The sequence below is a fragment of the Perissodus microlepis genome, chromosome 7, assembly GCF_051167445.1.
Source record: "Perissodus microlepis isolate ML-2025 ecotype Zambia chromosome 7, ASM5116744v1, whole genome shotgun sequence".
Taxonomy (NCBI): Eukaryota; Metazoa; Chordata; class Actinopteri; order Cichliformes; family Cichlidae; genus Perissodus; species Perissodus microlepis.
Window position 1 is genome coordinate 2,288,630 of NC_140467.1, and position 144,179 is coordinate 2,432,808.

The 144,179-nt window shown below is 41.0% G+C and overlaps 5 protein-coding genes across 11 annotated transcripts in view; 3 read left to right on the top strand and 2 right to left on the bottom strand.

The window, feature by feature from the left end:
- Positions 1 to 4,277, bottom strand: part of mlycd (malonyl-CoA decarboxylase) — a 14,416-nt gene extending 10,139 nt beyond the window's left edge. Inside the window, exon 1 of the mRNA XM_084932750.1 lies at positions 3,672 to 4,277. Within this exon, the coding sequence (XP_084788876.1) occupies positions 3,672 to 4,217 (546 nt within the window). The 5' untranslated portion in view covers positions 4,218 to 4,277. The remainder of the gene's footprint in view (positions 1 to 3,671) is intronic.
- Positions 4,278 to 9,125: 4,848 nt separating this feature from the next.
- LOC146382261 (DNA topoisomerase I, mitochondrial) lies at positions 9,126 to 35,725 on the top strand. Of its 4 annotated transcripts, none has more exons than XM_084932752.1 (20): positions 9,126 to 9,202; positions 9,499 to 9,626; positions 10,758 to 10,812; positions 11,592 to 11,638; positions 15,172 to 15,291; positions 15,452 to 15,539; positions 15,636 to 15,763; positions 15,880 to 15,995; positions 17,763 to 17,884; positions 20,514 to 20,636; positions 20,773 to 20,960; positions 21,262 to 21,406; positions 23,698 to 23,841; positions 24,418 to 24,603; positions 29,000 to 29,068; positions 32,854 to 32,968; positions 33,638 to 33,765; positions 33,997 to 34,097; positions 34,688 to 34,837; positions 35,344 to 35,725. In XM_084932752.1, the coding sequence occupies exons 2-20, from the start codon at positions 9,511 to 9,513 to the stop codon at positions 35,444 to 35,446; spliced, it is 2,244 nt and encodes a 747-aa protein (XP_084788878.1). In that variant the 5' UTR covers positions 9,126 to 9,202; positions 9,499 to 9,510; the 3' UTR covers positions 35,447 to 35,725. The 4 variants fall into 4 exon arrangements, with proteins under 4 accessions (XP_084788878.1, XP_084788877.1, XP_084788879.1 ...); XM_084932751.1 differs by lacking the exon at positions 9,126 to 9,202 and adding an exon at positions 9,218 to 9,325; XM_084932753.1 differs by lacking the exon at positions 9,126 to 9,202 and having other exon boundaries at positions 9,513 to 9,626; positions 10,714 to 10,812.
- Positions 35,726 to 35,929: 204 nt separating this feature from the next.
- hsbp1b (heat shock factor binding protein 1b) lies at positions 35,930 to 39,536 on the bottom strand. Its single transcript, XM_084932758.1, has 4 exons — positions 39,362 to 39,536; positions 38,384 to 38,450; positions 38,127 to 38,253; positions 35,930 to 38,028 (listed from the first exon to the last, which is right to left on the bottom strand). The coding sequence occupies exons 1-3, from the start codon at positions 39,404 to 39,406 to the stop codon at positions 38,132 to 38,134; spliced, it is 234 nt and encodes a 77-aa protein (XP_084788884.1). The 5' UTR covers positions 39,407 to 39,536; the 3' UTR covers positions 35,930 to 38,028; positions 38,127 to 38,131.
- A 94-nt stretch (positions 39,537 to 39,630) lies between these two features.
- On the top strand, positions 39,631 to 103,374 carry LOC146382263 (solute carrier family 66 member 2). Of its 3 annotated transcripts, none has more exons than XM_084932755.1 (6): positions 39,631 to 39,932; positions 42,341 to 42,622; positions 42,825 to 42,958; positions 72,842 to 72,892; positions 73,924 to 74,140; positions 99,474 to 103,374. In XM_084932755.1, the coding sequence occupies exons 2-6, from the start codon at positions 42,414 to 42,416 to the stop codon at positions 99,646 to 99,648; spliced, it is 786 nt and encodes a 261-aa protein (XP_084788881.1). In that variant the 5' UTR covers positions 39,631 to 39,932; positions 42,341 to 42,413; the 3' UTR covers positions 99,649 to 103,374. The 3 variants fall into 3 exon arrangements, with proteins under 3 accessions (XP_084788881.1, XP_084788883.1, XP_084788882.1); XM_084932757.1 differs by lacking the exon at positions 99,474 to 103,374 and adding an exon at positions 82,786 to 88,910; XM_084932756.1 differs by lacking the exon at positions 72,842 to 72,892.
- Positions 103,375 to 140,835: 37,461 nt separating this feature from the next.
- The window catches only part of kcng4a (potassium voltage-gated channel, subfamily G, member 4a), a 24,652-nt gene continuing 21,308 nt past the window's right edge, over positions 140,836 to 144,179 (top strand). The window contains exons 1-3 of one of the 2 annotated variants that reach the window (XM_084932760.1): positions 140,836 to 141,416; positions 143,336 to 143,938; positions 144,043 to 144,179. The exon at positions 144,043 to 144,179 is cut by the window's right edge and continues 505 nt beyond it. In XM_084932760.1, coding sequence (XP_084788886.1) covers positions 143,831 to 143,938; positions 144,043 to 144,179 — 245 coding nt within the window. In that variant the 5' untranslated portion in view covers positions 140,836 to 141,416; positions 143,336 to 143,830. The remainder of the gene's footprint in view (positions 141,417 to 143,335; positions 143,939 to 144,042) is intronic. The other variant, XM_084932759.1, reaches the window with a different exon arrangement.

Consider the following 144,179-nt stretch of genomic DNA (forward strand, 5'->3'; position numbering starts at 1 on the left):
CTTCCTCAGTCAAACAGCAGCACTCGTGCGATTGTTTTGCCCCCTGAGCTCCAGGTGTTGTGCCAGAAAGTGATCGCCGCCCGCGGGAGCGCGCAGCTGCTTAAAGCTGTAGCGTCCAGATTACTTACAGCTACTTCTGTGCAACTGATATAAAGTGCGGTAAACTGAACACAGCTTCAACCATCTGTTTGTTGAAAAATAGTAACGTGACCGCATTTTCTTGTTAGTAACGGTAACGGCGTTGTAACGATAGGAATAGTAATTAGTTAGATTACTCGTTACTGCAAAAAGTAACGCCGTTACTTGTAACGCCGTTATTCCCATGACTGGTCCTAACATCTTCCAGTTGCAGTTTGGGTGAACACAAATGGGCCTGAAGCAAAAAGGTGAGAGGGAACATCAAAAGTCAATATGCAAATCCAACTAATCGAATAAAAGAGAACCACAGCGACTTGGTCTTGGGTACATTTAAAAAGTGAATGTACCCAAGACTTGTATGCTGTACTGTAGTTCTACAGTCATTACCATATTCTGATTGCAAGGTCTCCCTTGGTATGCACATACCTTCAACGCAGGTACTAAAAGCTTCACGTTGGCTGTGACCTTTTCTCATTTTTTAGCTCAATCAATGCAGGCGGTAACAACAAGCAAAGATTACGAGGCACCAACAAAACCAACGTTTACAGTGCTGAAAGGAAGTCGGTACTCTGTTGGCAACTTAGACCTTTTTAAGCTACACAGGCTCTCAGTGGTCCTGGGTTATTGAGATTAAGCACATCTGAACCACGTTAGAGCAGGAACGGTGCAATCGGGGTCTTTAAAAAACATATCAGCCAGTAGCACTTAACACGTGAAAACACATGATTGCAAGGTCAAAGGCATATGCACTTTCAATGCTTTCCAAAGCAAAACATAGAAGCTGAAGATGACTAAAGTAGGCTTTCATAAAATAGCTGCTTATGATACCAGAAAAAGACATTTTAGCTGAACTATAATAGCTTTTGATTGTGGTTTTCTAATTTTGATTCACATATTTCAGCACAAGAATTTTACAGATCAGCAGCTTCCTTTTTATGTAGTATGTTGGAGAATCGGGGGGGAAATCATTTTCATGAGCAACATAAAGAAAAATGTGGGTTTTTAACACAAAACTAAACAGAGATGTTAATGAGGTTTTATCAAATGTTGAGACTGAGAAAGATTTGCTCATTCTGAGCTTGATGCCCGCAAGCCAAACTTATAAAAGAAAAAGTTGGAACTTATATGAAGGCTGGAAAGACGTGCAATGCTTAATAAAAAAAAGAAAAAGCAGAAGAGAAAGAAAGTACCTCAGCGTGATGGCTTATTACTGAAAGGCATCCGTCTTTTAGCCCTTTAATAAATATAGTGAAGTACACTCACAAAGTGCCAGTACTTTCATTCCCATCTAGATTTCTTTAAAATAGCACCCTGTGCGCCTTCAAAGACTTGGAGTTGAGAGCACTGCTACGCTGTATCTTAAAGGAAGAAAAGCACCTGTTGGAACATGATTGGATTAAAGAGGAGTCCCGGAGAGACCGTCTTTCATAAGTGAAAATGTGGAGAGGTTTGCCACTTTGCGAATGACTGCACAGGCAAACAATTCAGCTATTTTAGAATAACCTTTCTCAACATAAAACTGCAAAGAATTTGTGGATTTCATCATGTTTGGTACAAAACCTGAATATAACAAATAAAAATAGGGTTAATTAATTATTAATTATGATGGCTGACTACAAAAACCAGTTCAAACTCAGGAAAGAAAAACGCTGTGCCCGAACTTGTATAACACAGACTAAAGTTAAATGCATGCCTGCGGTCTGAAATTTTAAAGTCGTGGATGTTGCATTCTCTTGGTGTCATAATTGACCTTTTTATCAGCATCTGATTGTATAGGCAGGCACTGGTCTACATGATATGGTCTACATCTATACCATTACTGCTGAATGATATATGCAGGTTTACTTTAAGACAATATCTTTCTTCATTGAAGACATATGCCTGACCCAACGTTTTGGAATCTGCTGCTGGCATCAAGTTTAAAATGAGCACAAACTTATGTGACATTCTGTCTTTGGAATCCTGTAAATGAAATCCATGGTTTAAGCAGTTTGAGCATGATAGCATGCTTACATAACACCAGTGGGTTATTTATAACTCCACTTTCACATCTAATCAGTCTGGGTCCAACATTGAGATCCAGCAGGCATAAAGGAACGCAAGTCAGAGGCTGACATGAAACCGACAGAAAAGTCATCCTGTAAACATACTGCAGTTGCAGGAACTGCCACATAAACAATGCATGTATGTAATTACCAGTACTTGTAACTAACAAAATCATTTTTTATGTTTCTGTTATGTTTAGTTCAGCAGGATGTGTAAGCTCTTTGATCAAGTTGATATTTTCTATGTTTAAATACGATTATTGTTGTAGTTTGAAATAAAAATGTCATCACAAATGTCAAACATTCTCTAGTTTCAGTTTCTTGGTAATCAGAATTTCCATCTTTACTTTTTCCACACCTGACCAGACAATAAGAAAAAGATAAAGCCGATGTTGTAACTGTGGAAAAATCATGAAGAATATGTTACTCTGACAATGTAAATACTCTAAAAAATGTAAGTTAAAAAAATCATAACTGCTTTATTTGTTTACATAGCACTAAGGTTCAGTTGATAGACTTTCTAGCACATTACACTGAATGACAGAACAGATATCAGAATCAAACCACTTATGGTAATTTTATTATTGCTATTAGTATCAAATATGGGGCTTTAGATGTGAATACCTCTACAGTGTTTATATCTGTACTCTCAAACTAAGTGCACGAACTACACGCTGACAAACCCACTTAAAAATATTCCACTGTTACCACTTACAGCGTGCATAAGCACTGTTACACCCTAGTGTGAACTGAGAGGTGTGATTATATTGACGCCTGAATGATGAGGCCTGTGAGACTGCCTTTACGGTTAAATGCGCTGCCAGAAATGTACCATTATAAGTGGGCAAAGAACATGGGATCGGTGTAATGGGATCTTTAAGGGTTTCTTTCCGCCGCCTTTTCTTTAAAGTCCGTTTTAACTGTCTTCAAAGGATGCATTCAAAATATTCATTACATGCCTGATTAATATTCAGTTCTTTCCCTTTGTAGCTACGGCAGAGAAGTTCTTATTCATCTATAGAATTAAACATTTTAAAGTCTTTTTTAAACACGAGAGATTTCCAGCAACAGTGGAAGACAGCTCTGATCAGCTGAGCTGTCCATCCAGAACACGCAGGAAGTCTGAAGAAAGCTCTGAAATTGAGCTTGACAGTGTTTTTTGTCCCAAACAAGCCCCCGTCTAATCAATATGTTAAACAATCATACACTAAGAATGAATAAAAAAGGACTCGTTAATTACATGGTTAGTAAGGGGGAGTTAACTGGGGCAAAGGTGCACTGAACCCGTGATGAAATATGAACCGGGGGGGGGGGGGGGGCAGCGCACAGGCTGCAGTGTGCAGGCGGCTATACTGTAGCTACCGTTGGATGCTGTCAGGTTATGTCTCATGCAGTGTCTCTACTTGGCAATGTCAAACACATAAACGCGAAAGGTATTTCTTGAGCTCGAGTCAAGCGAGCACCCGTAGAAATGTGAACGAATATTACCCTGATGTGTGGTCTGTCGCTAGCTTTGGACGAGATTATTTCGAGCACATCCGCTCGCAGATCCACAAGAAACTTCACTCCCCCCTCGACTCTGCTTATATGACTGAACAGCTGTTTATAACGGGGAGTCAAGGTGTACCGGAGTCTGTCTTCAGCTAGCAAAATGGTCGCCAAGTCCCGTAATTGAGTGTCCAGTAGCTTCAGTGCGAGCTCCGAAACACTTTTGTGGTCCACCCCGAAGTCTTGTGATAGCTTCGTTAGGAAACAAAGTTTATCTTCCTTATCGAGACTTTTGTAGAAGTACATGAACTCCAGGCTGTTAGTTTCGGGTGGAGGCGGGGATTTGTCCCTCGTTTCGTAGGAAGGTAAAGGTGCAACGACCCTCGATAGTATCTCCTCCATACCGGAGACACCGCCGCGAATATGTGTAGAGTACCGGCGCCTGCAGCGGACGTCCGAGGCCTCTAGAGCCACTCTGAGAAGAGCCCGGTGTCGCCAGCACCTTACACTGCTCCGGAAAGCCAAAATCACGGGATGGGATGTCATTACCGGGGGGAGGTTAAGCTGTCTGGAACCCACGACCAGTTACCACACACAGGAAATCATTTCCGGGTCTCTTAAAGAGACAGTACAACAAATAAAACGCACTAACCCGGTGTTGTGCCAAAAAGTGATCCTATGGACAGAAGTTCAGTTTCTGATGGCACAAAGTTCTGCCCATAGTGATCGCCTGCCAAAAACTGATGTCATATGTTTCCGTGTGTTTTTCATATGTGTAATATCTTTACTTATGTTGGTATTCGGTGGACTTCGGTAATCAGGGTTTACAAATGGGTTATATATAAAATATATAAATTACCTGTTTTTCAAGTATCTTTGTAACTCTGTGTTATTGTACTTAAATTTTAACCAATCCGGTCCTTTTTGTCCACTTTAAATATGTTTACAGAACTATTATTATATTTGTTGCAATGTCTGCTGTCCTCTTGCCCAGATTATTCTTTAAAAAGACATTTTTAATGTCAACGAGATTTTTTTTTAACTGCGTAAATAAAGGCTATATAAAAGTCACTACCAAAAACTGATTGCGGCTTGTACCTTCTTACAGGAATGTTGTTTGTGACTCAAGATGACTTGATATCATGAGGGATACATTTGACATATGTTTCACATATTTTAGAGCAGAGCTTCCCAAAGTGTGGGGCCCGCCCCCTGGGGGGGGGGGGGGGGGGGGGGGGCGCAGAGCCATTGCAGGGGGAAAATATGGTGAAGCAAATCTTCCCTTTGGTTTCACCTGCACAAGAGCCGAGGTAGGTCTCCCCTGCAGAATTAGTTTTCCCTTCATCGGGAGCAGCGCTGGGCTGTTCAAATCACGGACAAACAGTATCCCACATTCTTGATTTTTAGTTCACAAACACTTGTTGTAATGACTAACTACTCCTGACATTTTGGAGATGTTAGCTCTTTATACAGTAAAGTTACAGTGAGATACAAATAACATCAGGCTGATCCTGCCACGATTTGTTCCCCCTGTCTAAATCACGGACAAACAGGATCCCACAGCTGTTTATGTTTTTAAACCCATTTTGCACAGAGAGACATTTTTGAAAAATGTATTGATAGCAATGTTGAATATTATTACACAGGAAAAAACAACTACACGTAAAATAATCACACCGTGACGCCTCTGGCTTTGTAAATGGAGGAACAGTAACTTGCGTGTATGTAAGTGTGTAAAACCTGAAGATAGTCAGATTAACAGTAACAGTATTTTGTCTCTATTTGCAATTCATCTCATGTAAACAACGTGCGCACAGCGTGACGTGAAAAAAGGCACATACCTTTGACTTGCGTGATGAACTCTGTATTCCTCGTCCACACGGAAACTCAAAAAAGGAGTTTTAAAAGATCTCCATTTTCGGTGATTCTAAACGCCGTTTACGTGTAGCTGCGTTTTCAAAAACACCCGTGTAGGTGTGGACATAGCGTAAAAGAGTTAGTAGTTTACTTTCTTACTACCCGTAATTTATTGCAGATTACTTGTATTTGCTTAATTGTTTACTAAATGTTTGAGGTGTGAAATAAAGCGCAATGGAGCAAAAGATGGGTGTGTGTGGCTGGAGGATGTGCGTGTGCGTGTGCGCACTGGGGGGGCAATATTTTTCTTGTAAAACAAAGGGGGGCCCAGCAAAAGAAGTTTGGGAACCACTGTTTTAGAGCAACAAGTTATTTATAGCAGTTTAAATACGAGCAATCAGTTTTGGCAAATACCGGAAATCAGTTTTTGACAGGCGATCACTTTTTGGAACAACACCGGCCGTTTGTTACAGTTCGGAGATCACTTTAAAACCACGTAACAAATGATGTCACTGTTTGTATTTCGCTGTTTGTTAAGTTTAGTGTTATAGATAAACATGGCAATGTCTGCGTTCTACATCAATCAATCAATACAGTGAAATCTTTCTACATATGTGACCAAAGCTGAATTTTACAATAAGTATTACCACAATGAGAACTAGTAGCTTTGAGTCAGAGGCGGATCTACAAGGGGGCAAGGGTGGGCAGAGCCCTCTTTCCCAATTCTTTTATGTATAGGTTGGCCACAATGAGTGAAACTGGGGGACCCATGGCACACCCATGTTTCTGCCTGTAGTACTGACCCGTGTATGTGAAATATGTGGAGTTCTAAGAGCAAACAAACTTGGTCAGTGCTGAGTGGTCTTGTTGCTGAGTTGGGGTGATACTGTAATCTCTTACAAACTACAGTGACTGGAAAACACGTGAAGAGAGATGTAACATCATACAAGACCATTGTTTCATCTGCCTCCATAATGACATCTCTCACCTTATCAACAAATCCAAAGTGTTTTGGATGCAGTGTTTAGAGCTGCTAAGGGTTCATCTTTCACCATCTTACAATGCTTTGCCTGCAGCCATTCCCTAGCTCTCTGTGAATGGTGCTCATGGCCATTGATCAATAGTCATCGAACAGTGGTTGCTGATCAATAGTCATGACAATAATGATCAAGAAACTGACCTCACAGCCTGTTGTTGTCAGTGGTGCTGCTTTCAATCATTGTGCAAATGTACTGTTTATAAGGTTGGGAAACCTGCAGTCAGCTGAGCCTGAAGAAGTCACCTGGATGATGACGAAACGTTTCTCCCACTGAAAATGTCCAGATGAACAGAATCAGCTTTTTGGGATTTCCCTACCTGGATGACTGAGCTTGTAATGACATTTTTGTGTCAAAAAACTATCCTTGTTTTCTTAGAAGACATAATGATACCATAAAAAGTTTTACTGTGTTTTTGTGGGTATTTTGTCGACTCCATTTACATATAGGGAATTTTCACATATTTCACTGAAGAGGCATGTGCCACCCTGCCTAGACCTCTTGTACACACATTCCTAAGCAAGTTCAATCTACAAAAATTTATTTATTTGTATTTATTTATTTTACTAATTTTTAAACATTTAAAATAGAATTAACCAGTACTCTCAATATTTTGGTTAAATTAAATGAATAAAGAGAAGGTTCATATATGTTTGAGGGGTTTGCCACATATTAATGTATAATTTCACATGAACTGTGCTGTTTTGAGGTATTTGTGTTTGTGTGGCTAATGGTTCGCCCCCATCATGTAATATTTTTATTGACATTGTGTGTGTGTATGTGTCTAACATGTGACTATATGTGGCCCTGTCAAGAAAGTGCAGCGACAGCCTTCAGCTGTCTGCTTTCACCGACTTCTGTGGATACATACCATTATTGCTTTTTCCAACAGTACTTTAATGCAAATTCATGTCTTCCTGCAGTAATTGTATCCTTCATTCAAGCTGAAAACATGTTTTTAAAAAAAAAAAAAATTTTCAAATCATATCCACAAAGGTTCAGGACACAAATGATATACTCTAGCTATTTGCTTCTGGGTTTAACATAAAGTAATACATTCTTGTGTTAGTAAAGGATGGGCTAAGAAAATAAAGAAAATTGATTGGACTGAATAGAAAAATAGACTCACAGTTGAGATATAATGATGCTGCAACCATGTGACAAAACCAAGTGTCAAGATGTTAAAAGGCATCCAAACTGGAAGTTTTAAATGTGAAGAAGCTTGATCCTTACTTACTTAAACCTTAATTAGGTGCAGCCTAATTAAGGTTTAAGTAAGCTTAATCTTCAGTGAGTGTAACTTTTTTCTTGTAGTTTATTCTTGTAGTTTATTCAGATACAGTTCATAGTAATATATGGTAGGCTTAGTGCACCGTGGATGCTTTTATTTTCAATGCAAAGCACCAAGAATTTCATTATTAACATGCCACATGGCAAGTGTCACAAGGCTTTGCATAGCATTTTAAAATATTACATATTCATCTGTTACTCATCACTTTCTAATCATCTCGATCGTTGATGCTTCGTGCCATCCTTTCCAGTGTAGTCAGATCAAATAATGTCAAAGAACCCCAATGTTCTAACTCCAGGATGGGAACATTTTTCAAAAACACTTATCAAAGACTTTAAGTAACAAAAAAAAAAAAAAAGATACAAAGGTACCTTAATGCAAGAAAGGGCAGGGGGCAATACCAAGTTCAAAGTTTGTTCAAAGTTGCAAACACTTAAACTTGTGACTATTTTAGCTACAGGAAAAACCATAGTTACATGTTACCAGCAGGCAGAGGTGGGTAGTAACTAATTACCTTTCCTCAGTTACATTTACTTGAGTAACCTTTTGTAAAACAATTACTTTTAGGAGTAGTTTTACTTTTTACTTTTACTTGAGTAATATTATTATAAATCGCTACTCTTACTTGAGAAAAATTGCTGGCTACTCTAGTCAGTGTGAGTAACTTCACTGAATGAATGATAAACAAGTTTAAACCAAAAATGAATGAGACACAAACCTACAAACCTACAGTTTGTGTCAAAGTGACACTTGTTGTTTGTACATAAAGTTTGTTGATTTAATTCTATTCTATCTGCTGAGCCTGTTGTGCCATTTGGAGATCAAATCAATTAACACCATATATTGTCACTGGAAGTACTTTACCCAATTCTAATATATATATATATATGTGTGTGTGTGTGTGTTTTATATTGAACAAAAATTGATTTGGAAAAGTGTTTCTTCTGCTTAGATATATTATTTTGTAATCGTGTTATTTATATGTAGCAAAGTTGGGCTAAACTTTATATTTTTGTCTGTCTGATTATCTCATTTTTGCACATTAAATCAGATGTTATGATCAGTTACTCAGTACTCAAGTAGCCTTTTTTTACTAAATACTTCTTTACTCTTACTTGAGCCATTTTCTACTTTTACTTGAGCAAAACTATGTTGAGGTAGTGCTACTAATGAGTACAATTTTTGGCTCCTCTACCCACCTCTGCCAGCAGGTAAGGTAGGGTACCCTGTAAAGAGAGTTCACAGGTGTAGCGTCGCCAAACTTCGTCACCCAATCAGAAGTCAGCTGGGTGTGACGCGAAATAACCAGGCGAGATTCAGCGCTGTTCGTTAAGACCGAGTAAAATGTTTGTAGCCTACTGCACACGGAAAGCAACCCGTTATTTCCTAAAACTACAAGTGCTGAGGAAGTTTATTGATAGTACGAACTTCTACTGGCTTGTTATTAGTTTCTGAAGGGAAAATTCGCTGTAAGCTAATAAATGTATTCTTAAGTTCACCGGCGCTGTTGAAGTTTGCTAGCTAACTGATTAACTTCAAGGCCACGTTTTTACAGAACGACGAAATGTTGTAAAGCATGTTTTTTTCCTGGTCTATTTGTTGCAAGTATGTACTATTTAATGTTCTCTGTACTCTGCCAAAGAACATGTGAAAGATGGGGCGGGAGAAGGACGCTAAAGAAGACGAGAAGGCCAAGCACAAAGCGACGAAACTGAAAAGACTGAGTGACAGTGAACGCGCAGGAGCTGGGGGAGATAACATCAAGAAGAGGTGAGTGTTGCGTGTGTCTGCTGGAAAGCTATATATACACACACATGTGTATGACAGGCACAGTTTAGCGAACACTTTATCATTATTCCATCATGAGAGACTGAGGGGCCATTATCAAATCAGCTCCCCGAGCCACCGTGTCATGATTGCAGCTCCCAGATGATATATGCATGTGACCTGACTGAAGCACGTCCAGCATCTGTTCAGCGTCGACACAGGGACCAGATCAAAGCTGGTTTTCGCAGGGAGCTTTGCCTTTCATGTTGTAGAATGTGGAGACAAATTAATTTGGATTAAAAAATGTTAATGAATAAGTTGAGCCATATGGCACTATGGGTGCCGCTAAATGGGGGGAAACAGTGTTACTGGAAGACTGCTGTACTGGCTGAGCTGTCACGCAGGCTGATGCCATTGAGTGCATGCATTAATTTCACTGTGTACAGTGGGTACTCCATCTTCATATGAATAAATTAATTTACTTTGATATCTGATGCGTTTATTAGCATGCATATGTGAGCAGACAAATGAATGTGGAGTGATCTGTCATTGGCTTGTGTAATTGATGAGAGCAGAGAGATGAATAGACACCTGTAAGCGGCACTGGCAGCAGAGCAGACGGCTTTCTGTGACAGCTAGCCTCATGTTATTTCATGGCACACTGACTGAATTACTGATAAAGGATCAACTTATCCTTCTCAGGTACAAGACTCAGGGAACTAATTTTCCTGAGCAAGTGGCTCCTGCTTTAACTGGCGAACTGCCTCATTCAGATGCTGGGGATTTGTAATTTTAAAAAGAGAGGAGTAATTACAGCTCAGTTTCGTTTGGCATCCTGCTCTGAAGGTTGGAAAGGTCACAACTCAAAAAAAAGCAGGCTCAGGGCTGTGGGAGGCTCCTCTGGGACACTGCTTGTCTGATTGGTGGCATTTTGTAGTGTTGTCTGTCTAGAATAATCGTATCTCGGCGTGGACACGAGTCTAACATCATCCTAATATGCCCTCAAGCCTTCACTTGATAACAGCATAGCTCTAACTGTCTGTTAATGCAGTGCTTCTCTGATTAACACTTCTCTGATTATCATTAACAGCATTTTTCTTTTCCTTTCGTCTGTCATGGCATCCCGATGAACAGCCCAAATCCAACTAAAGCCACGGAGAACATGGATAAAAGAAAATCTCATAAAAAGGTAATTTTTAAAAAGTGGCCTATCAGCCACTGAAATGTGACCCAGTGGGGAGGGATCATTCGTGTCTGCCTATAACTCATGCATATTCCACATGAACATGAACAAATCCCACTCCATTGTCTAACTCAGTGGTTCCCAAACTTTTTTTGCTGAGCCCCCCTTTGTTTTACAAGAAAAATATTGAATCAAGAATGTGGGATCCTGTTTGTCCGTGATTTGAACAGCCCAGCGCTGCTCCCGATGAAGGGAAAACCAATCCTGCAGGGAGACCTACCTCAGCACTTGTGCAGGTGAAACCAAAGGGAAGATTTGCTTCACCATATTTTCTAGTCTTTGGCTTAGAATGAAGTTGGTTTGGAAACATATTCAGCGATGCTTCATCTCCTGCTTTGCGTTTGTGTGGGCGCCCCGTGCTAGCAGTGTCCAAGCATTTTGGTTTTTTCCCCTTTTTCATACCGCGCCCCCCCTGCAATGGCTCTGCGCCCCCCACACTTTGGGAAGCTCTGGTCTAACTGTTTGCATATTAATAATAGTACTTTGTATTACAGTGTGTAACATAACCCGATGCTATAGATTTAAGGACTGTAGATATTGTTTCACTGTAAGGAATCTTGATTATTCTGGGAAAAAGTTGCTATTTAAGAAAAGCCCAAGCTTGTAACCTTGAGGTGCAGCACTTTTACAGAGATGTGAAAGAAATGAGTCACACTTCTGGTGCTTTGCATAAGATCAAGGTCCAGCTGTCTGTCCTTGAGCTTTAATGTATGTTATTCCCTTAGGTCAAGACACCAAAGATGGAGAATGTTGAATCATCCAGCAGCATCAGGTAGGGTAAAAGTCCTGCTACCAGCACTGGGTTACTGTTGAAATGCTGAGATGATAATCTCACTAAGCTTTGGTGTAACTGTGCCAGAGTTTTCCTTTTTTCTTTTTTTCTTCTCCCTCCCGAGGTGATGAAAAAATAATTCTTGTGTTTTGATGTTCATGGTCGCTGGACAGAAGCATTCCCATTTTCTACAGTGTGTTATGTTGTCTTTCAGAAAATTAATTTTACTGTGCACTGAAGACAAATATCTTTGGCTTGTCTGCAGTGAAATAAATGAGTCTGCATATTTTGAGTAGTTGGATGCTCAGCGGGGTGTTGCCAGGATGGCAGGCTGTGGCCGAAGGCCCGCTGCGTCAAATCTGTTTCACAGCAGTGTTTCCATAGAGTTGTTAATGGATTATTTCCCAGATGTGGATTTAGCCCAACCCAATGTTCTGAGTGACATTTCAAAGGAGATGTCATATGGAAAAACGTTTTGTGAAATTCTGGCTTTTAATGTTTCCCTTTAGGGTTTGTTTTTTTTCTCCCCCCACAAAGGCTCAGGTGGTAACTGTGCTAGTTGAGTGGGTTTCGTGCAGAGAGCAAAGTTAAGGCCTTGCAGCAGAGTTAGTGAAGAAACATAAGGCTATTAGAACCACAGACCGTAAATGTCAGTGCACACAGTGACCCAACCTCCTTTTTATAGCTTTTTATGGATTTTGCTCAGTGGTGCAGTATACCACAAAAATATAACCGTTTCTACTAGCGCGATGTTTTTTTCCTTTCATTGAGCGGTTGAACTGAACATCTTGACCTCGGTACTCTTACGTTTGCAAAGTTTGACTGAAAAGAGAACAGAACGACAGATAAAGCGTTTTCCTTTCATCGTCTTTTTCTAAAGTGAGCATATTACACGTTACATTAAAAATCCCTCACTTTCTCCATAAAGCCTCACACAGAGTGAACCTTCACTAACTAATCTATTCAGCTGGGCTGCATTTGGCTCAAATCCTTCTCTTCATACTATGAAATAAACTGCTGACGTCTACTTCTGTCAGGATCATGACTTCATGTTAAGCAATGTTTCGGCTGTGAACAGTTGGGAAAAAATCTTTGGGAATGATGTTTTGTTTTTATTTTTGTGATTTTAATATTGTTAAAATGTAGGAAAAGCTCATACATCACCTCTGCTTCAATGCCTGGCTTCCTTCTGACTCATAATAGCCAATCATTAAATTCACTAATTTTTAGTGTAACAATGAAAATGACTGTAATGTCTGATTAAAGACGTGATGGACCATAAAGGTCAGTAATGACATATAAAGGTGTCTTATTGTCTACAGCGTGTACAACAACTGAAACGTTACTGTAGAAATTAGCTTTGCAAATATGCCTAAAGTGTTCCAGTGATGTAGCTTCTGATTTATGTCAAAGTAGCTACAATAACACAACTTATCATAGTAAGACTCACTAATACTAATGATGATAATTACTGGTTGTGTTCTGTTTCAGTGTTTCTGAAACTCACAACTAGGGATGGGTACCGGTATCCGGTGCCATGATGGCACCGGTTCTGTCATAAACGGTAGTAACCAGACCGAAAAGCAGCGCACATTTCGGTGCTTTTTTTTCCTGAGCTGTGATACACTTTAGATTCTAGCCAATCATTTTATGTTTCCGAGGATAGTAGGCGGGTCCAGGTACGTACGTTCTTTTAGAGCAGAGCTACAGATTAAAAACGCCCAAGGCGAAGCGGTCAAAAGTCTGGCTGTACTTCACAGCAAAAGATGCAAACTAAGCAGCAACAAGTGCTTTAAGCTGATACTGTGATACTGTCAAAAGACCTCAAATCCGATGAAACACCTGGCGACGCATAGCGTTTTTTTTTGTTTTTTTTCTTTTTTTTTTTTAAGAAATGCGCCGTATTTGATAGCTTGCTGCGAGACCTCACACCGTGCACATCTACTGCGGGTGGGTTGCCTGTTATCGGACCGGAGTTAGCAACATCCCCCAAAAACCCGAAGAGTAGAGTCCTGGCCCCTAGCCCTGCCAGTGTAGCAGAAATGATGAGGATGATGATGCAGCAGCAGCCGTTCTTCTCTGCGTGAGTAGCTTAATGTTGTTCGTGTGTAATTTACGTTGAGTAGGCTAACCACGTTATTACATTAATGCATGTAAGGTGAACTAGCAAACACCGTGGTAGTTACATGCGGCTGTCCTCTTGTTTGATGGCAGATGCTCCCTTCACCCTGGCCAAAAAGGCTAAAATGACCAAAGAAAAAGTGGAAAACAGTTAAACATGAGAGGTTTTTGGACAAAGTTTGTGTTTTTTCCATTGTTTAAGCACTGCTTCCAGCCAAGAGTGATACCATATATGCCCCATAGCTGCAGAAAAGGCTAACATTGTTATCTTTTTACAAAAAAAACAGCTGAACATGAGAGGTTTTTGGACAAGTTTGTGTTCTCCATTCTTTAAGCACCGGTTTGAGCACCGTTTAAGCACCGGCACCGTTTCAAAAGTACCGGTTTGGCACCGGTATCGGATAAAACCTAAACGATACCCATCCCTACTCACAACAGTGTGATAGGCTGTCAGGCACAGAGTCCACTTTTCTGTCACATGTTGAGAGCTGTGTGGATTCTCTCCAAGTACTCTGCATTCCCACAGTCCAGTGACCGGATGGAGTCATAGACCTGAGAACCCCAGGAAAGGCTCATTACCTTCAATCTGAAAGCATCAGGGTCCTGCTGTAGCAGAAAGAACATTATCCTGATAAATGCACAGTGAATAGTTGCTACTATAGTGCCTTGTAATTTGGATCAGTAAGCCAATTTGGCAATTATGTGCTACGCTGCTTTACATTTTCCACATTTTGTTCTTTTCCAGAATGTTGTGGGAGGCAAAGGAGAAAACTAATTTTTATTAGCAGCAGTGACTGTAATTTGTTGATTTCTTAATTTGGGCCATTTCTCTACCCATCAAATCTTCACTCTGCAGGGAAATCCAGGCTTGCACTTGTGTAATTACTCCTTTTTTTTCTCTCCTTTTTAAAATCTCTAAACGCTGTCATTATGTCATTATCATTACTGTCGATAATTTTACTCAATTACCACAATTATGCTTGATTTCTTATGGTCAGTGAGTCATCACGGTGTGCTTAAAGATTGTCTTTCTACGCCAAACTGGAGGGCAGCAGTGAAAAATAAGCCATCAAGCTTTTATTCTGCATGTTATTAACTTTATTAAGTTGATACAAAACCATCTACTCAAGTGAGATTAAAAATGAATAAAATATAGAACACTTGATAAGAATTCAGAAATGTGTTAGTCTAAGTCTTAAAAAACTAAAATAAGGTCCGACATGGGTCCAAAAAATTAAAATTAAAAATTGTGAATTAAATTTTGAAGGCTTGCTGTTAAGTTACACAAGACTAGAGCTGCACTTTGGAATGAGTATTTTAATAATTATGCTAATATGTCAGCAGAAATGTGTAACTCTGATGCTACAGAGTGGATACATTTGTAGCTAAAAACTGTTCATTTTGTCGTTCAGTGAATCTGTGAAACAGGAACCACAGGATGATGCTTTTACAGCAAAGAAGAAAGGAGTGAAAAGGAAAAGAATTAAAGATGACCCCAAAGAAGGCACCAGTGATTCTGCCAATTCACCTACGTAAGTCTGACCAGGTCGAGAAAAAATCCTTGTCATCGGCTTTTCTTCATGTAGGATCACTTTTACTGCAAACTGCTGCAGAAAAATGTACCTTTCATGAGTAATTCACTTAGTTTTGTATGTAAGCCATTAGTTTCTTTCATTCCCATGTTGCCTGCAGCCTAAAGAAGAAGAAGAAGCAACGTCATCTCGAAGAAGAAGGTGATGGAGTGGCTCAGACAAAGACATCAAAGAAGAGAACACAAAAGGTAAACTTCTGTCTCCATTGGGGTAATCTTGCACTTAGAACAAGTTCAGCACGAGAAACATGGTTCATGGTGAGTGTTTTTCTCTCTTCTGCACAGATGGTAAAGAAGGAGGAAGAAGAGCAGGCAGTGTCAAAAAAAAGTAAGAAGACAAAGGAGGAGATTGAAGAAGCAAGACAGCTGAAGATCAAAAAGAAGGAGGAGGAGGAGCAGAATCGCTGGAGATGGTTGGGGAGTGCTCTTTTCATCTGGACACTCTTCCCACCCACACATACAAACACAAAGTGCAATTTTAACTTTCACTGATGCATCTGTACTTTTTTATCATCTTGGTTTTTGTCAGGTGGGAGGAAGAGAAGTACGAAGATGGGGTGAAATGGAAGTTCTTGGAACACAAAGGACCCTACTTTCCCCCTGAGTACCAGCCTTTACCTGACAATGTTCACTTCTACTATAATGGTCAGTTGAGTGTGTGATTGAAACAAGGGTGACGGGGTACAGGAGCTCTACTTTTGTGTCTTACAGATACTGTTGAGACAGCGTTAAATGATTTTAGAAGTTAGATGCACTTCAGTGTAGGCTTCTCTGCTTCTATACAGCGCAGTCAGACATTACCGGCATCATTTACTGATACGTCTGCCTCACTTTAAAAGCCAGAATCAGCTCATGTACAAAAAGCATTGTGTAGGTCTCATTTATGGAGAGCGTTACAGTTGTCCTAGAAAAATTATGAATAAATAATTATACAAGAATTTCATTTTATGCCAGTAATTTACGTCATGATTGTATGTATTCCTAATCTAGGATTACCAGTTATGTATCAAATCAATAAAATGTAAGAGTGAGTTCAATTTTAGACAGAAAAAAGGTTCAGTGTCGATTCGAGAGGCTGTGATGGATAGTCTGTTAATGTTTCTTCAGAAGCTTTTAAAAAGGTTTGTTAAACTATCTTTTAGAAAGATTTTAGACTGATTATCAAACCTTTATGAGTGTCATCATCAGTTGCTATTGGAAAAAAATAATGAAATGTTACATTGCAGTTCTGAAAGGTATTCATGCAGTCCTGTGAAATTTTCTTTATGCAATACAGATATTTAAACCCCTCACATTCACACACCCAGACTTCAGACCTGCGTCAAGATCACGTGTAGAAATGAACACGGCTCTCACACTGATACAAAAAAGGAATCCCTCCCTGCTCATGAATAACCTCCACTCCCTGTGATATCCATGTGTGGCTTCCAGATATTCACAAAGTGCCGTTGTTTGCCCATGGCAATGTATGAATCTGTGATTTCCTTCTTCCAGAGTCCCATGGAGGCTGCATCCAGCATAGTGCAGTGGCTCCTCAGGCTTGAAGCAGTCCATAGTCCAGTGATTTAGTCTGCTTTATCGGTACACAGTTTAGCCTTTAAGGGGATTTTAACCTTAAACACTTCAGACAAACACTTGGTGACATCTTTCCAGAATTCCTGAATTTTAGGACATTCCCATAGACAATGGAGAAGAGTTCCTTTTTCTGCGAAGTATTTCGTACAAATGTCCAGAATGTCACTGGACATATGATGGAGCCTGACGGGTGTTATATAGGTTCTTATGAGCCATTTATATTGCAGAAGTTTAAAGTGTGTGTTTGTTTGTTCAGGTTACACTTTATAAAGTCGCTTCAGCTCATTGGGCATAAAGGTGCAGCCACACAGTTTCGCTCGGGATGAGGTCTGAGCTTGGACTGTAATTTTAAGACAATCTTGTGAACGCTAGCGTACACACATCCTGACTTTGTTTGCTCACACAGAAGACGTACCCGCACACTATTGGGCCTTTAGGATTCAAGACGTGTTTGAAGCTGGATACTGATTGATGGCTGTAATTGTTTTTGCTTTGTTTAGCAGTCCAGCTGCAAACGGGGTCCTACGGGGACTTGGTTTGATCTGTTAATTCCTGCACGTGCATGTTTTTAAAGGTTGGTCCTAGCAGTGGACTTGAATGTAGATCACTGTCCTTGCCTCTAATCCTGCCTCCCTGTATCCACGGGCTAGTCTGACAGCCTGAAGAAGCTAAGGTGGGGGTGGTACTGGGTGGTGGATCTTCAGAGGACCCCGAGCTCCCAAAGGCTTGTGTTCTTGACTAGTACGGCTCGATAAACGTATAGTTCTGACAATAAGGCTTGGTTGGTTTAATGCTGTTAAAAATGATCTCAGTGTAAATGATTCTGCTTGTGTGCAGGTAAAAAGGTAAAGCTGAGCCTGGCGGCAGAAGAGGTGGCGGTGTTCTTTGCCCAGATGCTGGACCATGAGTACACCACCAAGAAGGTGTTCCGCGAGAATTTCTTTAAAGATTGGAGAAAGGTAAAGCCAAATGCATCATGGAAGTTGGAGTAAGTTACCTTTAGGTGTGATTATGAGTTTAAAATGTGCTGCAGTAGACTGGTGGCTCCAAAGCCAGCCGGGGTTGGTGTCACCACATCTGCAAACTTTGTCTTCATTAACAAAAGGCTGGAACATACACAACTTTTGCCAAACTGTTACGAGTGTGAGTGCATCATAAATAGATTGTATGTGTGTAAATACAGGATGAGTGTGACTGGTACATGCTCGCTGGTGTCTGTCAGGGTGTCCTCTGCATGGAAAAAACACCGTGCCAAGCCCCTAGGCATATCATGCAGAATTAATTTTGCGCTGCTTAGTGCTCAATGCACTTGAAAATACGATTTATGTGAAGGCATTGATATGCTAATCCAGACAACTAGCTCTCCTGCATATGAACAAATCCAATTAAACTGTTTTATTATAGCCGGAAAAAACTCTCCTCGCTCCACTGCCCTCAGTGCCCGCCCACTGTCGGGTGTCATTCATGCTTAGACACGCAGACTGACTGCCTGTCCACGCTGTCAGTGTTCCTGGAGGTGTGTGTGTGGTTATGTGTAGGTCTCTATTTGCATCTCATCTTCTATGACGGTAGATAACAAAACTGGGCTGTATCAGTTTGATGGATGAGAGTCATTTCCTTTATTCCTAAAGTTTGTGCCCATGATGGATTGTGTGTGTGTGTGTGTGTGTGTGAGTGAAATATTTAACCATTTTGTGTGCATTTCAAATTACGGTCAGTATTTTTGTGTGATTATTACTGCACTGTTTATAAAAAGCACCTCTGTGGCAGTAAGTGACAACTTATTAATGCACTTGATCATTAATTATTATTAGCAACATTTCATGAAATACAGATTCTTTCCCTACAGCTAGACAGCACATTGAAAGCCACTGATGATATTTCAGCATCACAACAGCTTGGAGCTGCAGCTGAAACAGTTGCTCTGTCCTGTTAGTCACCTCTGATTTGACCTCTGGTGACCCCTTGTGAAACAACTTTTGGCAATTAAAGTTGAAACTCAGCTGCTCCGCCTGACGTGTCAGGATTCTTTATTTAGCCTGCTTAGCAGTGACCTTACAGTGTTCACACTCATAGCTACTGTAGTTCTGGGAGTGATGTGTTGTTAAGTGTTAAATACTGGAAAGCTGTAACATTTTCTTATGTTTCTGTGATGCAAAACTGCAGCTTTGACTGTCCCCACTTTTTAAATGGCTTGTTAGGAGAAAGTACTCTGGCCTTTTATGACAGCACCAGTTGTTTTTTTTCGACTCTGCTTCACCTCCGTAAAAATGAGTAATTAAAGGAAAGGTCGCTGATCTGTTTGAATCCTCCTCATCTAGTTTTTTTGTTTGTTTTTAATGATGCATTATTGCGTTAATTTGTTATATGAATAGACAAAGGTTATGCACCCTGTTTTCATAGCTGGTCAGTAAATATAACAAAGCAGTGCTCTGTACAGATAGTTTTTGGTTTCTTCCTTTTTTGAAGTCCCATCAACATCTGCTGGCTGTAACTTTACACTCTTAAGAGCTTCTTCTGCTTACTTTATCACAACACCGTCTTTGACCTCTTCCTGATTTCTTATTTGTTTGCATATTTGTCACACTGACATGTTTCTTTTTTATTAAAACTACATTCTAAATATAAAATTTAGCTTTTAAATGAGTTCATCTTTTCAGGTGATGAAAAAACTATCCTAACCTGCCTGGCCTGATGTGATTAAGTTACGGCCCCTTAAACCTAATAACACAGTTAGTGATGATTTCATTTATTAAAGGCAGAAAAGCCCAAACCTAATCTGAAACTGCTTGTGGCACCGTTGGCAGCGAGAACTGCAATCAAGGGTCTAACTGTCAGTCTTTACATCTTGGTGTGGAGGAATTTTGGCTCTTTTTTGCAGAATTGTTTTAATTCAGCCACAGTGGAAAGTGTTTGAGCACGAGTGCCAAGAGAATCCTAATCGGCCTAACGTCCGGACTTTGGCTAGGACACTTCAAAACATTCAGTATTTTATTTTTGAGCCGTTTTGCTGTTATGTTTCCAATCATCGTCCTGCTGACTGTGTCTTTGGTTTTGGGCATGATGTGTTGCTATATATTTTTAAACACGTCTGGCAGTAATCTGCACTGGGTGTGGTCAGTGAGACTGAACTCAGCTTTCCAAAATTGTGGTTAATCAGATTTAACAGGTGGGTGTTCGTCTTCACAAGAAACAGGTAGGTGTGGATAGTTTTTTCTTCTCCTTTCATCAGTTAAATAATATAAAAAGTGCAGTTTTTAATTGCTCAGATTATCTTTCTCTAATATTTGTTTGATCTGAAATGTGTGAGAAACATGATAAATGGAAGTTGTTTTAATTTTTACAGTAGTGTAATTGCTGTTTGCATCACTGGAGGCGAAGACACACGATCGGTTTCTGCAGTTATTCTATCATCACTTTAATTGGAACCATTTACATCATGTTATTTTTTTCTGTAAATATAAAAATAAAGCTCACTACAACTTCCAGATTGTTTTGGTTAATAGCTTGCGTGCTCTTTTTGTTGCTGCTGATATTCTCAGACTTGAAATGAGACTGTATGCCTCAACACACTTTGTGCTTGTGTAGGAAATGACCCATGAGGAGAGGTCACTGATTCAAGATCTTGATAAGTGTGACTTTGGAGAAATCCATGCCATGCATAAAGCCAAGACAGAGGCCAGGAAAAATATGTCCAAGGAGGAGAAACGGGTAAAGCTCGCGTTCCCTTCTTTGTATTTGTATGCTGCTGTCTTCATAATGTGTAGCGTAATAACTGGAGTTAGTCCAGAGGAGCGCCCTGTCCGTTTCTGAGGTAACGCGATCTGTATCTGAAATCTTTTTGTAGGCTTTGAAAGAGGCAAACCAGAAGATAGTGGATGAATACGGCTACTGCCTTCTGGACCACCACAAAGAACGCATTGGCAATTTTAAGATTGAGCCTCCGGGGTTATTCCGAGGTAGAGGCGAGCATCCCAAGCAAGGCATGCTGAAGAAGAGGATCCAACCAGAGGACGTCATCATCAATTGCAGCAAGTGAGAGTGTGATTGTGAAATCAGTGTATAGTTAAATACAGCTTTAGTTTCAGTCCTCTCCATGTGCCCTTGTGGCTCAATGCAGAGCAGTGACATTTTCACTCAAAGAAACAAGTTCTTGATACACAAACTGTTTAAATGTGTGGAATCACAGGCTTGTTTTGTTTTTTCTGACAGTGTTCAAATCAACATGACTAATATTATTTTTCTTGTTACTTTTTTTAGGCTTAAATCTGTATTTGAGCTATGCATCAGTGCTGGTCATTTACATACTGTATTGCACCTGTTCTTGCTCTGGCAGAGACTCTCGTATCCCCGCACCACCCGCTGGGCACCACTGGAAGGAAGTTCGACACGATAACACCGTGACATGGCTCGTCAGCTGGACTGAAAACATCCAGGGCTCAAATAAGTACATCATGCTTAATGCCAACTCAAAACTGAAGGTGAGCTATCTGTTGCATAATGGGGGGGATGCACATACAAGTGGGTACAAAGAAACATGCTGTCAGATGCTGCAGACTTTGGGTTCAACACCTAGTTCAGACTACTTTGGCAGCACAGTTCTCAAACTGCTTTTGGAAAAAACAAGTATCTCAGATTATTAGAATATTAACTAAGATCTATTCATACATTTAAAATACAGAAACATCCAACTTCTGAAGCATGTGTTCAGTCACTGGTTGATGATTCTTTACCATAAATGACTTCACTGTGTGCCGCATGGAGCCGATCGGCTTGCTGCTTCACTGTTATTGGCTGCTTTGATAACAGCCTTTAACTTGTCTGTTTCTCATTTTCTTTTCTGACTAAATGATAAATTCTCTATCGGCTTCAGGTCGTCTGAGTTATCTGGTCAATCAAGTACAGCAGTAACACCGTTGGTGTGTCACTGCATCAAACTAAACTGAGATAAGCAGGATCAACATAATATTTGATTTTAATTTTCTCAAACTTGAAATTAAATGTTAAATGATTTCAGGTACTGATTTCTGATGTTTTTCACAAGCTGTAAGTCAGATTAAAATGACAAAAGGCTTGAATCATTTCACTTTACATGTAATGGACATGATATAAATAATTTTTTGAGATGCATTAGTCAAAGTGCTTCAGTTCAGATATTTTCCTAGCTCGTATTATGCCATTTTAAATAGAAAAGAATAAATAAGTATAAAGATATTTTGCTGTGTGTTTCGCTCATCTTCTACTGTTGTTCAGGTGGTGGGCAAACACTTAGCCACTGTCCTTCAAAGATAACTTGATAAATGTTGGAATTCATCATTCAGAACATTCAAGCTTTGTTTGATCTGTCACCAAACATCTCTCTATTCATTCTGTGGACTCCTTCAACCAACATTGTGAATGCTTGAATTCCACATTAAAAATATGAAATGTAACAGAAGCGTCCCGTTTCCAAAGGATTTACTTTTTCTTTCCCTTTTGAACATAAAAAGCAAAACCAAACTGACTGGAAAAGCAAAAAAGCAGAACTTCAAAACACCATTTTCATCATCACCAAAAACTGCATGTGCACCAAACGTTTGATATAGAATATTTAAAGTGAAACTCCTAAGAACCTGTTTACAAGTCATGGGTAGAACTACATGTGAAATAAGTTGTGGCTTCAAAGTGAGTAGAACTGATAAGTGTCCTCATTTGAACTAGTTTGATTCTGCAGACTGCAAGTTTGGGGAAAAAATGAAAAAGAAGTTTGTGGAATTAGCTGCTCGTGCAGCATCCTCCTCCAGGCTAGAAGCTGGCTGTAAAATTAGCTAGAACGAACTGTTGTGCTGCAGAGTTGCGTAGAAGGTAAATCAAGAATCAAAACCTTACAGAAAGAGTGCAGGGAATGCAAATAACATTATAACCAAGTTATAATAAAATGAATAATTTGAATGGTTTGCATTTTGTCAGTTCAGCTCCAGATCTGCCAACTGACAAATGGTTGTTGTCCTGCCTCTGATATTATTCACAGAGCTGATTTAAATGAAACGTTAGCATAAACACAGCACAGATTTACAAAAAATCACCAACTTGAACACTTTTACACATTATGTTGAGCTATAATGCATAAAATGTATATTCTTAAACAAAATTGGTAATTACTTTTCCACAGCATGTCTTTATCCTGTCTTCCTTCTCTCGCCCCAACCGGTCGCAGCAGATGGCCCCGCCCCTCCCTGAGCCGGAGGTTTCTTCCTGTTAAAAGGGAGTTTTTCCTTCCCACTGTCGCCAAAGTGCTTGCTCATAGGGGGTCATATGATTGTTGGGTTTTCTCTGTATTATTGTAGGGTCTACTGTACAATATAAAGCACCTTGAGGCGACTGTTGTTGTGATTTGGCGCTGTGTAAATAACATTGAATTTGATAATCCAATATGAGTAAACCTTTGCAACATGTTGTTATTCTGTGCTCTGTTTGCTCACTCGTCTTCCTTTCCATCTTTCATGCATAAAGGTTAAGTTATTCCACAGTTCTCCATGACAGTATCGGCACGTTGACTGATGGAGGGTTTAATTGTATGTAGATGGCAATAAATAACCAGAAGCAAACAGCAGACACAGAGAATGTTGTCTTATAGTGGAAGATCCTGTGTTAGTGATTGTTTCAGGGCTTTTAAAGGAAAACCACTTTTTCATCATTTTATTTTATAATTGTCATCACCTGTCACTTTTGCTTCGTGTTTCATGTTTAGTCTTTTCCCTCTTCCTGCTCATCTTGCCTTTCTTTCTTGCAGGGAGAGAAGGATTGGGAGAAATATGAGGTTGCTCGGAAACTGAAATCACGCGTGGATGACATCCGTTACCAGTACCTCCAGGATCTAAAGTCCAAACAGATGGTTACACGTCAGAGAGCTGTGGCGCTGTATTTCATAGACAAGGTTTGGGTTGCACAACTGATATTACAAATTGTTACATGTTCACACAGCAGAACTAGAAAGAAACTTTCACACGTGAGCTTCTCTGATTTCTTTCCACACGGCCTCTGTCGTACGTTACACTGACGTTGTACCGGGGAGCTTTGCATGTGATGTTTGCATGAATGTCGAGAAAAACTGCAGTGGTCGTGTAAATAGGCTGGAGCAAAGTGAAGATATTGGAAATCAATTCAGTATGTCTTGATTGCCTTTTCTGTTTTCCAACATAGTTGGATGAAAATCTTTTGCAAAGTAAATGGATTATATGTAGCCATTTTCTTCCAGAGACTTCAAGCTAATTATCTCAGTCTGTATGAAGTGAAATGATGGATTGAGGATGTGATTGCTTTTGGCTCATGCCAGAAACTATTTCAGTTGCCATTTTTGTCTCATTTCGTTTGTCACGAAGGTCTTTTTATTAGTACGTGTATATATTTTAACGGTTGTCTGACTCACATGCGTTCTGTGTACCTTGTGATGGAAAAGCTCGGTGTGTACTTCTGCATCTGTGGTAATCTCTGTATCCTCTGACCCAAAAAGCTGGCCCTGAGAGCTGGCAATGAGAAAGAGGAGGGAGAGACGGCGGACACGGTGGGTTGCTGCTCACTTCGTGTTGAGCACATCACTCTGCATGAGCAGCTGGACGGCAACGAATGTGTGGTGGAATTTGACTTCCTGGGTAAAGACTGCATTCGTTACTACAACAAGGTTCCTGTCATCAAAAAGGTAAAGGAAGAAATGACATAAACACGTTGGCACTTAAACGGGTGGATGCTAAACAGTGTTCTCATGGGTGCACAGTGGTCAGCGTGATCGCTCTAAGATCACAAATGGAGGCAATTTTTAGCCTGGTTTCTCATAAAGATAATAATCATGTGAGCATCTTTGCATAAACCTGTACTTGTAACACACACACAACCACACAAGCTAATGTTGGCAGCTCTTTCCTCTTTAAAATCATGGATGTGTGTGGGGAGCAGCTACACTAATCTCATCATCAGAAGAAGGAGGAACAGGAGGGTATCTTTGTTGATTTGATTTTAAACTGGACTTAATGTATCTTAGTTTATAACTTGTGTGTAGGGAATTTTGAATGGAGGAGAGACGGATGAGCCGCTTTACACACAGCAAACAAACTGCCTGAATGACTTACTGGGCTACAGACCCGAGCTAAAACAGAGCCAGCCAGATGTTGTGACAGAATACTGTTTTAATACTTTATATGGTCACTAATTATGGTGCTTATGAGCAATATCGTTACCTTAACAAGTACATGCACTTGTTAAGTGCACCTGCAGTGATGATTATATTGATTACTGGCAATCAGAGGTGCAGTGCTGTTTGTTTCAGTAGCTAACACCCTGGAAACTCTGGGTTTTCTCCTCCAGAGAGAGTCAATTACTGGGGAAAGACTCAGGTTTTCTCCCCTCTGACCTCTGCTTCTCCTGCACCTGAACCAGCTGTTTTATTTCGTCATTCATAAAATTGCTATCAAACGGCACAGCAGAGCGAATTCATTTGTAGAAGGTTTAAAACCCCTGTTAGCTGTTAGTTCACTTTTTCCTTTTCTTTTTTGTGTGACTGCTTTTATAGTTTATCAGTATTCAATATAAGGACAGAGATCAGCTTAGAATAAACCTTGTACGTTTACAGTTGTGTGACTGTGATGCAGCTAACAGCTAATTTCCCTGCACTGGAATCACTGCCCGTAATAACGTTTCTCTGTAAAGTTGTAGGCAAATCATAAAATCAAACACTGACGTCACACAGATAGAAAAATGACTGTCACTATTGGGATCCTGGAGATGATGAATAGTATATAATATTTGAGAAAAGTTGAGGAGGAAATGACTTTAAAACTGAACCTAATACATTTTAAAATCACTTTTTAAATACATGATGCAGGAGGTCTGATTGTAATTTGATTACATTTCATGTTGAAATGTGTTCAGATTGAGATTTAGTCCTTAAATTACGTCAAACAACAAAATGCACAGTTTCTGAAAACTCAACATAGTTTCCACTGAAACTCCTCTAAATCAGAACTGGATCTGCTAACTGTCCAGTTTGGAGTCCACATGCATGATTGTTCCAAAATGGGTAAAGATTACAAACTGAGACTGGATCATACCTGGATCCAGTCTGGGGCTCCGGGCATTTCCAAGTTTTATCCCGTCAGGATCCATTCATAGTGGCTTATTTAAAACGGCTCAGCCTTCGTCCAAAACTGAGCTGAAATGTCTAAAATCTAGCCGATCAACGTGTCGATGGCTCTTTAAAAGCCCGGACACTTCTTATTATTTATTTGTTCATTCTGCCCCCCCCCTTTTTTTTTCTTTTCAGTTAAATGTGAAATAGTCATTTTGAACTCTCGCAGGCTCCCAGTGACAGAGTTCTGCTGTCTTACAGCCCTACCAATCATCTATCAATGAAGTTTGCTATTACATGGTTAAATATTATTAAATATTAAGTGGTTATACTGGAAAACATCCAACATTTCATCCAGTAATGACAAAGATAATGAAATCTTCTGTAAGAACTTGAGATTGTTAAAGATCGTCAGTACATTAAAGTTTACTAAATAATGTTTGAAACTAAATTTTAAATGAATACAATCCTCGGCGCTGAGACATGTTCATATATTTTGATCTGCTGGATTAAAACCGAGGCTCTGCTCTTTATTTACCCGTTGCCATGGTGATTCACCACTGCCTTCGTCCACTCGTGCACATGCTCAGTTCAATTAACTGTGTTTGTTCACTCTAACTCTGCTCAGCTGCTCAGGAACCGAAAACTATTACAGAGATTACAGATCTTAGTCACTCAGCTCGGTTTATTTTTAAACTCAGTTTGTTGAACATGTTTCCTGGAGCAGCGCCCTGAATCTGCAGTTTGTAAACAGTAAAGCTGTTTTGGTAAAGTCTTTACTAATGTAGTTCATGTGAGGCAAATCTGTCCATTCTCAGTAAGACAAGACATCAGCAAAAGCCACTAGTGTAGAGTACTGAGTCCAGTTTATATCATTATAATAATCAAGGTTTTGCCCTTTGGTTTTTGGCACAACTCACTGTGGAGAAGGTCACACATATCGATGTGTGCAGAGCCTCAAGCACAGAGGGAACTGAGATTTGTCCGAGGGATGCAGTTGTGGATTGGATCGCTGCGTTGGTTTAATTTGTCAGGCTGGTTGAGTAGTTCAGTCTGCAGCTCTCGGATCCAGAACCACAGCACGATGCTTACATAAAGTGCTGCTTCTGTCATCTGGACACTGCACTGATACGCATGTAGTTCTGGGAAATAGATGGTATTGCAAGTTAGGCTTGTGTTGCCATGTATTTACAGATAAAGGTGTATTCAAACTATTTATTATTGTGCACACATACAAATGCTTTCTTTTCAGGAGGGAAAATAGAAACTGAAGGCAGCAAATGCAGATAACCTGTACTTTTGCTCCTAGTTCAAAACACTTGGTATTACATTTGCTACAATGTAGCTTAATAGGATCTGTCAGCAGACCTCATTTCTAAATGTCACCTCACATGACTAAGTTCTTTTTTTTTTTTCCGAGCCTTCTTGATGATAAATCAAACAGCTTACTTTCAAAGTCACCAGAGAGCCGTTTTACAATGTAGCGACAAGAAACCTGCTCAGATTGTTTCCAGTTTTCCAGTTCGCTGTCCTGACACATAACAGGCAACTTTTGTGAGAGACCACTTTAGTAAAATAACTAAAACTCACTTCTGATTGATTACAGTTAAAATAAGGTTCATCATGTTTTGTCACAAATGATTGCAAAATTAGTCTCGATGTTTGTTTGCTGGACATTAGTGCAGAGAATTGAGGGGCTGCCTCGGACTTGCAGGACCTTGTCGTGTCTGTATCTGATGCACTAAATGATAATGCAGACTTAATGAGCAGGTTAGCAAATATCACAACAGAAGAACAAAATGTGACTGAAAACTTGACAAAAGAAAGAAGTCTAGAGTCTGTCAAACAGCTGTCTCGTGTGGATGTGTGTGTCTGTGTGCGGACACGTGCATACATGCATATGTAAATTTTTAACTCCTCCTCTGGTGTCAGCCAGTGCTATCATCTGTTGCAGAGATGGGAAAATAAATGTTAGCACCTGACAGCCAAAGTGTTTTGTTTCTTGGCAGAACGTATAATTATTCAAATGAGTGCATTCAAAAGCATCACATGAGCTAGAATTAATTAGTCCCTGCATATTTTAGCATCATCAATTCCATGGAAAATCAGTAAGATTGCTGCTAAATGTCACCAGGAATAAAATGGAACAAGAATGGAAGAGACGAATGTTTAGTTCTAATATCTGAAGATATCCCAACACATTGAATGCTATCCTATGTATTTCACTTATCCCGTGCATTTTGCATTGACAGTTTTTCTCAATTTTTTCGAGTCATAGAAAAAAGTACTGGAATAAATAACCAAATCATTTTAAAGGGAAGTCCTGTATGTTATTTGTTAGCATCAGACTGTCAGTGCGTGGCCACCGCTGTATCAACTTGGACGACGGCCTGACTTTTTCAAAGAACCCAGAGTGTGAGGACACATGTGGATGCATACATACAGACACATACTGATTTGCATCTCATGCCCAAAGCATCGGTGCTTTGCTTTTTATATTTGCAGCTTGTCTTTCAAAGGAAACAAAATTGACACACAAATCAGCCGGTGAATATGTCAGCGTGTTTTATGAGGCAACACATCTGTGGCTCGTAATTGGTGTCTTGCATATTTTAGTAGTTTATTTGGGGAAAGGATGCATCTGTGAAACCCACAGAGTCACTTGAAATGTCAGATGTAATTGTGCCAGTTTTAATCCTCTGGCTTTGAGATGGACAAATAAAGCGAGGCTCCAAACGTGCCCCACAATTGCACTCTGATGTGTATGTGTACCTGTAGTTTTGTGGTATTTTTAGACCTGTCAGAAAATATTTTCTGTTTGTGTTTTTTTTTTAATTTCATCAGTTTTTTCAGCCAGAATCCACCAATGAAACATAAACCCAAGAAAAATCTAGTGCAGCACCTGTGCAGATGTATTAAATGTTATTATTTCTCTCTATACATGTTGATGTACTTTACCTGCATCTTTTTTCAGGTGTTTAAGAGTCTTAAACTTTTTCTGGAGAATAAACAGCCCGGAGATGAACTCTTTGACCGCCTAAATGTGAGTCTGTCTCAGCATGCATCTCCTCTAACATGTTGCACCTTTTATATGATCATTGCTATTAATGTGTCACAACATGGGAGTTTTTGTTTTGTTTACATTTTCAGCTGCTGCACAAATGTTGGTGTCAAAAGCAAGCAGTAGGTTTGATTTGAGTGTGAGGTTGTTTAAAAAGGGTGAGGAAACCCCCCCCCCCCGAGTAATATTTTAAGAAAACAGAAAAAGATGGTGGAAGCAAAGTAGAATTACACTTTTTATATTTTCTAGGGACAGAAAGCTGCAGTGAGGGGAAAAGTAGGGACTAAATTGTGAGGTGTAAGAGATGAGATTGAATGAGGATGAGCTGTTGGTGTGGAGAGATGAAAGGGCTAAATTAAGGAAATGGGAGGTGCAGAGAAGGGCTCGAATATTGGAAGCAGGGGGGAGACTGAACGCAGAAAGGGAGTTTCAAAAGGGAGAGGGGATGGACCCTGGCAGATAAAAATGAAACTGTGCGCGTGAAAATTGAGAGTGAACATGTTGGGCGGATGAATTTCCACACATCAAAATGTGGCATCCTCTGAACCTTCTCCTCTAGCTTCAGGCAGACGGCAAAGCCTCACAGAGTGCTCTGCTCGTACACAGGGTGAGTTCAGCACGGCAGTATTGGGCTTTCTCGAAAACGACCTCACTCATCTGTTTGAGACAATAACCTATAATGTCCTGACTCTGTATCTGCAGCATCTACGACGACAGGACAGTGACCTTAGTTGGATTTCTGAAAAATAGCTGACTTTGCGATATGTTCAGAGTAACAGTGTTGTATAAAAACATACAGAAGAAAATGCAGATTAAGATTCATGTGCAAGATTAGAGAGCCAGTCACGTGTTTGGCATATTAAGACTGACAGGCAGGAGAAGGATGTTGCAACACAGGACAGGAATGTGAGGAAGAGATGAGAAAGATGGAGCAATTGAAGGAGGGAGTACAGTGCTTCTGCTCTCTGCCCTCCTGTGTGTGTCAGGAAATGTCAGTGTCTGTTGGAGGTGGAATGGTAATGGCTGCAGAGGGCAGGCCTGATTGACACCTGGAAAGGCCAGGACACCGAGAGAGCAGAGGCAGAAGAGGTGTGTAGTAGTAGATGAAGCAGTAGAAAAGTGCCAAATGGTCCAGTTGAGGGGTGGTTTAGTAGAGAGGGTGGATGATGGGGAAGGTGGTGGGAGGGCAATTTGGAGAGGTGACAGGCAGGCAGCTGAGCAGAAAGGGAGAGTGGGGATGGAAGATGGGTAGAAATGTAAGGAGGGGGGGAGATTCTGACATATACCCAAATCAGCTTGGCTCATAAGTTTGCTGTTCATTATTGCAACACTGATGATATTATACCAGCACGAGTTTTCTTCTTCTATAGAACACGCAGCCTAAACAAAAGGGTAGAATAAGAGCATTGAAGCTGCTGCCTTTGTCGATTAAATGATGTATTCTCAAACACAGACTCAGGAGTGCTGAGTTGTCAGCGTCCCCAAAACAAGCTAGTTAATGTTGTGTAGTTCAGCCGCATGGCGAGGTAAAAGTGTTTGTTTTGAATGCTGCGGCAGGCGGCTGGGTGAAAAGATTTCTATCGCAGAAATGGTGCAGATCGTGATAACAACAAGTACTTTTTTGTGCTTGGAAAGTGCCTTAGTTGAAGCCTGCTGGCACAATTTAAACTTGTTTTTATCTGCTTTTTTTTTTTTCAATTTTAGAAAAGCAGAAAGTTTATTTTTCTACATCTGCACTCAGCTACACAGACTGGAGGAAAGAAATCAGGAGACGAGGCTTATGAGTTAAACATCAGTGAAGAACGAAAACAAGCAATGAAATGAAAACATGATGAATTTCAAGGAGTGTGTGTGTGTGTGTGTGCGTGTGTGTGTGTGTGTGTGCGTGTGTGTGTGTTCCTCAAATCATGCTAATATCGCTGCCATATTTCCATTGTGTTTCTTTCTTTGTTCGATTGGTTCTCCGTGTTGCTCCCTCTTAGCTTAATGGCACCAGACCGTAGAAATTGCACCACCAGCTGTTTTTCTTGATGAACCTTTAAGGTTTGCACACTGGTCGTGGGTTACAAAGCACATTCATTATTTCATTATTTGGAGATTTTGTTTAAATTTGTTTAAAAGCTGCACATATTGATGGTGAAAGAAGAGCTAGAGTCTCAAATAGGACAAAACATCCTGGGCAGATGAATTTAAATACTTTATTTCAGTGTTTTAGTTAAATGTATTCACTTAAAGGAATCATTGTTAATTTTGTGGAGGGTGAAGCTGAAGGAGACCAGGATGAGTGTTTCGGGTTTTTTCATTGGCCTGCTCCCTCTTATGGTGCTGCTTTGTAGGCTGTGAGATTTCACATATCTCTAAGCATTCAGCGTCGTGTCTCAGTGAATAACATTTTAGAGAAAGACGAGGAGAGTTGATGCTCATCAATATGATTGCAGAATGCCTCGCTAAGGTGATTGTGGGTTTTATGAGCATGCACACAGATAAACACACATATAGACAGACATTATGTTAAGGTCTGGATGTCTGATCTGTTTTGAAATTGCAGGTATTTTCAGCTTCTCTGGAAGCCTCTTTACTGAACTCCACATCATTCAGGTTAGCTGTAAAAACTACATCTTACAAAGATGAATTAAATTACAACCAGCAGTGTGTTCTGGTCCTTACGAGCTCCTTTATTCGGTACATTTTCCCTCCACTCTTTTGTATCATTTACCCATCTATAGGAAGCGGTTTTGTTTTTTGGCCGAGGAACCGATGCACGCAAATTAGACCCAGTGAGAAATGAAAAGCACCTCATCATAGGCAGTGTAGAAAGGCAATAGTCAATATTTCCCTGGCATTAGTAGCCATCACAACAAATTGGATAGCAGTATGTTAATGAGAAAGTCCAGTATGTTGCATCCTGTATTATAGATAGGAAATTAGAACTGCGGTAATGACGCATTTTAATAACGCCTTAGGAGACGACATGGATGACACACACACACACACACACACACACAGCGCACCATGCCGAGGGAGTTGGGGGTGTGAGAGGTATCGTACTCGCCCCATAGACTTGCAAACTCCTTCATTAGCATCGTAGGGCCAGAGTTAGGTAGCTCGTTAGCAAGGCAGCCACAGCAGCAGATGCTTCTACCTGCGTGCTCGTGCTCCAGCACATGCACACACACGCACACATACACTATATGTATACATGGAAAAACACCCACTCAGCTTGCAGTGAGACACAGTGATACAGGCCTGTGGCCCCAGTAGGTCCTGATCCTGATGATTAAACCAGCATCATTATTGTAGACTTTATCAGAATTACTTCTGCTTCACATCTGAATGCTTTCATCCATATTCAAAATGCATGTGACGCCTTCTTCATCAAGTCTATATTTGCACCTGAAACTGCCGTGTGTGCCTGAGCATATGGTTTTTGCTTTAACACCAGTGAGTCCTCTCACACTGTTAACTCTGTTTCATCTGTTTTGTAAAGACTGCTGTCGTTTCTCAGGTGTTAATGGAAATGTAAACTAGCTATATACAACTTAAACTTGTTATAACACCTACAGAAATGTCAGTGAGACATAGAATTATGATCTGATCTAATGGATGATGATAATGAAGTCAGAGATTCTATTTTGATTTATTTGTAAGATGGAGATTCTTTGCCACCGCAGTGGCACATTACCACAGTGCCACCTAGTGGTAGATGGCATGTGTTGATTTAGTTGGACTAATGTGGTTTTCTTTCTTGTTCCTGTTTCTCGTTGCAGACCAGCGTTCTGAACAAACACCTGAGTTCTCTAATGCCCGGTCTGACTGCAAAAGTCTTCAGGACATACAACGCCTCCATCACTCTGCAGCAGCAACTTAAGGAGCTCACAAACAGTCAGTCACACCTGCTCGCTGCACTGTAACAGTCTGAATTGACTTTAAATGCTCTGCACCACACATGAGCATTTTAAAGCAGTGGCTCGTGTTCCTCAGGTGCTGGTTCAGGGGGGTTAATAATGTAACTTGCCATCAGTTCAGCTCATTGTGTCACAGGGTCCAGTGAAAACACTGCAATGACCCTCTTTTATATTTAGCCGGCTTAGTTCAAGGTATCCTGATGTCAGTCGGGTTTCTCAGTTATGACAGGAGTACATTATCACTAAACCCAGAGCCGTGCATCTCGGTCTCGCTCTTATCAGAGTCCCATTGGCTGCCTCGGCCATGATTTTTTCCTTTCAGCGATAGAAGTGTCATGCTCGTCTCATTTCTGGCTTGCCACTGAGAGCCAATATGCAGGCTGACATGTGGTTGCAGGCAGTGTTGTGTGAACCACAGGAGGAATAGATGAAGTTAATACACGTGTATAAATGAAATAGGAGAATGTAATTGTATGAATGTGACTTGAAGCTTGATGTTTTGTCGCTGTGTGAGGTAATGGCATTAGGCGTGTCAGCGTGAGTTTCTCTTTAATAGTTTCTGTGCATAATTCTGCTTTGATATCTGTTCTCACTTGGATTTTTTTCCTTGTTTAAATACAAATTACTTTTTTTTTTCATTCCTCAGAGTCTGACAATGTGGCAGAGAAACTGTTGTCCTACAATCGAGCTAACAGAGCAGTTGCTATTCTGTGTAACCACCAGCGGGCGCCGCCAAAGACCTTTGAGCAATCCATGGCTAACCTTCAGGCCAAGGTAAGGGCAGCTTGATTGAAAGTTACTTTACAGTTTATATTTTATTGGACACAGTAATTTAAATTAGATTAGAAAGGTCAGCATCATACTTTTTTGTATTCTTCTCATTGTTAATTGACTGAAGAACAGATGAGAATTCAGGTGACAGTGGATCCACAGCCTGTTCTGTCACATTTTGAATTTAAATGTGGTGCCTGTGTGAGAGCTTGTATCCATATGTTCTCCACCCAGATTGATGCCAGGAAGGAGCAGCTGGCCTTAGCCAAGACGGAGCTGAAACAGGCCAAGAAGGAGGCCAAGACGAAGGGGAATTCTGACCCGAAGTTGCAAGCGTGAGTGTCAGTAGTGGTGCGGCGGAGGACAAAAGAGAAGCTTTGGTAACATTTTGTCCTGTCCACGCGTTGGACTGAGGGCTACCACGAAGTAGCTTTAACCATTTTGGCAGATACCTGATATCTTTCTGTCCTGAACATTTTTTTCTTTAATACAACCAAAAACAACCAAGAGCATGAAACTTTACAGGTGTGTACCTGAGATCAAAATAAAGGTTTTAAAATGGTTGCGGTGCAATCCACGGTGCACTGCTGGAGTTATGTCATCGTTCTTTCCTTTTTCTTGTATGCCTCCTATTTTTAGAGTATAATTCATTCATTCATTCGAATGACCCTTAGGCAATGAATGGTTTCATGATATCTAATATTTTCATCACTGGGTAAATAGGAAAGCGCTGAACAGCTTTGAATGCGTTTGCAATGACAACATCAGATTTATTTTCCTCCCCCAGTAAAAATGTTTGTTTTCGGGTCTTTTCTACTATTTTCAAATATTTACACAAACTCCTCTTTAATTGTTACACTGTGAGAGAAAGTGATACAAAAAGGTTCTTCTGTATCTGTACCAGTGATGATTCCTTCTCTGTCAGGCTGGTGGAGCGGAAAAAGGCAGCAGTGAAGCGTTGTGAAGAGCAGCTGCTGAAGCTGGAGGTCCAGGCAACCGACAGGGAAGAGAACAAACAGATCGCTCTGGGTACCTCAAAGCTCAACTACTTAGACCCACGGATATCCGTGGCCTGGTGAGTGAACACTACCAGCTGTTAAATGGGCGATTGTGGCTCAAGAGTTGGGAGTTCGCCTTGTAATCGGAAGGTTGCCGGTTCGAGCCCCGGCTTGGACAGTCTCGGTCGTTGTGTCCTTGGGCAAGACACTTCACCCGTTGCCTACTGGTGGTGGTCAGAGGGCCCGGTGGCGCCAGTGTCCGGCAGCCTCGCCTCTGTCAGTGCGCCCCAGGGTGGCTGTGGCTACAATGTAGCTGCCATCACCAGTGTGTGAATGGGTGGATGACTGGATATGTAAAGCGCTTTGGGGTCCTTAGGGACTAGTAAAGCGCTATACAAATACAGGCCATTTACAGGCCATTTTAAATATATAACACAAGATGTATACTGATATTTTCCCCCATAGACTCAGAAGTGATAGCTGGTTTGTTTCAACTTTACCATCTGTGTACCTCTCTTTCTAGGTGAAAAGATCTAACTAAAGACGTTTAGGCTCATTTTTAATATTCCTCCCATCTATTCAGGTGTAAAAACATGGAGGTACCTATAGAGAAAATCTACAATAAAACCCAACGGGAGAAGTTTGCCTGGGCCATCGACATGACAGAGGCAGACTTTGAGTTCTAACCTAAAACTTGTTCAAGTCTCTCGTCTTAAAAGGTGACATAAGCTGCAATTCAGGAACCACTCCGTTAATTTTACATACAGTACTTTATTATTTATTGTATTTTCAAAGACTGCCCATGTTGTACTTTAACTGTGTGGTACGATCGAGCTGTGCTTAATGTGCTTTTGCTTAGTGGTGTTTGTTTTTGTTCGACACTTTCTATGGAAAAACTGCTGTTATTTGCTGTTTGTATGTTTTTGTTTGCATTAATCTGAATAAAGGTTCCCATTAGGCAGTAACGGGCCAAAGAAGCTGTCACGAGTTCTTAAAACACCACTTTTGGGGAAGTGTTGTTTCAAATGCATAATTCTGCTGGTGTCAGTTTGCATTAACAAAGACAGTTTGTATAAGACTGAGGGCCAGTTCATTCTAAACACAGTGCTTTAAAATTAACAATGGGAAACACTGATTAGAATGCAAATAAAAAGGCAGTAACTTTAAAATCCTTTAAACCCCATATTTAATTAAAATGGTACAAAGACAACAGATTTTGCTTTTTGGAAAAAATAAATGAAAATATATGCATGCGCTGATTTTTATTTAAGGGCAGAAATACATTTAAACAAACTTTTATGACCGGTGTTTTCCAGCGTGTTGCGTGACCTCTTCTTGAACTGATGAGACTAAATGTTGTAGTTTTTAAAGTAAAAGTTGCATTTTCCAGTTCATAGTACACTAAAGTTTACAGTAGATAATTTCATCTGTGGATGCGATGACAAAGTGATTAATGACAATAAGTGCTTCTGAGCCCAATGACTGAAGATTCTTATTTTTGTGCCGTGTCACTCCATACATCTGATATTATGCACTGTACATGATGGGCTCACATACTTATTTGCTGTGTCATTGTCCTTATTAATTCTAAAACCCTTGGTGTCCCTGTGGTGCTCATGAAGTTTCAACATGCAGAGTTTAAATGATTCCGGTTCGTTTTTATTATTTACATTTTACAAACTGTCCTAATCTAAGAGGTTGATTAGAATTTCATTACATTATAAACAATATAGATTTAAAAACCATGCAACACTGAGACGTTCCACAGAATTTGCATCTGAAAATACGATTCTGGTTTAAAAAAACAAAACTACAGAAAAATGCAGAGCACCTCGGAGTTGGATGTATTGTTAAAAATTCTGTCAGCACCAGAGGGGTATGCTACGAAGAACATTCAACACAGGCAGGCTGTCTTTGCCGTAACACTCCAGTAAGAGATTTCTGCTTTCAGCTCAGTGCGCGCTCGTGTAAAAAGGGGTTTCATGCATCGTGACTCTGTGTCCACACAAAATGATCCAAGTGCCATCTACTCCAATCTCAGACGTTATCAGATGGTGTAAAAACTGGATTTGGTGCATAAAGTGGTAAACATTAGAATTTATTATGTTATTGCCGAGTGTAATTTCAGTGCTGTCACCTTAGAAATAGTTCTGAGTCTTTTAGACTGGATACATTAAATGTGCCTGATGTAAAGGAAATGCACAAATCGCTTTCATTTGTCAGCAGATTGTGAAATGAATTTCACATTAGTACTCTTTGTGTGGGTTCTGTATGCTGGAGTTTGACACGGCTGTACTAAATAGTTGGGATAGGCTCCAGTTCACACACACATCTGAACTGGATAAGCAGGAAAGAGATGGAATAAAGTTTAACATTTATACATTTTTTTTTGCTTCACTAAAATAAACATGCACATACATAATGCAATCTCCTGACGATGATTTTAGTGGTTCCACTAAAGTGCAGCTTAACAACTTGTGACATATAAAACTTATTCCCCGAACATGTGTATAAATAACACTTTTTAAAAATGCTATGGATAAAAAAAAAAAAAAAACTCTGAAAATATGGATTTTTAAAACTGAAACTCTGAACATAACCTGCTGCCGAGCGGCTTATGTCTTCAGGTTAAGTAACCATAGTGACTTAGGTTAAAAGAGCCGCTTGTCTTAAAATCAGTTTTCATGCCAGAAAACTGATTTTAAGTTTGACCAACTCCAATAACTCACTGATCTCACTTCATAGTGCACCCCTCTTTCCAAATATTGACCATACATGACAAACAGCCGTGTATTAAATAGCTTTAATCGAAGACTATCAGGATTGGAATGCATCCTACACAATGGCTGTAACAGTGCTCACTGTGAAACACTGCTAGCTTTAGAGATTCGCTGCACCGTGTTGGTGCTTTTTACTAACCTGTTAGCCTGCAAGTTTTAGTCCTCATCAGAGGCTAGGGCAAAACCATCACTGTCTGCTTTCGTGTCAAGGAATTCAATTACTGATATACATGTATATGAAAATAACCTCCAGGTTAGTACGCTAAATCTGCAATCCTGCACATGAGCACTTGAGGTGCTGAAGGGCATGTCACACTACTCTAGCTTACAAGTAACGTTCAAATTTTCAAGTCATTACATAACCATTTCACAATATATAAAAAAGCATTTCACACAACGACACACCAAATCAATATTAGTCATTTTCAGAATGGAAAGTCTGCTGCTCCTGAATACAGGACCGACTTCACGCCTTGTGATTTAGGAACCTGTGGGACAGATTTAGAAAAACATTCACTATTAAAGCTTACATTCAACATATTTACAGGAAAACTGATAAAGCTACATGTGCCGACTACTTTATTACCTTCATTATGATCCTTGACCCTCTTTAGCTTTTTCTGGTGTTGCCTCGATCTCCTCAACACCAGCCTGGGTCATCAGGTCAGCAATGTTTTTTTCCAAGTCATCAATACGTGTGCTCATTTCATCAAGTGGAGAATTAGTTAAGGCAAGTAATTACAACTGGAAATCACAAAGTCAGCTAACACGGAACAAATGATCCAGCCTACAATTATTAACTTTGATGCATATAATCAATACAACAGATGATTATTAGGATATTCCTTCCAATGATCTGGTCTGACATGGTCTGGAACTTGTCCTGCATCTGTTGCAGCAGAGTCTGAACCTGTGGAGGGGAAAAGAGCAGAAATTATGAAACTGGAGCCACTTAGTAGTTAAAGTTTATGGAGATATAAAGTGAAGTCATAACACTGTCAGATACAAACACTTTTAAGCATATGGTCCGTGAATCAAAGCGTGAGCAATGGTGAATTTGTTTCTATGCCAACAACTTAAAAGCTTGACTATGGATCTATGATTTACTGTAACAAGTACACCTGCAGCGCACCCCCCCCCCAATGTCTTCATTCTGCATCTCCTTCACATAACAGTCAAGTTAATCCTCAGCTTCTTTAAATCTGTGTGAATACGACTGTAGGAAACTAGGTAATGCATAACAACAAATGACTCAAACTAGCGGAGGTGGTTTTTAAACGTTTGCGAGGTTTACTGAAGCTGAACGTCTCTCACTGACCCCGATCTCTATGGCAACACTCAAACACTGCCTACGCAGGCTTTGTCGTATAGGAAACACTAAAAGGATCGTTAACATATAATCTGTACATTTTAAGGTCTATGTGTGAAACTGCGCGATATTCAGTAGTCAGACACTGATAAGGGAAACCTACTATATATAAGTGCCAGGTGAATAAGAATAGAAAATGTACTGCAGGTAACTTTTACATAATTCTGTGCAGTTTACTCGTTGAAATTTGGTGATGCCATTTACATGACCGGTTGACCATTACATAACATTCTGGAGCTAAAGTCTGGGATTGTGGTTTGGATGCAACAAGCTCAACACACACAGCCTTTGAATCTAGAGTTTTACACACCAAACAAAATCCACGAAACACCGCATAAGTGCTAAAATTTGCTAGCTCAGATAGCTTGCTATCGTTAGCATTGTTATTGGCTTTGCTAGCTAAGGCTAAGCTACTGTAGCTAAAGCTAGCTTGCCTCGCGATCACGACTCACCACATTGGTAAGGTCCTGCACCGATTTGGGGTCCGTCTCAGCCATGTTGTGATGTAAATGATTATCAGCGCCTAAACAGCACAAAAATTCAAACCGCTATCTAGCGACTGTTTTGCTATCTACTCGAAGTAAGCAATCTCGCACAACACCCACAGCACAGTCAGCTGTTCCAAAGCACAGAGAATCTCGCGAGAGCTGCTCCAATGTACAGCGAGTTTTGAATGGACAGTACAGGGTTGTAGATTTTATTTACCCCACGTAGCTTCATAAAACTCCTGACATTCAGATATTTGTTCAGTGCAGTAGTCTGCGTCGTTTAGGCGTCCGGGTCATAGAAACATGCACACAAAAGCCTTTGTTAAATCTGTATTAACTAAAACAAAAGATAGAAGTCGATGTATCCGTGCGAGTGCGTGTGCGCCTGCCTGCGCGCGCACGTTTCTCCTCATCTGAACGAGTTGGGATTTGAAAGTTGGAGCTGTCGGGGAGCCCGGTGTGTTTTGACGCCGAAGAATTCGCGTGCGGGTTTTGTTTATGTTACAAACGGGCGGAAAGTGAATGAAGAGGCTTGGTAAGTAAAGCTTGAAGTTTTAAGTTAACTCTTAAATTAGGGAACTTACTAGGGTATAAAATCCTTATAAGGGGCGATACAGAATCAGCCCCATTGCGCACCGTGCGCGTTGTGAGCTCGCTCTACTATTATAGAAAACGGTAGACTTTCTCAAGTGATTTAAATTTTGCCCTTAAAAGTTCTTATTTGCACAGGCTTATACGAAACCTTCATCTGTTTATAACAATGTAACCACTCGCTGTGAATGCTGGGCCTCTGTGTCTTGTTACTCTGAGGCTGGCACAGTAGCCTAAAATTGATGTCTGGAAGTTCAGGCATGTTAGCCCAACCCAAAGAAGCTATGCTTTGCTTACGTAACAAAGCTCGTTGTGTTATCAGATGTAGTCCATCACATTTGGGCTGCTCTCATGTGATGGTTAACTTCTACAGCAGGCGGAGGGAAGTAGCTGGCGACGCCTTGGATTGTTAAATTTCCTGAATAATATTTAACTTTGGAAAACACGGAGAAACCTTTTTATGGAATGTGTTAAAGGTCTGCTGCAGGTTTTCATTCACTTTGCATTGTTAATCATCACACCTTTAAAATGCTTTCTGCAATGTTGGTGTTTTTACAGCCGTTATGTCCTTATTACAAATAAATGCCCTCTGATGTTAATCAGGCTGTACACAGGAGATTCCACTCAATGCATCTGCTGTTACGTTGAGGAGAAAAGGTTAACAGCAGCAGTCTTACAAGAAGAGAACCTGTTGGTGAGGGTTTTGTGTTATCACGACAAAAGTGTGTTGACCCAGTGCTGACTGGATTTCCAGGCTTGACTAATTTGTCAGCTGAGCCTTGTGACCAATCAAAAGAGCACATTCATTCTAGCTCGTTTCAAGGTTTGATAATGAAAATATTACACAGTGATTACTGAACAGGAACACAACAGTACCCACAAGCATGATGCCACTGCTCACTGTTGTTCAGCATGTGTAGGTCATGGTTTTGTGTACACAAAATACGTTTGTTTTTGTTTTGTTTCTACTGAAGAACAACAATAGGGAACTGGAGTTTTAGGGAACTGTATGAAATCAAATTTACTGAAATATATTGTAACACTGTTTGGAGGGAAAAGGGAACTACTGTGACCATTTGTAATAAAGTAAAATAAAATTCACTTCCTGCTGTGACAAAACAAATTTCCCACGTGTGGGACTAATAAAGGTTATCTGATCTTATCTTAAAGTATCATGCCAAGTAGCCACAGTAGTCACTTTGCATTGCTAATAATAATATTAATTTGAAGATTTAATTTAAGAAAACATTTTGAATTACAGGACCTTTGTTATGAAGACAGCCTGGTAATAGAATATGTTTAACTGAACATTTAAGCTAAGAAGAAAAAAAGAAAAGCTGGTGTATGCAGTTTGACAGAAGTCGGTGCAGATATGCATTTTGACTTGTTATTTAAACAGTGTGGTAGATGTTACTGACACATCCCATACTGGTCACCTTAGTAACGCCCCTAGCTTCACCAGCCGTTGACTGTTTAACCTCTCCTGGCAGTCCATGTCCTCTGTTGCTGTACATTCCCAGACCTTTGACTCCCACTTGCGATCCCTGTTCTGATGTGTGGCCACTATAAAAGACAAGAAGTTTAAATAATAGAAAAGTAGTTTGCTACTGGTCTGTCCTCTATATATTTATGTAATGAATTAAAGTACAGTATACTATTTTCAGACAGTCATGGGTCCATTTATTCTAACTGTTGGGAAACCTGAATAAAAATGAACATTTTCTTTGCTGCACCTCTGTTTGGAATCACTACTACGCCTGCCTGTAACAGCAGAGCTTGCCTAAGATGTGTTATTGAATGATTTTGATTGATGGAAATGGATGTAAAACGATTAGAAAAATAAGATAACTGCCAACATTTTGAAGTTGTATTTGGACAATAATGAGCCTTTTGTGCTTTAAAAAAAATATAAAAAGATAAACATTTAACAGCTGTTTTTGACTAATCAACCAGCAAATATGTGAAACTGTAACAGACTATGCAACAATAACATAGTTGTCTACTTCAACATTATGTTCTGCATAAAGAAGCTTAAAAGCAGTATGTATGCCTGCATTGAATGTGTGCATCGATAGGCCAGAATCAGCTGACTGAGATCATTTTGGCTCTAATATGAAGGTATATTGCTTCATGTTTTATGTAAGTTTGGTTGTTGTGGTCATCATGCACGGGCTACTTTCCTGTAACAGATTTTGTGCTGGAAATAAAAATGAAAATCGTGGTGTGAGATATAAGAATGAGGCATTTAATTGCACTTGGGCAATGTTAATCTCTGGTTAGTGACTCTGGGCGCCTCATAATGCCCATTAATGACAACGCTGCTGACCTCCCATTACTTTGACTCTCTGACAGTGGCCTGCTGTCTGTCAGATCTCCTACTGCTACTCATCCACCTCCTGAACACTCGTAATATTCCCTTGCTGTGATGGATGCCGAGGTGGTTCTCCAGGAGGAGGACATGGAGGGCTCGTGGACGCTGCTCTCCTGGCTGGCATCATTCGTAATGGTGTTTGGTGGAGCCCTGCCTTATGTGCCGCAATATCAGGAGATCCAGAAAAGCAGCAACACTGAGGGATTCTCCACCAGAGTCTGTCTGGTGCTGCTCATAGCTAACATCTTGCGTATATTTTTCTGGTAAGAAAGTATTTGTTCTTTACTCATAATTTTTATCCTTTTGCTTTCCTGTTTTATTCCTTTTAAAGGTGCTAACCTGTCATGTCGGCCTTGAGGCTCTGTATGTAAATACAGCTGATCCTACCGGACTATATGCTGATCTATAAGAGCTCTGTATCTAAAGTCCTGGTTGATTTTGGTTGCGTTGGTCTTGTTCTTGCAGGATAGGGAAGCAGTTTGAGCTGACCCTGCTGCTTCAGAGTGTGGTCATGATTCTCACCATGTTTGCCATGCTCCACCTTTGTTGCACTGTGCAAAACACCAACAGAGTAAGCACCAAGCAGCATCGCCTTTCAGGTAACCGCAGCTTTAGGTCATACAATCACTGTCATGAGCATTTACAGTTACAGCAAGTGACGCATCCAACATTCAGTGCTTCCCTGTGTCAGCAGTTTTAGGCGAGAACTCCTGCTTCTTTCCAAAAGAGGGAGCTAGTGGAAAAGCTAACATTGCAAGATTGCTGTTCTCAAAACACCTTACCTATGAGAGCTACTTTTTTTATATTCTGACTTGTCCTCTGTATATTGAATTCTTCTTTTCAGTTTCCAATGTGACGAATACGCAAACACACTGAACACAGTAAAGCTTGAAATATCATTAAAATATCACGTTAAAGAATGTGTAAGAAGTGCAAAGCAAGACAGAGACCATCCACTATAACTGCAAACCCTTCTTTAACCTTATGGCATAACTTGAAGTGCACTTCCCTCGAAATGTAACTCCATGTCATGTTCATGCAGCCTGCAACTAGTTTTTAATTTATCAATAATCGCTGTTTCAATGTAAAAAAATGGAAACTAATATAAAAGCAAAATTCTGGAGTGAGATCACTGAAATTGTCCAAATTGATGTGAAGGGATGAACAAGGCACTTTATTTGTTTCTATTTGCTGGCACTGCATGTAAAGCACCAGGACTCAACCATAAGGTGAATATGCACCAGTACAAGTATAAATGGCGGCAACAACGTCGACCACTAAACGTAGGTTACGTCGTAGACGCTACCGCAGACGTCTAAATCAGCCATTAGTCAGTTTGTGTGGAAATAAGCCTGCTTACATGGTGGCATTGTGGGAATCTGCCTGGCTTTTAGTGACAAATATGTCTTCATAACATGAATTATAGAGTACAGCGAGGTAAAGATTTGATTTAAGGTGCACAGGCAGCAGGTCTGCAGAATGTCGGCCCATCCCACCCTGTGAATTACAGGATATCTCTTCTTAGAGTGTGTGTGCACGAAGTATAAGAAATGTGGTGGAAACACAAGCATGTGAATGTGTTTCTTAGGAGGCTGTGAATGACGTATTGGAGTGAGAGCAGATGATGTGAGCTAAGATTAAGCGCACCAATATCAGTGTCTCCTCTGAATTGTGTGTGTGTGTGTGTGTGTGATGCCAAGACGGGGAACCCAACCAAGATTATTTACAGGGTCTATTTTTATAGGCTGCTGTCTTTTATAGGTAATTGTGTTTTTTACAGACGCTCGAGTCGATTGCCTTTGCAAATATTCTGACAGAAATTCAATCTTAGTGCAGTTTTTCTTTTTTTGTTTTATTAGACAACGAAGTAAAACTGAATAATGGAATCTTGTAATACTCTGATCATGCAGAGCACAATGTGTTATTAAAGACATAAATCACGATAACTGATTTTAGGTTGATGGATATGAAACAGGGAGAATATTTCTTTGTAAAGACGAGCAGAAAGCATGTCTGTTTGTTAGGCTGTCAGAGGCAAATCCCTCTAAATGAGTTTTGATTGAGGAACTGCAGACTGTGTGTGTGTGTGTGTTTAGACAGGAGAGTAATGATCATCTTTATGTTAGACTGTGCTTCTCTTGCCTTTACAAAGAACTGATCTATTACTCATCAGCAGCCCCCCTCCCCCCTCTGTTTATATTATTTCAGCCTACGCCAAACAGTTTTTGTGGTGAATAAAGTAGTTTATTGTAAGTGGAGGTGGATCGTCTGATTTCCATATAGGCTGTTTGTGAACGTGTAGCAGTGAACAACAATTCTGCCTGCAAGCCACTGAGGCGTAAACTGTTAATCAGAGAAAACAGAGCGATTGATTTAAAGTGATCTTCATTTTTTAATCACACTATCAGCTAAAACACATCATGAACACTCTTTCACATTAAGCCACTCGCTCTCTCTTAAGGGCAGCTCTGAGGTCCAGTTGCGATGGGGGATGGTGGGGTCGGGACAAGAATAGATCAGAACAGCTCTTCTCCCCAACTGCCTGCTCTTCCCTCCACGTTTCTTGTGCAAAGTCTTTCCAACAGATCAGGGTCATCTCTATGTAAAATAGTTACTTCTAACCATGATGCATGTTGGCGTGGTTTACAAATACGGAGCTATTTTTGTGGCTCCTTCATTTCCTATCATTTCTTAGCTCCTCGCCCAGAAGTCCTGACTGCTCTTTATTTTTCTCTTCTTCTTTTTTTTCACACCTTCCTCCACTGTTCTTCTACTCTCCCCTCTCCTCCTCCTGTCGATCCTTCTGTTGCAGTTTCAAGGGCTCCCACTTCTTTTCCTTAACTTCTACTTTTATGAACAGATATCTGAGACTGCCAGAGTCCATGCTGAGGTCATCTCTGATCCACTTGCTTTAATGCCAACTTCTGTCATCTGCCTACTAACCTCATTTCCACTGCCTCAAAGCACACTCGAGCAAAACATAACCTGACTGACTGAGGCCAAACAGAGGACTGCATGTCTCCTGTGAGTGTCATTCTCCCACAGTTAACAAAAGTGTTGAAATTTCAAGATTAAAATTTTGCAGCGCTGAAAGTTTTTTTTCTTTCTTTTCTGTTGGCTATACCAACACATTGTTGTAGCGTTCCTAAATATATTAAGTTATAGTGAAATGTTTCTTTTTTAACATTACTCTTATTAAAATATTACGTAGTCCATTATTACTTACCTTTTTACGCTTTATAGAAAGTAATTTATGAATTGCTCATTACATTATTTTTTGCATTACTCCTCAGCATCACATAGGAAGCACTGTCACTTAATTGCCTATATAATATGAAACTTTCCATCTACATATATATATGGATATCCTGACAGTGAAGACTTATCGATGATCTCCTTTCAGTATTTAGTTCTTATCACAAAGCTGAAAACAGCTGGTGAAAGAGCACTCGACAGCTGCTTCGTGTGTTAGCACGCTGCCATTGAAGCTGGATGGTGAGATTTGATATCGTGTCATAGCACAGGAGATGGGTTTGGTTTTTCTTCTGGATTTCACATCCTTGTGTCCAAAACATTAGCATAATGTGCATATCTCCACCCCTGAAGATCTGTAGACCACTGTGCCATTTAGGCTATGGTTCACTAATGATGTTTTACTCAGAGCTGACTCTGGTCTTCTCAGCATTCCTGTCCTTTTGGATCTGAGTTCAGCCTTCGACACGATCTCTCCTTCTAAACAGACTTTCCTCTCTTGGCGTCTCCGACACACCCCCAGCCTGGTTCCAATCATATCTCCTTGACCGCTTCCAGTTTTTTCAATTCAAATCATTCCGCTCTCGTCTATTCCCGGTCACTTCTGGTGTACCCCAAGGTTCAGTCTTAGGCCCTCTTCTCTTCATAACATACATCCTCCCTCTTGGTACCATTTTCCATAAATTTCATCTTTCCTTTCACTGTTTTGCTGATGACACCCAGTCAAATCTCTCCTGCTGGCCTGATTCCTCCCTCCCACCTTCTCTTATAGAATGTTTATCTGAATTAAAATCCTAATTTTCTTAAGCTCAATGAGGATAAAACTGAACTCCTTCTTATCGGCACTAAATCCAACCCACTGAAGGCAAATCATTTCACTCTCACTGTTGATAACTCCACAGTTTTCCCTTCTCCTCAGGTTAAGAGCCTTGGTGTCATCCTAGACAGTTCACTTTCCTATAAATCTCACATCAATGATCTCACCTGTTCTGCCTATTTCCATCTATGCAACATTAACCGATTACATCCTTCTCTTTCCACCCAGTCTGCGTCCATTCTTGTTTAATAGTCTCGTTACCTCCCGCGTTGACTATTGTAATTCTCTCTTACATGGTCTCCCCCAAAAATCCCTCCATAAGCTTCAACTGGTTCAAAACTCTGCTCCCAGCATTATTACCAGAACCCCCTCCTTTTTTTTTTTTCCCGCCTGTCCCGTTTGGTTCTTTTGCCATCAGAATTATTGTCTAAAGGCAAAGAAAGATGCCCAACGAACTTCCTCCTACAAGCGCATCACCTGTCATGTGATTACTGAATTAAGGAAAGTAGCACTGCTTATGAGAATCACAGTTAGGCGTCTCCAAATAGGTTTGAAACTGGTGGCTGGGAGTTCCTTTTTGTGTTTCTGTCACTAAGATGTGGTTAATAGTAAAAATTTGTAATTGTTTTCTCCTCAAAGGGTAGGTGTAAAGCCATTGTTGCCCGGTAACAGTGCCTCCTCCTTTTGTATTGTATACGTGAAAACAGGTAATTGTATAAAGTTGTTGCCAGAATGGCACGACAAAGACAAATGTCAGTCAGATGAGTAAGCTCGCTTCTTTCAAGGATGAGCTTGTTGTGCAAGTTTTATGCCCACACTTTTTTTTCACTCCGGCTTTCGTATAAACAACCAAAGAGTGCCAGTAACTACATCATGGCATGTGAAAAAGGAAGTGCTGTTTTTGGCTTTATGCACAAACTGTAGCACAGTCTGGAAGTTTCTTCAGACTATCTCACCAGGAGTGCTCAGACTTTAGAAGTGAAGCCAAGCTAAGAGATAACAAACACAACTACACAGCCTGGATTTTCTCGTCAGGTCACCTTCATTATTATTTATTATTTTTGTACTAGATGTGTAAGGTGTGTGTGTGTGTGTGTGTGTGTGTGTGTGTGTGTGTGTGTGTGTGTGTGTGTGTGTGTGTGTGTTTGCATCCTGTACAGTAGCTCTTTCTGTCTCCTTAATCCATTGATGATGCAGTGATATCTAGGGATGGGTATCGAAAACCGGTTCTTGTTGAGAACCGGTTCCCACTGTTTCGATTCCTTGGAATTGTTTGCCATTTTTGCAAACGATTCCCTTCTCGATTCCAGTCGCCCTGAATGACATCACCACGTTGCGGAGCGTCATTTACCTGGCAGGAAACATGGCGGCTCAAACGCTCAAAAGTTTGGTTATACTTTTCGAGAACGGATGACAACAGGGCAACTTGCAATACTTGCAAAGTAGATATTTCATTTAAGGGAGGAAACACTACGAATATGCAAAAGCATTTGCTCACAAAACACACGATGACCTTAAATGAATGTCGTAATTTTAATTCGCTCCGGACTCGTGAATCTCAACCCAGCAGCAGCGGTAACGTTTGCACGTCCTCTCCCGTTAATGCGGCAGGTAAATAATCAACTAACAGTGCATATTATGTTAGCGCAATCTGCCTTATTACAAACCTGCCATTACTGTGCATTTAGGTGACCATGATGAGAGAGGCAGAGTCTGGCTGGCGCTCGCTGGCAGTTCTCGCTGCAGTTTACCGGTAGCGTCTCCTTTCAGGCCGGGATAGACGAATGTCACCGAGCAGTGACTAAGTTTGTGGTCAAAGGCTTGCACCCATTTGCCACAGCAGATGATTTTCGGTAAGTGAATGTGTTTAATTGTAGGCAGGGACATTACTGGATATTCTTGTGTAATTGCTACAGAATAATTTATGTTATATTTTGTTATTGCTACAGAAGAATATTTATTTTATTATTTTACATTTACTATTTTTTTTTCCTGGGGACCCTGTGACACCCCATTGAAGAGCCGTAGGCTGGATCTCTTAAGATCTCACTGCTGGGTTTGTAAGGCCATGTTACTCCTAAATTTCTATCTTGTTCAAAGAGAAGATATAAAACAAAGTTCTAAGCTAATCGACCTTAGTGTTCTCCTTTTTTAAAAAGAATCGATAAGAGAATCGAATCGTTAAACAGAATCGAAAATGGAATCAGAATCGTGAAAATCTTATCAATACCCATCCCTAGTGATATCAGGATGAAAAGTCAGCAGAAAACAGAATCTGTTTTTTGTCTGCATCAGCATTGTTACTCTGCCCATTTTGATGCCCTCTGCATAATCGTTCATAGAGGTGAAACTTCATATATTTGTGGTCAAAATGTGTTCTTGAGTCTTTGTCATAGTCTCTGCCTGTGCTCACTCAGAGTTATGACTTTGCAAAGTCTTCAGTACCTGCCCCAGGGTGCCACATTAGCAGTCCTGGCCTTATAATGCAGGAGTTTGAAGCCAGATAGAGAAGTAAGGGGTCTGAATATATTCAAAGACACATGTGACCTCAGGCTAAGTGTCAGATTGGTGCAGACAGTAACTCTGAGTATGTGAAAGAAGAGAATTCTGGGGCTGGATAAAAAAAAAACTTGATTTAAAACAAGTCAAGAATATCTAATCAAGTGTAATTGCTGAGCTACTGTGAGGTCACTGAAAGTGGAACACCATAAAAGCTGAACAACATCCTCCTCTGTTGGCTGAAACGGGTAAAGCACACCTGCGTCATGTTAACACATTTAACGTTGTACTTACAGCTTACGTTTGTGTGAAGAAAGCGCGTTTGAATGTTAGCAACAGCTACTGTTTAACATTCTGTTTGTGGAGGCCAGTGAGACCTTACCTCACTGTAAACAGAAGAGGCGGGGCTCTTGATAACTAGTGTTGACCCTGTGGTCATCCCTAAAAGCATTATCACTCAAGACAGTGGAAGCATGATAGGAATTGTTGAAGTGTTCACGAATCACCGTCTATAATGTGATAAAATGAACTGCTACTCTGTCCTCTGTTGCCTCATAAATTCAAATCATAGCTGCCAGATGCAGCCACAGTATTAGTATGTAACAATTTCAACGAATTAATAGATAAAAATTGCACCCTGTGGGTTCAGCGCATCAAAATAAAAAGTGAAGGAAGCTGAATATTTGACTTATTTTTGAATTTCCACATCAAAGTTATGGTTGTGTTGTACTTGATGAAATTGCTCGTGTTAACATACTAATATTAATTCAAGTACAACTTTAACATATACTCATAGTTTCATACAGTTCAACAGCTCAGCTTTTGCTGACAAAGGTTTTAATGAAGTTATTGATGAAGGCCACAGTTAATGAGACTGATGCACTGTTATTTCTCTAATAAATGAAGTGTGTGTGTGTGTGTGTGTGTGTGTCTTTGTTGTTTTCTAGCATCTGTTCATCAGGTCTGCTGTAGAGCTGGGTGGGTGTATATTTCTGTTCCCTCGAGGAAGTGCACTGTTGAATTTAAATTATTTGGATGAGCGGTCCTTGTATTTTAGCCAAAAGCTGTTATCCTGTCAAAGCAGTTAGACACAGGTCAGACTTAGTGTACTAGTAAGTCTGTGTAGCGTCAGCTTGTTATACACTGTCTGTATCCAAAACTCTTCTAATCTCCGTCTTATGTCTCTGCTACATATCCAGCTCATACTGTGCAGCTCTTTCTGAACTATATGCAGATTTGTCACTTGATGTGAAGTCGCTGTGGATGCTATCTTTAGTTATTATCAGCTGTCCAACAACTGAATCACTGTGGTGGTTATCTCAAAGAAAGAGACTAATCAGGGCTGGGGTTCTGTTTAATATCAGGAGTAAGCTTGAATAGTTTTTTAAAGTGACATCAAACCTTTGATTTTATTTTATTTTTTTAACTAGCCACACATATAGTCAAGGTAAAGGTACCAATGTTTTATGTATCAGGACATAATGATGAATCATGTGGTCCTTAGTGTGTCTTAAAATAATTTCAATAAAAACCCAAATGAACAACATTTGAAAACTAAGGCTAAATACAGAAGCAGTATGGGAAAGTTGAGCTTATAGAACCACCTTAAGCAGCGATAAGTTGTTTTACAGTTTAGAGTAAAATTTCAATCATATATATTTAATCTCTGTAGTAATCTGGATATAGCTATTTCTTATATTTTGTAACTTTGTAAAATATTGTATTATTTACCCCAACCGGTCACAGCAGATGGCCCCGCCCCTCCCTGAGCCTGGTTCTGCTGGAGGTTTCTTCCTGTTAAAAGGGAGTTTTTCCTTCCCACTGTCGCCAAAGTGCTGCTCATAGGGGCTCATTTGATTGTTGGGTTTTCTCTGTATGTATTATTGTAGGATCTACCTTAAAGTGCCTTGAGGTGACTGTTGTTGTGATTTGGCGCTGTATAAATAAAATAAAATTGAAGTGAATCGAATTGAATTGAGTTCAGTCTGTTGGAGCAACTGTAACCACATAATTTCCTTAGAGATTAATAAAGTATTCTGTATGACTTCAACAGTCTCTCACATTGTTGTGGAGGCGTTTTGGGCCAATTTCCTTTACAAAGTTGCTTTAGTTTATTGAAGTTTGCAGGTATTCATTTATAAATCGCTAGTTTTAAGGTCTGGCACAGCATTTTAATGAGTTTGAAGTTTGGACTTTGACTAGGTCATTGCAGCTCCTTGATTATTTTCTCTTTCAGCCAATCTGTTGTAGATTTGATGCTGTGCTTGGTTTCACTGACCTGTCGCTTGACGGCTAAAGCTCGGCCCATTTTGGTGTGCAGAAGGGTTCAGCGTCAACTCTGCAAAGTGCCCAGGTCCTGTATGGCTGCCAAATCATCACCCTTCCACCACCGCTGTGTTTGACAGTTGGTGTGAGGTGTTTGTGCTAATATGCTGTGTTTAGTTTTCCTCCAACTTGGCTCCGTACATCATGGCCATATATCTTCACTTTTGTCTTGTGGTTTGTTTAGGTGGAATTTTACAAGCGTTCACCACGCTGCCTCGTTCTTTTTAGAACAAAAGGAGACTTCTCCTGACAACCCTTCCACACAAGCCATGCACATTTAGGCTTTTTCTAGTTGTACTGTCATGAACTTTTACTTTTTACATGCTAACTGAGACCTGTAGAGTCTCAGTCTGCAGCTCTTTTTCTTTTGCAGGTTCTCTGAGCGTTGCATGTTCTGTCTTAGGGGGGAAATTGTTATGATGTTCACTCCTGAGAAGACTGGGAACTGTTTTCCACCTGTGAATAATCTTTCTGACTGTAGAATGATGGACTGGAAATTGGTTGGAAATTGACTTGCAATCCTTCCCAGGCTGTTGGGCAGCAACAATTGCTCATGTGAGATCACTGCTGATGTCTTTCCTCCCTGGCATTGTGTTAACACACAGCCGGAACGCTCCGGACCACCAAACTGCCAAAACGTCTGGTTTAAAAAAAAGGTGCTCACACTTGCTCAGGATCAGATAATCATTAGCAAGCACGTTCTGTTAACAGCAGTTGGCTGCTACTTAACATCTTAATTGCTATAGAAACAGACACCGATTCTATATTTTGGCATAAACAATAATAATAATAAAAATGATAATAATAGCACAGTCTAGTATGTCTTATGTTGTTGCAGTGACCTAACTGTAAAACCTGCTACAGACCAATTTTCTGTTTGTTTTTCTAATGTACTGATATGTGAAATCCTGGATTTGAAAGAATGCATACTTTATTTATTCACCATGACTGTAGACACATGTATGGGTGGGCTCAATGTTAGCCTGTGCATGAGATTCATCTGGATGCCCGTTCAAGAGCAGTGCAGCTGAATTATTGCAGGTAAAAGTTGGCAGCCCTATTCCTCCTGCAGTAAATGACTTCTGTTCACTGTTCTCTGGTGTAAACCCTCAACTTGTTTTCATTATCATATTGAGAAAGTATCTTTTTTCAGATAAAAACTGTGTTGTCTCAAGACTAATTCTACTGTGTACTGTCTTTATTTTCCTATGTTCGTTTTTATTTATCTATAAGGGCACACAAGCTGAACGAACAGACACCGTCCAGCGATGGACTCTGTGTTTCGTTCAGTATTAAAGGTGCTTCACATGATGTGCTGAACAAATAACTTGCAGTTTCAGGCTCTGCCCAACATACCACAACAGTAACATGTAAATGAAAACCGCTGCTCACGCACATCTGCATCACTGCGGTGGCACAAATCAGGTGTAACAAACATTGACCGAGATTATGTGCAGCCTAAATTGAATTTACATATCCTGCAACAGGAAAAAAGTGTTTTGCTCACTTTCAAAGTGATGTATTTTAATTAAAGCCCCGATAACAGCTGAGTTTTATTAGCAAGTCAAATGAAGTCAGCTAGGTGAGAGGTGTTTTATTAGCAGCCAGGCATACTGGATTACTCCAACAGGATAGATAAAAATGCAAATAAAACGAGGGGGGGTATTTGCAGTGATAATTTTTGTTCCCGGAAGCTCAAAGGAAAGTAGCAATGAGAAAACATTTTTGAGACGAGAGATAAGTGTTATAATTAGTTTTGGATTTGATAAGGCTTTATTCATTTATTTTTATATATTGCATTTGCAATAGGAGCTGTAGGTTTTTGGTTGGTAATAAAACCAGAACATTGACGACTCTTCCATTGGTCTCATGGACCAGGCGACGGTTCATCCCTCAGGGGCGGTTTGTTCCCAATCATGCAGCTAGCAAGTTTATGGGCTTATTAGATTTGTACCATGTAACACATAAACCTAGCAGCAACAGTACTGGTGAAACAGGCTTTTTCATGGGTCACATGTGCACATTAGAAAGTCTTTGATAATGTGGCTCTTTCAGATCAGTGCTGTGATTTGGAGCATGGTGGCACTGTCAGGAATAATGGGTTAACACACCTGAATCAAATGATTAGTTCATTACCAGGCCTCTGGAGAACTTCAAGAAATGCTGAGGAGTCATTTAGCCATTTAAATCAGCTGTGATGGATCATGGACACATCTAAAACCTCCAGGACACCGGCACTCGAGGCCTGGAGTTGCCTACCCCTGTTCTAAACCAACATGTCTGCCCATAGCTGTGCCTCAGTGTAAAGTTTACAGCAGCTTGTCAGCTGGTTTGATTCTGCCCATGGAGCAGCTCCATCAGTCTTCTTTTAGAGACGTTTTCTCAAACTTGGATCGAGTTTAAATCAGAATGCACGTTTTAATTGAACTACCTGATGCCCTGCAGGGCTTTGCTAACAGAAGAGAAACCCCTCTGAGGGTCTGTCCTGATACCTTGTGGTTATTTATGGATGAGGGTTAGTAATTCACAGAGTTGTCTCTGACCCTGTTGACCTGGTTGTGTCAGTCAGGACAGGGTGTCGCTTCATTAGACCAACACTACGGAGAAGACCTGACAAACAGATAGCATCCATCACATCCGTCTCCACTACATAACCTGACAGGTGTGTGTGCCTAAAGAGAGGTTCGGACATCTACCCATCTGTTAGTGTGGTCTGCTACGTGTGTGTGTGTGTGTGTGTGTGTGAGAGAGAGAGAAGGACAATCTCAGGGGGTGTTGTACATCTGTGAGGGTGTGTGGGTACCAGATTGTGTGTCTGTGTGTGTGTTATGTCAGTGAAGACCTCCATCTATCAGTCCAGGTAGATGCTAACTGAAGATGAAGGTAATACCATGTAAGTTAGGTAAATGAGACGGTGCTCTATGAATTATAAAGAATGAAATATAAAATTACCACTCGTGTAAATGTTGTTTGATCTGATTTATACTTAGTACGTCTTTTTCTCAAGAAAGAACTGAAACCACTTTTCTTTATCATCTTTTTCCTTCTCAGTTTTCCGTCATGGTGCTAGCTCCTGATACGCTCTATGCTGTGTATCCTGATCAGCCAATAACTGATAATTAGCTGGCTTCCTTGTCGGTGTCCGCTCTCGTCTGTCTGTCTGAGATTTCTGGAAAGAAAGATTTGTTTTAGTGGCTCGTCTGAGTCAAACTGATTATACAGATATAAACACACCAGACTCACAAATACAGTTAGCTGGAAAATTATTTTTCTGTACTCGATTTCTTATTTTTTTTGCAAATTTGACTATGAAACAAAGATATCCCAAATAAAAAGTTTCAAAATTATGATTTATGTATTAATGAATGCATTTCTGAATGAATTAAGGGAAAAAGCAACCCGAGTCTACGTGGCTCTGTGTGAAAAAGTAATTTCCCCCTAAACCTGATAACTGGTTTTGCCACCCTTGGCAACAACAACAGCAGTGGTGTTTGTGATAACTGGCAGTGAGTCTTTTGCATCACTGTGGAAACATTTTGGCCCACTCTTCTTTGTAGACTTGTTTTAATTCAGCCACACTGGAGGTTTTTCAAGCATGAAAGTCTGACTCTGACTGGGCCATTCCAAAGTTTTCATTGGTTGTTATTTTTTCTTTTTTAGCCATTTAGAGGTGGATTTTCAGGTGTTTCCAAACATTGTCACGCTGCGGTACCTGAGTGCCTTTGAATCTTCAGGGTATGAACTGATCGCTGCTCATTCTCCTGGTATAAAATACATTCATGGTTTCATCAGTTACAGGAACTCATTCAGGTCCTGAAACAGAAAACTATCATCAGTGTCCACGCTACCATTCTGAGATCATGTGAACTGAAATGAGTGAAGTATCCTTTTCAGTCATCAGTGTGCTTTTTGCCTTGGAACTCTCCTGTGGATGCCATTTGGCTCATTTTTTCCCACCTTTCTTTAAGACTGATCTTAACCCTTTAAGACCTACCATAGAACCAAGTCCGCCAGAGCTTATATTATATTTTTACATGCTGTAGTGCCATTTTTGGGAGCATTTCAAGTTGATATACATCAATACAACCAATATAGCCCAAATTTTAATAATATGTCTGCATTAAGTCCATAGTAATTACATAAATTGCAAAAAAGTGCAATAAACTACAAAAAAAATTAAAATCGTTTTTGTTTTTTTAACATATATTTCTAGTTAGAGAAATTTAAGAGGCTTATCCCTCAAAACTGTAAATACAAAAAACAAAATAGTTTCCCACCACAGGAAATTTATTTTGAGTGTCTTCATAGTTTTATTTTTGAGATACACCAATTTTTATATACTGCAGGAAAAACAAAAATAAATATTATAATGCAAATTTGCAAAAAAAACAGCATGTGCATCAAAATAAACTATTTCCAGCAGTGCAATATGAGTCGTAAGCATCCCAGAAACGACACAGAAAGTCATAAAGTCAAACATAACTTTTAAAAACACCAGTATAGGCTCATAAGGCCCTGATGGTAAAAAAAACTACATTTCCGCAAAAATGACGTCACTTCCGGTTTCGGGCAGGACATGGCGGACATGCGATAGTTCGCGCTGATGGACGTAGGAAGTGTTAAGAACAGCTGATCGGATCGGCAAAGCGTGTTTCTGGAATATTAGGTTTTTGTTGCTGCAAGTGCTTTTTATGCAGTTTTTGCAAAGCTTTATGTGAAAGGAAACTGTGACTTAGGACAAGCTGATGGCACAAGATGTAAGTACAACTCCTCCGGTTTCATATGCAAAAAAAATGATTGCACTAGCTTACGTGGTTGCAGTGCTACCGGGATTTAAAAATAGTTGCGCAAAAGGAGCGTGCAGAACACCGGCTCCGACAGGCTTTAAAGGGTTAACTGAGGCAAGGTGATGCCTGCAGTTCTTTTGTTCTTGGCTCTATTTTGGCCTCCTGGATCTGTCATTGATGTGCTCTTGGAGTAATTTTCCCTTCCTGTGAAGGTTCACGCTCCAGAGGCTTTCTCTCCATTGTGGATAATGGCTCCCACTGTGGTTTGATGGAGTCCCAAAGCCTTAGATGTGGCTTTGTAACCCACTCCAGACTGATAGATGATGCTGATAGTTGTTTTTCATTTATTCTTGAGTTTCTTTAGTTAGTGGCATGATGTGTTGCTTTTTTGAGATCTTTCCTCCTTCACTTTGTCAGACACGTAATGTCTTGATTCATCATGTCTAACAGTAATCAGATCCAGCCAATTGGAACTCAGTTTTATAATAACAGTTAATTCATGATTTTAAAAGGGAGGAAATGACTTTTGCACACTGGTCAGGCAGCAGTGAAATCGTCATTTAAAAACTTCATTTTTTGTCTTTAGTTGAACGATATTTGTTTGATGGTCTGAAACGTGTAATCATGGCAAATACGCCCAAAAACTTATGACGGGGGAAAATGCGTCTTCATAGCGCTGTACATTAAAAATGCTGATCATGGACAGCTGGCACCTCTAAGAATTGACTAAAGAATTCCTTCTATGCTGCTGCTACAAACACCTCACAGTTCTTCGTGGGTCCGTATTAGTGTTTTAGTCATTTGCTTGCCAAAGACAATGATGCTGCGTAATAAACACTGATTGCTGTGAGGTTTAAGCTCATTATTTCCTCATCCAGTTGTGCTGAAATGCAGTTGGCCTCAGCCGTTCCTCCTTCACGCTCTCACCGCTCAGGTTTTGCCCTCTGATCAGGCGTGATCAGAGGGAATATGATAGAGTCAAATTTTAAAAGCCCTCAGGCTCTCTCATTAGAAAACTTTCTGCCTCTCACTAAGACCGAACCTGCTTTTACTGTAGCCCTGAACTTTTTTTGACATTCCACTGTGGATGTGAGGACGCAAATGTCTGACTGGACTGGAGTCGTTTTGACCAAAGTGTTCGGTGGTCTCCATGTGAGGAGGGTTTTGTCCTGAGAATATTCACTCTTCCTTATCAGTATCCACATTTTTGTGGATATTTGGCCAAATATGTCATTTCTAGCCTGTTTTTGAAGTTTGTGACACAATTTAACACGTAATCCGATTGTCCTCGTGTCAACCACACGAGTCACAACAGTTTGAGCTCCACCTCAAACTTGCCACAAAGTCAAATCTGCCAAAGTTTTCAGTGTTAACTCTACAATAATTTAGAGATAATAATTTCTGCACAGGAGCAGGAACTTCCAGTGGTGTGTGTAGTAGATGATGTAGCAGGGAGCTTTCCTGCTGTCCTAATTGGAGAGGTGATGCTGTGCCCTGGGCACTCTGCCATCTACGAGATGCTAGACTCGTCTCCAGCATGTCACACAGCGCTTCCTGAGAACATCAGTGCCTGGAGGACTGCCCTGAAACACACACACACACACACACACACACACACACACACACACACACACACACACACACACACACACACACACCCCACTAATATCATAAGACCATGATAGAAATGGCTAGACAAACTGCAATGCCACTGAGGAAACAGGATATCACAGAGACAAAAACAGACAACCAGGTGATGCGAGTGTCATTATTGTTTGTTTATGCTCGTTCTTGTTTGGATGAGTAATTTTTAATCTCTTGCTGCTTCCACAGTTTTCTGAAAGCAGGCACTCCACAAACAGCTCCGGTTTATCAGAACCGATGGAAGCACAGACAGTGTTAGTACACACTGATGCTTAATAAGGCAGTGATTGGCAATGTTTAATTATTATTTGAATGTCACACGAGTCATTTAACACATGGCACACAGTGCAGTGCGGCCATGATTTAAATCTTTTCGAGTTCGCGCTGTGAACTTTACGCCGTGCTGTTATTGAGTTTTCAGTTCCGCTTTTAGATGATTGATTTTCTTCTCTTAGATTTAGGAGAAAAAGAAGTTTTGAATCTGGAAACCAAAATGCTGTTTGAATGTTTGGATATGTAACTTGGCTCTGCAGTTAACGTCAGAGTCGCTCTGTCGTAAGCAGGCGACACATTCAATCATCAGCTGAGATTCCTCAGAAAAAGTAAAATATTCTCTCTACAGTAAGTCGTCTGTCTGTTTTCCCCGACATCCTTTTTTTATTTATTTTTACTTCCTGCTCATCTCTCCAACCCTATAAATCTTTCTTCATTCATCTACTCTGTTGAAACAAGTGGACACTGATGCAATCTCGCAGCAACTGCCCGGCTGCTGATGCTCAGGCTGCTGATGCTCAGGCTGCTGATGCTCAGGCTGCTGATGCTCAGGCTTCTGTCCGTACCGGTATGACAACGAGCACCGATGCACGTCGCCTGTTATTTAGATCAGTGTTTGACAGCGTGTTGAGTGGATGACTTTTGAGAAGATTTTTTTGCGGAAAGTTTCAATCTTTTCGCCGTCGGCTGAGGTCCTTTAGGGTTCGTATGAAGCGCTATGTTTGCACCTGAAGATAAGCCCAGATTCAGCTTATTAGCCTTTGGCAGTCAGTAGTCGCCCATGTTTTTCTCCGCTGTGTAGAAATGTTAAAAAAGCCAGCTGAAGCAGATAACCTCCCTCTGATTGACAACATCAGGGCTGAAAACACAAGAACATAACATAATTTCATGCTTATAAGTGTGTATTTGTTATGTACTTGGCATATCTGCTGTTGTTTGCTGCAGTAGCAGAACATCTGCTCTGTGGACACCTGGTATCAAGAGCTGCTGATAAACGCTCATTAAATTGCTGTGGGCGCTATCTTTGAACAATGTTTCTCAGCGAAATAATGACTTAATGCTGCTGCTGTGCTTGTAATTGTGCTCTCTGACTGAGTAATGTGATAATTATACCTGTGTGAGTGTGTGTGTGTAACGCTGTGGATACAGATGTCCTGTGTATCTCGCTAAAGTTGCCAACTCGTGTACCACTTCCAGTCGACGCACGTCGTTGTTATTGTTGTCTTTGTTGTCTTTGTTGTCTTTGTTGTCTTTGTTGTCTGGATCTACGGAAACATTTTTTTAAAATTTCTTTGCTTTTGAACATGAATGCACATCTGGCAGAAGATCACACTGTCAGGTACGGATTCTTCTTATTCCTTTACATCTTTGTACGAGCTGTGAGAGCATTTGGATTCATTTATAAAATGATAACATTTTTATTGCATTCTCCATCTGCACGCTTCAAGTACTTCTGACAAAAGTGCTGCTGTACAAATATAACGCTGCATTTGTCAGCCTACTGCAAAACATGCCTGATTATATTTTCATGCATCAGGCCTGTGTTCCTGCTGCAGGGGGGTTGCGGCGGTGACGTAGATGGAGCTCTCGCCGCTGTTGCTCATGTCATGTGATCCACGCAGTCACGGCGTGCACGACCTCACTCCTAGCTCTGTGACCGAGCGGGGAATGTGCAGGGCTGTTCAAACATCTACAGCGTTAACCACGCTGTATCAGCTTCCTGAGTTTGCAGGCATGTGAATCCCAACATGTTTACATGCGTCATTGGTACAGATTTGCATAGATCAGCTAAAAGTCGTCCTGCAGCCTTAATGCTTTTGCGTAGCTGTATGTCTGATATTTTCCAGTATTTCAAAGGAAAGTCCAGTTATTTAATGTGAACATATCAGAGTTTTTAGACATGTGGGAGGGTTTAACGTGGTTTATGAACGCTCCTAATTCGGTTGCTTAATATTACATGACATTACATAATGTTGTAATGTCAATACATTCTATTTTTGCAAGTGCTGTGAAGTCTTTGCCCTGTAATGCTGGTCTGTGTATATCATATGTTCACTTAAGGCTTTATTCCCCTCCAGGAATCTGCACATATTAATAAAGCACAGCATTAAAGCATTAAGAGGTCTTCTTTCAACATAACCCTTAGACTAATACACAGACACGGCCCACGTAGCACATCTCTGCCATGAAGGTCATGTTGTTTGGTCAAGAGAGCTTTTGTCACACCCAGTGGTCTGCAGCAAAGAACAGTACTGCTGCTTATCTTTGATTAACACCTGCTTATCTGAACAGAAAGAAAGCCTCCCATTGATAATGTATCTGCCCTGGTAAAGCTTTAATAAACAGTGTGTACCTTTTTCCTTATCTGGACCTCCTGATTCTTCCATCTGGTCAACAGCTGATTATTATCAGAGCAGATCACCTTCACACACACGCTTAGCTTCGACTGCATTAGAGCGTCTGTGTGTGGGTGAATCTGCATTAAGCGGAAAGTTGGGAGAGAAAAGGGGAAACGGGTTATGTTCTACATATGTGTGCACCGTGTATGTGCGTCCACATCATGTGTGTGTTTGTGTGTCTGCGAGAGACCGTCAAGACAGGACGAGAGAACAACAGAGCCAAAGTGTAGTTAATTTGATCTCATGCTTCTCTGTGTCTGTCATGCTCTCACAGTGTGGATTAGAGTGGGTAGAGTGCTCCACTGACACCACACCTCCTCACTTCTGTTCACTCCTTCATCCTCAGCACCAAGGTCACAGCATTTCAGTGCCGGTTATCATCCATCAGACACTCTTCATCCTGGAGAATTCAACTATTCAGTCTTTCACAGCCCTTTTGAATCTGCTGTATGGACACAGAATGGAGCTGCTTTAGAGCTGTGGAGCTAATGGAAGGAGCCTGAGTGATCCAGGACATTTGGATGTTGTTGTCTGCCTACATACACTTCAAAATGTCTAATAGCTTTGCCTTAATCTGAAGAGTTTTTGAGCAGAGATATTTGGTGTAACGTGTAATGACAGAAATGGGTAAAGAGGGCAGACGCTTACTAAATGCCACATAATTTGCTAAAATGCAGCTCCTGAATATTTTAACTGATAGATCAGCGGTCCCCCGCCCGTTTTGCTCCACGGACCGGTTTGACGCCAGGCAGTATTTTCACGGACCGGCCTTTAAGGTGTTGCGGATAAATACAACAAAATAAAATGATCCGACCGAGACAAACACGGTGGTATTTTGTAAATATAATAATAAACATGAATTCACTGCGTAGCTGTGTAACTTTATTAGCAGCGTCCTCCTGAAATGCGCCTACAACACTGAGAGTAACATCCTCCTCTCTGCCCCATAATGCTCTCTGGTCACTATGGTAACGCGTAAACATTTCTTTCAAAATGAGACACACGACTACAACACAGGAAAAGACCCTGAAAACCATAAATTTCACACCCGAGCCTCAAGTCTCGCGGCCCGGCGCCAAACGACTCACGGACCGGTACCGGGCCGTCGCCAGGGGGTTGGGGACCGCTGTGATAGAAGATATATTAATAGTAATAATTGTGTAGTACTGTTTGAGACAGGTATCATAACTCTAAAATCTTCACCATATAAGCCCATCGGCGTGTCTGGTCCAAATGAATTCCTGTCAAACATCAGCATCGGGAACTGTTTTTTATCGTAAGCTACAAAGCTGACATTACACGGCCGACTCTGTCCAGCACTGGGAGCAGGTGTACGTGAACATCACACAATCATAGACTCACAGATATGTTTTCGTTTCTCATGCAATGTGCTGAGTGCAGTGAGAGCAACAGAAACATTGTTATTATTCTTGTACTTATCCTGGTGCATGAAGGGACATTAGCACAGTCAACTTTGCTGGACTTTGCAGCTCAGTGTCAGCTCTGTGCTCTGACGTATCAAACAAGTACTCACAGCTCAGGCTCGTGGTACTCTGACAGCATGAGCTGCCAACACTGGCTGAAAGTGCTAGTCTGCAAAAAAATAGAAGCGAGGCCACGGATGTTTTGCTTCATCTGAATCACCTGAAGTTGCTCCTGCTAAAAACAGACTCCGATCCGTCTGTTATTATCTTTAAAGTTTCTGAGAAGAAAATAATGAATAAAAAATGACTACTTTGGAGAAACTGAGGACTTTTCGTCTTTTATGTCAGTGATGTTAGAAACGGGCCTAGGTGTTTGGGATTAGAGGGTGACGGCTTATCAACTGGCATCAGTAACAAAGCACAGCCGCTCACTCAGCCTGTATCTGAAAAACATGTGAAACACAAGAACAACAGCACTTAATTTGAACCAATGTCATGCTTTCATTTTGCTGCAGACAGCAAATTCTAAGCAAAAAAACAACTTAAAAAAAGAACTTACTGAAGTGTCTTGAGGCCAAACTACCTTCAGACTTACCCAAATTTGGGAATTTCAAAAAGGTTGAAGACATTTACGGGTTGAACGGGCATGCAAGGCAAGATAGAGGATTATGCAGCTGCTGTTGGGGCAAATGAAGGACAGTGGCAGCAAAAAAAGCTTTTAATCTTTGATTTTCTCTGCTTAATGGATTTTACAGTGTAAGAGAAATACAGAAGGACTGAGGGAGAATAAGAGTCATGGAAACATGTGCCAAGTGCTCCTTGTGACTTGAGGTTGGTTGCACAGTTTAGCTGTGTTGTACTGCTTCTATCGGATAAAGTGAGATATCAAGGATATCTCACTTTATCAGAGCCGACTGTATATAATTTTGTTTCATTTCATTTTAAATGTACTTACTCGTACTTATTGTTCTAAGGCTCGTTATGTTGAACTGAATACAATGAAGTAATCGCACAAACACAAAAATTGCACTCAGTCTTGCGAGAGCCTGACTGTGGTGGCCTGTGCAGATGGGGGTCATCGTTTTTGAGCACAGCATGCACGGCTGACTGACTCACTCTTGTTTATCTCAGAGCTGCAGGTGAAAGCCTGAAAGCCTCCCTGAAAGCCGTCCGCCGACTTTCAGGGAGGGAGACTGACAAAGGAACTAGTGTAAGAATGAAAAGTAAACTGGATTGTGGCGAGGATGTGAGAGTTTGAAAGTACGTTAAAACTGTGAGCGGCCCTGCAGCTCAAATAGAAGTTGCAGGTAGAAGCAACTCTTTGCATAAGTAGTGAAGCAGCACATGCTGTGATATGAAGCTCTTACAATTACTCTTCTATGTTGCTGTGAGTTATTAATGCTAATACAGCTCGTTAGTTAGTCCTCATCTCAGTCAAAGGTTAAAGAGAACACACACACACACACACACACACACACACACACACACACACGGGGTGTAAAAACAATCACTAGTGGAAAAATCAGTCATGGATCACAGGAAGGTCAAAGCCTCCCACCTTCAAAAAAGTGCTACTGCAGCAAAAATGCTGTTGACAAATGACTGTTTGCTAAAAACCACAAAGAAAAGACTTTTGGCTCCTTATTTTCTTAAGTATTTTTCAGAATGTGTCTTTCTCTTGTAGTAGCCAAAAGGACTGTAAAGCAGAATAACTCATTTAAATGGTAATAGTAACGTCGTGGTGTATTGCATTCACTGTTTATTCATTTTTAGGAAATCATTTTATTAAATGGCTTTAGTGAAAGCTACAAGTCTCCAGTTGTATCACATCATAATTTTCATGTAATACCTCCTGAGTGTGCTGTTAAGGTGACAGAATCAGCTCTTGCTGCATCCAGGATACCAAATATACCAGCTGTTTGCCCTTTGTTGCACTGGCTGCTAACATTAGCATTGCTAATCTCTGTTGTACAAAGAAAAAGTCTGACCTTTGCCCTTTGACCCTTCACCCCTGGAGTACAACTTGTTGTATTATCTTTTGCACACACAGGAACAGCTGTTTGGTGGTTGATTTGGAAACTGAAAAGTCCAACACATCCCATCAGACGTTAAGTGCTCTTTAACCTTCCAGGTCTAGTGATGCCTGATTTGAGAATGTACCACGTCACAGTGTGGGGTGTTCACTGATTGTTGGTGGGTATATTTTGTATCCTGCATGCTTAAGGCAGCACCCTCACCTGACACAGAGGTAGAGACGCGGACTCACATGTGGTAAGTCAGCTGTTGTCCTTATGTTGCTTTATTTCAGGAAGAATCGGCAGTTTGTTCCACTCGGTTTAGATTTTCCACTATGACCGATTTCCATGAGGGAAGAGATTCAGTTTTCTGAAACCAGTTGCTTAATGCCAGTGTTCACATTTTGACGACAGCTTGGGGGCATTGATATTCCAGCCCACAGATTTGATTGGCTATCATTAGCCATCTTATGGCTTTCCCTTGACGGATTGCTTTTCCAGCCAAGTAATCTCAGTTTCAAGTAAGAGTGCCAGATGACGCTCTAAACCCAGAGAATTGGAGAGATTCAAAAGTGTGAACCCAAGTGACTCTCTTACCTTGCAGCCTTTCAGCTTACGGCACCTTTTTAAAAACGTTTTCCTTCATAAAGCCTCTGTTAAAAGGCTCACAATGCCTTAGCCTTAGGCATTCAGGCAAGCCACTGAGAACTATCGACTGCTGAATGCATTACTTGGATGTTTTTGCATGAATGACTTTGATGATACACAGAACATTATGCAAATTTGTGTTCTTTCTGTGAGTAGATATTTATAAAAAGATGCACACAGGCTTTTTAGCTTTGCCAGATGTGGCCATGCGGGGATGAGAGACTTTACCGCTGTGCTCCGTGGGATTATAGAACAAGTTATTTTATTAATGTGCTGGACATAAAAGATTAAAATAGAAGACATACTTACAGTAAATTGGGCACTGAAGCAACAAATGGAAAACCGTATTAAAATGTAAATTGAAAAGATGCTGCAACAGAAAACAAATTGAAATTAAAACAAAACATTGTTAAGATATCGCACAAACAGACAGAAGCTAATGGAAAGTAAAAAGAATGCATTAATTGCAGTGGACATTGAGAATTCCCTCGGTGATGTACGATGATGAGATTTAACCTCTTTTCCTTTAAAGGACCAGCCTGAAGCAGTCTGTTAAGTAATCATGCTGAAAACGACCTTAATGGCATTTTCACAACTTACGCTGTTTCGTTGTTTATTATATTTTTTACGTGTCCCACATACTCGGAACAAAAACATGTTTACTTGGAGCTTTCCCGGCAACTGGAAACGTGAATTAAGGAGCCATCCTAAAGGGTCGAATGTTTTCTGTTTTGAACGACTGAGCACGGATGGTAACGTTCTTCAGAAAATCACCTCATATTTCACAGAAATAGCCCCTTTTATTACCACAGATAACTCTTGTAATGCATAGCTACTTCAGAGAGTCCATTCTCCAAACAGATGCCCTCTCTTCTGTACTGTTGCATCTCAGAATTGTTCTTCACTAAGAAGAGTTTCAAGTGTGTTAAAAAAGGACGGTGAAATGAAGCTGTTGATGTGGATGAGGGTCCATATGAAACATTACTGGTAATATCTAGAGTCATTTCAAATAATGGTGATCGCTGCTTCCTTTTTATATTCTGCTTTTTATTACTTTTTTTGACTGAATTGTTCTGTGCTCAAGTGAAAATGAATTTTAAATAGATTTTATAATCTGTGATCTTCATCTCAGTCAGCGTGACTCGACTCAAATATAGTAAAAGTTTGACCACAGGCTGTGTGTTCGTCCATCGCGAGCAAAATCTAAACTAGTTCAAGACAGTAATCTGCTGGGAAGGCAGTTTATTTATTTATTTATGTGTGTGTGTGTGTGTGTGTGTGTGTGTGTGTGTGTGTGTGTGTGTGTGTGTGTGTGTGTGTGTGTGTGTGTGTTTGTGTGTGTGTGTGTGTGTGTGTGTGTGTGTGTGAGAGAGAGAGAAAGGGAGAGGCCCAGTGTGTTTTACATTCTCACTATATCCTAATGAGTGGACATTTGCATTATTCAGAGAGCTGGCAGAGCAGTGGACCCTTTCCTGTCTGTCTTCTCTCAGTCCTGTTCAGTTAGTGAACCGAGCTGGGAAAACAAGACCCCCCCACCCCATCCCACCCCCTTTATGTGGTTTTTCATCTGTTGGAGAGAGAGAGCGTTCAACTGGTTCAGTGATTTTCTGCCCATCCAAACGATTGCAGAGCTCCTGCAGCGTCCCCATTAAAACCTGTGAAGGAGGCGTGTCTGTTCCTCGTGCTGTCGGTATTCTGTGGAGCTGTGTTGAGGAGGCAAAACCAAACTGCGGCTCAGTTCGCGGATTCTGACACGGCCGCCGACCACAGCTCCTGGATTGGATACGGTGAGGAAGTTAGTTGCTCGCATTGCCTGCGTTATCTAAACCGTCTTTACCCATTACAGCGATCTCAAAAGTCCACTCCATCCAACACGTCCCACAAGAAGTCCCATCCATCCGCAGATTAGGCCAGCGAGCCGAGCGGCGAACAAGACAGCCTACAAGAGATGTCAAACAGCAACTTTCACACATCTTAAAATACACAGAGCAGACTCCACAGAGCTACGTCGTTGTACACGCAGACTGACAGTGCTGAGTCGGCACATCTCAAAGCTCTCTAGCTGTCAGTGTCAATTCCCATCTCTGTCTCTGCTCTTGGTTCCACGCTGCTCTCTCTCTCTGCTAAGCCTGATGGGAAATTAGTTTAGTTTCTCTGCTGTATATCTCAGGACTACTCTTTGACTCAGGCACCTTCTCCAGTTATATATATGCTTCCATCTCTAATCATCTTTTCCAGCCTCTGTGCAGCCTGCATCAAACAGCCATTGAAATAATGTCTGGAGTTGTACGCTGTAGCTCCTCCTGCTCAGACACTTCCTCCCAGAATAACGTCACATGCAGGTATCGACATGTCTTTTACTCATTAAATTGTCTCATCTCCAATGACCTTTGTGTAAACAAAGACTCTGTGTCAAGGAAGAGTGCCTCCTCACCTCCTGGCACTTCGGAGTCTCTGGGGTCTTTGAAGTGCGCCTCTGGTCTTCAGGCACACCAGACAAGGAGGGAGCTCTTTGAGAAAGGCGGTCACTTGCCCTTCCCGACGAAAGGATTCCAATATTGTGAGGGAAAAGGTGAAGTGGTCAGAGAACAGTGCAGGAGGATAATAGAAGTGACTCCATAAAAGACGTCGTCTTCTCTCTTGGTTGTACTTTTTAAAGGCTTTACAAAAGAGAGAGGGGGGCGCAGGGATAAAGAAGGGGAAGTCGGCGTGTTGCTTAATGTATGAAAATAGATTGCAGCTCTCAGGAAGAGAACAAGAGAAGAACATTTTTTGGCATCTTGGCGTGTGTGCTGCAGATAAGCAGAAGAAAGGTTAAACTGAGCTCAAAAATTGAAAATGTAACATGTGAGAGGCTCAGAAAGGAGTGCTACACAGAGAGGTGACACTGATTTTCACTACTCTCATTGGTGCAGCGTCTCGATACCTCACCACCTTGGCCTCATTCTTAAGGAAATGAAGCAGCTTTTAATTTTGTGATAAAGGCCAACCTCTCCTGGCACTTCCCTCCCTCTGCCAAGCGCCGGTGGCTGCAGTAGCTCAAGTCAGGTCTGTTTATTCGTGCGGAGCATGAAACACAACAAATGCTGTCTGAGGGGCTGCACAAAATCAGACAGCAGTCCAAAGAAATTAAGCTATTAAGAAGTAATTAAAACAACAAATTAACCCAGTTAAAACAATTAAGACGCTATTTGCCAGTCGACAGGGGTCTTTAATATTGTAAACAAAAGATAGGCTTGAAGCTGGGACTAATCTGAAAGTAAAAGGAGGTTTTTCGGGTGAGGGGGAAGCTGGAGCGACTGAAGACTGTTCCAAGCTTCAGTCACTCCAGCTTTTTCTAGCCCATACCGGATTGCAGATAGTTCACTTTGGGAAATCTGAGTCACCTTATCAAGGTGATTAATGAAAGGAACAGTTTACGTTAACCTTAACCTGAAGTCTGTGACAGCAGATTTGACCTGCAGGTCTAATTTATGTCTTACATGTGGTTTTCAGCATGATGCCAAACTTTATCAAGTTGCACTTCCTGGTTTATTTTCAGGTTGACAGAGTTTTGTGAGAGCCAAGCACATTGAGGATATTCAGCCGGTTTAGAGAAGTCCTTCAGATGAAAATCGGACACAACAATAAGGTCCAAAACCAGCACATATGCTATTATTATATTGTTATATTAGATTAGTCTTCTTTAGGAGAGGACGGACTGTTTACTTCTTCACTCTCAACTTGATTTATTTATTTCACGGTCCAATTACGGAGGAAAGGGATATTTTAGTCTTACGTTGGGGGTTTCAGCTTAGTTAAAGCTAACACGGAAATGAGCCCGCTGGCGTTCTTAAAGATATTATTGACAGATTTAATGGTGTTAATTATAACGATCTGCTTTGTTAAAAGCTTTCTAATTTCTGTTCATCTCATAGTTTGTGATGAACGACACAAGTCTGTCCAGAGAGGCGATATTTGTCCTGTTGCATGTGTGTAAGAAAGCTGAGAACCCTGTGTGGGGGTGATGTGTCTGCTGCAGTATGTTCCAATAAAGCCATTAATCACATTTGCTGTTTGCTGCAAACATGCAGCACTTGTTGCAACACGTCTCATTCTGTGTGTCCCAAGACTATGGGCTCAAAATGTGGTCATAAATATTTTGTACTTGTAAAAAAGATTTGTATGTGTAAAAAAGATTTGTTTGTGCGTAAAAAAGATTTGTATGTGTAAAAAAGATTTGTGTGTGCGTAAAAAAGATTTGTATGTGTAAAAAAGATTTGTGTGTGCGTAAAAAAGATTTGTATGTGTAAAAAAGATTTGTGTGTGCGTAAAAAAGATTTGTATGTGTAAAAAAGATTTGTGTGTGCGTAAAAAAGATTTGTATGTGTAAAAAAGATTTGTGTGTGTGTAAAAAAGATTTGTATGTGTAAAAAAGATTTGTGTGTGCGTAAAAAAGATTTGTATGTGTAAAAAAGATTTGTGTGTGCGTAAAAAAGATTTGTATGTGTAAAAAAGATTTGTGTGTGCGTAAAAAAGATTTGTATGTGTAAAAAAGATTTGTGTGTGCGTAAAAAAGATTTGTGTGTGCGTAAAAAAGATTTGTGTGTGCGTAAAAAAGATTTGTGTGTGCATAAAAAAGATTTGTATGTGTAAAAAAGATTTGTGTGTGTGTAAAAAAGATTTGTATGTGTAAAAAAGATTTGTGTGTGCGTAAAAAAGATTTGTATGTGTAAAAAAGATTTGTGTGTGCGTAAAAAAGATTTGTGTGTGGACTTAGAAAAAAAACCCTGCAAGTTACAAGTACGAATTTTGACCCTATTTTTCTTCCTTTCATCTGATTGGTCAATGTCATGTCAATCACAAATGTAACAATCCAATCAGAGAACAGATGGGTTTGGCTGTCGGAGGGGCGCTTTTTTGAACTGCAGGTCCTTGAAGGGTGATACAGTTTGAAGCTGGAGGATCTCTATACAAATATCCGATAGCAGTTAGGTCCCCTAACTTTCAGCAGCTGTTGAAAGGATAAAGTTGTGCTATATCAGTGGTTAGAAACACCATTATTACTTTAGGATTAGTTTAACACAAAGTCAGGGCTGACCCGGGACCATTGCTGTGAGTCACAGTGCGCAGCATAAAAGTCCTTTCACATCGGACGCAGGATGTGATGCTAATGCTAACTGCTAACTAAAAGCAAAGGATCCAGAAGCTGGCTGCTCTGTGGGTTTTTGCAGCAGCTCTACCTGTACTAGATGCACCTGCTCCTTGTCTTTTCTATCTCTGACTTTATGTCCTCTACAAGAGTTTCTGTTTTTTTTGCTGGTTCTTCAAATGTTCAATAAAAACATGTATGCTAATTCATAACGAAGAAAGCTTTGTAATGAAGACTGTCATTTCCAAAACACTGCCCGCCCCCACCCCGCGGTCCGCAGCGCTGTTGAAAAGGCTGTGGAAGTCCCTATATTAAACACGTAGACCTGTGACACAAAAATCACCAAACTCGGACGACCACAGACTGTTTTCCTTCGTGGTGATGAAGGAAAACGCTGGGTTGGCATGTAAAAGGGCATTTATTCCCTTCAAAGACCTGCAGTTCAAAAAAAGCGCCCCTCCAACAGCCAAACCCATCTGTTCTCTGATTGGATTGTTACATTTGTGATTGACATGACATTGACCAATCAGATGAAAGGAAGAAAAATATGGTCAAAATTCGTACTTGTAACTTGCAGGGTTTTTTTTTCTAAGTCCACACACAAATCTTTTTTATGCACACACAAATCTTTTTTACGCACACACAAATCTTTTTTACACATACAAATCTTTTTTATGCACACACAAATCTTTTTTACGCACACACAAATTCTTTTTACACATACAAATCTTTTTTACGCACACACAAATCTTTTTTACACATACAAATCTTTTTTACAAGTACAAAATATTTATGACCACATTTTGAGCCCATACAAGACAGCGCAGCAGATGCAGCGTACAAGAGTGAAATCAAAAATGTCCCAGTCAGGTGCAAGGTTATTATCGTTAACGAAAACTAACGAAATAACGAAAACTAGAAGTGAAAAAACATTTTCGTTAACGGAAATAAAAATAAAAACAAAAAAGGAAAACTAACTAAAACTGTAATGAGTGTTCACAAAACTAACTAAAATTAACTGAATTTATAGCAAAAATGTGTTTAGTTTTCATTGATGTGTGCGTGTCCTACAATAGTCAAGGGTGAAAATGAAGTTTAGTTTCCAAATTTTTTCTTGCTGTGTCTCATTATGCCAGCAGGTGGCAGCATGTTAGTCGAGTCGTCTGTGTTGCTGCTCCGTCCACGCGCAGAATCATGTCAGGAAAAGTCAGGAGAAAGCGCCAGAGTCCAATTTGGGATTACTTTGAATATGACTGTGTTTTGGATAAAGCAAGTGTCTTGTAGTGGAAAGAGACAAATTATGAGGGACATTTCTAAAGGGAAAAAATCTCACAAACCTTAAAGTGCACTTGAAAAGCTCACACAAGAAGGCTAAGCTAGCTTACCTTGAGAAGGTAAGGGAGCACACTCAACCCTCATCCCCAGAAAACAGAAGCTAACCCCAGGCAAGGCAGCGTGATGCATCCCGAGACAATGGGACGGGGATATCTACACAACTGTGTGAGTCAGTTGCCTTCAAAGAGTTTATCAATTCACTTGAACCAAAATTACGAACACCCGGTGCTGCGAGAGTTAATAGTCTCATTGGGGCCAAGATATACATTTTATAGTTGCCTGGTATCAATGGTTGTTCATCTGCCTTTATTTATTTATGTATTTATTTATTTATGTAAAGAACCCATAGGTGGGAATGTGAGTTGTCTGTCTCTGCGTGTTAGCCCTGCGACAGACAGACGACCTGTCCAGGGTGCAGGGTATGGTAGCTGGAATAGTAACATACCCAAGGATGAGCAGAAGAGAATGACTGATATGATGAAACTGGGAATTTGTTACACTTAATTATTGCAAACAAAACTAAAACTATAACTGAAACTAATCAAAACTAAACTGAAACTAAAGATTTTCAAAAAAAATAAAAACTAAACTAAACTAGCAAACAATTGGTAAAAACTAATTAAAACTGATATAAAATTGAAAATCTGAAGTCAGAACTAAATAAAAATGAAAACTAATGAAAATTGCAAAACTATTAAAACCCTGGTCAGGTGTTTGATGCATGTGCTCGCTTATTCTGCGCAACCACACGTATGTATCGCGTGTACTGTTAGAAATGGAAAAGTCCCTGTTCAGACGGAGGAGCTGGAAACATTTCTCTCTGAGCGACACAGAAACATTGACTCCTGTATCTTTGTCACCACCGCCAAGAAAAGCAAGAGTCGTGCAAAACCGTCGTCAGGGTGCGATCAGAAAGTTCTGCGATTCCACACATAAAAATCCAACTTCCAGCATTTTGGTTCTCATTAGCTCAGTTCCTGGAAGTCCCATTCTGACCACTCATGCATCTGCAGTGTGCTCTGAATTTCATTTTGGGAACGAGGACATTCAGCAGATGTGGCATGTGTGAAACTTGGTGAGGAAGGTAGTGATGGTCCAGCCAAAAACCCCACAAAACACAAAACAGTTCAGCTTGTCTGAAATGAGCCACCGCAGTGTGAAGTGTTTCCACTGAATGTGAGATGGAAACACGTCAGGATGAGATTTTTAATAAACTATGAAGAAATAAAAGCCACTAATAGACTTGTGTTGTTTAATATTTCAGAAGAAAGTTATCATATAACTTTTCTACATGTATATACATTTGACTCCACTTGTACTGCCTGATTAAGGACACAGTAAGAGTACAAATATCAGCTTATCGTAGTAACAGAAACTTGCTGTGTTTGAATCGTAACAATAAGTTTGACTCTCAGCATGTCTGATCTATTCGTCTGACACAAGTAAAGAAAATGCAGTTTAATACCTTTAATAAGTTTCTAATGAATGTTGTGAGTCTGCGATCATTTCTTTTCTTATAGCGTTGCTGTCTCTAATTGTTATACTTCGATTATTTTAACTGGAATCAGGACTGATGTCTGTTGATCTTCCTCGGATTTCTTCCATCGTTTTCTCTTATTTGATTTGATAGTCTGGGGTCGGAGTGTGAATGCTGGGATGTTTGCTTATACAAATGAAACTGAATTGAAATGATTCATTTTTAGTTTAGCTGACAGCAAACTAAATGGTTAATTCCACCTTAAGTCTTAGTCTGGATTAATTCATTCTTAAAAGATGAATTGATTAATTTGGAATGAAATAGATTCTTCTTTTTCTTTTGTGTCATTTTGAATGCAGTATCTGTATTTTACCGTCTTGGTTGAACCAAAATGCAATTTGAAGACATCTGTGTGTCTGATGTCTTCTTAATGATTGTTTTCTGTTCATCGAGTAGATCACAGTAGACACCAGGATAGAGCACAGAAGCATCATTCAAACCATACAAGTAAAAAACATCAGCTGACACAGAAACTTCAATTTGTGAGCTTAAAATCACCTGCATCTACACACCTACACGCCCCTATTTTTGCTCATGAAAATGGAGCGAGTGTACTTGGACGTCTGAAAAGTATCTACCTCAGGTGGAGAGGTCAGGTGCTTCACAGCACACGGCGTGCTCCAGTCTCTACACTAACTAATGCGCTCTTATTTAGTCATCAATCCCCTCTAGCTGATGTCAGCCGGGTTTCCACGGTCATACATACACAATGAGAGATTGTCTATCATCTCATATAATGGTCCACTGATACAATACTGATGGTTGATGGGAATTCAGCTGTAGTGAGCCTAATGTTTCCGCTCATAAGATTTCCTTCTGAAGCACGTGGAGGAGGCGCTGTTACTGAAGATGGCAGGACAGAAACTGATAGACCACAGTGTGGCTGTTCTCGTGTTCAATTTTACTTCACAGTCACACTGACTCACTTTTTCTTTAATGTTTCTGCAAGCTAACAAAAGCTGTGGTCTTTTAATTTTCCCCTGAATTGTAACGGCACACGTGATAAATACGCTTGTGTCAATGAAAAGGTTTAAAGGTAATAAACTTAAATGTATAGCTCAGCCTTGCTAAAGGCCAATTTATTACAAAGTAATAGAAATGTTAAAGCTTTTGATAATCTCGCTTTTCTTTGTTCCATTCACGTATGCATGTGCTCAGTGTCGGTTTTAGTGCCGTCTTTGCAGAATTCTATGCATCCTGTAATGAAATGTCCTCATTTGCCCTTCTTTTTTGCGCCTGTCTCAATCACTCTTCTTTTCCCATCCTCACATAGCGTAAGCATGTCGTTACCCTTCAGCAGCCACACACGCGCTTACATTTATCTCTGTTTCATCATCTCTGCTTTCTGTTTCTGACTCTTTTTCAGAATCTTTCATTTTCTCTGTTCTGCTCTCGTCACCCGTTTCTTTCATTTTTGACTAGAGTCCAAAAACCATCGATTACCAGTAAATGTTTGTCTGCGTTTCTCCCGATTATAGACCTGAACTTGCATTACTTCTGGAAGTGGAGCGCCTTTGAGGACTACCTCCTCTTCTGCTTCGGCTTCACCGTCGTGTGTGCAGTCATCACTCTGCTGCTGCTGGACTCTGTGGTGTTTGTGGAGACTTTGGGTTCGCTGGCCGTGATGTTCGAGGCCATGCTGGGCGTCCCGCAGCTGCTGCAGAATTTCCATAATCGCTCCACAAAAGGCATGAGGTACAGTGTGCTCCAAGGTCAAACAGAGCTCTGCTCACTGCCCTCACACTGGCATACAGAGGCACAGTCTACTGACTTCACTCGTGTCAGGGAGTCTCAGCAGTGATTTATATTCTCATGAACACATTATGCTAATAAGGTCATTTATAGCTAATGAAGTCTCCGTGAAAAGAAAATGGAGAGTCACATGCATCTTAATTTCACTAATGAAATCATTTTTTAAAAGTTTGAATTCTTTTAAGACAATAATTATAACAAAATAGTTTTATTTTATTTTATTTAACAATTCAAAGCCAAACAGAAAAATTCAAAACCCACAAATGTAAAAATTAATATTTTTTTCCCCTACTAGTCTTAGGACTGTGAACTGCTTACTAACAGTATGTGTCAGCACAAAACTATCTCATGGCTTTAAAAGGTTAATGCCAGCATCATGTTTGTGATGTGTTGTTTGTAGTTGGACTTATCGTGTTTGCTTTTGTAAGAGTTTCAGATCAGATCATGCAAATGTGCTTTATTTTGGTTCGCAGCACACAAGTTTGTGAAAATTGTCCTGAATTTAGGGTAAAAAGAAGAAGCATGTGTTATTTTGTGTCCCACTTGGTTGTGATAGTTGCTGCTTAGGAGTGTAAATTTACTTGGAATGAGAGTCTTTTAAAAACAAGTGTGTAATCAGCGCTGGTGGATCGCTCAAAGGTGTGAGGATCGTGCCCAAGCTCTGGCTGTGCGTTGTAGCTCTTCACCCTGCATTTTTAGAGCCGTGCACGACATATTTCCAGTCTTCAAGAACACTAGTATTTGGATGAAAACAGAGCAGATCTTAACTAAACCGACTGTCTGAGCTGAGGCAGAAGGAGAGTCCTGACACGCGATGTATAGCAGAATGTGTCTGCTTGTACAGAGAACTGTTGCCACGATCTGGAAGATTATCAAAAACTTATTGTCATTCAGCTGCCTCTCATTGATCTGAGTTACCATGCTTTCCACAGTACCAGCACTTACACGGTATTATTTTGGTTAGTGGGCTACTTGCACCCTCTTCAACTTGCTGATTTGGGGATCTGCTAATTTGCGGTGCTCTCGGTAGAATGCTGGCATTATTTAAATGGACTGTCTGAGTCTTTGTAAATTAGTATATTGTTAGTAGATCATCTGCAAAACTTTTTACTCCCATCAGAGCATTTTTGTGATTGCAACCTCACTTAATTTGCTCCACTAATGAAATCTGGTCCTTAGTGTCCTACAACATCTGCAGAGCTGCACACTACAGCTTCTGATTAGTAAAAGTTTCAGTGAAAGATCAAAGATCTGTTTAACATATATACTCAGTTCCACTTGCACTTGTTGATTTCAGTTTGTGTGCCAGAGGCTGAAAATAGTGTCACAGTCTACAGCGTGGACCGGGACGTCACTTTGATTCTTATTGCACGAAAGGACGAGAGCACGAAGTCGCATCAAGGATAGAAACAACTGGGTTATGCTGCTAACACAACATGCTAATGCTAAGCTAGCCAAGACTGAGTGTCTGCTGATCCCAGCTCAGCAGCCAGACCCTGAACTTCAATATGAGCTCTCAGGCTCCAGGCTCTGCTTCTAGAATCACCGTGATGATCACATCAAACTCTCGCTGCGCTGGTTTTTATCTTTGCTTTCTGGTGTCAGCTTTGTCTTCATACCCCAATACTAAGAGAAAGATCATATGTGTGTCATTAGGGATTTGTGTTGTGTGCATCTGTAGCTTAAAGGTTTATATTGTTAAATGGTAATTTTGAGACAATGTGTTCAAGTCGTTTTATGGAGAAATGGGAAAGTAATGAAATGAGATTTGTGATGAATTACTTTCTGTATTTGATATGTTGCCTAGCGATGGTGGTGACTCTCAAAGTGGAGCCAGTGAGAACCAATCAGATTGATTGTCTGCTATCCTGTCTTCCTTCTCTCACCTCAACCGGTCATAGCAGATGGCCCCGCCCCTCCCTGAGCCTGGTTCTGTCGGAGGCTTCTTCCTGTTAAAAGGGAGTTTTTCCTTCCCACTGTTGCCAAAGTGCTTGATCATAGGGGGTCATATGATTGTTGGGTTCTTCTCTGTATGTATTAGGGTCTACCTTATAATATAAAGCGCCTTGAGGCGACTGTTGTTGTGATTTGGCGCTATATAAATAGTCCACAGATCCCTTAGAACAGTGGTTCCCAAACTTTTTTTGCTAAGCCCCCCTTTGTTTTACAAAAAAAATGTTCGCCCCCCCCGTGCACCCCATATTTTGCTCCATTGCGGTTTATTTCACACCTCAAACATTTAGTAAACAATTAAGCAAATACAAGTAAACTGCAATAAATTACAGGTAGTAATAAAATAATCTCCAAACTCTTTTACGCTGCGTCCACACCTACACGGGTATTTTTGAACACGCAGCTGTTTTGAACAGCCCAGCGCTGCTCCCGACGAAGGGAAAACCAATCCTGCAGGTGAAACCAAAGGGAAGATTTGCTTCACCATATTTTCTAGTCTTTGGCTTAGAATGAAGTTGGTTTGGAAACATATTCAGCGATGCTTCATCTACTGCTTTGCATTTGTGTGGGCGCCCCGTGCTAGCAGTGTCCAAGCATTGTTTTTTTTTTTTTTTTCTCCTTGGCATACCGCGTCCCCCCTGCAATGGCTCTGCGCCCCCCCTAGGGGGCGGGCCCCACACTTTGGGAAGGTCTGCCTTAGAAGATATAGTATAGAATTATTTTTAAAAGCGACATTTAAAAGGGATCCCTTAGGTTTGGGTCACCCCCACTTAAAATTCAAGGTTTCAAGGTCACCTTGAACGAGAAGAGAAAGCAGAAGGTGGAAACGGGAGGCAACAAAACCCTCAGCTTACATTATGAACGCTTTCCCAGTTAAGATTGTGTCAGAGTGAATTAAGGTCAGTGAGCATGCTTATTAGCCTCTCAGGTAAATGACTGTGAGATCAATTACACTCCTAATGGCACAGAACCTCATGCTAATTATGATCATTATTTCCTTATTATGTCTGTCGTCAGTATAAAATCTGTGTGTTTATTAATATGCATTAAAAAAAATACTTTTAATCTCTAGGAAACAACTGGCATCTTTTCATGAGGTTTTCAGGAAGTTACTGAAGTTGGTTAACATTCATACCAGGGGAGCGTGGTGAAGAAAGAAGAGCTAAAATTAGGAAATTACAGTGACGTCAGCTGGAAGTAGCAACTCTCCTCGGCGCAGGGTTTGTTTTCCTTTAGTCGAGATTCCTTTTTGTAAAAATGCACAATGGATACATAACGTGTGTGTGTGTGTGTGTGAGTGTGTGTGTGTGTGTGTGTGTGTGTGTGTGTGTGTGTATGTGTGGATATATATAACGTGTGTTCCTGTCTAGCTGTCTTTGTGAGGACCGAAATCTGCATTCTACTATCCTTGTGAGAACCAACAGTCACTTGTGAGGACACACAACCCGGTCCTCAGAAATCTGAAGGCATTTAAAGCCATTCTTGAGGCTCAAAATGTGGTTTTAGTGTCAGGGTTACAATTAGGTTAGGGTTAGGCATTCATTTTTAATGGTTAGGGCAGTGGTTCCCAAACTTTTTTTGCTAGGCCCCCCTTTGTTTTACAAGAAAAATGTGTTTGTGTGGGCGCCCCGTGCTAGCAGTGTCCAAGCATTGTTTTTTTTCCCCCCCTTTTCATACCGCGCCCCCCTGCAATGGCTCTGTGCCCCCTCCCTAGGAATGATTTCCTATTAGAGACGTTTGCTTTGTCTGCACTGAGCAGCAGAGTGACCGGTGTGTACTGTATATCTCCATATCTTCAGTATGTCCCCACTTCCACTTCAAATTGCCATCCATGCTTTCTGTAACTACCTGCACATACTGTGTTACACCACCTGCATCTCTGATTGCATTTTTATCTTCAAGTTGCTGTTTTATGATTTACTGTTCTCTCGCAGTTATTTACCATTTCACATGTCCTCAGGATCTAGGCTTGAACCTGAACATCACACAAAGATTGGCAACACAAAAGGTCTTTGAAGTTGGGAACATCAAATCCTTAAACTCAGATACGTGAAAGTCTCCAAAAATAAAAAAGTGTTTGTGTAGGAGATACGAGTTAATCATAGAGTAATACTGCACAGTATTGGATGACTCATTCCAGAAGATTATGCATTTTCAACAGGAATGTTTCATAATTTCAGTATAGATATTGGCTTTATGGCACAAATGTTGCTGACGGTTGGAAACGGCACAGATGATCCCTCGCGATGCATACGTGAGGATTTTCCAATTTCTAGATATTAAACACTGTTTTCCACACGACAGTGTGGCACACAATCAACACTTGCTCTAATGCTATCCCAGGTGTAACAGTAGCTTGTTTTTGTGCACTCACATTCCCCTGAGCCCTATTACAGAGGTGTGATGCTGAGTGTATGGATCTGGTTCATGAAGGACTACGCACCTTTTCCAGTTCACCCAAATAATGACTTTCCAGGAGATGCATGCAAAAGTCAAGTAAAGGATGTGAAAGAAGCATGGAGTATATTTGACAGTTTGTTTAATATGTTTCCAGGCAACATTTTTTCATTTGTGCATATGTGTGCACACTCATTCTACTACTACTAATACTAGGAAAATTAAAGAGGTGACAGTTCAGTGATGAAAAAATCCAACAAAAAAGCAAAAGACTGGATGAGCCTGACGTGATTGGCAAGGAAAATTAAGTGTAGGTTTGAAAAAGTATTAATCCAAAGGGTTAATGTCATTAGCAAAATCTAATTAGTGTCAGGTATCAAGAGACAAGGTGGAAGCTCCAAATCAATGAGGATGAACTGAAAGCACAGGTTAGAGACACTTATTAAAAAGAGGAGAAACGTGAGAGGAATTGATGATTAAAAAGAAATCCATGTTGTACTTCATGGCGTCCCCCAAGAGACCCTGGTCTGCACCTAGAATTTAATGTGTAAACTGTTGTTTGTCTCTGGGGTCCAAAAATCAGATGAAACCCGTTTTTTTGCTTTCGTCGTCTTCTCCTTTTCTTCCTCCTCCTCCTTTCGGCCGGTCCTTTTAAGGGTTGCCACATTGAATCATTTGCCTCCATCTCATCCTATCCTTAGTGACATCTACTGTCACACCAACCCTCTGCACATCCTCCTTCAATACATCCATGAGTCTTCTCTTCTTCTGCCTGGTAGCTCCATCTTCAGCATCCTTCGCCCATCATATACACCGTCCCTCCTCTGCACGTGTCCCAGCCATCTCATCTCACCTCTCTTTGTCTCCAAATTGCTCAACCTGAGCTGTCACTCTGATATAGTAATTATTAATCAGGCTGGTGACTGTTTGAGTATCAGAACTCTGTAACTGCTAGCTCCGTGCTCTGTCTTTTTGTCAGTTCCACCGTCTCCCAAACCATACCTCACAGCAGGTCTCACTAGCATCTTGTCATCCTCCCCTTTCACTCTTGCTGCTGTCCTTCTATCACAAATCACCTCTGACACCCACTCCACCCTACCTGCACCCGTGTCTTCACCTCTCTTGACTGCTGCCTATTGCTTTGTGGTAATGTCAAGTTGACCCTTAAGTGTTTAAACTCATCTACCTTCACCACCTCTACTCCTTGCACATCTATTCTGTCCTTTCATTCCTATTTTCTCCAGAGCATACCTCTACCTCTCCAGGCTCTCTTCCACCTGCTCCCTACTCTCAGTACAGATCACAGTGTCCTCTGCAAACATCATAATCCAGATGGCAGAGCTCATTTGTTTATAGGGCTGCCACGATTAGTCGACTAGTCACGATTACGTCGACTATCAAAATCGTCGACGACTGATTTAATAGTCGAAGCGTCGTTTGAAGCTTTGTAAGATCACAAAAGACGCAGGAATAAGTAGTAGGATTTAAGAGTGTAATAACGGACTGAAACAGAAGATGGCAGCACTGCATGTACAAGGATGCCAGCTGCCGTTAAACCCCGAAGAAGAAGAAGAAGCTCTGTCCCAGAATTCATAGTGCAGCCCTGCTCAGTTTCCAACAATGGCGGCAGCTAGTTAGTTTTAATGTTACTCTTATTATTCTTTCTGGGTCACAAAATAAACGTTTAAATGTTTTCAGGCGAGAATGTAGCTGTGTAAACCTCAAATATCTGCTCAGTTTATCAAGACACCACATATTTTCAAAAGCGCTCCGACGTTTTCGGAGACGTCTGTTACCCACTAGCTTGATAGCTAGCCGGGGGCAAGGCTCACTAGAGCCGTGAGAGCACCGGACTCCCGGCAAATCGTTTTCAAACCCACCGCCGTCTTTCCCTACTCAGGTTAAACACGATATATAAGTCACTTAGATAACTTAAAAATGTTATTGTTTGGCTTTTTTAGTATTTTATTTGTTCCTGAGTAAATCGGTTTGGCTGAGATTAAAGTTTTTACACAGCTGAATAAACTTCAAGCAGACAGCTGATTATCAGAAGTGTGAGATGCTCGAGAATTTACTCCGGTGTCCTGTTATATTTTAGATAGCAAGGAGTTTATTAAACTTCACCGAAACAATCTGCAAATTTCATTAAAATTCAATAAACTATCATCTTGTCTTTATTTTTAGTTAGCACATACCTTAAACACTTAAAGCTGTAAGCTAATGATAGTTATATAAGAGCAGATGCTGCTGGTGCAATAAGCTGTACGTTTTACGTCCAATGGATGATGATCTGATTAGTCGACTAATCGCAAAAATAATCGGTGACTAGTCGACTATCAAAATAATCGTTTGTGGCAGCCCTATATGTTTATGTGTCCATCAGCACTGCCAAACCTATGAGACCCATTTTTCATTCTTGGATCTATATAATGTCAGAGAGAGGGGACTCCTAATGTAGACAGGCATGTAGCTTTGGATGTGCTGACAGCCAAGCAGGTGATACTCTAGATGTCACTTGAATTATGGCCTCAGTGAGCATCTGTTCTCAGTAGCTCCAAGCTCCCTTCATGCAGTAAACGTAGTCATATTGTATTATTGTGTTATAACAAGCAACACAGACTGCAGTACTTACTGGTATCTAATGTTTCAGTGCTCGGCTACGTTTTGATCGACAAGTTGCTGCTGTATGTGTGTACATAGTGTGCAGATCCACTTTGTGTTTGTACAGTTTCAAAAAACCAAGACAGCAACAGACAAATGCCAAACCAACAGCTTCAAACTAATAAGTGGCTACGACTGTCGTTCCTACACAGGTATGAAAGCAGTCTTAAATATTTAATGAATTTACTATTTTGCATCTTTCAAATAAGTAGAAATTGCATAATCATCAGTTTTATGTGCTGTTGATGTCTAATGATAAACTGGTTTCTTGCTGTTTAGTAAACACTGACTATGTAATGTTCTCAGGTTTAGATCTGAAGGTGTTTGGTCGTTGAATGAAGCTGCCAACCGCTCGGCTTTTTAAAAGCCTTCATTACTCAGGTGGATGCTGCAACCGATGCTGGAGTTGCTATTTGTTTATGTAAAATACGTGGGTGTGTGTGTGTGTGTGTGTGTGTGTGTGATTGCTCAGCTGCCTGGGGAGTGTGTCTGTTTTTTTCTTTCGTCTCATTAAAGTTTATCGCTTTTTCTTCCTGTCCCATTCTCCTTTGCTAGCTCTGCACCAAAGCCTCCAACCTTCACAATGTCACTCTGTGACAGTAAAGGGAACGCTGACGCTGGCCGTGTGTCTCTCTCACTGACAGTATGCAGACAAATACAGTGCTGGGCTTTCCTCCACTCTTTTTCTCTCTTACTTAAATTTTCTTTATTGTCATGAATGTGAGAACAGAGCTACTTGAAAGACTAAGCTATTATATAACACATACATAACGATCCGTCCCTTATTCCCCATTTTTATCACACACTCTTACACATTCACTCTAACACCTTGTTTCTTGCTCTCAGCTCAGGTTAACACTCTTCAGGCGTTAATAACGCTCCTACTCAGGATGGTAATGGGACCGTGGCCATTACCTGTAGGTCATTTCAACCAGTACCTTTACCTTTACAGTCTGGCCCTCGGGGGCAGCGCTAAGACCTCTAAGCAATTTGTGACCTGTGTATTAGAGCTATATCCCAGAGGAACCAACGAGTGTAATGTTGTCACTCTGTGTCCTGCTTATATGCTGTTGCTACCTTGTGATGGAAGATTTAATAGAAGCAGAATGCTCATCTACCTCACAATCAATCTAAATTCACAGGTTATTGCCTCTAAAACAAATGACACCTTAACCCTGAGCTTGAGCACAGTTTGAAGACCCATTAGGTGATCGTGGTCTGTTATTTGAATAAATTCTTACCTGTGATCTAAGGGAAATAGCGATTATTGTGAATAAATGACCGATGTCTCTCCATGACATAAGATAATTGGTCCAACAGCCCGATGAGCGACGCTAATGATTCAAATTATAAGATGAGACGGTAATTCTAGCTTTTAATTATCTTTATTTTTACCTGGACACATTTTACTTTAATTATTTGTATTTGGAGAAGAGTGATTTAGGAGATTCAGCCTGCCCTTTGTTGTTATTGCTCTTTCTTTTGTACGCATCATTTCAATGTCCGAAAGCAACTGTGTTAAAACTGTCAGTGAAGGTTCTCAGTCATCCAGCTCATCATAGTCTAACCATGTGCAGTGCAGCGAGGAATGCCCAGACCTCTACATTGGAGAGACCAAACAGCCACTTCATGAACGTATGGCACAGCATAGAAGAGCCACCTCCACGGGACAAGACTCGACTGTCCATCTGCATCTAAAGGTCAAAGGTCATTCTTTGAGGATGCCAATGTTCACACAGACACACACCACAATTGAAATAAAAAGATGGGGACTCCTGTTATAGCAGCTTGGCTTGTTCTTAGGACATGTTTTGTCCTCTCACACAGATTTCCTTTAGCAACAGTTTAACTTAAACAGTGATGAATATGAGCCGTCGCGCCCTCACTATTCTCCTGTGGTGTATATTCATAGCCCCGAGTGCCAGCACACTACTGCAGATGGAAAGAAAGAAAAGATGGTACTCAACCAACGCACAACACCTGTGTCTGACTCTGAGCCTGTCAGCAGTTCCCTCTATCTGTTCCTCTTGCTGCTGGGCTCTAATCAGGCCCCCTACCACAAACAGTTTTCAGCTGTGCCAGCATAATTACGAGAATTATTCTTAATGATCAATTAGCCTCTTTACGTGATAAACCTGCACTGGGTAATGCAATTTACCATTGGAATGATTGCTGTGCTTCTGTACACCTACTCAGATATTCCATTTAAAAACATAAATGTTTTATGATAAATAAAGATTTTGTTATTAATTAATGATTATTTATAACATTTTTTATCAGTTAGATGCTAAATTAAAAATGTGCCTTAGAAAGGGAAATTTCTGTGAGAAACTCTTAAGCTGATTTGTAAACTTTCCGGTACTGTGAATAAAGTTTTAATTACTGTAATGACAATAAAAGTTTCTCATTTTTAATAAATAAAAGCATTTTTCTCACCGGGCTCCTCAGCCTTCACTTTCTCTGCTCTTCTATGCCGTCTATGCTGTTATCATAGTGACAGAGAAGAATTTATTATCAAGGTAAAAATAAAAAAACAATAAAATGGAGAAATTCTGGTGATCTAGAATCTAAATTGCAAGTTTTTTAGAGATACAGTGGTCCTTCGTTTATCGCAGGAGTTGCGTTCTAAAAATAACCCGCAATAGATAAAAGTAGCCAACTTTATGTTTTTTACAATTATTCTAGATGTTTTGAGGCTGTAAAACCCCTCACTACGCACTTTACACACTTTTCTCAGACAGGCAGGAACATTTTCACACTTTTCTCACTTGTTTAAACTCTCAAAGTTCAAACCTTTGTAGAAAAATACGTCCAGTATTATAGAAAGAAACCAAAGATCAACCCCTGTTTTCAGGTTTGATTTCAAGAAGAATGAGTTGAGTAAAATTTGACTCATCTAACTCTTTTGTTTCGCGTTATGTGCCTTAAAATCCGAAAAATACAGTAACTTCTACCTTCCTTTAGGATGTCCAGAAGTCCAACTTTTTGTGCGATGGTTAGCATCTTCCTCTGGCTTTTGGGTGCTAGCGCAGGAGCCTCTGACGGTGCAAAGCGTTTCGTCGACATTGTTGTGTTTGTTGGGGAGAAAACTTACAAACATACAGGTCAGCACTTCACAGTCACACTGCTAGAGATTGAAGATTTATGTAAATTTGACAAGCTGAACGCATCCTGTACTGTACAGGAGACACGGCGCGAGATTGATTGACAATGGTCTACAGCCAATCAGGACGCAGGAGACAATGCGCTGCAAAAAAAATAAAAAATCTGCAAAACGGCGAGGCTGCGAAAGGTGAACCGCGTTATAGCGAGAGATAAAGGGTTGAGGGTTGAACAAGGCTGTTCCAACATTTAGCAGCTACAGCTTCAAAGACACGGTCACCTCGAGACTGGATGAGCTTTGAGAGATTGTGAGATTCAAAGTTAAAAATAAACCCGCAGTTGGTAGCAGAGGATTTGATACAGGGCCTTTGAATTCCCCAGATCTCAAAGCTTGTGTGGACCATAACATTTAGTCTGAATTTCAGCCTCGCACTTTATAAAATTTAAAGTCTCTTCAGAGCAATCGAGGTCACATTGCCCAGCCTCGCCCCCCTTAGTTCCTCCTTACCACCTTCATGCTCTGTCTCCGCAGTCTGATGTGTGATGTGTGGAGGGTCCGGGCTGCGAGGATTATGGCAGTGGTGACTTTTCCCAGAAGAAGCTGGGACCCTGTTTACTAGAAGGTTTTAAAATCTCTGTACTTTCAGGTGACAGAAGGAGACATGTGGCCTGGTCAAAACACAGAGAGCTGCACTCTAAAAGATCTTTAAACATAGTAAACATACCTTGTGTGCCACAGACTGCTCCCAAACACGAGGGGACAAGTAATGCCTCTAAAACACTTAAGTTGGCTTTATTAAACGTTAGATCTTTAGCTGGGAAAACATTTTTAATTAATGATTTAATCACTGAGCACAGCCTTGATTTTATGTTTTTAACTGAAACTTGGTTGGACCAAATTAATAGTGGAGCTGTTCTCATCGAGACGACCCCCCCTAACTACAGTTTTATCAGTGAGGCCAGGGTGAGCAGGAGAGGAGGAGGGGTTGCTGTCTTATTTAATGAATCATTTCAATGTAAGCAGCTATCTCCTGGAAGTTTTCAGTCTTTTGAATATGTGGCTTTACAGCTGAAGGCCCCATCCAAAGTTGTGTTTCTTAGTGTTTACAGGCCTCCCAAATACTGCACAGACTTTTTTAATGACCTCAGTGAACTGCTGTCTGTGATCTGTGTTGATTTCGACTGTGTAATTATTGTTGGGGATTTTAACATCCATGTGGACAACCCTCAGGACAAAGGGACTAAAGACCTGAGTAACACTCTGGGCAACTTTGGGCTGACTCAGCATGTAACAGAGGCCACACATAATAGAGGACACACTCTTGACCTACTGATCTCCAAGGGCCTGAGCATTTCAAACATTACTGTGTCTGATGTGGGCCTGTCTGATCATTACTGTGTTTTCTTTGAAAGTAAAATCTCAGCCCACACAAATATATCAACAGCAGTGATCACAAAACGGTGTATAACTGAATACAGTAGTGAGATCTTTAACCAGGTCTTCCCATTAACACCTGACCTGTCCAGAGGTTCAGTCAATGAGCTTGTCAATAGCTTCAATGCAAAAATGTTAAATGTAATGGATACAATTGCTCCCATTAAGGTGAAGGTTATCTCTGGAAGGAAGAAGTCTCCATGGAGAAACTCCACACTAGTGAAAAATGAAAAAAGAGAGTGTAGGAAAGCTGAGCGCAGATGGAGAAAAACAAACCTCCAGGTTCATTATGACATCTATAAAGAGAAACTTCACAATTATAATTTACAACTGAGGAGTGCAAGAAGGTCCTACTTCTCTGACATCATCACTAAAAACAGTCATAATGCTCGGGTCTTATTTTCTACAGCTGACAGGCTAACAAACCCTCCTGTGCCAGTGGCAGCTGAACTTCATTCGACCATGGCCTGCAATGACTTCGCCAAATTCTTCACAGAAAAAATCCAAAAGATTAGACAAGCAATTGGTACATCAACAGCAGATCCAGACTATGTACTGTGTCCACCGAAAAACTGTTTAAACACCATAAAACAGTTTCACCCTATCAACAGCAAAGACCTGGAGGACATCTTAGGTCAACTGAACTCCTCCTCTTGCTGTTTAGATGTCCTGCCAACAAGTTTCTTCAAAAAGGTCTCAAAGACTTTAGAGTCAGACCTGTTACAGATCGTCAACTTTTCTTTAATGTCAGGTGTGTTTCTGGAACCACTAAAAACTGCTGTAATAAAACCTATACTGAAAAAGGACAATCTTGACAAGACACAAATGAACAACTACAGGCCGATCTCAAATCTCCCATTTTTAAGTAAGATCATTGAAAAAGCAGTTTCTCAACAGCTCAATTACTTTTTAAAACAGAATAACTGCTATGATGCCTTCCAGTCAGGTTTTAGACAGAACCACAGCACTGAAACTGCTCTGACCAAAGTGTTCAATGACATATGTCTGAACACAGACAGTGGAAAAATGTCAGTCTTAGTTTTGCTGGATCTCAGTGCAGCATTTGATACAGTTGACCACAACATATTACTCAAACGACTGGAGAACTGGGCAGGTCTTTCAGGAACTGTACTAAACTGGTTCAAAACATACTTAGAAAACAGGAAATACTTTGTATCAATAGGTAACTTCACATCTGAGCAGACAAGTATCACATGTGGAGTTCCCCAAGGTTCCATCTTGGGACCCCTTCTGTTTAACATTTACATGCTCCCACTGGCACAGATTATAAAGAACAACAAAATGAACTATCATAGCTATGCAGATGACACACAAATATATATCACAATGTCACCAGGCGACCGAGGCCTGTACAGGCTCTTGGTAAATGCATTGAGGAAATTAATGATTGGTTGTGCCACAATTTTCTCCAGCTAAACAAAAACAAAACTGAAGTAATAGTCTTTGGAGCCAAAGAAAAACGATTACAGGTCACCAGAGAACTTCAATCTATACACCTAAAAACCACAAACCAGGAGAGAAATTTGGGTGTAGTGATGGATGCAGACCTAAACTTAGAAAAACACATTAAGACAATAACAAAATCAGCTTATTATCACCTCAAGAATATATCAAGGATAAAAGATCTGATGTCTCAACAGGACCTGGAAAAACTAGTCCATGCATTCATCTTTAGCAGGCTTGATTACTGTAACAGCATCTTTACAGGTCTACCTAAAAAATCAGTCAGACAACTACAGCTCATTCAGAACTCTGCTGCTCGAGTCCTCACTAAGACCAAAAAAGTGGACCACATCAGTCCAGTTCTGAGGTCTTTACACTGGCTGCCTGTCCGTCAGAGGATAGACTTTAAAGTCCTGATGCTGGTCTATAAAGCTCTGAATGGTTTAGGACCAAAATACATCAGTGACCTCCTGACCCAGTATGAACCTTCCAGGTCCCTCAGGTCATCTGGATCCGGTCTTTTATCAGTTCCCAGAGTCAGAACCAGACACGGAGAAGCTGCATTCAGCTTTTATGCTCCTTATATCTGGAACAAACTCCCAGAAAGCCTCAGGTCAGCTGAAACACTCAGTTTATTTAAATCCAGGTTGAAGACTCACCTGTTCTCAGCTGCATTTGAATAAAGCACCAAATCCACACTTTTAAGCTTAAATTTCAAAACGTACATTTTAACTACTGATTTTATCTATTGTTCTGATTTTATCTGTTTTGATTTTATATACTGTTTTGTTTGTTTGTTTGTTAATTAGTTAGTTTGTTTGTCTGCTTGTTTTAATCAATTTTAAATCATGCTTTTTATTTGTTTTTGTTTCTAATGTCTCTGCAAAGCACTTTGAATCACCTTGTTGTTGAATTGTGCTATACAAATAAACTTGCCTTGCCTTGCCTTGCCTTCTGTGTGTGTCTGAAACCGCTCTATGACATCTACAAGTCAAAGCTGTTTTAGCTGCATGACGTGGTTTAATATTCTGGCACATCTTGTTTTTTCAAATATTATTTAATTATTTTCAAACCGTGTTGACCGATTTTGAAAAACATACTTGCATTTATAATTATTAATGAATGAGATGTTTCTCATTCATTAATAATGTGTGTGTGCCACACCAAGGTTTAGTCACTGTATTTAATCTGAATGAATACATTAGAGGCCGCCCGTACTTTAACTTAACACCTTCATAAGTGAGTGCAGTGTCTTGACAGCCTTGCATGAAATACGTTTGTTTAGCTTTGAATACAGGTGGTATTTGAAAAGCAATGCTAGAGCATCCTTTCAGATTACACAAGATTACACATGTAATAAATATATTTAAATAGCCAGCACCAAAAAGCCGCCCCATCTATTCTTTCCTGTTGACATACAATGAGGGATATAAAATATCCGTAGGCAAACTCTGTGTAACACCCCTTCTTCTCCTTTCCTCCCTTCTGCTTCATTTTGTTTAGCAGAATCCATCTTTTTCTGGCAGGTTGGGAACTTTTCGGTGTTTGCCTGTGTGCGATCGATCAACATGCATAATTCATAGTTAGTGCGTTAAGAGCAGCTAGGCTCCTCTCTCACTGGGCCCTTTGATTTTCGTCTCTATCTGCCCCCCTCGGGGAGAGCTGCAGCCCCGCTGCTAAATCACCTCACTAGTACCCGCATGTGTGGACACACATTTTAACCCAATGCACACATGCATGTTTGCTTTAAAAAATAAAGATGGAAAAGGGGATCTGAAGCTCTTCAAAGCTTTTAAGCATCAGCCCCTGTTTCTCCAGTGGGCCTTTTTCCACAGAGCTTTGTACTGGATCAGCAGTTTCTGGGACCTTCTGAACCCCCCTCCCATTGAGACTTTTTTTTAGGTCTCAGATGCAAAGTGTGATTCCCAGCTTAAAGCTGTTGTGGGTTGGATCAGCTGCTTATTTATCTCAGTGGCAGCAGCAGTGGAAATGTGCTGTTTTTCTACTGAGATACCGAGGGCAAGATTTTGGCTCTTCGTTGTGGAAAAATCTACAGACAAATCTGTCTAAATCAAGGACAGTTAGCGGAGAAACAACTGTGAAGGCAACTATTAAGTGTAACTCAGTTTCTATTACAAGTCACGTGGCACTTTTCCAATGACTCTACTATTATCTTCACTGTTATACATCAGCTTTACCAGCATTTAGAAGAAGGGCAGGAGGTATACATATAAATATATATATTCCCCCCTCGCCCCTGTGGGCAGTCTATCCTTCAAGCTCGGGTCCTCTACCAGAGGCCTGGGAGCTTGAGGGTCCTGCGCAGTATCTTAGCTGTTCCCAGGACTGCGCTCTTCTGGACAGAGATCTCCGATGTTGTTCCTGGATCTGCTGGAGCCACTCGCCTAGCTTGGGAGTCACCGCACCGAGTACTCCGATTACCACTGGGACCACAGTTACCTTCACCCTCCACATCTTCTCGAGCTCTTCTCTGAGCCCTTGGTATTTCTCGAGCTTCTCGTGTTCCTTCTTCCTGATGTTGCTGTCATTCGGAACCGCTACATCTATAACTACGGCCGTCTTCTTCTACCATCACTATGTCCGGTTATTTAGCCACCACCGTTTTGTCCGTCTATATCTGGAAGTCCCACAGGATCTTAGCTCGGTCATTCTCCACCACCCTTGGGGGCGTCTCCCATTTTGACCGGGACTTCCAGGCCGTATTCAGCACAGATGTTCCTGTACACTATGCCAGCCATTTGGTTATGGCGTTCCATGTATGCCCTGCTTGCTAGCATCTTGCACCCTGCTGTAATATGCTGTATTGTCTCAGGGGCATCTTTACACATCCTGCACCTGGGGTGTGCCTGGTGTGATAGACCCCAGCCTCTATGGATCTTGTGTAGGGATGGGTATCGTTTAGGTTTTATCCGATACCGGTACCAAACCAGTACTTTTGAAACGGTGCCGGTGCTTAAACGGTGCTCGAACCGGTGCTTAACAAATGGAGAACACAAAATTGGTCCAAAAACCTCTCATGTTCAGCTGTTTTTTTTGTAAAAAGATAACAATGTTAGCCTTTTCTGCAGCTATGGGGCATATATGGTATCACTCTTGGCTGGAAGCAGTGCTTAATCAATGGAAAAAACACAAACTTTGTCCAAAAACCTCTCATGTTTAGCTGTTTCCCACTTTTTCTTTGGTCATTTTTGGCCAGGGTGAAGGGAGCATCTGCCATCAAACAAGAAGACAGCCGCATGTAGCTATGATGATGTTTGCTAGTTCACCTTACATGCGTTAATGTAATAACGTGGTTAGCCTACTCAACGTAAACTACACACGAACAACATTAAGCTACTCACGCAGAGAAGAACGGCTGCTGCTGCATCATCATCCGTCATCATTTCTGCTACACTGGCAGGGCTAGGGGCCAGGACTCTCCTCTTCGGGTTTTTGGGGGATGTTGCTAACTCCGGGACTGTTAACAGGCAACCCACCCGCAGTAGATGTGCACGGTGTGAGGTCTCGCAGCAAGCCATCAAATACGGCGCATTTCTCGGCTTTTAACAAAATGCTATACGTCGCCAGGTGTTTCATCAGATTCGAGGTGTTACCTCCTTTGCACAGTATCACCTTAAAGCACTTGTTGCAGGCTGCTGAGTTTGCATCTTTTGCTGTGAAGTACAGCCAGACTTTTGACCGCTTCGCTTTGGGCATTTTTAATCTGTAGCTCTGCTCTAAAAGAACGTACGTACCTGGACCCGCCTACTATCCTCGGAAACGTAAAACGATTGGAAAAAAAAGCACCGAAATAAATGTGCGCTGCTTTTCAGTCTGGTTACTACCGTTTATGTCAGAACCATAATGGCACCGGATACCAGTACCCATCCCTAATCTTGTGCTCAGAGCTTGTTCCTGTGCTACCATGATTAGTGCCTCTGTGCTGTCTTTCAGTCCGGCTTTGTCCAGCCACTGGTAGGATTTCTGGATATCAGCCACCTCCGCTATCTGCCGGTGGTACATACCGTGCAGGGGCCTATTTTACCAAAGAGTAAAACAGTGAAATGTGGATTATTAATTATCAGGTCTCTCTCCTCCAAGTCTCTGTTGGTACATGACTTAATAATTGATCAACAAATCGATTTACTCTGCCTTACAGAAACCTGGTTGCAGCCGGATTTTTTTTCTGCTCTTGACGAAGGCGGTCGCACTTTTCTCCTCTCGTCCTCCTCCTCTCCCTTAGCTTCCCCTTTGGTTTGGCTAAAACCTAAAAGTAGTCAGGTTCTATTGGCTCCATATACATTCTGATGTCATTCTTATTATCTTTAAAACATCCATCAGACTCAGAAGATGGGATGTTTTCATTGCATGTAATTAAAAAAATGCCATTGTTGCAGGGCACAACTGCCTGTCCCAATACAGAATGTTTTGTAGAAGTGGAGTCTGTTGGTTTTTGGCTTCTACACTGAAGCTGGTTTAGACTGAAGTTTTATGACACAGTATTTCCTTCAAATAGTCCTTATTTAGATGTTAATGGCTGCCCATGTATAGGTAGTAACTCATTTAATCATGGTTATTTTCTTCATTCCTCCACTACCATCAGCTGCTGCAAATACAATATTAAACACTATTTTAGGCACGTTCCATAACACGCACATTACTTTCCTCTGTAACAGTGACATTAGTAATGGGTGTACTCACTTGCAGTTTGATGAACAAATTGTTTGCGGTTTTGCATGTTTGGAGTCTTCAACTAAATGAGTTGAAATAACTTGATTGACACTGTTTTTGTGGTCGTTGCAAGTGTTGTCCAATGTCCTCACCTTAAAATTCACCTTGCCACATATTTGCTTTGGGCATTTAACACCTGCATGAATTGAAACCCAGACCGGTGGGAATGTTTTGGTTAACACAGGGCCTGGAGTCAGCTTCAGTTTTCACTGTAAGGTTTATTTCTCTGTCTTAAACATCGTCATTGAGTTGTCACAGATAAAACTGTCTGCCGCCAGCTTTGAGGCGACGTTACAGTTTGTAATTGATTTTAGCAGTTGCAAAGGAATTGCTGAGACTCTGTTTCACAGAGTGACATTTAAAGATGCACCAGGCGTCTTTGTAAATATTTGGGACATGAAAATAGAAAATAGCACAAACTGACTCGTTGTCCTTTTCATTCTCTCTCCTTTCATCCTTCTCTCTTTGTCTCTCTTTCTAAATGTCACTCAGCCCTGCTTCCTGTAGTAGCGTTCCACTTGTCCACTCTGGGCGCTTAGAGGAGTTAATAGGTGGCCTGACAGCGCTCGTTCAATACACAGTACCATTACTGCGAGGCTCACATACCGCACAGCCACAGCAAAGTGCAATCAGACCCCCTCTCTGTTTCTCCATCTCTCTCCCTCTCCTGTCACTTCCATCACCATCAGGGTGGCTTCGTTTCTCACACCTCTTCAGATTTATCATTCCTCTGCCTGGTTACGTCGTCATCCATCTCTGGGAATTTTCTTCATTTTATCTCCCGTATCCTCCCGTGTCCACGTCCACACCTGAAACACACAGTTCAAGATTTCACCCTTTCCTCTCCCGTTTCTACCCTCTTAGCTCAGATGAAGGTGTTTGGTCGTTGAATGAAGCTGCCAACCGCTCGGCTTTTTAAAAGCCTTCATTACTCAGGTGGATGCTGCAACCGATGCTGGAGTTGCTATTTGTTTATGTAAACAACGTGTGTGTGTGTGTTTTGGTGAGAATGTGAGAGAAAATGTGCATTTTAGCACACCCTGTTTCTTTTTCCCTTTTAGTACAATTTAACACAAAGTGGTGATGTTGAGTTGTGTGCGTGTGTGTGTGTAACAAAGCTACTCACTCACTTAGTATTCTCAATCAATAGCGTAATCACGCCTTTTCCCTGCGGGCACTCAAAGCCTTAATCAGGACCAAGTTCAATTGTTTGTTCCGTATGTCTTTCAACAACTGTCGAGTGAGCCACAAACGGCGTCTCTGCCAGATGGACCAACATGAGAGTAGCATGACAAACAGTAACATGTGGGAAGCATGTTGGTGAGTTTGTGTGCGCGTGCCTGCGAGACACAAACGACCTCAAACTGGTGTTTTGTCTTCATTTTCCCTCTCTGTTGTGCAGACTTCTTCTGTACAGATGACCCACTCTGCTTAATTACATTGTTAATGACTCTTCCTCATTAATGATGTTTGCTGTCTCCTGAGCAAAGAAATGAGTCAAAGCGGGGCTCGGAGTATTCGGCAGGGTGAGGTTTAGGCTCCGGCAGAGAGGCTTGCCGGAAAAACCGAAGCTGTGATTAGGCAGAAGAATAAACAAGGACAGAAATAGACATTCAGTGAAATAAACCAAGAATAGTTTGGCGTCAGAGATGCAGCAGGTGACGTTTTTATGTAAAATTATTTTGACCTCTAAGAGCTCTCGTGGGTGTAGTTTTCAACCTTTTTACTCTTCTTTTTTCCTCTTCTTCACCATGAGCTGCTCACTTGTCTTGACCTATACCCAAATTTGGGTGCAGAGTCCCATTGAGCATATCTATATATATATCTATAATCGCCTGAGCCAAGGTGCCAGTTTCACACCTTGGCTCAGGCGATTAGAGGATCATCAGGGGGTCCTTTTGTCCCTCTGTGGGGGGATACTCCCACTAGGTTTATATCTGGGACTCTCCACCATTTGACCTTAGAACTGAAGAAGCTTCTCGGATGAGAGGTGAAACGTCTTCAAGCAACTTAAAGAAGTCCAGACGCTTTTCTTTGCAAGCTCCTTTGACTCTTTGTAGCATTAATTCATCAAGGTGCTGGAATCATTTCTCAGAGATTTTGGTTCACACTGACATGATCGCCTCACACACTTGCTGCAGATTTTTCAGTTGCAACTCCATCATGTAAGTCTTCCATTCCACCACATCCCAAAGGTGCTCTATTGGATTGAGATCTGTGAAAGTCATTTGAGTGAAGTGAACTCATTTTCTTCTTCAGAAAACCAGTTTGAGATGATTTGAGCTGTGTGACACGGCATATTATACTTCTGAAGATGGCTACACATTCCCAGATAGCAAAATTGGTATGGCCTAGATCTGGCCCACACAATGTGCTTACACATGGCCCACATACCGCAAAGAATGACGGCCCTTTGGTGGCCCAGATCTGGTTTAACAGAGGTGGCCTACACATGGGCCAGCACAAGGCCAGTTGCAGACACACTGCTGGCCCTGTGCTGGCCCAGAACAGTTTCAGTTCTGGCCCCAGATGTCAGCCTAATGTGTACCTTAATCAAGCCATGTAATAGCAACATGTGCCAGAACATAATAGTACATAATAAAGTGTACACTCACAAACCTGCAAACCTGCATTTGAAACGTTGGCTACCATAGCAGTATAGTATTGCAACATGGCATTTGGGTCTTCTAACAAAAATAGGAAAATAGGAACATAAACAGTGCCATCATCGACATACATGACACCAGTCAGTCAGAAGTACCAGCTTGATGCCAGATCTGGGCCAGACCCGTTTCCTATGAGCCTGGCCACATAAACCAAACCACAATCGAGCCAGATGTGGCATGCCATCACATAGACAGTGCCATCTATGCCAGGCCTGGCCATATCTGGATGACATACCACTCACCATGCCAGAAGTCAGGTAGCAGTGCTGGCTAAATACCAGCTCGGGGCCAGACCTGCTTGCTATGTGGGTTAGTCTGTAGGGTGGACATGGTCAGTAAAAATTCTCAGGTAGGCTGCGGCCAACGTAGACGTTGCTCTGTATCTGCTAAAGGGACCAAAATGTGCCGTAAAAAGCTCCCCTTACACCATCAGACCATCACCAACAGCCTGAAGTGTTCCTGCAAGGCGAGATGGATCCATATTTTTGTACCATCTATGCCAAATTCTGACCCTAACATCTAAATGTCACAGCACAAATGGAAACTCATCAGACCAAACTACATTTTACCAGTTTTGGCGAGCCAGCGGTGTAGCCTTGTTTCCCTGTTCTTAGCGGCTGTGAGTAGCACCATTGTAGCCCATCTCCTTCAAGGTTTGATGTGTTCTTATCGGCCTGGTTATTCTCCTCTGAGCTTTGACATCAAAAAGACATGCTAGCCCAGAGACCTGCTGTGCATTGGATGTTTTTTTATCTTGTTTGGACAATGTTCTGTAAACTCTGAAGGTGATTGTGCAGGAAAATCCCAGCAAATCAGCAATTTCTGAAATACTTAGACCGACCTTTCTAGCACCAACAACCGTGCAACGTTCAAAGTCCTTCAGGTAATTGCCTTTCTTTCCCAGTTTCAACATTTCATGAGCTTCAAATATTGTGAATTTCTGTTGCAGTTATTATAACATATTTAATGGCATCACTATATATAGTGCATATTGATACGAGAGAGGAATTGTACTTTTTTCCACAAGACTTTGTATACAGTCAGAATGGACAAACCTGTACCAGAACTGCTTTTCTTTCCAAGCTCCTTAGACTAGAGAACCTTCACAGACATATGTACCAGAACTATTATTTTAGCGGTAACAGGACTTCGATTCCATAAGTAGAAGTTGATACAGATGATTACTGTCAGTGCATATTGCTGGCATTTAGTTCAAAGTGTGTGCATACTTCTATTTAAGCTCATGTATGTAACAAGTTGACGTGACATTAACAAGCGTTTGTTTGCTACCTGTAACGACTGCAGTGCAAATGGTTCAGAGTAGCAGCTGATAAGTCTTTTTAAATACTAATAATGAGATAACACTTTGTTCCTTTTTATGCTATGGAGAGGAGCAGAGTAAAGGGAATGACAGAGTCAGTAAAAACAAAGATGGCAGTTGTGCAGGACAGTGGAGAAAAGGGAAAAAGTGGCTCAGTGAAAGGAAAAAAACAGCAGAGATAAAACAGCAAAAGAAATCTCAACTTCACTTAAGAGCCTTCTTTGAAGAAAAAGAACTTCAGCTGAACAAAAACCAAGTATTTTCCCTGAGGAATACTGGCGTCTCTGAGAGAGAGAGAGTGAAGTAAAAGCACAATGATTTAAATTTCCTTAGCTTGCTTATTTTTGGAGCAGTTCAATCAAACCGTTGAATGTTTACCCCGAAAGTTTAAATTGTTAGGGAGCGTAACACACCGCTGACACTCCCTGATCAGCCTGTGGGAGCAGTGGGAATAGCCTGGTTCTTATGAGCCTGAGCTGGTTAAACTGGACGAAGCCAAGTCAGCTGGACACTGGAATTTTTTTAAAGCTTTCAGAGTGAAGTTGGTAATAAAAGACATTTCGTCACTTTGAAACTTTGCTGAGAAAAAAAACTCAATAGAAATGTGAAGAATCCTTCAGATCCAGTCGTGTGTAGGTTGTTGCACTGATGCATGGCTGGCAGACTTCTCGTTACTGACTGAATGCTGGATTGTGCCATAGATTTTGCGTAACTTTACATATGCATAGTAAAAGTGTAACCTTCTAAAATGTATTTTAGACAAAAAATTCCCAAACTTTTAAAGCATTTTTTTTAATCGGTACCTATATGTGCAATTTTTATGTCCTGCTGATGATTTAAATGACAGCTATTACTCCCTCCATTCAGATAAGTTAGGGGTTTCAAAAAAGCTGCCTATAGAGTAATGAAGTTGGAAACAGTTTCCAGAGGGACTCGGGCTATATCAGAGCATAAAAAGAGTCGTATATTTCTCCAGACATAAAAGTGTCCAAAGGAATCGAGTCGCAGTTGGATTATCACCGCTCTAATATGAGTGAGTCATCTGAGTTCATTGTAACAATAGACCTTTGGTAGTGTCCTTTGTGATCTTACGAGCATGCATAGGAGCGAGACTGTCATCTGCAGCTGATCTGTGACGAATTAAAAATGAGAAAGTTTAACCATGTGTGTCTCATTGGTAGCGTAGTGAACTGATGCTGTCCTCTGTGTACAGTGGACTCCTGCATTCTTCCGGTTCTTATATTACAAATGGCTGAGATCATTTTCACTTCCTCTGGCCTGTTTGTCAAAATAAGAACACTTGGTTTAAAGGAAGTCACCTTTAAATGAAGCTATTATTTAAAAGGTGTTCAAATTGAATCATTAAAATGCGTCACTGTGCAGAAGAGTCACAAAGACATATAACCTGAACCATCTACATTTGGTACAGTTACACATATCTTGAATAATTTCTATGGCAGGGCGAGCTTGTTTGTGTTCCTCATCAGCCTGAAGGGAGCCCAGGGGAGAGTTTGATGCCACTCTGCAAGGGTAGCTGAAGGATAGTGCAGGACTGCCGTCCCCACGGTCATTAGGCTGCCTGTGCTCGACACACACTCATCACCCATAGCGATCTCGCAGAGGTCTCCGTCCCGCTCGCAGAGGTCCCTCGCTTTCTCTCTGGTGGTTTGGCTCGTCTTAGCCCCGTCTCTTTCTTGCTGCATGCTGGATGAATTCTGTTTTCCGCAGCCTCTCTGTCTCTGTCTCTCTGCACTCCCTCACCCCCTCCCGTGTGACCCTTTTACTGTATGTCTCACTGATGACTGATTGTCCTGGCCAGGCCCAGCCAGCTCTAATAAAAAGAATAAACTCGTATTACATTCATACCTATGGGTCTTTGCTGTTCACAAAGAAAGAATAAAAAATAGAGGAGAGAGCAGAGAGTAGGTGGAGTGAGGTGCTGTAAGAGCATAGAGCATGAAGGGTAAGAGTTGAAGGAGCTTGACAGTAAATGAGTCAAGACTGCAACAAAAAGGAGAAAAGGGTGGGAAGGAGGCAAAAGCTTGAGAAGGCAGTGTGAATAAATGATGGAAGAGTGCAATAAGCAGTGATGAGACGATGATTTCTATACTGTGCTTTTCGCAAATTTTCAGATGACTTCTTCAAGGTCCCGTGTTAGGAGCAGGCTGCCAGCTTGGCTGATGACTCGAGTCTTTCTTTTCAGCCCCGTGTCTCCGACAGTCTTTCCTTTGCTTTCTCTAACTTGCTGTGATCAATCAGAAGCTTAGACTAAACTTCACTCTGACTAATGATTTTTCACTGCCTCTCCTGCTGCTTCTTAGACAGCAGGAACTTAATCAAGAAAATAAAAAAATCAGTTTAAACTTTTCAAATGAAAACGAAAAGCTACTTTTGGCTGATAGTGCTGTTATTTTGGATTCTTTGGGGAGGCCTAATCAACAGGAGGATTGTTTGTGTGCTGTATAAAAGAAAGCATTTTAAGGTAATAATTTAACATTTTGGGAAATAAAAACTTGTTTGCTTGAAAAATCATTCCCTCCTTTTATGCCTGTGCGATAAATATTCACCTGAAGTCAGCAAATTGTCTGGAAATGACTAGCTCGGATCAGATAGTGATAATAAGCAACTCCAAGCCCAACTGACAGAATAATCATCTGCTGCATCTGTACAGCTGAACTGTGAAACTGACATGCATGATTTTAGGTTAGAGCAGGGGTGGGCAATCTCAGTCCACGAGGGCCGGTGTCCCTGCAGGATTTAGATGTGTCCTTGAACCAACACAGCTGATTTAAATGGCTAAATTAGCTCCTCAACATGTCCTGAAGTTCTCCAGAGGCCTGGTAACGAACTAATCATGTGATTCAGGAGTGTTGACCCAAGGTGAGATCTAAAACCTGCAGGGACACCGGCCCTCGTGGACTGAGTTAAGAGGCTGTGTAGCAGCTAGATGCTACTAATCAAATGCACTGGATGAATTAATCATGAGCTAATGTGACCACCTCTATAAAGCAGAGGGTTGGGCAGTTTGCTGGTCTGGAATATTAAGCTGTGTGTTAATAATACAATGCCACAATCTTCCCTGGAGTGGATGTCCCAGCAAATTCACCCCAACGTCAGACTGCACAATACTCATTGCAGCAGTTTCCTGCACCTTAACAGCGGGCATAAATAGACTGCGTGCTGGAGGGTATACTGGTGCTTCCTGGAGTCTTCATTGATTGCCAGTCAATACATTTCTCACTCATAACCCTTCCTAACGTGGAGTTGTCATTTTTACACTTGTTGTTTTCAGTGCAAATTAAACAAATGATTTATATCATGTTTATGAGTGATGAGTTAATAAGCGGGTAGGTACAATCCAGCAGAACCAGACTAACTGTTCTCGGTTTGACGTTTAGCTTTATGCTAAGTTATGCTAACTGGCTCCAGTTATGCTAGCATACTAGCATCTATCTTCTGTCTAATGCTGAGCAAGAAAGCCAGTTTGCAAAATGTCAGTGCTTTGAGGAAAGCTCACACAGTCTCTTTGTGTTTCCATTGCTCTAGTGTGAAAATGGTGCTGCTGTGGACAGCTGGTGACGTCTTCAAGACCACCTATTTTGTGATGAATGAAAGCCCGGCGCAGTTCTGGGTGTGCGGTTCAGTCCAGATCCTGATTGATGTCGCCATCCTCCTCCAGGTCCTGTTTTACAGCCAAGACACAAGAGCCAAGCTGGGCTGAGCATGGCTGTTACAGTGACTAACACAAAAGCCCGAGTGTTTGAGTAAGTTTCGAGGACTCTGATGACTTCACGCCCTTTACAACATGCTGCAGTGTTGATAACGCTTAATGTTTAGTGCCAGAGTAAGGACAAATCAAAGTCAAATAGTGTGTTTGTTTTGTTTTTCTTTGGTGTGTTTGTTCACTTCTTTTACTGTTCATACTATCCTAGTGTCAAAGAGACCCAACCGAGTGACCTGTAAACGCCATAAAGCCAAAATTCATGCATTAGCACCTAAATGCATTTTCCTGTACATTTGTCCTTATTTTGCTACGTGTCTCCTGAAGTGTAGTGGGCATGGAAATTGTAAGGAGGATGCATTACTCATATTGGCAGCTCACTAACGACAAATATGTGCTTCTGTAATGGCAACCGTAACAACCAGTCCTGCACTGGTAGGCCTCCACTGGACCCTGCTGCCTGACTGATGGCTCTCCCACTTCACACTCCTCACTTCACTGGACTGTTTCTCATGATACATAATATGTGAGCTTGTCTGTGCCTTTGCATGTGTGCGAGGTTGTCGTTCTCTCTGGTGTGTTAGTACAGCTAAAATTGATTTTCGCCGTTGGCATCAAGAGCCAAGCCAAAGCTTCAGAATGTACATCGAGTAATCTACACAGGCCATCAATCTGTGTGTGTATGGTGGTTTGATTGACGTGCAGTACATGTCTCCACACAGTATACATAGAAATATGAAAAATGTGGGCAGTGATGGTTTGCACTTTTCCTCAGCTGCAAAATGTGTTACGGGCATCGGAAACACAGCAGACTTCAGGGCAAGTAAACTTCTCGAGGGGACAGTGTTACTGAATCTTTGTGGTATTGCAATTTCTGCCAGTGTATTTAGGTTAAGCTGTTTTTTGCTCATCTTTTCCTCATTCAAAAGGAGGAAAGGTTATACATATATATATATTTATTTACCTTGGTTATTGACTAGATGGTGTCCACACCCAGTAAATAATACGTGTGCTGCTAACAGATATTTAAAAAAGGTCAATTGTTCGTGTTCAGTTTTCTTAAACTTCATCATTAAGTCAAATCCCTTCATTATCAAGCCCATCGTTAAAATCAAAGGTGATTTTATTTTCAGCAACAGGAAATAACTTTTCTTTTAACAATCATTTCCTTTTCTGATTGGCTCATTAATACGCTCGCTGTGATTTTAATAGGTCACTCAGTCTAACTGGTGCAGGTGGCTGATTCTTCGCTTTAGTCCAAGAGGTGAAGTGGTGCAAAAATGATTTTATTTTCTTCCAGTCTCGTTGTTCCAGACCAATTATGTGTCTTTCAAATTTTGTTTCCTCATTTTAAAACATAATCAGGCTTATATGCACTGATTTACCTGTAAAACACAAAATAGCTCATTAAAATCGTGTCTAAGATACTAACTGAGGGTCTAAAACTGAAGTTAGCCGATGCATTGAAAACAGGCGGATGCTGTGAAAAGAACCGAAAATGCTTCCAGCTCATCATTTCCACAGTCTGAATGACATTTAAGCGAAACCATAGAAATCAAAATCAAGGACTCCTTTCAGACAGAGCTTAATATTTCATTTTCATTTTATTTAGGGTCAGTTTTTAAAATATTAGAAAAGCAAATTCTAGCAATATTTAACCTCCTAAGACCTGAACTCTTCCACAGCAGCATTTTTAATTTCTCTTTGCTATTTGGGCTGATTGGGACCTGATGAATGTAAAAAAGAATTACCAGATTTTTTTTATTATTTTTTTTTTTAAACCTGATTTTTGGTTTTGAATAAAATGAGATCCACATATGAGGACGTTCGTTTCAAATTTCGATAGAACAGTGGCAGTATAATGTCCTCGTAAGTGGATTTCAGGCCCTTGTAGAGCAAAATCTAGTATTTTGGTCTAGACAACCCAACATATGATGTCCACATGTGTGGACACCAGGTCCTAGGAGGTTAATGAATGATTTGCTTCTTAGTAAAGCTTAATTTAAGACTGGTTTGCCCTTATTTAAGTGGATTCGGGCCAGTGATTCAGAAATCCAAAGTTAACAATGGATTCTGCCAAAAATCAGCAGATTCTGAATGCAGACGTCTTGCAGTGAAGTTCGACTCACAGGAGGAACATCAGCTGAAACCTCTGGAACAGCCCTGCAGTCTCTCAACCTGAACAACATGCTGTGTGAGCCCTGTCTCACAAAATGATCTGCAAGAAGACGGGCTGACAATTCATGTGTGAAGGATGACTTGTAGCTGACGACATCTCTCAGGGTTCCCCGACTTTTATATAAAACTGTACATCAACTAATGGCTACAAAGAAGTCAATAAAAGAGAACGACTCCCTATTGTCTCTCAGAAAGTCAGACCCACTTTAGTGTCTCCACTCACATAGAAATGTGCTGCTGGATGGGGCAAAGTTTATGTAATGCACGGAAAACGTGCTAACCTTTGGTTTAGTTCCTTCATGGTTCCGTGTAAAAGCTCCGATGAGCTCGGCTTTAGAGGCAGCAGCGGCTGGAGTGTTTTCCACGAGGTTCACGTTTTCACATCTTCAGTTTGAATGCGCTCTCTGCTTAATAGGTTTTGGGGAAACCTTGCAGCCATAACAGAAGCAGTTAAACTCTGCATTCTCTGCAGCTTATAATATGCAAAACAGTTCACATGTACTTTATTCAGAGGCTCTGTCTATAATTGAAACAGCAATTTAAAAATATAGCCTTAAGGTTAGTTGTGGTTCTGTTACCTACTGCTTGATAGTTTCCTCCTACAAAAACACTGCAGGGTCAAATACATCAGTCCCAGCAGCTGATCAGTACTCGGAACAGGTTTCTTTTTAGTTTTCCACTTGCATGATTTAATTAAGTAATGAAGTTTCAAGCTGATTAAATCTTCCACACTTTTACCTCACCAGTTTCCATTAGTTGATCTACACCTGTTTATCTCAGTGAACATCATATTTAAATTACCCGCTTTTGCTGTTGTGGTTTTTATAATGAAGGCAGCAGCAGCAGCCTGCAGCAGCCAGCATGTCGGTACCATTAGCTCAATAATAAAAAATTATTGTTTGGTCTGCTTTAGAAACAGACCAAGTTTGCATGCATTCTTTAAATCCACATATCTCAGATCTGTTTGCCATATTGTAAGCTGCATGTGGCTTATCGCCTCTATCCTGCACACCACAGTTGTATTTTGTTCCAGTTCTGTGTCATGTATGCTCTTATCATCAGATGTGTATCTTTATATTGTTTTTCCTCTGCAGAGGCTCAGAATAGCACCTGCACCGACTTCAGTTTAACATTTGCCTGCTCTGTAGCCTTTTCCTCTCAAGGACAGCAGGACAAATGAACACACACACACACACACACACACACACATGCGCCTCAGGTGTGATAATCAGTGAAGTTCACATGATGGTAAATCTACTTGTTGCCTTTCTGCATGCAGAGGGAGGATATGCTGTGTAACAATAATAAGCCAAAAGATCCTTTCTGTTGAACCAAAAGTACAAACAAAGTAACTTTTCACTGGAATATAATGAATATAATGTAACTCTGATGTAAAATGTAAGAGTTTGTGACATTATACAGAAGTGGCATCAGGTATGTAAAAATACTGCAAAAATGTTAATGTCTGAACGTTTTACTGTCTTATGGCAGCTCTATGTATGTATGGGAAATATTTATCATCATCAAATATAAACTATTTTGAGTCCATGGTGTAGTGCTGTGTGCTTTCTGGCTCTGTGAACTCTGTGAATGTGAAGCATGTGAAGAAGAAAGAGTTTGACAGAGAGAATAGAAGCCTGATAGTCTGAGTGATTAGCTTTAACATGGCTAAGATCTAACATATAACATTTCCAACAGCTTAGCTAGAAACACCAGACGTGAACCACATATATGATCTCTACATTCCTGTACAGTAGATATATCTTTTCTACAGAACAGGTCCCAGTTGAGCTGTCTTGCAGTGAGATAAAGTGCAGAGGGAAAACCTTGAATTCTTTTATTTAAAAGGATTGAGCACCAAATAAATAATGAAACAGACTGAGGTAGAGTTCAGACTTTTCTGTTGCTGAACGCACGGAATTGAAGATCTGGGGGTTAATTAAGACTCGTGTCCCTCCAAGGCTTTAATCCCCTCTACCTAATTCAACATCACACACGCAGATGGTTACGACATCGCTTGGTTCAAGATAACTCACAGCAATAAAGAGGAGCGCTGCAGCGTGGATAGTAAAATATTAAGGAAGCTGGCTATAGTTTGAGTGTTGGACAAGGACAGAATGTGTGCTGCACCTGTCGGTCTCTAGCATATCGAGACTATCTCTCCACACGTTACATATTCCATATGCACGGGGTACGACCCCCCTTGGTCGTGGCGTGTGGATATTTCTTTAAGACACTCCGGCACACCCGGCTACGCCCCACAGCTCACGTATAAAACTGCTGTGCTTTCAGTGGATTCATGTTTTGGCCTGGCTTGTACATCCATTAATAATAGATAAACTGGAATGCAGGCTTGAACTTGAACGCTGTATCTGATCCTTATACCTGTAACGTGTGTCTCATTGGTATCACATAGCATGATGGCAGTCATGACTTTGTCTATGGGTTTTAAAATGTTTAATCATAAATCTCATAATGGATCTATCTGACCACCTGCCATCATCTACGTCTTTCCATCCACCCATCCATCAGCTGATAATTCCAACATGTCTTTACAGTGGCTTGTTTTAATGATGGATGAGGTGGGCTGAAATAGTTCACCTGAACCCCATGTCCATGAGGTCTGCTCTGCTCCGGTCTGCTCCATTTATTAATGATGGTGTGTCGTCATGCAGTAAAAGGAAGTGCACTTTTCATCCCCATCAAGTGTTCCAGATTGGCAGCATAGGTGACGAATATTGAATAATAATGTATACACCATGTTTCTTAAAACACTGATTCTTGTTTATATGTTACAGGATAACTGTCCTTATTGTTTCTACCCTCATGTCGTTCATCCTCTAGTTCTTTACATATGCTTCTCCTGGCTGTTACACAGAGTTCCTGTTTTATTTTGGTAATTATTTTCTTTGCTTTTCTTCTATTGTTTTACTTCCTGTCTTTGTCCTAGTTCTCTGCTGAGGTTAGTTTCATGTGTCTTGTGCTAGTCATTCAGTTTCTATTTAAACACATCAGCCGCTTAATTAGCCATACACCTGGTTAATTGCTTGTTAAATATCTAATTAGCCAATTACATGGCTGTGACTTTAAACGTGGCATGGTTTTTGGTGCCAGACGGATTGGTCTGAGTATTTCAGAAACTGCTGATCTGCAGGAATTTTCCCATGCAACCATCTCTATGGTTTACAGAGAACGATCTGAAAAAGGAAAACTATCCAGTGAGCGGCAGGGCTCTGTTAAAAACCTTCAAGGAGATGGTCTACACCAGCAGACCACAATTGGTGCTTCAACGTGAAGGCAGGAGGAAGGCAACAGTAACAGTAACCATTCAAGCCAGAACGGGAAACTGAGACTGTAACTTGCACAGGCTCACCAAAGTTGGACAATAGAAGAGCAGAAAAAATCTGCCTGGTCTGATCAGTCGCAATTTCTGTTGCAACATTCACATGTTAGAGTCAGAATCTGATGTAAACAACTCTGCCTTGTAGCAATAGTTTTTGGCGTAAGTGTGTTGGGGATATTTTCTCGCCACACCTCGGACTCTTTAGTACAAACTGATCATTTTCTAAACACCACAGCCTGCTGAGTATTACTGCTGAACATGTCCATCCTTTCATGACCACAGTGTACCCATCCTCTGATGGCTGCTTCCAGCAGAATAACACGAAGCTCAAATCATCTCAAACTGGTTTCTTGAATATGACAATGGCCTCCATAGATCTCAAATGGACTCCATAATCACCAGGTCTCAATATTTCTTCATATTTCTGACATCTTTCCTTCCACTTATCCAGTTTAGGGTTGCAGCAGGGCTGGAGCCACATGCATGTCTTTGGACTGTAGTAGCACGCACACGCAGGAAAGCACAAACTCCACAGCGTTTTCAGCCAATCAGTGGATTTGACCTTCTTGCTGTGCTATCAACCCTTGTGTAGCTGTGTTTTACTGTATGTCTATATTGGTTGAGCAGCATAAAGATGCAGTTGTACAGTTCTCTCCCATAGTTCTCATTCTGAAATTAAAGTTTGATAGATCCTAAATCTTTATTTCTTGTCACATTTTGATGTATAATGTAGCCTAATGATTTGGCTTAAAATAACCTACAGGTTCGACCGTTCATCATAACACTTAAATGCTTCCTCGACCGTAGCCAACAGTTTGATGTAATGCACGATCCAAACTACCATCAGCAGCTGCAGTGAGCGTCTCCTTTCCAAAGTTATCCCTTATTTGGATAGCGGTGTGCACTTTAATCAACAGCAGCCAGATGTGTTTGTTTTGAAAAGCCTGTCTTACATCAGCTCAGCATAATCCCTAAAAGGACATGTTGGAAAATGGACAACATCCATGTGAAGGTTCCCCACTGATTACTACAGAGGATTCATAGGACATTTTCTTCATCTTTTACCTTTTCTTACAACATAAATTAGGCCAAAAAAAAAAAGAAAATCACTGATGAAAGATTCAAGCAGAGCAGGAGAGAGAAAGGGATACAACTCGCTTCTGAAAATTCAAGCTCAAAGCAGGCTGATGGGCTCATAATAATAAGCCCAGGTATGTGACACAGGAGTTTTGAGAGCTCTTCCATTTGAGAATGACAAAAAAATTCAGCTTCTTATCCTGTTATCAAGACTAATAAAAGCATTTTACTGCTCGTTTCCTGTACAAACAATTTCTCACAATGACCCTTGGCACTTCTTTGGTCAAAGAGTGGAGGATAATGCACCAAGACAAGAGTCTTCAATGGCAGATGGACAGACAGAAAAAATCTTTCTGTATTTTGTAGAATTTAATAAGCAGATGGTCGTCCAGTCTGGGATGCTCTATAGCCTGGAGATTGAGCAATAAATTGGAGGAAAAAATCAGAGTAAAATGGAATAGAGGAAGAGAACGATTCTCTGCTGGCTGCCCTGTCATCACTCACAGAGCTGATGACATTGAAAACACAAGAGTAAAGTGCATGATGTATGAGGCACCTGAGGAAAAGACAAAGCACGAGTCAAACTGTATACTTTTGGGAAATGCAGCATATCCAGATGGCTTGGGTTTAGGGCCGCCTCATGTTCCTGCAGTACGGGACAGTCAACCCCCCAGGTATGTAATGACAGGCCGGGACAGGATCAAACCCTCAAGATGGAGGAGGTTGTTCCAAGGTCACAGACTGTGGAGAACAGAGGAGGTGTGGGGGGGGGGAGAGAAGGACAAAGTGTAAAAAACACTCAGGAATCTTTAAAAATTCAGGTGTTGGAGAATTTAATGAAATCAAAAGCTGACCTTCTTCCACCCTTCGTTTAAAAAGATTAAAAAAATCATCTGAAACGTCCACGTGAGGTTTAAACTTGTACTCCGTGACAGATTGGAAGTATCGACCTTATGTTTATGTTTGGCGGTGGAGGCATCTCGTGGATCATCATGATCGAGTGAATCGTGTCTCCTGATATGGCAGAACAACATCGCTGAAAAAGAAGTAGGAGATCCTCAAAATGATGATTATACTGAACACTGTATCCCAACTTCTGTGCAGATTAGATATGGAGACAGTGTCAGTGCATCAGTTTGGTAAGACTCTACCATGTAATCCAGATTGTGGTTACTCTTTGGGTGGCTGATCGAAATAAAAAAAGCAGGAAATGGTTTAGTACACTTAAATTCTATGTGATAACTCTGGGAATTTTTAATATTAACACATTCTTTAAACAGTTTGCAGTGCAAACAATCTATTAATCAACAAAATCATCACATCAGATTTTCAGTGCAAAACTAGTTGCTGCTGCTTATTTTGACTGTTTTGAACATTGCTGCTCAAAAGTCTTGAACCACTGCTTTTTCATATTTTCCAAGGAGCCAGACTATGGATTAGTTTGTTAAAGTGGTCTTGAGCAAAGGTTTGCTAGGTTTTCTGCAGTTTTTCTTTGGACACTGGCTGGTTTTCGACTCATTTTCAGTTCAGCTCTTTTGTGTTCCTTCCTTTGTTAATATCACTGATCTGTGAATCTTTTAAGCATAAAGAGGTGTCAAACTTATAGGATGAAACGGTGTCTGTAGCACCTTAGCAAATAAACTATTTTAAATTGCATGCTTAGGCACTTTGTCACAAAATCATAGGGTTTGTTTCCATTTCTTTAGTAAAATTTATGAAAAATACCAACGATCAAAGAGTTTGACGGGCATAAAATTATATTTTTGCACCAACGAGGCGATCTCCCCCTGCAGCTAAGACCTGACACGACCTGAGAGTTGCATCTGAACTCAAAGTTGACTCAGCCACTGTTCAGTGAAACTGGGGAAATGTATAAACGGCTACTTTATGGAGTCACTCTATTATTCACATATATTTCCGTATTCACCTGTAACCTCAACAGTGCTTAGTTAGTAAAGAATAGGCCTAAAGTGGACAGATGGTGTAGAGGCCAAGTGCCACTCAGCTCAGCACGAGCAGGAAGAAATGACCCGAAAGACTGAAGCTCAAAGTCCTGATCTCATGGACTCATCTGGAGTATAGACTATGTGCACGTTAGCATATGCTACTTCCGGTGCGGAAACTCCTGTGGGGAGCTTTGTTTCCGGTGTCCTATTCGCGCCCTGTTTACGGTCCAAAACAAGTTAAGCAAATGAATGAATCAAGCGGCGATTTACATTTCTATAGACGCAGGACACAATGTGACGTAAAAAGAAATAAGCATGCAAACTTGCACTAAAAAATCTGCGAAACAGCGAGGTGAAAGGTGAACCGCATTATAGTGAGGGACCACTGTAATTTTGAAGGTAAGTCACAACATGCCCTTCGTAAATACTAATGTATAGAAACCGTTACCAGCAATCATTCATTTTTTGTGTGGCTTTTTTCACGGTTTGTTAACATGCTGTGTAGGTGTGTACTTGACTAGCTGATATCGACATAACGGGGAAACATCTGGTTTGACTATTCTTCACCTGTAGTTTGAATGCTGAACATTTGCCTGTTTAAATCATAAGACCAGTCACTATACAGAGATGTGCTCCTGAATGTGGACGATGTGTCTTCTGCTGCAGTGATGCAGTTCTGCTTGTGTTGAGTGATGTAAACAACTGATCGATCTAAACTCTTTAAACGTCAAAATTGATCATTAGATTTTTTATGACACAACAGTGGTGAGTGTTCCCACCTTCTGCTCTTTGTAACTTAACGCGATCTTTCCTTTTTTTGAGTTTTGGACATGATTTTGGAGGATATCTTCGCAGTAGCGATTGACCGCAAAGTAAAGCTACCGGAAATGTACAACCCTACATCCGGTCTCAAACCAGGAAGTTAGCATTTTCTCGTGCACAGGGTCAATTACAGCAGCCTGGAGGTCAGAACCAAACAGAGTGCAGGTCACTCAGTAAATCTTGAAAACACTCTGATGGATGCTTTATGCACTGATCTCTATATGAGACGGGATGCTGCAGTCTGTTTCGTAATAGAAAGGCTTATTTTTATCAGTCTCCTTCGGGATAAACATTGCCCTGGCTTCACCAACTGTTCCCCTGTGGAGTTCATGTTTTTCTTTGCTCTCACTGACATTTCTCCATCTGAAGATCGAGTCCACAGATGGCCAAATAGCTCTTTTTTGCATCATGTCCTTCTCACTCAGATTTATTTTGGAATCATGAGCCCAGCGAAGGAGGCAGGTTCTTTTTGTTGGTGACGCTCTAGCCAGTTTTTTTTTCCTTCATATGGTGTTTTGAGCGTGCATGCCTGCAAGCTACACATCGCGCGAGTGTGCACTCATGTGGGTGTGTGCTGTCTATCATGATGGAGAATGCAGTATAGCAAGTGTCATGTTAGTAGAACGAGGACATTAGTTACAGTGGAGCCAGACGATAAACAGATACTTCATGAAAGGGACGATAACAGAAGAAAGTGAAGTATTCAGCAAACACACAATTTCGATGCACAAGAGCTGGAGAATGTCAAGCGGAAAGTTGTTTTCCACAGACAAAACTTTTTGACATTGGCTTTAAAATGTGTGACTCAGATTGTTCAGATTTTTTTTCCACACATCCCAAAAGACATGAATTAAGGCAGCAGCAGCAGCTTTCAACAGAATAAAAGGCAAACGTAGAACTCACAGTCAAAAGAAAAGAACTAAATGCTCAGCTTAAAGCAATGAATAATCAGTAACAATGAGTTTTAAGGAAGATGGCACATCATATCAGTGCTAAGAAGAAGTCAGTTGTTCGTTATTGAAAACTCGCTGACTTACTGGTTGTTTCATATCTAGATAATTGGCTCTATTCTCACGGTTCTGGGTCATTTTGACCCAGCATTTTGAGTTCCTATGTTTTGGATTGTATTCTGATTCTTGTGCTTTGTTGATTATTATTATAATTCTATGTTTCTGTTTCTTCTTGTTAAGGGATTAGTTCTTAGGTTTGGTGTCTCATGTTTAGTGTAGGTTTAGTTCTGTGTCTACTCTGCGTCTTTGTGTAGTTGTTTCTTGTTTCCTGTTTTCTGTTTTATTGTGAAGGTCCGTGTCTTATGTGAGTGTATTCAGTTTTGCTTCCCTTGTCTCGTCTCATCAATTACTTCCAGCTGTGTTCCCCACCTGTGTGTAATCTCCCTCTGTCATCCTGTGTTTCCCCCTGCATCTGTCTACGTCTACCTGCATCTCCGTTTGTGTCTCTAGGTTTCAGGTGTGTTTTATTCTTAGTTTTCCCAGTTAGGTTTTTTCAGTTCTGTTCTCGCCATCCCTTGCCTTTTGTTGTACGTCATCCTCCTCAATAAAAGTCCACTCACATCACTAGTGCCTGCGTCTTGGGTCCTTTAATAAATTACACACGGCTCGCCCCGCTGGCCGTGACATCTATTTTTTAAGTCAGTACTATAAGAGATTTCTTACTGGCTTTTACTGACTGTCTAAATCAATACAGTTATAGTTATGGTACAGATTTTTGACGCCTGTCAAAGTGGAAAATTGCAGGTCACCAAAAGATATACAGATTCTTGTGTGATATGAAGAAAATTATCCCCACAAAGAGGAAACAATACAGTAAATAATGGGATCAAAATTGGTGAAATTGATGGAAAGTGATTGTCAGAGACCTTTGTTCATGTTTCCAGTATTTCCTGTCATGTTGATGGATGCACTTCACTGAAACCCAAATGACTACTAAACAAAACGGCAACTAAATAACAGCTTATACAAGGACAGGACAATACATGAGAATAAAAAGACTTTTACATAAACGTCAACTTCCTTTTACTCACATACAGTAGGCAGAGCGTTGAGAAGGTCACACCGCAGTAAAATATAAATCTAACGACACCGCTTTTGACAAGCCATGCCACTTTTTTCCTTCATTACTTTTCAGGACTATTAAAAACACATTTCTGAAGAAGAAAATGTGATTTAAGCTCTGCAGTAGTTCTGCTCTACTGGTATATTGTAAAATAATTGAGTTTTTTAGTAAAAGTCTCTCTCTGACTTTGTAATGGGCATGCACAGATATGACAGAAAGCAAAACATCACTGACTCTGCAACTTTACCATTGCATAAAATCCCCCATTGTCATTAAATTGTTGGGTTATGCTAAATCATCCGTGATCAGAACTGAGACTAGGACAAACAGTCCGTCCATCCATCCATCCATCCGTCCAGTTGTCCATCCATCCATCCATTCATTCATCCATCCATCCAACCTTCCATCCATTTGTCCATCCATCCGTCTATCCATCCATCCATCCAATCTCCATCCGTCCATCCATCCATCCATTCGTCCATCTATCCATCCATTTGTCCATCCATCCATCTATTCGTCCATCCATCAATCCATCCATCTGTCCATCCATACATTATACATCCATCCATTTGTCCATTCATCTGTCTATCCATCCGTCCATCTGGTCCTCCATCCATGCATCCATCCATCCATTATTCGTCTCTCCATCTTTCCATCCATCCATCTATACATCCATCCATTCGTCCATCCGTACATCCATCCATCCATCCATCCGTTCGTCTATCCATCCATCCATCCATCCATCCATCCATCCAGTCATCCGTACATCCATCCGTCCATCCATCCATTCGTCCATCCATCCATTCATCCATCCATCCATTCGTCCATTCGTCCATCCATCCATCTATTCGTCCATCCATCCATCCATCCATCCATCCATTCATCCGTCCATCCATCCATCCATCCATCCATCCATTCGTCCATCCATCCATCCATTCATCCATCCGTCCATCCATCCATTCATCCGTACATCCATCCGTCCATCCATCCATTCGTCCATCCATCCATTCGTCCATTCGTCCATCCATCCATCCATTCATCCATCCGTCCATCCATCCATTCGTCCATCCATCCATTCGCCGTTGAGATGGTGGTGGGTCTGGAGCCTATCCCAACTACCATAGGGCAATAAGCGGGATGCACCCTGGACAGGTGGCCAGTCTGTTGCATATTGAATTGGATGGTTATTAGTAATTAAAAATAAGTGATTAGAAAACATAACTGACTTCAAGCGGTATTTAAATTATCAAGCAAAAACACCCAACATTTGTTGTAACGGTGTTTGTGTAAACTCTCTAAAATGCATTTCTTGTGTTGAGGATAAGCTGGGCTTATAGAAATAATTCAATAAAAAATGAACAAGTAATAATAATAATAATAATAACAAAATACTTTTAGTTCACTGCAATCAGGAATGCATGTTATGCTATGCTTTCAGAAAGCCATTGTGGCTGCTTCCCCCTCTTCCACCAGCACCAGCACCCCGAGCCACTTCTGAGCCACATTAAATGACTCCATAAGTTAGTTTAATAGAGAGGAGTGCAGGCCCACAGTGAAATATCCACCTTGTCAGTGTGCCACAGCTGGCCCTCAATTTAGGACTGAATAGCTAGCATTTCATGTTGTTTGCCCATATGTTCTCTGGCTCAGAGGAGTGTGTGTGCGTGCTTGTGATTGTACGGGTGTGTTTGCAGTTCCACAGGCTCTTTTGCCTCATGATTGCTTCGGCAGCACTCTACTGCTTTCTCTCCTCTATTTGCAATTGGCATGGAAGGTCACGCATGCAGCACACTCATACAAACACACACACACACAGATACATTCACGCCAGCTGTTTTCTCCTCTCTAAGACAAACTGCGAGAGAAAAAGCAGCAGACGGGGGGAGATTTCCTCAAACTTTCAAATGTGTTTTTAACCCAAAGACCTCTCAGACTTGCTCAGTGTTTTAGGGTCAGATGAAGACAGCAGGGCTTTGTGCATTCACACTCAGTTCCTCCATTCCCTGAGCAATTAGCTCAGGATTAGATTGAGGTCAATACCTTCACCTTCGTTGCAGTCCCTCTTTGTGGAACATTTTAATCAATCCAGCCCCTCTACACACAAATCAACTTTCTTTTTCACCTCCCTCCCTCGGTTTTTATGCCTCAATTGAGATTCAAATTAAACTTCATCTAATCTGGCAGTTAAGCAGAACATTATTTTCTGCTCTCAGGTGAGGTCGTTACATTGTCTTTTTATGCTGAAAGACATGAAACAAAGGGGCCGCGTGTACTGTACCACTGAACATCATTATTAGCCCCCAAACTCTCTTTTGAATAGGTGATTTAAGCCAGAATAGAAAGGAGGGTGATGATGATGAGGAGGAGGACAGTGCTAGATGTGACAGTGCTGAAGGTGGTGATGATGATGAGGATGATATGGGTCAAAACCATCATGGCCATCAGCAACAAACTGATTTCCTCCCACCATTACTTTTGAAGGAGGCAGAGTGGCTGTCTGCAATACTTTACAGTCCATAGGTTTTACACACCATTACTGACTCTCACTGGTGGGTATTGAACTCATTTGCATGTTATGATACTGCATTAGCGTGATGACCTCAGGCTTTATAGCACATCGCAGAGCATGTGGCTGATGGGGATTTATCCAGAGGTCATCTGTGTGATGTGCACGCCAAGATAACATCAACTTGTGCAGAGCTTCCTGACATTAAGTCACCGATAATCATTAGTTGCGTGCTGGAAGTCAGAGCAGATACACAAGTTCATTAAACTACTCTTGTTTTTAATTTCATAAATTAAAAGGTTCTCCCTGGATAATGAGGAGAGATGTTCAATGTCACTCAAAGTGTTCAACAAAAAACATAAAATTTACAGAATATTAATTAATTGAGACAACTGAGTATGTGATATTAATCTGCTTTGTTTAAAATACATTAGTTCCAGAAACAATTGACTTTGTTATAAACCCATCAATAATGAAATAACTGAAATAATCACATAAGGCATGACTCTTTACTTTGGCCTAGCCTAGCATCACCTAAATGCTAAAAAAAAATCTAAACTAACAAGAAATACTAACAGAAATCATTGAGATTCTTATCCCAGTGTCTTTGTTTTCAGTATCTCTGCTTTTACAAAACAATATGGTTGCTACACACTTACCTCAATAAATGTCAAGGACCCTGTGGTTCAGTTATAGCACAGTATGGCACTGCGAGGTAGCTGCTTCCTGTTATGATATGATGGTATTAGAGAATCTCCAGACTGCTTTCCTTTAGTAACAGGTTGAAGTAGGTTATGATAACTGTGTCCTGCTGCTCTCTGCTGCCTGTAATGCTGTGGCTTTGTTTTGACATTGTAAAGTGAAGTAAAATAAAGCAGCAGTGTAGGCATTCCTATAAAGTTGTCCTCTGTTCTCGAAGCCAGCTAACTGTGTGCTGCCAGTACCTTTCCATCTTTATCCTATCATACAGCTTTATTGCAACAGAATTTTTTCCAGTAGTGGTTTAGCATGTTTTTGGCAGCAGTGATCAGAATATTGTAAGGTCTGAGAGTGGCCTCCTCTATGCTCTGTACTCAAGCCTTGGAAAATCTGGCATGTGATGGGAGACTTTGTCCAATTGCCAGATGAGGTGATTGTTGTAAAGAGTGAAAAAGTCCATGTGAGAAAGAAACATGCATGAGGTTTGAATACCACGTTTTTACATGCATTCAAAATGCGCTCATGTTCAAACCTCTTCTAGATTTCTGCCTACTGAGACTTTCAATTCTAAAATCTATTTGAAATATTTGAAAATACAAATACAGTGAATAAATGTCAAAAAAAAAAAAAAAAAAAAAATTTGAATCAGCTGTAAATTTTTGTTACCAGTGTGGGGAATGAAGCTGTATCTACAGCTTTGTTGTTATGTTGGCAGGAAAACATACCAAACAAAATACAAATAAACAGATACAAGTTGCCTTTGTGTCATCAAGATGATGCTTTTTGAATGCAAACTTTTATACATGTCGTATAAAGACATTTTCATGATTAATGGGACTAACAATGGTAGCATTGCTGCTTCAGCAGGGTCATCGTGAAAGCCAAGCCACTGTCACTGGATACTTGGATGGTTAAATGAACAAAGCCGTTGTAAAAAGACAGAAATCCACCTGTGCTGCTGTGACAGTGTTTGCACTTGATTTCTAATCACACTTATGAAAGTATTAAACATGAGATTATTAGAAATTTTTCAATGGCTTAAATTCTATTTATTATCTTTCTGGCTGTGTAAAATTACTGTACTCACTAATGATACATTGGCATTCATAAACACATTATTTTGGCTTCGATGTATTCTAATGTAGCCATACAATGAATAAGGCTGAAAAACCGCCGCCTGGCATCAAACCACCAGAGAGGCAATAAGGTAAGTATCACTGCCAAGAAAGCCGGTGAGTCTATTAAAGGGAGACAAACTACAAGCGTAGTACTAGCGGTCAGATTTGCTAAATGTAATGTTCAAACCAACAGAGAACAGAGATGTGTAGTTTATCTTTCCTTACCAAACTATTCAACTCTGGAGCCATTAAAGCATTTTAGGATAGGATATGTTTCTGAAGGTGGTTGGCGTGCATATGTGATGTTTCACAGTGTAGTGAGTTTACAGTATGTGGCAAGGGGTGAGTGACATTTTTACACAAATTTTGTCAGTCCTTCAGAAATCCAAAGGTGTGCTCCCCTGCTTCACCCCGAGAGAGAAACCTGATGGTTGGAGGATGAGAAAACAGAGTAGGAGATGTGAAGGAGGGGGAGGGAGGGGGAGGGAGAGTCGAGGGGATCAAGGAGCAGTAAGGGTGAATGTGCAGAAAGTGGCTCGGAAGAAAAGCAACAACAAGACAAAGACGGAGGAAAATAACATAAAGATGAAATAAAGCGTTAAAAGGCTGTGAGGATATTTAGCGTGCACGGCTCAGGTGATGAAAATCTTTTGGCCTCTCCATCACAGTAAATGTTTATTCTGACACAATAAAATAACAATTACCTCTTTCACACCTTTCTTTCAAACACTGTCCTCCACAGAAGTATGCACGGCTGTCATGTTTGATGCTGTCGGGAAACTGATTTTACAGCAACATGTGCCACAGTCTGTAAGCATTTCCTGTAATGTAAATCTAATGCACGTGTGTGCAAAACTATTTCTGTGTATACTCTGTATAACGCCTGTAGAGCTTTCTAAAAGGCCAGATGTTAACTGATGTCTCTTGGATTAGATACATCAGATAACATCAGATTAGAAATGTAAAGAAATCAGAGAAGTCGACTCTAATTATTATTTTTACATTTCTAGTGGGTCAAATAAAAATGTGAAATGTAGAGGAAACCAAAAATACATCAATAAGAGAGGGAAGATTAGACTTAATGCATCAGGAGACAAGAGTATCTGAACCCTCTGCCTGAATATTAAAATAGAAAGAAACGCTCAAAAACATCTTACTTTACTGTTATTTGAGACGGACTGAATCAAATACATTATTACACAAAACCCATATTTATTTTTCCCGTTACATTGCTTGTTATCCCTGAAATGTGGCAAAGAATGACAAGGTAAGGTTACAATGTTTCTTTTTGTGTCATCAATACGAGAGCTGGAAGAGAGGCAACCAATCTGAAGGTGAAACCTGGGAAAAGAGGAATGAAGGCAAATAGGAACGGGAAAAAGGAAAAGCAAAAGAAAAGATGTGGAAAAAACACAAACACCCAGAGAAATGGCTCCACGGACAAAATATACGTTTAAATGACCATGTGGTAATATACACGGTAAAATGAAGTAGGATGGAATAGGATAATTACTGAAAAAACAAAACAAGACAAAAAACAGTCAATTTCATAATTTCACAACATTTTAAGTGGAGATATCGTCTGAATTACAGGAGCGGGACCACTCCACCTTCACGCCCCTTCCAACCTCAGACTATGTATGCCTCCTTCTCCAATACCTGCTGTTCTCATTTTCATGCCCCCCCCCTTTTTCCCCTCTCTTCTCTCCTCCTACCTTCGTACATGGGGTTCTGCCCGGCCCGGGAGCCGTCGCCAGTCCCCTTCGAGGCCTTCCCCAAACCGCAGCACCAGTTCATACTCCCTCTACCTCCGCTCATCGTTCAGAGGATGTGGTCCCAGCTAGTGAAAGTGAATTTTAAATGTAAGATGTCATCATGAAACTTTCCCAGTTAACTCCTCACACTAAGACAGTTATTTTCTGTGTATTAGGAGGTTATCATTAATATCCAAGAACATAATAATAATTCCAGGTTTTAAATCCTTGTTTGGTTTTGGTGACATTGTGATTTCACAGAGGAACCTCTTTTTTTACACTCAATACTGTGAACAGGCACAAAGAGTCCATCCATATAATGCTCTATGAATCAGGTGTTGACAGAAGTCCCACTATAATAACATTCATAAACTTTTGTTTCGTAAAACTGAAAATTTTCCTGCATGTAAGTGTTGAGAAAACGGGCCTTAGAGACATTCAGTTGTGGTTGTTTCATGGGCTCATGGTCATTTTGGACTCTTAACGCTTCTTTTATAGAAAAAAAGAACCTGCCCACATGGAGGAACAAAATGTTTTATGGTCACACAAGAGAAAGATTGAGATATTTGGTCACAATGACAACCTGTAGGTTTGGAGGAGTGAAGGTGAGACTTTAAACCTGAGAACACTGTCGAGCATGGTGGTGGTAGCATCACACTCTGGGGTTGTTTTGCTGCCAGCTGGAATAGTGATGATGGAGGACTCTACCTCCCAGTTCTTGAACTTCACATGAAATCAAAAGCTCGATGGTTAAAACAACACACAGGACAATAATCCCAAACACATGTAAAAGCTGATTTTGGCTAACGTTAAGTTTCTTGGACAGCCTTCCCAAAGCACCGATCGCAAACCACTCAACATTTCTAACTATGCTTAAAAGCCAGTTCTGCCAAGAAGAGTGGTCAAATATCCAACCAGAAGTATTCCACAAGCTTGTTGGTGTTACCAGCATCATCTATTCAAAGTACAGTTTGCTTGTGCACATTTAACCAAACATAGTGGGAGGATGTGTCTGTTAAATTCAGTGTTTGAAAACACAAAAATGCAAAAAAAGCTGCTTTACAGATCACATACTGTACACATACATGTGCTTGTACAATATTATTTATACACGGACACACAAAAGCACACTTAGTCCCCACACACACTCCTATCTGCTGCTGTAAACAACTCCTCAACCTTTTTCCAGTCTCAAATCCTCTGTGTGATTTACCTGCCCACATGGACGGCTTGCATGGAAGCATCATGAGGTCAGACACGCACAATTGCACACTTACTGTCTTTCTTTTCTCTCGCTCTCCACTGATCTCAGCGACGTGCAACAGAGAAAGAACGAGCGGCTGAGTGAAACGGACAGAGTGGACTTCTCCCTCCCACACACCTAGCTTTCTATAACAGTCTCCTCTGCTGTATCACTGCAAGCCTTTGTGGACCTCTTGTTCCCAGTGTGAATCATTAACTGGCTCTACAAGCCCAGACAGGCGAGTGAGAGGAGAAGAGAGCATTTCTCAAACACTCGGCTTAAAAGCAGAGAACTTCTCTTTTGTTTTTTTGCTGCACTTTTCGCTCTCACTTTCCAACAAGTCATGCAAACACAATGAAATGCGCAGGGTGTTTCGGTGAAGTGGGGTAGTCATCGTGCTCGATCATGAGACACATTTACATTTACGTGGCCTTTTGTCGTGCTGCTTCCTTTGCTTTGTCTCTTATGAACGTTGAGCCAAAAGAGAAATCTAATGCTGGGCAATTGAGAAGATGGAAATCAATAAGAGATACCACAGGTGAGTGTGTGTTCTCATGTATATTTGTGTGTGTGTGTGTGGAGCATTGGAGCATTAGGGATTATCCTTTTACTGCTACTCTGCTTTAAAGCATCAGGCTCTGATTTCATTAAGCTTCTCCAGCCAGAGAGTCTGATCGTACTGAGGAAAAGGCTGAATGGGTTTGTGATCTTCCTCGCTGCTCTCTGCACGACAGTGGAAACCTGACTTATTAATGGCGCGGTCTGAGTCAAAGGACTGACAGCAGGGGTAACCACAAGGTGATTAGCACACACACCAATTCAGGCATTATTCTCATTAAAAATGCTTAGGATATACGGTAGTTTGAATAAATCCCCGAAATTGAAAACATTTAATGGGACATCCATGCAAGTAAATGACAGCTCCATACGGTCAGTGTGCTGAGCTGCATGTTGGGAGTCATGGTCAAAACCATAAATTATGCATTTGCTGTATGTTACAGTGAGACACTTATTCAGAGAGTGGAAATCCTTTCATTATCTGATTATTATGGATCCCTTGTTCTTTGCAGCATGTGATATTTGACTGTTCTTCTATCCACTGGTGGCCTCTTCCGAGCAAGAATTGGTAACTTGGCTGTTTGGACTTTTAAATCATCAGTTTTTTAAAAATCATCCTGCTGGTAGTACTGTATGTGCAAAGAGCCACAAACTGGATTTAAAAATATGTGCATGTGGGTGACCATCACTGCATATTTTTTGGTTTGTCGGTTGACCTGGATCCTTCACCTCCTAAACTAATGATCCAAAGGCTCTGCTATGTTTGACTCGGGCATGGCTCATAGTGTCATCGACTCACTTATTTTGTCTTTTAACAATCAATGCAAATCTATTTTAGATACAGTGGCACCTCTGAAACAAAGTGTTGTCCATTCTTCAAATTTCTGTCCTTGAATAAATGAAAATAATCAAACTTTTAGGCGATATTGTTGCAAGTTAGAATGTTTATGGAAGGCTTCCAAGCTTGAGGTTCATCAGGTTCATCTCAAGGAATCAATTTTCTCACTTAGCGACATGATAAAAAATGCCAGAACTGAATATTTAGCAAATCTTATAGCTTCAAAAAAAAAAAGAACAATCCTAAAATGTTGTTTGATACAATTAAGAATATTGTCTGATATTCCTCGTGTACCAGTTTCTACTAAATCTGCTTGTAATGAATTTTTGAACTATTTTGTTAATAAGGTCGCTGCCATCAGGTCTAATATTTCTCCATCATCCTCTCAGCATCACGCTGACACTTTGCTTACTTCTGATACCTGGACCTCTTTTGCTCCTGTTACCTTACCATCAGTGCTCTGCTTGGGCATATGAAACTGACTTCAAGCCACCTTCATGTACTTTCTCCTTCAACTTTCATTAGTGTGTTTGACTCTATTGGTATTGTGGAAATAATTAATACTTCTCTTTAAACTCCAATCATCTCTCCTGCACTGGCAGAAAACTGAAACCACTATTTCTGAATTCCTTCACAGAGAAGCCAAAATAAGTGAAGAACTAACTACAATGCAGGACTGTCTGAGGCACACTTATCTTTACTGGTAAATTATACTGGGTTTTTACAAAAGCTGGGAAAACTGAGTAACTACTGCTCTGCTGAGTAGTCTTTCAATCTGAGCTGATTGAGCCACAGGAAAGGGAAATAAACCAAAATTATCCTTCACGCTTAGTTAACGTTGTATAGAAATTTCACCAGTGGCAAAAAGAATTTATCATTATTTGCCATATTTCAGATATAAATATGAATATCTGGCAGTGGCAGAGTTTATGAAACTGTAATAGATTGAATGATTTTCTGCCCTTAATATAAAGAAGGACTCATACTGGAACCACTTGTTAACTAAATTTATTGATAAAATTATTGTTTCTCTATTTGGACGGACTTCAAAGGCTGTGTGAAGTTTTTAAACTTTTCAAAAATGTATTAACATCAATGCAAAATAGAAATTATATTAATAATGGATTGGATTTATATAGCGCTTTTCAATGCCACTATTCAGTCACTCTCACATTCACACACTGGTGGAGGCTACAGTTGTAGCCACAGCTGCCCTGGGGCAGACTGTCAGAAGCGAGGCTGCCATATCGCGCCATCGGCCCCTCTGGCCAACACCAGTAGGCGGTAGGGTAAAGTGTCTTGCCCAAGGACACAACGACCAGGACAGAGAGCCCGGGGATTGAACCGGCGACCTTCCGGTTACAGATACGCTTCCCAAACCCCTGAGCCACGGTCGCCCACAATTCAGTTATCACAATAAAAACAACGTATTTATATATTTTACATTTGTGCACACAGTTTGGTATACAGCGCTGTCACAAACCTTTTCCCTCCTTGCTGATTTCTTTTTTTCTGTATTTTTTTAGTCGTATTTTGAATTTTTATTTTATTTTTTGCATATTTGTCACACTGTTTCAGTTCAAAACTAACTCATGTAAATATGAAATGGAGTTGTTGAAATATAATTTTATTTATTAGAATCGACCTTGGCTCAGTGTTCATGGTTCAACAATAAGGACAACAGTGGGCTGAAATGGCATCCATGTGAGAGTCCCAAGGCAAAAACCACTGCTGACCAAAAAGTGCACAAAGACTGATCTGACATGTGCAAAACAAAAAAAAACCCCAAAACATCTTAATGATCCCCAAGACTTTTGGGAAAATATTCTGTGGACTAAGAAGACAAAAGATGAAGTTTTTGGGAGGTTGGTTTCATGTTTCATCTGGCATAAAACTAATGCAGAACACCACACCAACAGTCAGACACGGCGGTGGTAGGGTGATGGTTTGGGGCTTCTTTCCGGTTCAGAACCCGGGTGGCCATGAAATTTGCTCTCTCAACGGCACTCAAGATATGAAGCAGAACAATGACCGTAACTCACCAGCAAGTCCACCTCTGAATGTCTTTAAAAACCAAAATCTGTCATGATGAGGCTGCGTGCAGGCAGGAACGCTGGACCCAGAGTGCAGACTCCGGAGACAAAAAACAGCTTTAATGCTGAACTCAAAGTGACAAACTCAAAATACAATGAATAAACTCAGGCAGACAGAACACACAGCATGAATGAGGGTAGATCGCAACACAGACAGATGAAAACACAGGGCTTAAGTACACAAAGGGAGCAATCAGTGAATGCGAGACAGGAGGGAAACACAGCAGGGACATATCAGGCCTAACGAGACAGGGGAAGCAAAACAGGAAACATAACACAGAGACGCGGACTTGACGAGGGGCGACAGCCACTATGGATCACAGACAGAAAACCAGAAGACTAAAACTGTAACAAAACCCACACAAAGAACCTCCACTTAAAATAATCCAATAACCTATAAAACAAAGAAAGCTAGAATCTAAAGAAATAAACTAAATCAAAGAACCAAAAACACAAAACACTGGGTCGACGCACCAGGCACCCTAACAAGATGATGGTTTTGGAGTGGTCCAATAAATGCCTATGTGGCACACCCAAAATGCATGGCCACTTTTGTGTTAATCATTTAATTTAATTTATTTAATTTGTTTATCAGTTATTTTCTGTGGCTATTAATATTCAAAATGACTTTGGTAACATGACCAATTTAACCAGTATATTATTTTGTCACATGAACTGCACAGAAGGTACAAAAAAATGGAGCAACACCTCAGGTGGAACTATTATTTCAAGGCAGGTGCAACCCAGTTGCTTTAGGGGGATGGACTTCCGCCCACTTTTCAGATGCAATCTGAGAGGCAAACCGAGTGCACTGTCTTCATTGCTCCTGAACTTTACCTGTATTTGCAGGTTAGTACCTGGTAAAAAATACTACCACTGTTTGTTACATAGCAATGTTTCATCTCCATGCTAAGTTGTAAAGAAGTAAGACAGTACCTGTAACACTTATGGGCACAGCCGCACGTTTGACCCGCATCAGCCTGAGACAGCGGGGTCAGGCTGCGCAGGCCGCTAGCAGAAACTTCGCGGTAATGTTTTGTATTGTGGGTCGTAGCGCCCAGAGCATTGTCTTGTAGGAAGGTCATTCATATAGATTTATTTTCTTTTCATTATGAAGGTTGGTACTCCCGCACACTTTACTATTTTATATAAAGTTTATGATACAAAGATGTTTTATTGTTAAAGTGTCATTGAGGTTTGGAAAAGTATAAAGCTGTTTAATATGTGAGTGTTAATGACATGTGAAATAGAAAGAAGTTGCCCATGTTATGCATAAGTAAGTAAGTAAAATTTTATTTATATAGCACATTTCTAGATAAAAGATCACAAAGTGCTTCACAAAGTATAAAACAAAAACAGTCAAAAGTTAACAAAATGCAATTTTAAAAAGATGTGTTTTTAGCTGTTTTTTAAAAGTAATCACTGAGTCTGCAGATCTTAAGTTCTGAGGAAGAGAATTCCACAGTCTGGCGGCCACAGTAGCAAAAGCTCTATCACCCTTGGTTTTCAGTCTTGAAGTGAGTTTCATCTTCAGTGTGCTGTAAATGTGTGTTTATTTTTGCTCATTTTCAGTATTCAGAACCGGTACAGTTGTCCACTTTAATTTCAACCAGATAAGAGTGTGGTTTGCTTTAAATACAGTTGTATATTGCTGTAAATTCATTGTAGATTACAGTGGCTTTCAATTGCTTAAGCAAGAGCAGGTGTGTACTTTTGTTTTGCTTTGACTGAGCGATCACATGAAGCACATGTAAAATAGTGGAAAGTGTAGAGTGTGAATCCATTTATTTTTCTACTTGTGACTTTGGAAAATGGACAGATATGGACACTGGGACTGAAAGAGTCATGCACACATGGATATTGTTAATGCTGTTCATGTTTATTGAAACTTGAATAAGAGATGCAATCTGAGAGGCAAACCGAGTGCACTGTCTTCATTGCTCCTGAACTTTACCTGTATTTGCAGGGATTTCTTCTTTGTTATTGTGGCACCATTCCTGGGGCCCGTAACACCTAGACTGATTGAAATTCTTTGGTGTGATGTTAAACAGGCCGTTTGTGCTCTTAAAGCAATTCTGCAAAGAAGATTTGGCCAAAATTCCTCCACAGCAATGTGAAAAACTTGTTGCCTGTTATCACAAAACACTGATTTGAGTTCTTATTGCCAAGCTTATCAGTTTTAAACAGACTGATTCATATAAAGCATTTTTGTACTCAGTCACTCAAAGTGCTTTATTCAACATGCCTCATTCACAGATTCAGGTTGATGTTTTCTATCTGACATTCGCCGTCCAATGAAAAATCAGAGAGCAATGTAAGGTTCAGTATCTTTGTCCAAGGATATGTTACCATGCAGACTGGAGCAGCCAGGAATCAAACCACCAACCTGTCAGTGAGCAGATGACCTGCTCCACCTATTATTATTTTGATTACTCACAATTCTTTTGTTGTCACGCAGGGTCGGGAATGTTTGGATCACCTTTTTGCCTTCATAATGAAGTAAAACATTTAAAAACTATATTTTCTTTACCTGGGTTATCAATATCTAACATTGAAGTGGATGATCTGAAACATGTAAGACAAATATGCAAAAAATAGGAACTCAGGAACACAGCACTGTATATGCTGATAAATATGTAGGAGATCACTTTTTTTAAAACTTTTGTTCTTTCGCTGTATTTTTGGTTTAGTTTGTTATTTTTGCCTCATTTTAGACATTTATTGAATGTAGACAGCTTATCGTGATGAGTGACAAATGTTGGGGCAGAAGCTTCTGAGTGGGAGGAGGGCAGGATTATATATAGTATAGACATAAATATGTATATAATTCCCTCTTCAAAGTGAAAAGTTGTGAATCACACGCTGAAAGGAACTCCGCTGGCATTTGAACATGACTTTCAGCCAGCTTGTTTATTTCTTCATATAATATCCACAGAGAGAAATAAAAAGTCCACTGATTAAACTAGAGCAACATGATGCATTATTCTGCATTTGCATCTTTTGATTGTCTATGCAAACAATCAGAAACTGCAGATGTAAACCAGAAGGTTACAAATGAGCCAATTACTGCATTCTATAAAATTGAAGATATTGTTTACTTTGGAAAAGGAACAAGACCTCGTTTGTTTTGTAAATAAGGATAAAAGGAATAGAAATTACAGACATTTGTTGAAAAAATACCAGGACATCATTAAAAGTTGTTAAAATTCTCTTTTTCCTCTTCTTCTTTTCTTGCTTTCTGACACTCGTTGTGAACAGTAGGTTCTCTGTTGAACCATCGAGTTTGCCTGTGGCACCGAGTTGCCTTGTTTGGAGTCTTGTGGCAGAACAGCTGCCTCCCTAGAATAGCTCAGCCCATCCATATGTTGATGCACTGTGCAGCATTTTTGTACCATTCAACAGTGAACAATAATCATAGGTTAATTATAATTAAATATGCCCTTGCTTGATGTGTGCACAGTGTAATTTGAGTAAATGAGAACAAAAGCAGTGAGTAAAAGGAAACCTGGAAAGACTGATTAAAGGAGCGTGAGCGACCTCGTGTACATTTGAGTGGACTGTTTTATCACTCGAGCTCTTCTTCTCACACATGCATGCACAGCCTTTTTCCTCATAAACTTTGCAGGCATTGAACATTGTTTCCTTGATGAGTTCCAGTGCCAGAGTTTGAAAGAGCACACTTCAAACAGGCAAAATTACACGTATTGTTCCCACGCTCAAAAGCTGCTGTCATCCCATTCTTACTCCCAGGGTGTCAAATGGTGACAGGTGTTGTGCATCAGGTTATGCAAATAGTAAGATAGGTCTACACATCTGAACTCTTGGTCAGGACCCTGATCTATGATGCTGGAGTGAACTTAGGACAAAGAACGAACACTTCACAAAGGCACTCAAAGAAAGCCTGATACAGCTGCTATAGGCAAAACTCGGATCAATCGTTTCCACTCTCCTGTTTCCTGTCAATGCTTTCTGTTTGGACCATTAATCGCAATCAATTTTAAAACAGGACTATATGTAAGGTATGATACATTATTGATGGCTGGGCCTCAAAACAAACATTTCACTCAAGCAGAAACCCACTGAGCTGAATGAGTTTTTGAATTATATTGATTGTTGTCCCAATTGGTGTTGAAGCTGCAGTTGATCGTACTGTTTGGCTGAAAGGGCGACAGAGTCACAAAGAAAGGTGAGAGACGACTGAGAGGAAGACGTCTTTATTTTTTACCACCTTTGACTTGTGTTGTTATTCTGTTTGCGGCTGACGTATCTGCCTCTGCCTCTTCCACTCTGCTCTTCTTAGATTAACTAGTGTTTCAGTTTCGGCTTAGAGCTAGAGTCATGAATGTATTGATGAGGACACGTGTGCATGTCCTTTTACTGGTGAACACACGCAAACACACTCTGAAGTCTCAAGGCCTCAGAAACTCACAAAACGATCTGGTTTCATCAGGAATTTAGTGACTGCTGACTGAAACGTCCCACAAATCTCAAATCCACAAACGCAAGGTGTGCTCGGAAATATGTGAGACCTGATTCAAAGGTAATTGTCCCCCTTAACGTCGTCATCTTGTGCACCTCTGGATCACCTTTACCTCTGTAAGCCTTTTTCACCACTTTCATGTGAACGTCTGCTGTTAAACCACCAACCTTACAGAGATCAATCTTGATGTCCTCACGGCTCAGGAAAGTGTAGAAGTAATGGGATGCGACCAAGAGCGAGGTCCTTGATTCCTTCAACATTCGCACATTGTGTATCGTAAACATATTCCCCACAGTCAGACTGTCAGTGCTTAAAGGAGGCAGACTTCCATCATGTATGTGTTTTGCATTTTTGATGGGCTCGGCTTAGCACCTTTGCACAAAGCTTAGCTTTAAAACTGTAAATCTTTATGTAAATTTCAGTTTAGTTTATAACTTTAGAAACTTGTTTCTCACTGGGTTTTGCTGATACTGGTGCGTAATAATCAGGGGGGTTAGTAAGCAGCACTGTCCCAGGTATAATGTGGAACCTGAACAGTCGATAACATTATGGGAAGCACTCTCTCGTACTGGGAGAGTGGATCTCATCAAAGAGAGAGGCTATTAAGATTACATTTCCTGTTGATCTTATCAAAGGATAAAAACAGAGGAACTATATTTTCACAACTCGGGGCGCGTTATACCACAAAGCAAAGTGAAATAATAATGGCGACAAAACACACTGACTGCTTGTTAACCTTTATATTCCAATTCAATTCAGTTTTATTTATACAGCTCCAAATCACAACAACAGTTGCCTCAACGTTTTTGGCAGGCTCTCATTTTTCGTATTTGGCTTCTGTTAAGCGCTGTTAATTTTAAGTTAGCTGTAGTTATAATTAAAGCATCTAAATTATCATATGTACCAAATATCATTGTTGTAGCAGATCAGCTACAACAATGATAGCATCATTTTTTATCCTCATGCATTAGTTTTTATTTAGATATCGTGAAAATGGCTGTTGTTGTTGTATAATTATAATGTGTTTTGAATAAAAGCTGCATTATAATATACAGAACTACAGTGAAAGTCAATGTCGACAGGTCATATGGAGCAATAATCCAAATTGTCATCAGTACAGAGCTGGGTGGGACGGAGGTACGACTGTGAGCGTCTGCAGCTTGGATACGGAGGCTCCGTCACGGCTGGGGTTGTATTTCAGACAAAGGTGTTGGAGATCTTGTCAGAATTGGTGGAATTAGTGAAGACAGAAAAGTACCAGCCAGATGTTAATCTATCATGTAATGCCATCTGGAAAGTGTCTGATTAGCAATGGCTTAATTTCTCAGCCTGACAGTGATCCCAGACACACTGCCACTGCAGTAAATGTACACCTGAATGGTCCCAACATCCAGAGAAAAACACCGAATGTCCTTTAAGAAGACTGGAGAACTGTTTTAGAAGACTCTTAAATGACAAGTACTCTTACTTAAGTTAAGGGGAAGATGGTCATGCCAGACATTGACTTTCAAGCTTGTTAGAAGCGTACAAACTGTGCTTTTGCCTTACAAACTGTTTTCCGATGTACCGTCTCACATTTCCAACTAATCATTGCACCAATGTCTTGCTTTCCCAACAAAAGATGAAGAAATGAGGAGCGGCTCTGTGTGCTGATCTCTGCAGCCGTGTGCTGGTGTGAAGCTAAGGCTGAATCCAAAAAATAATACAAACTTCAAACTTTCACCACCCCAGTTTTCATCACGCTACACAATTGACTGTATATATGACATGGATAGAAACTTCAATACAAACGCACAATGTGGCACTGTAGACATTTGACCTTGTTATTGACACATTACACTGTTCAAATAAACACTCTACAATGTTGCTGTTTTTCTTCTCTGTTAGTGTGGCTTAAGTTTAAGTCTATTTTTATCTTTAATAACTCGCCTATTTTTATTTATTCATTCTATTTATTGTTACTTTTATCCTTAGAGAAAGCCGGACTGAATTTCATTTTACTTTGTATAATGACAATAAAGGTCACTGATTCAAACAGGAGTGGGACAGCCTTGAAGATCTTCACAAAGTATATTTGCACAAAAGGTTCAAAAACACCTCAAAAGCTAAAGTCGAATTGTAGGATAATGACAGTAGCGCTAACTGAGACTCATCACTTTCATGATGATGCTGATGGTCTGTCTGGTGACTCACTTGCTTTATGTTTGTTGTGTCCACAGATGATGTAGGCGTTTAACACTATCAAATCAAAATGCTCAAGAAGTGTTAGAAACAGGCTTTTCAGTCACAGCAAAATACTGAATTTTCTGCATCCCATTGGAGCAAACGGGACAGAGAAGGCAGCAGCAGAGTACCAAACTGATAAGGCTGTAATAATAACACACACGTTGTTGTCACAGTGAGCCAGAGTGCAGGCCAGCTACACTTAATGCATTTCCATCCAAATGAGTGAGACCTACAGTAAGAAGCTGGGGCCTGTGATAAGTCGCACATTAACCCAACATGAGCGTATGCTTTACTGTTGGACGCTGTGCTGTGATGGAGGTGTTCAATAACCCAAAGTCGTCTGAGTCCTCACCTTCTACCAGCACCTTCTCAGCACTCTGTCTTCTCTTTTTCTCCTCTCTGTCACGGAGACTGATTTCCCTTGTCTGTATTTCCTCACCTTTCCAAACCCAGGTGCAGTTAGTTTCAAATATGACTTCTCAAGCTATGTTTTGCTGACATGTTTAGAGGGGACACTCTGATTAACAATGAGGGCAGCTAATGCTCACACACCATGCTGCCCAGAATAAACAGAGAAAAGTGCAAACACATGACTGGAAAGACAGCGGCACGCACTGCAGCCAAAGGCAAACATGGCCAAACATGACAGAAGAATGTTTATGTAACATTTCACACCATATGTCTGCTTATTAGATTAGAGATAAGCTTGCAGTGTCATGGACTTGCAACCTGTCCAGATGTGATAGGATCTAACCCCTCCACCACCACAGTTGGATAAGCAGTTTAGAAATGCATGGTTGGTGATATGATTTTAATGATAATCAAAAGCTGAAAAGTTATGGTTGAACATGTACTTTTCACCTTACTATTAACTTTAAAAGCTGCATAATAAATTAAGGTGTTAGTTACTATTCTGAGTCTGTAATAACATTGAGTCTGCAAGCTCTCACGACAGGCCTGATCCATGCTTCTCCAAAATGTTGTCTAAACCATTAAAGCACAAATGCACACAATAAATCAAGTACAATAAAATAAAAACCGTATTATAATCAGAATTTATCAGAGTGCAATGATTTGTCTTCCTTCTCTCACCCCAACCAATCACAGCAGATGGCCCCGCCCCTCCCTGAGCCTGGTTCTGCCGGAGGTTTCTTCCTGTTAAAAGGGAGTTTTTCCTTCCCACTGTCGCCAAAGTGCTTGTTCATAGGGGGTCATATGATTGTTGGGTTTCTCTCTTTTTTGTTTGCATTATTGTAGGGTCTACCTTAAAATATAAAGCACCTTGAGGTGATTGTTGTTATTATTTGGTGCTGTATAAATAAAATTGAATTGCAAATAAATCTGTATTTTATTTATCATACAACATAGAAAACATATCACTTATTTAAACAAAGAAAATGTGCCATTTTAAGAAAAACAGGTCATTTTGAACTTTCTTGTCTGATACAACATTCTAGCTGCTTAACAGTTTGTTGTATTTTTGTCTCATTATGCCTGAAATGTTTTCTGCAGGTGAAAGGTCAGGATCAGAGTCAAGCCTCTTCAGTGCAGTATGACGATTAGCATGGTGTTGCTGAACCATGCAAAAAGACCTGATGTATGTGTTGCTCTAAAACCTGCGTATACCTTCCAGTATTTCCAGATGTACAAACTGCCAGTTCTGTAGGCACCTCCATACCATCAGACATACAGGCTTCTGAGACCTGATAACTAAACCGATGATCTCTCTCCTCTTTAATCCAGAGGACGTGGAATCCATGCTTTCCAAAACTAATTTCAGATTGTGAAGAACATTTTCCACTTTGCCTCAGTCCAATTTAAATGAGCTTTGGCCCAGAAGAGACAGTGGCATCTGGATCATTTTCACAAATGGCTTCTTCTTCTTTGCATGACGGAGCTTTAACCTGCATTTGTGGATGGCATGGTGAACTGTGTTCACAGACAATGACTCCTGAATGTGTCCCTGAGCCCGTGAAGTGATTTCCACAAGAGAATCATGCTTGTTTGTAATGCAGTGCCACATTATACCCAGTCACGTTGCTGAACTTCCAGTGAACCTCATTAGTATTAAAATGTTCTTCACCTAACTGTGTTTCTGATAACAAAGTTACATGAGTCATGTGGGTATTCTTACATGCAAAGCCCAAACTAAATGTAACAGGATTGTAACCAAGCAAACAGAAAATATGATCTTCACTGGTGCACTTTACTGAACAGTTCTTGAATATACTGAAGATTTTGTTGTTACAAAGGAGAAGAACTGAGTAGGAAAGCAACTATTCGTTGCTAGATTTTTCAACTTGTAAGTACCTCCTAGTTTGCAAAAAAAGTATATATTGTAAAAGCTGGAACCTACTACCTCCCTCCCTCAAAGCCAACCCCTGTTTCAAAGGTTATCAGCCTGTTAAATCGCTGTTATCAGTTACTGTCGCTGTCATAATACCAGTAAGCAGCCCTCTCCATATGCTCCCTGGGTATCCTGAGCAGCCTGCTTTTTTATGGTGGTGGTACTGTGTTGCTGAACCAAAATTAAGAGCTCACTTCAAGTTTTTTCCACTTTAAAAGGGCAAAATAATCCCCTGTATCTGGAGCCGTCTCTAGTGGCAGTGGCATAAATCATCAGATGACCTACTCGAGGAAAACTTTTGGCCTTTTCTTTATGTCAGTTAGACATGCTTCTTTTGGGGTTGTGTTCAGTCTGACCCTGTTCACAGAGCAGCAGCAACACCTCCAGTAAGCTAATAGGTAACCAGAGAGAAATGTGATTTAGCAGGTGTTTGCACATATGTCATATCCTGGCTGTGCAGTATGCCCGACTCACAGGCACGACTGAAACTCAAAAATACAGCTTTATTGCTGGTGTGCAGGTGTTTCAAAATGACACTAAACTAAACTGGAATTCTGGAACCTAAACATACAACAAACACACGGGGAGAAACTATTAACCCCGAATCTTTGATCCCTATGATAGAACAGAGAAAACCCGACTCAGAGTGGTCAAAACATTTATAATTCTTTTATTCAATCATCTTCCGGAAGAGAGAGCCCTGCACAGCCCAAAGCCAGCTGCAGAAACTCTAACATTAGAAGCTCAACTTGAGTCTCATACAGGTGTTATTTTGGTACTTCAGACGTCACACACAGTTTCAGTTTTGATACAAACAGCTCCTCAGTAGCTTCCTCTTTTTCTGTCTAGCTTCCTGTACAGCTTGCAATAACTTCCCCTTTCTGAGGTCTGTTGCCAGGGCAACCTGTCACCCTTAACCTAGTCTTGTCTCCTCTGAGCTCAGTTTCTAAAGGCCTCTCATATTAAAACACATAAAACAATATAATCAGAAAATAAGCATTAAAAATATATATTTCTTAACAATACACAGCAGGAATGAGAGAGAACGCGACACTGGGCTGAGGGAAACAGGCTTAAATACACAATACAATGACGAGGGAACAGGAAACACATGGGAAACACAGCTGAGACAAATGAACAAAACGAGACAGAGGAAGAAAAACTAAACACACTGAACATGAACCACAAGACTGTCAAAATAAAACAGGAACATAAAGACACAAACTCCCAACATGGCACAGGAACATGCAACAGAACAAGAAAAAGAAGGGAAAAAGAGGGAAAGGGAGCTCAGGAGGGAGACATGACGGGCTGGGGAAACATGGGAATGAACACATGGAAGGGAAACAAGACACAAAGACCCACACAAACTCAGACACACGGAGGGAACACAGAGGACAAAGACACAACGGGAACCTAAATGTATAAGAAACTAACATGGAAGAAACTCAGGACTAACTACATGAGCCTTAAATAATTGGAGATGATTAAATTGGAAACTAAATGTAACAGGATTGTAACCAAGAATTGTATGTTTATCTGAGTTTCAGGAGCGGGGCCACGCCTCCAAACGCACTCCTTCCAGTTCTCATCTATACATGTTCCTGCAGTTCTACAAGCCGTTCATTCGCGTTCACGTGCCCCACTCTCCCTCCCCTTTTCAGTTCTTTAACTTCTTCACTTCTATTTCGTACACGAGGATCTGCCAGGCCCGGGAGCCGCCACCAGTCCCCTTCGAGTCAGCTCAATGCATGTCCAAGCCATTCACCTTTACCACTAAAAACCAAACCTAAAATGAGAGCGTGGGCCCAGCGAGTGAATAAACATAATAAAAAATGTCACCAAAGCACTAGAGACTCAAAATGCTGCATCAAAAGGACCCAGAACCATGACAGCAGCTTGTTTGTCAAAGAAACCTCTTCTACTTTTCTCCTTCTTCAGGTTGTTTAACTAGACTCTCTGTTCATGGTGTTTGAGTCACAATGTCAAACAAAATTATTTATATACAATATTTTAAAATGAACACTTTATTTCCTGTAGTTGTTTAAAACGTTGTCTGCTTTTTGTAGACACAACACTGGTTTGTTCCCTGAGTTAGTTGCCTTTAGGTGTCTAAATGAAAACAATGGAAGACCTTCAGAAAACTGTGAGAACTTTTGCTCATGACCACTAAAGTCTGACTCCCTGACAGAGAGAAGGGGTGGCTCAAGACTTTTGCACAGTTTTATGTTTATTGAGTCTATTCTGTATAGTTTATTTGACATCCATATTTTTTCTTCCACTTTATTAAATCATGAATGTAAATAGTAGCTGCATACTGACGTCAGAGATATGCAGATTGGTGCATGACAATTATGCCCACGCTGTCGGGTATGATGTCCTCAGAATATGTAATATGTAATGGTGTTACAGTCTGCAGCAAGAAACAAGGAACAAGAAAAGTAACTTTTGCTCGACCATCCGATCCCTGCAGCCATGTGTGGATTTATTTTCAGGGATGTGTGAATCCGTGCACCACTGCCAGAGTTTGAAAATCCATTCAAGAGTCGCGCTGACCTCAGAAATGAAGCAAGAAACTAGCAAGAAGCCCATGTTTTCTACTATTTTTTTATGTGTGTGTGTGTGTGTGCATGCGTGCATTGAGAAGCTTACTTGCTGCTTCATACTCTTCAAGTAGCAACTTCATAATACTGATGAACACAGAAAGAATCTAATGTGTGGGAACGTTAAGTAAAAGGCACGACATGAGTTGTGAAACCAACGAACTCCATCTCTCAAAGAATCAGTATCTATTTAATTAACATAATTAATTAGCCAGGTAATGACCTGGCTAGATTAGGTTCTTCTTCTTCTTCCCAGAGATGCTATCACTATATTAAGAGCTCTGTTTTGATCCCAGGTTACTGTGTATTGTGTTTCCTGTAACAAGATATAAGAGGGAAGAATACCCACGTAAGAGCTTGAGAGTGTAATGAGAGTCACTGTGTTTCCAACCATCCAGATACTGTTTCGTTGGTTACCTTTTAGAAAGGAAACTTCAGGGATGAACTCATGGTAGAGGGGTGGATAAACACCGCTGGCGACCTTTGACCAAAGCTCTGATGAAACAGGCTACACCTCAGTAACTTCTCTCAGATAACTCTTGCAAACTTTATGTGGCAATTATTTATTTTGCAGGTTACACCGTCATCAAGGACATAAAAAATAGACTTCCCGAGTGCTTTTACTTGATTTGTTATCATTTCTAAAATCTGGAATGTAGCAGTGGGAATATATGAGCCAAGATTGAGGAACAGGTCAAAAGTAATTTCAAAGCTTTGCCTTTTTTAGCTGAGAAATCGCTCCAGAATGAGATCATTCATCTCTCTGGGCCAAGAACAGCAACATCTCTGCATTTTACATCTCCTCTTTTGGGTGATGGCAGCTTCTTGCATCTTTGGGCTCTTACAATATGCAGAAGCAAAGCTTTCAGCCAGCAGCTGAGACACAAATTGAGTGTTGAGTGTTTTTCCAGTGGTTGCTTGATAGTTTTGGAGCAGTCTTTTTAAAGATAGCTTCCCTGAGGGTGGAGGTTTCCGATGGGTTGCTTATTTTAAATCCTCAGGCTCTCACCTTGGCGAGGGTATGTTATCAGTGCTGATTACGCAAAAACTACTACTACCAAAATTCATTCAAAAGTTGGCAGAGTAACAAAGTGCCCTTTCAACTTTGCTTAGTGATTGTAATTGAAATAAGCCCCTCAGAGGGCCCTGCAGTTAACCTGAATATTAACTACTTGACCTACCATATTATTCCTCCAATATAGAAGCTGACTTTAATTACTTAAAAGTAAATTAGTGGTGTGGGCTGGATCCAGAAGAAGACAGACCAAACTGGAATCTTTAACTGGATGTGATCGAAGTGGGATGAAAAGAAGAAATTTAAATTAATGTCAGGGATGGACACATGGCGAAAACAGAGACAGCAGTGAGCTTTGCCTACCACGCGGTCCGCTGTATAGGATTTTCTTTTATGCTGAATAGGATTTTGAAGTCAGTAGGGAGCCTTGTTGATAAGCTATGAACCTGTTTTGAATATAAATGATCCCAAGAAGCGAACACAACGCTGGCTCATTCAGAGTGATTTCGCCCACTGGAGGGTGTGCAGGTCTGAATATTTTTACATTAGGAATATGCATTTGAATTCTGCGAATCCGCCTTCACTTATTATTAACGAGGCTGAAGTTAGTAATGATTACTGTATTAATGATGAGTCCAGCTTAATCTAATCTAAAGACAACGATGACCAGACCCTGAAATCAGGGATTTCATCTAATATCATGTTTTTTTCTTTCGAGCACTCTGACTCTATGAAACACAACTCTTCTCCACCCACTCTGTGTGTGTGTGTGTGTGTGTGTTTAATATATAAACACTACACAGGCAGGAATTACACGAACAAACATGCATGTTGTTGATACACCTTGGTTTTTATGCCAAAAATAATGTCATCTGTCAGTTGTGCTCTGGTATGTTTGGAGGTTCTTTGATAAAACACTGTGTGAAATAAATATGTTACTGCTGCTCTCAAATATTACAATTAAAGACCAACAATGTTAAAAGCCTATAAGAATAAAATCATATGTTTTCTTGTTGTGGGTCGGACACCAATAGTCTTACAAGCTGCAAACCACGCGTGGTGCAATGTCAGAGCTAATAAGGTCAATGAGCCTAAACGCTGTTAAAGAGTGTTCTGCTGTTGCTGTGATTCCTCATGTCTCCATCTTCAAATATACACGAGCCTGCTTGTTATTTTTTCTTTGTTGTGGTTTTTTTCCTTTTTGCCTGAGAGTGTACAAGACAAGTGCAAACCAAAGGATTTGTTTTTGCTCTTAAATTTTTGGTCCACAGTGACAGTTTCAGGCAAAACATGGTGGATCAAACGCTGCGTATATGTTTAATTCATAGGAAAAGAAACCAACAAGATTTTCTTTGGATTATACAAACTCAGATGTTAGAGACACTAATTGAAATGGACCTTATGTAAATGCTGTCTACCTACATCAGCCATAGGTTTCATCAGCCGGTCCTTTCCTTGCCCTCTTGCAAACATATTTTGCATTGTCAGTGCTTTACCTCTGTTTTCTGAATTTCAATAGCAGGGACCACTCCCTTGGTAACGATGAGCAATGAGGGATGAGGAAGTGTGATTAGTGCTGCGGTTTGGGGAAGGCCTTGAAGGGGACTGGCGATGGCTCTCGGGCCGGGCAGAACCCCCAAAGACAGCATCCCCTGCAGGAGCAAAGACTGGGCATAACGGAGGTTTTGGAGAATGTTGTGAATGTATACAAGGTAGGCTTGTGATGACCATCGACCCAGGAGCTTGACCTAGTGGTCAGGGATTCCTTTGCGGGAGGCAGAAGTCGCAACGCCGGTGAGGAAGGGATGGCCAGGGAAGTGATTTGGAGGAATCCCGGAAGACGAGGGCGCTTGGCGAAAGTTTGAGGGGAGCCATGTCCTGATTGGGGCGTGGCCAGATTCGGTGATGAACAGAGGATCTGAAGGTAAGGTGTGCTGAGATTTTCTGAGGTCGAGGTAAAGGGTTAGTGATTCGGAGGGTCTTAAAGGAGAGTTTATTTTGAAGTAGTATGTAGGCGTGATGCTGCCCGATTGATTGGTTTGCTTCGTTTGAGGATGAGGAGGTAAAATTCGGAACAGCGTACGCCAAAGAAGGCGAGTAGGAACGTGGCCTCCAGTGTGCACGCCAGGAAGTAATTGCTATGCTTCAGCTGGAGGGTAGAGATGCAGCGATGTTGTAGATCTGAAGTTGGGGTAAGCAGTGTAGGGTCGTGGCAGGTGACTGATGCTGGAGACTGTTGATGAGTAGTGATATCTGGGGTGACGTAATGGTTGGGCATGGTGGACCTGTGAGCAGTTTAGCAAGGAAATTGATGCCGCTGAAGTACGTCTTTATGGAGGGAATTTTGATGCTCATGAGATATGAAGCTGGAAACTGTTGCGATGTCAAGTGACGGAAAGGGCAGGTTGAAGTTGTGATGCGATGAATAGAACGTGTTCAGAGCGGTCCAATAGGAGAACAATGTGCTTGCTGCAAGGCTATTTTATAATCGCTCTCTGGGAGATGCTGATGAGTTCTGCGATGCTGGGGTTTAGATCTCGAAAGACGTGTCTGAAAATGGAGGACCTGGGGTCAGAGCTGCCTCTGCGTAGGGCGCCAAGGCTCTGAATGTCTTCGGCCGTAATAGCCCCCAAAGCCGGCAGAAGGGGCGGCATCTGTGAAGAGCAGGACGTCGTCGGGGTGGGGCAACTGATCGTTGGAGAAGAAGGCGATGCCGTTCTAGTTAGCGAGCAGAAGTTGCCAGAGACGCGGTTCGGCCCTGGGAGAGCTATGCAGCATGGCGGAGTCGAGGAGTGGCGGTTTGGATGTAGCGGGCGAAAGCAAGTGAGGGATAAGTTTAAGCGTCCCAACGGGGAGAGCAGCCGTTGTTTGAAGCAAGAGAGAGCGAGGAGGAAGTTTTGGAGGAGAAGGGTGATGCGATTGAGGGGGCATTCGGGGCGGGAATGGCCGCCGCCACAAATCATCAGAATCAGAATCAGAATACTTTATTGATCCCTGGGGGAAATTATTTTTTTGTTACAGTGCTCCATTATAAAACAACATAAACCAACATTAACAAGACAGACAATACGCTAACTAAGAATAGTACAATATATACATATATATATATACATAAGTCACTCATTAATAAATAGCTGGAAAAGAAACATGTGTAGTTGTAGCAGTAAACAGTGTGTTAAGTGGATGCATTGTACAGGGAGATGGCCACAGGCAGGAAAGATTTCCTGTGTCGTTCAGTGGTGCTTTTCGGTAATCTCAGTCTCTCACTGAACGAGCTCCTGTGACTGACCAGCATGTCATGGAGTGGGTGGGAGGTGTTATCCAACATTGTCTTTATCTTGGACAGCATCCGCCTCTCCGACACCACCTTGAGGGAGTCCAGCTCCATCCCCACAACATTACTGGCCTTACGGATTAGTTTATTAAGTCTGTTGGCATCTGCGACCCTCAGCCTGCTCCCCCAGCATGCAACAGCGTAGAGGATCGCACTGGCCACAACAGACTTCAAATCAGAGAAAATCACGAGCATTTGCTTGCAGATGTTGAAGGACCTCAGTCGCCTCAAAAAATAGAGACGACTCTGGTCCTTCCTGTAAAGTGCTGTGGTGTTTTTAGCCCAGTCCAGTTTATTGTCAATGTGTACTCCAAGGTATTTATAGTCCTCCACAATGTCAACACTGACCCCCTGGATTGAAACAGGGGTCAAGTGTTTCCTGGTCTTCCTGAAGTCCACGATCAGTTCCTTGGTCTTTGCCACGTTGAGCTGCAGATGATTCTGCTCACACCACGTGACAAAGGAGTCGACCACAGCCCGGTGCTCTGTCTCATCATCCCTGCTGATGCATCCAACCACCGCAGAGTCATCAGAAAACTTCTGAGCAGCAGTGAATATAGCGGCATTGAGGCAAGGAACAGCTGGAGTTGTAGAAGTCGTGGCAAATGGTGCGGCCTCCGAGGTGCGTGATGGGCCTGCCCCGCCTGTCTGAACCGTGAGGCGAAGGCATGCTGGGGTGGAGATTGCGGGCTTAGAGGTTCTGGTACGGGAGCTGGGGTCAAGCGGGAGAGAACAGAAGGACGGCGCGAGGGCTGAATCATTTTGGGCTGAGACTATGCAGGTGGAAGTGGGACGTGACGGGGCGCCACACAACTTGCAGGAGAGAGAAGACGGGCGGCGAAGACGGCAGTAGATTTCCTGATCGGGACTGCCCCGGAAGGTGTCTTGGTTAAATTGCCGAAGGCGAGCAGCTGCCTGAGAAGCGAACTGAATGAGGTACTGACAGAATACGCTGCCGCCAAATCGTAACGCGAGGTTACGATTTATAGGCTGAGGCCAGAGGGGGCGTGAAGGAGGAGTGGTCCCGCTCCTGAAATTCAGATGATATCTCCACCAAATGGCTTCCTTCATGCTTCTCCTTCATTTAATCATTTTGAGACTATTTTTACTCTCAGTTCTCTTAGCCCCCCCTCACTGGTCTTTATCCTGTGTGCATAGAGGCATTCTGTCTTTTCCCACCTTCAGTTAACCTGATCAAAACTCGGTAGAACTGAGATCAAACAAATATCAGCGGGGGAAGTTGGTTGGAGAATCACCGAGAGAAGAAAGAGAAGAAAGACTGTAAAATCAGGGCAGAGACAGAGAACAGAGACAGCTTTTAGGGTGGAAAAGTTTGACAACTCCATCGTGTGGGACCTCCAGGTAGCCATCAGTGTGAAAGCATCTGTTCAAACATTTATTTATTTATTTTTGAAATAGCCCAGTGACTCATTGCTTCTCTCCTGCACGCACCTCATGCCGTTGCTGATCAGACCCCTGGATGCTGGCTGCAGCGATCTCATCTCAACCCTGCTTGCCTGTGAGGGATTAAAGTCTTAATCCGCCAGACTGAAGCTTGCTATTAGTACCAGCAGGGCTGTGGTATTCATTGTGTTTTCTCATGCATGTGTGCATGTCTGTGTTAGCACTGCGGCGTTTGTGAGACGGATGGTGGACAGCTGCAGGTGTGTGCGTGTGAGAGATTAAAACAATAACAGTGACCTGAGGGAAGAATGAGTTGATACAAGGGGGTAGTGCAGCAGATAAACATGTTAGCTGGTTTAATGTTAGAGGCTTGGGTGTTCCCTGTCTACCACCTGTGCTAAAATTGAGACTGAAAACACTCCATGTGTCCATGTGGGTGTGCGAGTGATTCTCTCTCTCTCTGTCTTCATGTGTGTGATAAAGCAAAAGAAAGTGACACACAGCATTAAAAGGTTGTATTGCATTACAGTCACAGTGCGGTGCCTAATCTGTTCAGCTGTGCAGGAATAAAAACAACCAAAACAGAAAACACAGAACTATTAGCCCAGCATGTGTGATCAGTGTCATGTTGCATACACTAACCAGCCCTCCTGTGCTGTAGGTTAATGAGTAGTGATGGAGGGATTAAATAAGCTGAATGTCTCTCTCACACACACACAGAGCACCACCTGCCTACCTCGTCAGTTTCCATCTCTTGCCTCACTAATGTGTTGTCTGCTCTGTTAGATGGCATAAAGGACTGGCCAAAGTGTTCGCTTGTTTTAGCAGTTCCCTCAGGCACACACAACCTAATGAGCTGCTTCTCAAGGACAAAGTTTGAGGCTGGAGATGCAAACAAGCCTGATGATATTTTATTCTCTGAACTCTCACCTTGTCTGAATTATACTGCATGTGTTTTGTTGGAACAGTTACACTTTTCAAAGGCAGTTTTAAACTCTCACATCTATTTATGTACTTGTGACGCAGTCCAAAGTTTGTCCAGCTGTTCAGTGTTACTAAGATTTATTACTGTCCTTTCCACCGGCGAGTTTTTCTCTTTTTTGTGTGGCTTTAAATAGTAATTCAAACATCTGGTTCAACCTACAATGACTCTTCTTTTTTACATAACTCATATCTTCCAGTAGTAAACAGCAGTAAACTATAGGAAGCAATAAGACCGTCAGTTATTGAATTAAAAGATTAGTTCAAGTAAAATATTTATAAAAAATCAATTTCACCCTGACAGCACCTTTCTTCTTCGACCGTCCAATTTGCAGCGCAAACAGGCTCACCTCATCAGAACAGCACAGAGATGTTTGTGTTTTTTGATAAATCAGGTAACGTGAAATATTCTGTCTTGCTGTGTTTTCTTTACAGCCACTAGTTTGGTCTTATTTACACATAAAACACAAGCTGACTGCAAAATTTGAGTCTGAATTGGAGCTTGAGTTCAGATGTGTTGGTGAAGGTAATTCCGGGGCGAACCGCGCCCCCTGTTGCGCGTGAAGCGGTCAGGGTAGGAAACATGGAGGATAGCATCTCCTCAGTGTCCTTGAATTACACACTGTGTAAAAGGTAGCGGACAACAAAAGCCACCCGATGCCCGCATTTCTGCTGAAATGCCCCCTTTGTGTATTCTGGAACTTGCACAAAGTCGCCTTTTCCCGGTCACTTGTGTACCTGCTGTCACCTTTACGCACACTTGAACTTGGGTAAGCTATCCACGGTCTCCTCTGTTGCGCACCACAGCGCCGACTCCCTCCTCCCGTGCTCTTCCTCCTCCTCCTCCTCCTCCTGCAGCACCGCTCCGCGAGCTGTAACGGGACACTTTCAGTGCTCCAAACCTTTACTCGCTTCCCATCAACGGTATGTTCAGACTGTCTGCGCGCCTTCCATCGGAGTGGATGACGCCGGAAAGGCGTCCCTGTTATTGTGACATGTGGTGGCTGGTGATGACCGCTGACTCCCTGACGTGGCGCTGAATGGTCGGAGGAATTGAGAGGCGACATTGAGGAATTTTACTCAAAATCGATCCGGCCGTCTGAAATGAGCGCGGAGCTGAGGACGGTAAGGTGTGCTCATAAGTTGTATCGACGTCTGCAGGGGTTTTGTTTGTAGTTTTTACATTTGTCTGAAGTTGTAATGAAATACAAGTCTGTTTTTATCTCGCCAACACTGTAACACAGAGGAGGACAAATGATCACACTTTGTGTTTGAGAGTTTTATTTGGAACTAAGTGTATCCAAAATATGAAGTTGTTTTGAATGAATTGTAAGATTATGGTCTTTAAAATGTCCTTTAAACCACATTTGACTTTCGGGGTCATATTATTATTATTATTATTATTATTATTATTATTATTATTATTATTATTATTTTCTTTTCTGCAAAAATCCTCCAAACGAGAGTTGGTTATATGATCGTAATTACGCGACAGATTTAACCGAGTTTAATTAGAGATCTATTCGACATAAGGGCGTAAAAATGTTTCCCAGTGTGTGCTTTTGCAAGTTGGGGAGAGAGAGAGACAGAGAGAGATTTTCCTAACATAAAGCATCCCTGCCTCTCCAGCAGCTCCTGACAAACGCAGTCACTGTTGACTGACTATGAATATAACATAAGCTCCCTGAATGAATGCTGCATGCAGCACAGCCACTTAATAGAAAACTCCCAGAGTCAAGAATCTAAAAAACAAAACAGAATTGTACGTATTCTCATTTTAATACAACTTTAACTTTTAGTCGGTTTCACAAGTTAATTGGAGGATTCCTAAATGTCACAATGTTCAATAAAACTCCGCTCATTGAATTCTAAAGAAAATGCACAACAATAAGAATTTCATTTTAACTGACTGACCATCTAACCTATTGGATTTGTGTCTATTGTTGCACCAAAATTAGCTGATAGTAACAGTGTAAACGCTTCCTTCAATTAACTTTACAGTAGGAAAAAAGAGGGAACTTCCATTAGGACTACAGATCAATTAATTACAGTTTATCATTCTCTCCTCTTCCTGTGTGGTGGAAATGAAATACCAGCACCTTGACAGAACTGATTTATTGGTTCCTCAATAACAGGATCTTATCCTCCTGCATCTGAAGTACCGAAGCACTTGGGTACGATCCAGTTCGCCCAAGTGTCATTCACACATTCAATAAGCCTGTATGTACTTTACATGAATACTAAGCAGAACAATGACAATACTGCAGTGTTAGTGTTGGTGGTCCTGGGTAGAAAACTGTGAAATTTAAATTAGGATTATCTAAACTGTTGGGACATTTGAAGAAATGTCACTGTAGCATTTTATTCACACCAAAAGCTGCCAAGAGAAAAGTGGAGGACAGCCAAATATAAGGCAGCTGTATTGTTAGTAACAGGATACAAAAACAAACTACAGAGGATTATCTGAGTGTTTGTTGAATTCGATTAAATGTCAAATAACACAATAAGAGGGCTCACATTGAAATCAGAGTATTAACTATAACTCTTTAAAGCTCTGACACAACTCACCATTCTGGGCAACGTTAACAGCTAACAGTGCCAGTAAGTTTCAGGGAAGTTGTTTTGCCAACGACAAACATTTTGGACCTTGCGCTGTGCAACAGACACTGAAGCACACGGCCAATAACGTACTCTGAGTGTGAATCATACCGTGAACCTGAATGTTCTTTTCTTCTGTTAGTCTTTCATTTTTCTATCACTACTTTTAACAGATCATTTTTCTCTCAATGTGAACATGAGCGAAAAATTCCTCGCCTATGCATTCAGCAACAGGCCATTTATAGCAGTACAGCAAATGTGACTGTCTTCTTTCTCATTGAAAAGAAGTGAAAGAGGAGGGAGGAGCTTCTAGCACTGCAGTCTCCTTTAGGTTTCTCCGTCTTGGGTCTGTTCTCAGTCTTTCCTATTCTTGCTCTGTGTTGTCGTATATGCCTTAATCTCAGTCCATCCTTGCTTCATTCTAACCGTTCTCTCTCTGTCTCTCTTTCAGTTGCCTGCATGATGTCACCACGGGTTTAGACCCTCCCTAATCCTGTTGTGGTGACACAGAGGATCTTCCTCAGTTCCCCAAACACCCCAGCACTGCAAATTTGGCTCCGTACCTCATGCAGCTCATTCTCTGCAGCTATCAGCCAGTGATCAGTCCTCTTATTCAGGCTTGCCTTTGCTAGACTGGCTTCAGAACAGGATTACCCAGTGATTTGATGTTGAAGTCTGGTACACAGACTCAGTCTGCTGCGGACCTCTTACCTCATGACGCTCTGTTGGTTGGGGACCAAAAAAAGAAAAACAGCACTGCACCTTTTCTTTCTTCTGTTTTCCTACGGTAGCAGGGAAACTTTTTCAGATCTGTAAATCAGAAAAACTGATGTTTATTGAGACTGAAAAGTTTCAGAGGGCACTGTCTGCAGACTCTCTCTGTCTTTGCTATCTGGTCTGAGCTGTCCACTCTCCAATCGAAGCACAGTGCTCTGTGAATGCTGCCATGCCCATCATCAGCAATGCCAACCATGACTTCAGCAATCTGTCCGTCAGTGATGACAGCAGTCTCGACCACATATTCACTGAGATCCCAGAGACTGAGACTATCAAGGTATGAACACGATTGCTGGTAAATTTAACGGTTAGGGAAGATTTATATTAAATAAGTTCTCAAATTGTATAACAATGATCACCGTTTCATTCTTCGTGCTATAGGGTGTGTACTACCAAAGAGCTCAGTTCATCCGTCGGCCAGAGGACCTCTTGTCCATCGACCATGCTTCCTTGGCAGTGATCAATGTCGGGGGAAACCGCTACACCTTCCCCTGGAGCACACTGGAGCAATTTCCCCT

What these genes read in the sequence shown, in the direction of transcription:
- hsbp1b (XM_084932758.1), bottom strand. Translation starts at nt 39,406, where the DNA reads ATGGCTGAGACGGACCCCAAATCGGTGCAGGACCTTACCAATGTG. An exon ending in TGCAGGACCTTACCAATGTG is followed by an intron (nt 38,451 to 39,361) that starts GTGAGTCGTGAT and finishes TCCCCTCCACAG; the next exon opens with GTTCAGACTCTGCTGCAACA. An exon ending in AGACCAGATCATTGGAAGGA is followed by an intron (nt 38,254 to 38,383) that starts ATATCCTAATAA and finishes CTAATTCTCCAC; the next exon opens with TTGATGAAATGAGCACACGT.
- LOC146382263 (XM_084932755.1), top strand. Translation starts at nt 42,414, where the DNA reads ATGGATGCCGAGGTGGTTCTCCAGGAGGAGGACATGGAGGGCTCGTGG. An exon ending in ATCTTGCGTATATTTTTCTG is followed by an intron (nt 42,623 to 42,824) that starts GTAAGAAAGTAT and finishes TTGTTCTTGCAG; the next exon opens with GATAGGGAAGCAGTTTGAGC. An exon ending in CAAGCAGCATCGCCTTTCAG is followed by an intron (nt 42,959 to 72,841) that starts GTAACCGCAGCT and finishes TTCATCGAGTAG; the next exon opens with ATCACAGTAGACACCAGGAT.
- LOC146382261 (XM_084932752.1), top strand. Translation starts at nt 9,511, where the DNA reads ATGGGGCGGGAGAAGGACGCTAAAGAAGACGAGAAGGCCAAGCACAAA. An exon ending in GATTCTGCCAATTCACCTAC is followed by an intron (nt 15,292 to 15,451) that starts GTAAGTCTGACC and finishes TGTTGCCTGCAG; the next exon opens with CCTAAAGAAGAAGAAGAAGC. An exon ending in TGTTCACTTCTACTATAATG is followed by an intron (nt 15,996 to 17,762) that starts GTCAGTTGAGTG and finishes GCTTGTGTGCAG; the next exon opens with GTAAAAAGGTAAAGCTGAGC.